Source organism: Phyllobates terribilis, unplaced genomic scaffold (assembly GCF_046119375.1).
Source record: "Phyllobates terribilis strain yellow unplaced genomic scaffold, ASM4611937v1 Scaffold_12__6_contigs__length_324123572, whole genome shotgun sequence".
Classification (NCBI taxonomy): domain Eukaryota; kingdom Metazoa; phylum Chordata; class Amphibia; order Anura; family Dendrobatidae; genus Phyllobates; species Phyllobates terribilis.
This window is the reverse complement of record NW_027362772.1, coordinates 48851774-48995952: the sequence shown is the minus strand read 5'-3', so window position 1 is coordinate 48995952 and position 144179 is coordinate 48851774.

Genomic DNA, 144179 nt, shown 5'->3' with positions numbered 1-144179 from the left:
TGAATGAACTCAGCTGCATCATCATCAACTCCAGAGGATCTGCACCGCAGCAGCTGCCCCATATAGCCACATACCACAGGTGGCGTCACGAACATTTGATATAAAAACTTTATTCCCTTTTCTTTATTCCCCTTTTATTGACTGCCCTGGGTCATGGACAGGGTCACCGCCACTTTGACATCCCCCCAGCATCGACCGGCCCGGCTACCGAGTACCCTATGGCCCAGGGGGCGAATCACATAACCTATAACTGAATAGCAGACCCTCTCCTTTCTAATGTTAACTTGTTGTATTCCTTACTGTGGCCTAGCTCTATGTGTGTTTAAATTGTTAGAGGGGTTTTTCCTAAATTTTGGCAGCCGTTGGACTCACTGCATATGACGCTCCCCCTGGGCCTGTGCTGGGGAACCCGGAACCGGGCCTGTTGTAGGATGCTGGGGGTTGTAGTCTCCGTGTGGCAGTGACCCGGTCCGTGCCCAGGGTGGTCAAACCAGTGGCAGTCTATTTGTGTTGTAACAAGTGTCCGACTACGCCACCCGTGGATTGCGGTCAGTGGGGACCGCCGCTGCACTGCAGACCGCTGAGGCTGATGTAATTTGCGCAGCCGAGTATGGAATAACTCCCCACGGGAGAAGTATTGCCTCAGGGCAGCTAATGTGGATGATGGTGGTGATGGTTGTAAGCGTCCCAGCACTAATGGTGCTGGTGCGGCGAGGAACCACAGAGACGTGCAGTTGCAGTTTTCCATGCTTTACTCACAGTTCTTTATCAGGTCACTTGTGCGCAGTTAGGACCGCCCGAGTCATGCTGCGTCCACCAGGTGAGGGACTCGGTCAACTCCCAGGCAATTCCAGAGCGTGGCACAGGGCTCCCTTCTCTACCTTTCTCTGGCCGTCCCCACCAGTGACCCACCTTTGTCCAGCTTCCTCGGGCCTTCTGTTGGCGAAACCTCTCTCCGGTTTCCCTGACCCTATGTGGTATGCTTTCCTGGTGGATGTAGTGAGGGGTCGCACCAAGATGTGGTCACAACCTCCGGTTTTGGCTGAGGATTAGTCGCCTCCACCAATTTGGGTTCCGGTACCCTGCTCTGCCAACCCTTCACCCTGTATCTCCTGGGCATATGGGGTTCCTTCTGTCCTCGTGTCTCTGGGCCTTTCTCTGTGTTCCTTGCTTCCTTTCTCCTCTGTTCCAGTTCCTTTCTTACTTTCCTTTCCGTTCCTTCTCCTCTCTCTTTCTGCTGTTTCTGGCCTCCACTCCAGGCCTGCCTCTGGAGCTGGGCCCAGACTGAGCCACAGCTCCCTGTCAGCCCTCTCTGGCTGAGCTCCTCTCCTCTTCTCCTCCTGACTGAACTGAACACTGTCCTAAGATGGTGCCCACCTTATATACCTCCCTCTATGTGTGAGCCCAGGTGACTAGCAACCAATGGGCTCCTACCTATGCCCAGAGACCCACCCCTATCTGCTCCTACACCACTGGGTGTACTTTCCCCTCCCCACTCCAGCCAGGGACAGATGCTGTCGTGCCTGCACTCCTGTCTCGTGGGAGCACCGTTGAGCTGTCCCTCGGAAATGGGGTGTGTGTGGTGCATGCAGCCTAACGAGCCCTAGTCCACACTCCATCCTTACCCGGGAGTGGAATATCACACCTCTGGTTTGAGGTGCAATACCCCTGTAGCAGCCGAGCCCTCGGGGTGCTACACATACCCTATAACTGTATAGCAGACCCTCTAATGGGAACATGTTGTTACTGTGGCCCAGCTCTATGTGTCTTTAAATTGTTAGTGGGGTTTTTCCCAAATTTTGGCAGACCTTGCAGTCACAGCATGGGCATTACCACTATAGGAGACGCGCTCCTTTATAATGGGAACATTTTTTTTACTGAGACCCTCCTCTATGTCTCTTCAAAGGGGTATTGGGTTGTGTCCAAATTTTTGGCAGCCCTTGCAGTCACTGCATACGCAATAAGAGTATAGAAGACCCACTCGTTAATAATGGGAACAACAAAGCATAGCCGGCTGATGGCTCTCTACCAATAGTGAGGGCCGACTGCGGGCCCTTTAAGAATAACAAGGCTGTAAAAATAGTGTTTGTAACTTTAAGAGTTCCTCCTTCATAAATGAAACAGGATGTGTCTGACATCTCACACATCACATGGCCAGATAAGGTTGTAAAATGTTAAAATTACATTTCCCAGTGAATGCATTTGTCTTGGTTGAAAGCAATGCAAAAGTGCAAAAACGCATCAAAAACGCCACGTGTGATCATAGCCCAAGGTGTGGAGGATCATTTTTGGTTATTTATTTTGCTTTATATACAAGTCATTACCCTGGAAAGGATGTCCCTTAACATATTTCTCAGGAAAATCCATTTTGTTTTTGTTTTTGTATATTTTATTGTGAGTCCGTAAAAGTGGCGTAATACTGTGACAACATTGTTGACAGCAGTGACCTGGGAGTCAGAAATGCTTTCAGGGGTTTTCCCCATGCTGTTCCCATGTCATTTGAGCACTGTTCACATCGATTTGAGCAATTTTAGACCCTCTGCAGATCGCCGGGGGGAGCCACCTGAAAAATGCTCGAGTTTCCCATAGACTTACATTGGGCTCGTTGCTCGGGTCGAGCACCGAAGTATTCCAATTTGCTGCACCCAAGCAACGAGTACCCGAGCATTTCAGTGCTCAATCATCACTAATAGTGGTGCACCATGCAAGGTGTTAAGTGCAGACATTCACATAAAGCTGCTCATTTCAGAGGCGTAGCTAGGGATTCAACTCAGGGCGGGCTAACATCTAAATGGACCCTAACCCATAACCTTGATTATTACAATGGTGGCACACTGATATTACCATCATGAGATGATCATATATTGGTAGATAACAGTCCTGCAGAACATACAGTTGATGTTCTTTCTGATGCAGTCATTCACTTTTCACATCTTTTCCATCTAGCCCAGACCAACATGACATCTTCTCCAGCCAGGACTTGACTGCAGAGATTACAACAAAACACATGTGATGTCCCACATTTACAGCCACGTCCCCATCTATTTCCAACCTGCACAAACTCCTCATCCTGCTATACAGACAACTCATCCTGATACATCATCCTGATACAGACCTGATACATCATCCTGATTCATCCTGATACATCATCCTGATACAGAGAATGCCTGCTGCACTCTGATACAGACTCTGCCTGCTGCACTCTGAAACAGACTCTGCCTGCTGCACTCCTGATACAGACTCTGCCTACTGCACTCCTGATACAGACTCAGCTTGCAGCACTCCTGATACAGATTCTGCCTGCTGCACTCTGATACAGACTCTGTCTGCTGCACACTGAAACAGACTCTGCCTGCTGCACTCCTGATACAGACTCTGCCTACTGCACTCCTGATACAGACTCAGCTTGCTGCACTCCTGATACAGATTCTGCCTGCTGCACTCTGATACAGACTCTGTCTGCTGCACACTGATACAGACAACACCTGCTGCACTCCTGATACAGACTCTGCATGCTGCACTCTGATACAGACAACGCCCGCTGCACTCTGATAAAGACTCTGCCTACTGCACTCCTTATACAGAATCCCCCTGCTGCACTCCTCATACAGACTCTACATGCTCCACTTCAGATACAGACTCTGCCTGCTGCACTCTGATACAGACTCCTCCAGCTGCACTCTGATACAGACTCCTCCAGCTGCACTCCTGATACAAACTCTGCCTGCTGCACTCTGATACAGACTCTGCCTGCTGCACTCCTTATACAGACACTCCCTGCTGCACTCCTGATACAGACTCTGCCTGCTGCACTCTGATAGAGATTCCGCCTGCTGCACTCCTGATACAAACTCTGCCTGCTGCAATCCTGATGCAGACTGCCTGTTGCACTCCTTATACAGACTCTGCCTGCTGCACTGTGATACAGGCTCTGCCTGCTGCACTCCTGATACAGAATCCGCCTGCTGCACTCCTGATACAGACTCTGCCTGCTGCACTCCTGATACAGACTCTGCCTGCTGCACTCTGATACAGACTCCGCCTGCTGCACTCTGATACAGACTCCGCCTGCTGCAATCCTGATGCAAACTCTGCCTGCTCATCTCTGATACAGACTCTGACTGCTGCACTCTGATACAGACTCTGACTGCTGCTCTCCTGATACAGACTCTGCATGCTGCTCTCCTGATACAGACTCTGCATGCTGCACTCTGATACAGACTCTGCCTGCTGCACTGCTAATACAGACACTGCCTGCTGCACTTCTGATACAGATTCTGCCTGCTGCACTCCTGATACAGACTCCGCCTGCTGCACTGCTGAAACAGACTCTGCCTGCTGCACTGCTGAAACAGACACTCCCTGCTGAATTCCTGATACTTTCTCTACTTGCTGCACTCCTGATACAGACTCTGCCTGCTGCAGTCTGATGCAGACTCTGTCTGCTGCACTCTGATACAGACTCCGCCTGCTGCACTGCTGATACAGACTCCGCCTGCTGCACTGCTGATACAGACTCCGCCTGCTGCACTGCTGATACAGACTCCGCCTGCTGCACTCTGATACAGACTCTGTCTGCTGCACTCCTGATACAGACTCTACCTGCTGCACTCTGATACAGACTCTACCTGCTGCACTCTGATACAGACTCTACCTGCTGCACTCTGATACAGACTCTACCTGCTGCACTCTGATACAGACTCTACCTGCTGCACTCTGATACAGACTCTACCTGCTGTACTCTGATACAGACACTCCCTGCTGCATTCCCATACAGACTCTGCCTGCTGCACTCCTGATACAGACTCCGCCTGCTGCACTGCTGATACAGACTCCGCCTGCTGCACTCCTGATACAGACTCCGCCTGCTGCACTGCTGATACAGACTTCGCCTGCTGCACTGCTGATACAGACTCCGCCTGCTGCACTGCTGATACAGACTCTGCCTGTTGCACTCCTTATACAGAATCCGCCTGCTGCACTGCTGAAACAGACTCTACTTGCTGCACTCCGGACACAGACTCCGCCTGCTGCACTCTGATATCGACTCTGCCTGCTGCACTCCTGATACAGACTCCGCCTGCTGCACTGCTGATACAGACTCCGCCTGCTGCACTCCTGATACAGACTCCGCCTGCTGCACTGCTGATACAGACTTCGCCTGCTGCACTGCTGATACAGACTCCGCCTGCTGCACTCCTTATACAGACTCTGCCTGTTGCACTCCTTATACAGAATCCGCCTGCTGCACTGCTGAAACAGACTCTACTTGCTGCACTCCGGACACAGACTCCGCCTGCTGCACTCTGATACCAACTCTACCTGCTGAACTCCTGATACAGACTCTGCCTGCTGCACTCTGATACAGACTCTGCCTGCTGCACTCTGATACAGACTCTGCCTGCTGCACTTTGATACAGACTCTGCCTGCTGCACCCCAGATACAGACTCTGCCTGCTGCACCCCTGATACAGACTCTGCCTGCTGCACTCTTATACATACTCTGCCTGCTGAACTCTGATACAGATTCTGCCTGCTGCACTCTTGCACTCCTTATACAGACTCTGCCTGCTGCACTCCTAATAACAGACTCTGCCTGCTGCACTCCGATACAGATTCTGCCTGCTGCCCTCTGATACAGACTCTGCCTGCTGCTCTCCTGGTACAGACTCTGCCTGCTGCACTCTTATTCAGACTCTGCCTGCTGCACTACTGATACAGAACCCGCCTGCTGCACTGCTGATACAAACTCTGCCTGCTGCACTCTGATACAGACTCTCCCTGCAGCATTCCCTTAACAGACTCTACTTCTGCACTCGTGATACAGACTCTGCCTTCTGCACTCCTGATACAGACTCTGCCTGCTGCACGCTTAATACAGAATGGGCCTGCTGCACTCCTGATACATACTCTTCCTGCTGCACTATGATGAAGACTCTGCCTGCTGCACTCCTGATGCAGAATCGGCCAACTGCACTCCTGATACAGACTCTGCCTGCTGCACTTTGATACAGACTCCGCCTGCTGCACTCTGATACAGACTCCGCCTGCTGCACTCTGATACAGACTCCGCCTGCTGCACTCCTGATACAAACTATGCCTGCTGCAATCTGATACAGACTCTGCCTGCTGCACTCCTTATTCAGACTCTGCCTGCTGCACTCTGATACAGACTCTGCCTGCTGCACCCCTTATACAGACTCTGCCTGCTTCACTCCTGAATACAGACTCTGCCTACTGCACTCTGATACAGACTCTGCCTGCTGCACTCTGATACAGACTATGCCTGTTGCACTCTGGCACTCTTTATGCAAACTCTGCCTGCTGCACTCTGATACAGACTCTGCCTGCTGCTCTCCTGATACAGACTCTGCATGCTGCACTGCTGATACAGACTCTGCCTGCTGCACTGCTGATACAGACTCTGCCTGCTGCACTGCTGATACAGACTCCGCCTGCTGCACTTTGATGCAGACTCTGCCTGCTGCACTCCTGATGCAGAATCCGCCTGCTGCACTGCTGATACAGAATCTGCCTGAAGCACTCCTGATACAGAATCTGCCTGCAGCACTCCTGATACAGACTCTGCCTGTTGCAGTCCTTATACAGAATCCGCCTGCTGCACTCTGATACAGACTCTGCCTACTGCAATCTGATACAGACTCTGACTGCTGCACTCCTGATACAGAATCCGCCTGCTGCACTCCTGATACAAACTCTGCCTGCTGCACTCCTGATACAAACTCTGCCTGCTGCACTCTGATACAGACTCTGCCTGTTGCACTCTGATACAGACTCTGCCTGTTGAAGTCCTTATACAGAATCTGCCTGCTGCACTCCTGATACAGGAGTGTATCAGCCTGTTGCACTCCTTATACAGACTCTGCCTGCTGCACTCTGATACAGATTCTGCCTGCTGCTCTCCTGATTCAGACAACGCCTGCTGCACTCCTGAAACAGACTCTGCCTCTTGCACTCTGTTACAGACTCTACCTGCTGCAATCTGATCCAGACTCTACCTGCTGCACTCTTAAACAAACTCAGCCTGCTGCTCTCCTGATACAGACTCTCTCTGCAGCACTCCTGATACAGACTCTGCCTTCTGCACTCCTGATACAGACTCTGCCTGCTGAACTCCTGATACAGACTCTGCTTGCTGCATTCTCATACAGACTCTGCCTGCTGCACTCTGATACAGAATCTGTCTGCTGCACTCTCATACAGATTTTGCCTACTGCACTCCTGATACAGATTCTGTCTGCTGCACTTCTCATACAAACTCTGCCTGCTGCACTCTGATACAGACTCTGCCTGCTGCACTCCTTATACAGACAACTCCTGCTGCACTCCTGATACAGACTCTGCCTGCTGCACTCTGATACAGATTATGTCTGCTGCACTCCTGATACAGACTCTGCCTGCTGCACTTCTGATACAGACTCTGCCTGCTGCACTTCTGATACAGACTCTGCCTGCTGCACTTCTGATACAGACTCCGCATGCTGCACTGTGATACACACTCTGTCTGCTGCACTCCTGATACACACTCTACCTGCTGCACTCTGATACAGACTCTACCTGCTGCACTCTGATACAGACTCGGCCTGCTGCTCTCCTGATACAGACTCTGCCTGCTGCACTCCTGATACAGACTCTGCCTGCTGCACTTCTGATACAGACTCCGCATGCTGCACTGTGATACACACTGTCTGCTGCACTCCTGATACAGACTCTACCTGCTGCACTCCTGATACAGACTCTACCTGCTGCACTCTGATACAGACTCTACCTGCTGCACTCTGATACAGACTCTACCTGCTGCACTCTGATACAGACACTCCCTGCTGCATTCTCATACAGACTCTGCCTGCTGCACTACTGATACATACTATGCCTGCTCCACTCTGATACAAACTCTGTCGGCTGCACTCTCATACAGATTTTGCCTAATGCACTCCTGATACAGTCTCTGCCTGCTGAACTCCTGATACAGACTCTGCCTGCTGCACTCCTGATACAGACTCTGCCTGCTGCACTCCCGATACAGACTCTGCCTGCTGCACTCCTGATACAAACTTAGCCTGCTGCACTCCTGATAGAGACTCTGCCTGCTTTGCTCTGATACAGACTCAGCCTGCTGCACTCCTGATACTGACTCCGCCTGCTGCATTCTGATACAGACTCTGCCTTCTGCACTCTGATACAGACTCTGCCTACTGCAGTCTTGATACAGAATCTGCATGCTGCATTCCTGATACAGACTCTTTCTGCTGCACTTTGATGCAGACTCTGCCTGCTGCACTCCTGATGCAGAATCTGCCTGCTGCACTGCTGATACAGACTCTGCCTGCTGCACTCCTGATACAGAATCTGCCTGCAGCACTCTGATACAGAATCTCCCTGCTGCACTCCTGATACAGACTCTGCCTGATGCACTCCTGATACAGAATCTCCCTGCTGCACTCCTGATACAGACTCTACCTGCTGCACTCTGATACAGACTCTACCTGCTGCACTCTGATACAGACTCTACCTGCTGCACTCTGATACAGCCTCAGCCTGTTGCACTCCTTATACAGACTCTGCCTGCTGCACTCTGATACAGATTCTGCCTGCTGCTCTCCTGATTCAGACAACGCCTGCTGCACTCCTGAAACAGACTCTGCCTCTTGCACTCTGTTACAGACTCTACCTGCTGCAATCTGATCCAGACTCTACCTGCTGCACTCTTAAACAAACTCAGCCTGCTGCTCTCCTGATACAGACTCTCTCTGCAGCACTCCTGATACAGACTCTGCCTTCTGCACTCCTGATACAGACTCTGCCTGCTGAACTCCTGATACAGACTCTGCTTGCTGCATTCTCATACAGACTCTGCCTGCTCCACTCTGATACAGACTCTGCCTGCTGCACTCCTTATACAGACAACTCCTGCTGCACTCCTGATACAGACTCTGCCTGCTGCACTCTGATACAGATTATGTCTGCTGCACTCCTGATACTGACTCTGCCTGCTGCACTCCTGATACAGACTCTGTCTGCTGCACTCCTTAAACAGACTCTGCCTGCTGGACTCCTTATACAGAATCCACCTGCTGCACTGCTGATACAGACTCTACTTGCTGCACTCCTGATACAAACTCCGCCTGCTGCACTTCTGATACAGACTCTGCCTGCTGCACTCCTGATACAGACTCCTCATGCTGCACTCCTGATACAGACTCTGCCTGCTACACTTCTGATACAGACTCCTCATGCTGCACTCCTGATACAGACTCTTCCTGCTGCACTTCTGATACAGACTCTGCCTGCTGCACTCCTTATACAGACTCTGCCTGCTGCACTCCTTATACAGACTCTACCTGCTGCACTCCTGATACAGACAACGCCTGCTGAACCCTGATACAGACTCAGCCTACTTCACTCCTGATACAGAATCCGCCTGCTGCACTCCTGATACAGACTCTGTCTGCTGCACCATCTAGTCAGTCTTACTGGATCCAGCTGCTGAGTGTCTGGTGGTCTGTCCTGGAGTGGCACCTTGTGTTCATCGGGAGCCAAGTCTAACCTCACCATCAATGGCTCTAGTGAACAGTGCGTTGCTCGCTTAGTCACACCCCTTCAGGCTCTCCAGGGTCCTTGGCACAGTGGTTCCACAAACCTCGTCCGTGACAATACGCCCTCACAGGCAAGGTCCTCTCTCCTGTTGTACCAGTTTTTGACCCCTTTTGACATGTAAAGCGCAACTGAATAAATGTCACAGTAATAATAATTATAGTACTTGTACTCTGGGTCAATTGATGACACTTCCCTGGTGTCTACATCTAATTTGATGTGTTTTGGCAACTTTTGGTCCTGTTTCTAGGTGTTTTATATGCATTTTTTGGTCCCCCCATTGGCTCCTTTGGGATTCGGAAATGTTCGACGAACATTCGGTGAATAAATTAGACAAATATCAATTTTTTTTGTGAACTTTTCCGAACTGAACATTGAAATGTTAGCTCATGCCTACACAGGACCCACCCAAGCCAATTGTATACACAGGGCATTTCATATGTAGATGACAAGGATAATCGCCTCAGGAATAATTATAAAGGAAGCGATAGGGAAATGAAATAGATACAACATAAAATGAAGATCTCTATATAGGTTTTGTAATCAGTGTCCAAACTCAACAAATTTGGTCACTATATAAAGTGAATGTAGGTGCCTGAGTCTTCTTTGTCAAGTAACAAGATACATTTGGGTAAATAGATACAAAATAGAAAAAAGGTAAATAGTTATCAATTAGAATTTTATAGATATTCAGTTTGGACTTATCATGCTTCATGTCACATTTTGTAAAAGCAAAGATTGATAATGATTTTCTTCCTCAAAATTAATAGGCTATAGGGATAAAAAACATTGTCAAAAGTCAGTAATGTCAGCTTTTTTAAAGGAAAAGATTATATCTGGTTAGTAAGCTTGACAAAAGAAGGTATTTAACCTATTATTACATATCAATACGGTAATATTTAAAAACTAAATGGAATTAGGGACAGAAACCAGAGCTAATTTTACCTTTGGGTCCATTCAAAAATGAGGTAAGTGTGGGACTGATCAAGTTCTTCAGGAGAGCCCATGAATATGAGGAAAATATTATCTGTATGTCGTAAGAAACTCAGAACTCGGCTGAAATTATGAGTTAGCCTCGACATCGGACCCCATTGCAGTACCTCTTAATTAAACAAAAAAATCACTCCTTAACAAATGTATTTTCATAACGAACAATTATCTTCAGAGGCAAAGCATTATTGTTGGGAAATACTGCTGTAAGTGCTAGTAGTGAGCGAGTATGTCAAAAAACATTAGTATTATCAAGAATTATTTTCCAACAAAAAAAAAAAGATAAATGTTTTTTTTTAAATTTCTTTGATTATGAGTTAATTTTTTGCTCAATAAAGGGGTACTGCCATGGGATCAAATTAAACGAGTTTGTTGTGATACATAGAAAATATTTTTCTTACATGGATGAGCTTCTCTGAAGAAATCTATTGGATCCATATTACTTACCCTAATCATATAGACTCCAAGGTAAAATTAGCTTTATTTACTGCCCCCAATTCCATTATGTTTTTAAATATGTATTGATTTGTGATAATAGTTCAAATACTTGCTTTTTCGTCAAGCCTACTGATCTGAATAATCTTTTGCTTTACAAAAGCTCCTATACTTGAGTGATAATTAAAATTTTTAACCTGTAGACAGTTACTTTGGGGAAAGAAAACCATTACCAATGGATCCTTTGCAATTACTAGACTTGCCATGATGTGTGATACGTTCAAACAGAATATCTATAAAGCTTTATCTATTTACCTTTTCTATTTAATTTCTATCTACCCACCTATATCATATGCTGTCAGGGAAAAGTCAATCACATTGATTAAATTTGTTGGATTTGGAAGAGAAATATAAAACATGTATGGAATGGCAGTGTGTCTGCCACTGAGATAATATACAAATCTACACACAGAATATATCTCATGAAAATATGGCATAGAAAAAAAAGTTGAGCAACACTAACTATAATCAAAAGTCTGGGTGCCAAGTCTCACAAGATTTGACAAATGTTCCCAGTATAATAGATAGTGATCTCTGCAGGTAATTAAGGTGCAGAAATTATGCCCCCAGAAGCACAGTCCCACCCCACAGCTCTTCCCGATACACGGAGACCAAAATTTCTAATGATGATTTCATAAAAACCAGGCTATGGATTTCTTCACTGAAAGGATGTATTAAATCAGTATACTAGCTTCATTGTGGCAATGGCTTTAGTTTAGTATGTTTGACCCTGATGATAGGTTCTTTTTAATGCAGTGGCTTTTTATGGGGGCTAATCTTGGGCCATTAGACAGAATGGAAGCTGATTTTCGGGCAGTTATACAGTTTGAGGGCTAATGTGAGGGCTACTATACAGTTTGGGGCTTACTGTGGGAGCCATTATACATTGTGGGGGCCATTATACAGTGTGGGAACTAATGTGAGAACTATGTGGGGGCCATTATACATTGTGGGGGCCATTATACAGTGTGGGTTATACTGTGTGGACCATTATACAGTGTGGGTTATACTGTGTGGACCATTATACAGTGTGAGGGCTTCTGTGGGTGTCATTATACTGTGATTTGAGGGATCAGTGGGGACATCATACTGTTTATAGTGGAGCTGTGTGCCCACCATACCGTGTATAGGGGAGCTGTGGCAACATCATATCATGCATAGGGGAGCTGTATATTGGGGGACTTAGCGGACATTATTAAATGTTGAGTGGGCACATAAGAAGCATTATTGTTATAGGGACACTCAGAGTTTTGCGGTCGTCAAAGGGGAAAAATGTGGACACTGTTTTCTAGGGCATTTGCACAGGGCATTAATATTTTCTAGGGGCAATTTTACCATATAGAAGGCACAAAGGAGGCATCTTTATGTAAGCAGCACATATTATTATTGGGGCAGTAAGAGAAGCGCTTTTATTGTACCACACAGCATAGGCAGTAATAGGGACACATACGACAGCAGGGGCTTAATATTGTGCAGCAGGTAGAGTCTTTATCAGTAGTGCAGCAGACAGAGTCTGTATCAGGAGTGCAGCAGGCAGAGTCTGTATCAGGAGTGCAGCAGGCAGTGTGTGTATCAGAAGTGCAGCAGGCAGAATCTGTATCAGAATGCAGTAGGCAGAGTTTGTATCAGAGTGCAGCAGGCAGAGTCTGCATCAGGAGTGCAGCAGGTAGAGTCTGTATCAGAGTGCAGCAGGCAGAGTCTGTTATTAGGAGTGCAGCAGCAGAGTCTGTATAAGGAGTGCAACAGGCAGAGTCTGTATCAGAGTGCAGCAGGCAGAGTTTGTATCAGGATGCAGCAGGAGGAGTCTGTATCAGAGTGCAGCAGGCAGAGTCTGTATCAGGGGTGCAGCAGGCAGAGTCTGTATCAGAGTGCAGCAGGCAGAGTCTGTATCAGGGGTGCAGTAGGCAGAGTCAGTAACAGAGTGCAGCAGGCGGAGTCTGCATCCGAAGTGCAGCAAGTAGAGTCTGTATCAGGAGTGCAGCAGGCCGATTCTGTATAAAGAGTGCAACAGGCAGAGTCTGTATCAGAGTGCAGCAGGCAGAGTCTGTATCAAGAGTGCTGAAGGCGTTGTCTGTATAAGGAGTGCAGCAGGCGGAGTCTGTATTAGAGTGCAGCAGACAGAGTCTGTATCAGAGTGCAGCAGACAGAGTCTGTATCAGAGTGCAGCTGACAGAGTCTGTATCAGAGTGCAGCAGACAGAGTCTGTATCAGAGTACAACAGACAGAGTCTCTATCAGACCGCAGCAGATAGAGACTGTATCAGAGTGCAGCAGACAGAGTCTGTATCAGAGTGCAGCAGACAGAGTCTGTATCAGAGTGCAGCAGACAGAGTCTGTATCAGAGTGCAGCAGACAGAGTCTGTATCAGAGTGCAGCAGGCAAAATCTGTATCAGGAGTGCAGCAGGCTGAGTCTGAATCATAGTGCAGCAGGCAGAGTCTGTATCAGGAGTGCAGCAGGCGTCGTCTGTGTCAGGAGTGCAACAGGCAGAGTTTGTATCAGAGTGGAGCAGGCAGAGATTGCATCAGGAGTGCAGCAGGTGGAGTCCGTATCAGAGTGCAGCAGGCAGAGTCTGTTTCAGAGTGCAGCAGGCAGAGTCTGTATCAGGAGTGCAGCAGGCAGAGTCTGTATCAGGAGTGCAGCAGACAGAGTCTGTATCAGAGTGCAGCAGACAGAGTCTGTATCAGAGTGCAGCAGACAGAGTCTGTATCAGAGTGCAGCAGACAGAGTCTGTATCAGAGTGCAGCAGGCAAAATCTGTATCAGGAGTGCAGCAGGCTGAGTCTGAATCATAGTGCAGCAGGCAGAGTCTGTATCAGGAGTGCAGCAGGCATTGTCTGTGTCAGGAGTGCAACAGGCAGAGTTTGTAGTAGAGTGGAGCAGGCAGAGATTGCATCAGGAGTGCAGCAGGTGGAGTCCGTATCAGAGTGCAGCAGGCAGAGTCTGTTTCAGAGTGCAGCAGGCAGAGTCTGTATCAGGAGTGCAGCAGGCAGAGTCTGTATCAGGAGTGCAGCAGGCAGAGTTTGTATCAGAGTGCAGAAGGGAGAGTCCGTATCAGAGTGCAGCAGGCGGATTCTGTATCAGGAGTGCAGCAGGCAGAGTCTGAATCAGAGTGCAGCAGGCAGAGTCTGTATCAGAGGGCAGTAGTCAGAGTCTGTATCAGGAGTGCAGCAGGCAGAGTCAGTATCAGGAGTGCAGCAGGTAGAGTCTGTATCAGGAGTGCAGCAGGTAGAGTCTGTATCAGGAGTGCAGCAGGCAGATTCTGCATCAGGAGTGCAGGAGGCAGAATCTGTATTAGAGTGCAGCAGACAGAGCCTGCATCAAAGTGCAGCAGGAAGAGTCTGTATCAGGAATGCAGCAGGCAGATTATGTATCAAGAATGCAGTAAGCAGAGTCTGTATCAGGAGTACAGAAGGCAGAGTCTGTATCAGAGTGCAGCAGGCAGAGTCAGAATCAGGAGTGCAGCAGTCAGAGTCTGTATCAGAGTGCAGCAGACAAAGTCTGCATCAGAGGGTAACAAGGCAGAGTCTGTATCAGAGTGCAGCAGGCAGAGTCTGTATCGGAATGCAGCAGGCAGAGTCTGTTATTAGGAGTGCAGCAGGCAGAGTCTGTAAAAGGAGTGCAACAGGCAGAGTCTGTATCAGGGTGCAGCAGGCAGAGTTTGTATCAGGAGTGCAGCAGGCGGAGTCTGTATCAGAGTGCAGCAGGCAGAGTCTGTATCAAAGTGCAGCAGGTAGTGTCTGTATCAGGAGTGCAGCAGGTAGAGTCTGTATCAGCAGTACAGTAGGCAGATTCTGCATCAGGAGTGCAGCAGGCAGAGTCTGTACTAGAACGCAGCAGGCAGAGTCTGTATCAGGAGTGCAGCAGGCAGAGTCTGTATCAGGAGTGCAGAAGGCACAGTTTGCATCAGGAGTACAGCAGGCAGAGTCTTTTTCACAGTGCAGCATGGAGAGTCTGTATCAGAGTGGAGCAGGCGGAGTTTGTATCAGTAGTACAGCAGGCGGATTCTGTATCAGGAGTGCAGTAGGCAGAGTCTGAATCAGGGTGCAGCAGGCAGAGTCTGTATCAGAGTGCAGTAGGCAGAGTCTGTATCAGGAGTGCAGCAGACAGAGTCTGTATAAGGGGTGCAGCAGGCAGAGTCTGTATCAGGAGTGCAGCAGACAGAGTCTGTATAAGGGGTGCAGCAGGCAGAGTCTGTATCAGAGTGCAGCAGGCAGAGTCTGTATCAGGAGTGCAACAGGCAGAGTCTGTATCAGAGTGCAGCAGGCAGAGTTTGTATCTGGAGTGCAGCAGGTGGAGTCTCTATCAGAGTGCAGCAGGCAAAGTTTGTATCAGACTGCAGCAGGCAGAGTCTGTATCAGAGTGCAGCAGGCGTTGTCTGTATCAGGAGTGCATCAAGCAGAATCTGTGTCAGAGTGCAGCAAGCAGAGTGTGTATAAGGAGTGCAGCAGGCAGAGTCTGTATCAGAGTGCAGCAGGCAGAGACTGTATCGGAGTGCAGCAGGCAGAGTCTGTTATTAGGAGTGCAGCAGGCAGAGTCTGTAAAAGGAGTGCAACAGGCAGAGTCTGTATCAGGAGTGCAGCCGGAGGAGTCTGTATCAGAGTGCAGCAGGCAGAGTCTGTATCAGAGAGCAGCAGGCAGAGTCTGTATCAGGAGTTCAGCAGGCAGAGTCGGTATCAGAGTGCAGCAGGTGGAGTCTGTATCCGGAGTGCAGCAAGTAGAGTCGGTATCAGCAGTGCAGCAGGCGGATTCTGTATAAGGAGTGCAGCAGGCAGAGTCTGTATCAGAGTGCAGCAGGCAGAGTTTGTATCAGAATAGAGCAGACAGAGTCTGTATCAGAATAGAGCAGACAGAGTCTGTATCAGAATGCAGCAGGCGTTGTCTGTATCAGGAGTCCAGCAGGCGTTGTCTGTATTAGGAGTGCAGTAGGCAGAGTCTGTATCTGGATTGCAGAAGGCAGAGTCTGTATCAGAGTCCAGTAGGCAGAGTCAGTATCAGGTGTGCAGCAGTCAGAGTCTGTATCAGAGTGCAGCAGACAAAGTCTGTATCAGAGGGTAGCAGGCAGAGTCTGTATCAGAGTGCAGCAGGTAGAGTCTGTATCGGAGTGCAGCAGGCAGAGTCTGTTATTAGGAGTGCAGCAGGCAGAGTCTGTTATTAGGAGTGCAGTAGGCAGAGTCTGTATAAGAAGTGCAACAGGCAGAGTCTGTATCAGAGTGCAGCAGGCAGAGTTTGTATCAGGAGTGCAGCAGGCGGAGTCTGTATCAGAGTGCAGCAGGCAGAGTCTGTATCAGAGTGCAGCAGGCAGAGTCTCTATCAGAGTGCAGCAGGCAGAGTCTGTATCATAGTGCAGCAGGTAGAGTCTGTATCAGGAGTGCAGCAGGCAGATTCTGCATCAGGAGAGCAGCAGGCAGAGTCTGTAATAGAGCGCAGCAGGCAGAGTCTTCATCAAAGTGCAGCAGGAAGAGTATGTATCAGGAGTGCAGCAGGCAGATTCTGTATCAAGAGTGCAGCAGGCAGAGTCTGTATCAGGAGTGCAGCAGGCAGTCTGTATCAGGATTGCAGCAGGCAGAGTCTGTATCAGAGAGCAGCAGGCAGAGTCTGTATCAGGAGTTTAGCAGGCAGAGTCGGTATCAGAGTGCAGCAGGTGGAGTCTGTATCCGGAGTGCAGAAGGCAGAGTCTGTATCAGGAGTGCAGAAGGCAGAGTCGGTATCAGGAGTGCAGAAGGCAGAGTTTGCATCAGGAGTGCAGCAGGCAGAGTCTGTATCACAGTGCAGCAGGGAGAGTCTGTATCAGAGTGCAGCAGGGAGAGTCTGTATCAGGATTGCAGCAGGCGGATTCTGTATCAGAGTTCAGCAGGCAGAGTCTGTATCAGGAGTGCAGAAGGCAGAGTCTGTATCAGGAGTGAAGCAGGCAGAGTCTGTATCACGAGTGCAGATGTAGAGCCTGTTAAGGGAATGCAGCAGGGAGAGTCTGTATCAGAGTGCAGCAGGCAGAGTCTGTATCGGAGTACAGCTGGCAGAGTCTGTTAATAGGAGTGCAGCAGGCAGAGTCTGTATAAAGAGTGCAACAGGCAGAATCTGTATCAGAGTGCAGCAGGCAGAGTCTGTATCAGTGTTCAGCAGGCAGAGTCTGTTTCAGCAGTGCAGCAGGCAGATTCTGTATCAGTATTGCAGCAGGCAGAGTCTGAATCAGAGTGCAGCAGGCAGAGTCTGTATCAGGAGTGCAGCAGGTAGTGTCTGTATCAGGAGTGCAGCAGGTAGAGTCTGTATCAGGAGTGCAGCAGGCAGATTCTGCATCAGGAGTGCAGGAGGCAGAATCTGTATTAGAGTGCAGCAGACAGAGCCTGCATCAAAGTGCAGCAGGAAGAGTCTGCATCAGGAATGCAGCAGGCAGATTATGTATCAAAAATGCAGTAAGCAGAGTCGGTATCAGGAGTGCAGAAGGCAGAGTCTGTATCAGAGTGCAGCAGGCAGAGTCAGTATCAGGAATGCAGCAGTCAGAGTCTTTATCAGAGTGCAGCAGACAAAGTCTGCATCAGAGGGTAGCAGGCATAGTCTGTATCAGAGTGCAGCAGGCAGAGTCTGTTATTAGGAGTGCAGCAGGCAGAGTCAGTAAAAGGAGTGCAACAGGCGGAGTCTGTATCAGAGTGCAGCAGGCAGAGTTTGTATCAGGAGTGCAGCAGGTGGAGTCTGTATCAGAGTGCAGCAGGCAGAGTCTGTATCAAAGTGCAGCAGGTAGTGTCTGTACCAGGAGTGTAGCAGGTAGAGTCTGTATCAGCAGTACAGTAGGCAGATTCTGCATCAGAAGTGCAGCAGTCAGAGTCTGTACTAGAGCGCAGCAGGCAGAGTCTGTATCAGGAGTGCAGCAGGCAGAGTCTGTATCAGGAGTGCAGAAGGCAGAGTTTGCATCAGGAGTACAGCAGGCAGAGTATCACAGTGCAGCACGGACAGTCTGTATCAGAGTGGAGCAGGCGGAGTTTGTATCAGGAGTGCAGCAGGCGGATTCTGTATCAGGAGTGCAGTAGACAGAGTCTGAGTCAGAGTGCAGCAGGCAGAGTCTGTATCAGAGTGCAGTAGGCAGAGTCTGTATCAGGAGTGCAGCAGACAGCGTCTGTATAAGGGGTGCAGCAGGCAGAGTCTGTATAAGGAGTGCAACAGGCAGAGTTTGTATCAGAGTGCAGCACGCAGTGTTTGTATCAGGAGTGCAGCAGGCGGAGTCTCTATCAGAGTGCAGCAGGCAGAGTCTGTATCAGACTGCAGCAGGCAGAGTCTGTATCAGAGTGCAGCAGGCGTTGTCTGTATCAGGAGTGCATCAAGCAGAGTCTGTGCCAGAGTGCAGCAAGCAGAGTGTGTATAAGGAGTGCAACAGGCAGAGTCTGTATCAGAGTGCAGCAGGCAGAGACTGTATCGGAGTGCAGCAGGCAGAGTCTGTTATTTGGAGTGCAGCAGGCAGAGTCTGTATAAGAAGTGCAACAGGCAGAGTCTGTATCAGGAGTGCAGCCGGAGGAGTCTGTATCAGAGTGCAGCAGGCAGAGTCTGTATCAGAGAGCAGCAGGCAGAGTCTGTATCAGGAGTTCAGCAGGCAGAGTCGGTATCAGAGTGCAGCAGGTGGAGTCTGTATCAAAGTGCAGCAAGTAGTGTCGGTATCAGAGTGCAGCAGGTGGATTCTGTATAAGGAGTGCAGCAGGCAGAGTTTGTATCAGAGTGCAGCAGGCAGAGTTTGTATCAGCAGTACAGCAGACAGAGTCTGTATCAGAGTAGAGCAGACAGAGTCTGAATCAGAGTGCAGCAGGCGTTGTCTGTATCAGGAGTGCAGCAGGCGTTGTCTTTATTAGGAGTGCAGTAGGCAGAGTCTGTATCAGAGTGCAGCAGTCAGAGTCTGTATCTGAGCGCAGCAGGCAGAGTTTGTATCAGGAGTGCAGCAAGTGGAGTCTGTATCAGAGTGCAGCAGGCAGAGTCTGTATCAAAGTGCAGCAGTTAGTGTCTGTACCAGGAGTGTAGCAGGTAGAGTCTGTATCAGCAGTACAGTAGGCAGATTCTGCATCAGACGTGCAGCAGGCAGAGTCTGTACTAGAGCGCAGCAGGCAGAGTCTGTATCAGGAGTGCAGCAGGCAGAGTCTGTATCAGGAGTGCAGAAGGCAGAGTTTGCATCAGGAGTGCAGAAGGCAGAGTTTGCATCAGGAGTGCAGCAGACAGCGTCTGTATAAGGGGTGCAGCAGGCAGAGTCTTTATCACAGTGCAGCACGGACAGTCTGTATCAGAGTGGAGCAGGCGGAGTTTGTATCAGGAGTGCAGCAGGCGGATTCTGTATCAGGAGTGCAGTAGACAGAGTCTGAATCAGAGTGCAGCAGGCAGAGTCTGTATCAGAGTGCAGTAGGCAGAGTCTGTATCAGGAGTGCAGCAGACAGCGTCTGTATAAGGGGTGCAGCAGGCAGAGTCTGTATAAGGAGTGCAACAGGCAGAGTTTGTATCAGAGTGCAGCAGGCAGAGTTTGTATCAGGAGTGCAGCATGCGGAGTCTCTATCAGAGTGCAGCAGGCAGAGTCTGTATCAGACTGCAGCAGGCAGAGTCTGTATCAGAGTGCAGCAGGCGTTGTCTGTATCAGGAGTGCATCAAGCAGAGTCTGTGTCAGAGTGCAGCAAGCAGAGTGTGTATAAGGAGTGCAACAGGCAGAGTCTGTATCAGAGTGCAGCAGGCAGAGACTGTATCGGAGTGCAGCAGGCAGAGTCTGTTATTAGGAGTGCAGCAGGCAGAGTCTGTATAAGGAGTGCAACAGGCGGAGTCTGTATCAGGAGTGCAGCCGGAGGAGTCTGTATCAGAGTGCAGCAGGCAGAGTCTGTATCAGAGAGCAGCAGGCAGAGTCTGTATCAGGAGTTTAGCAGGCAGAGTTGGTATCAGAGTGCAGCAGGTGGAGTCTGTAACAAAGTGTAGCAAGTAGTGTCGGTATCAGCAGTGCAGCAGGCGGATTCTGTATAAGGAGTGCAGCAGGCAGAGTTTGTATCAGAGTGCAGCAGGCAGAGTTTCTATCAGCAGTACAGCAGACAGAGTCTGTATCAGAGTAGAGCAGACAGAGTCTGAATCAGTGTGCAGCAGGCGTTGTCTGTATCAGGAGTGCAGCAGGCGTTGTCTGTATTAGGAGTGCAGTAGGCAGAGTCTGTATCTGGAGTGCAGAAGGCAGAGTCTGTATCAGAGTCCAGTAGGCAGAGTCAGTATCAGGAGTGCAGCAGTCAGAGTCTGTATCAGAGTGCAGCAGGCAGAGTTTGTATCAGGAGTGCAGCAGGTGGAGTCTGTATCAGAGTGCAGCAGGCAGAGTCTGTATCAAAGTGCAGCAGGTAGTGTCTGTACCAGGAGTGTAGCAGGTAGAGTCTGTATCAGCAGTACAGTAGGCAGATTCTGCATCAGACGTGCAGCAGGCAGAGTCTGTACTAGAGCGCAGCAGGCAGAGTCTGTATCAGGAGTGCAGCAGGCAGTCTGTATCAGGAGTGCAGAAGGCAGAGTTTGTGACGCGCCCCCTGGGCCATGTTCAAGGGACACCCGGAGCCGGATCTGGATAGGGGTAGTAGTCCTTGTGGCGGTGACCCGGTCCGTGCCCAGGGTGGTCAAACTAAGTGTGTGGCAGTCTTTTGTAGATGTTGTTTAAGTGTCGACTACGCCACCCGTTGATTGCGGCTAGGAGGCCGCCGCTGCAGAGCAGTCCGCTGAGGCCGGTGGTAGGATTGTGCAGCAAGGATGGTATAACCCCCAACGGGAGGGGTATGGCCTCAGGGCAGCAGATGTGGAAGATGGTGGTTATGATGGTGCAGCAAGGAAGCTCAGAGACATGCGATGCAGTTTCAGGGTTTTTACTCACAGGTGTTGTTCCGGTCACTCCGGCCTTGAGTGACCACCCGAACCGTGCTGCGTCCACCAGGTGTGGGACTCGGCCAACTCCCAGGCAGTCCAGAGCGTGGTCCTGAGCTCCCCTCTCTTCCTTCCTACTGGCCGTTCCCACCAGGGATCCACCTTTGTCCGGCTCCCTCGGGCCTCTTGGTGGTAAAACCTTCTCTGGCTTTCCTGACCCTACTCGTGGTGTGCCTTCCCGGTGGATGTGGTGAGGGTCGCGCCAAAACTTGACCACGACCTCCGGTTCCTGGCTGAGGATCATTAGCCTCCACCAGTTTGTGTTCCGGTACCCTTTCTGCCAACCCTTCACCCTTTTGGTTTACTTCTGGGATCTCAGGGTTCCCTCTTGTCTTGCGTCTCTGGGCCTCTCTTCCTCCTCCTCTCCACTGCAGGCCTGGCCCTGGAGCTGGGCCCAGCCGGAACCACAGCTCCCTGTCAGCCCCCCTGGCTGAACTCTCCCTCTGACTCTCTCAGCTCTGCTCTCCCTGTCTCTAGATGGTGCCCACCATATATACTCCCTCTATGTGTGAGCCCAGGTGACTAGCACCCAATGGGCTCCTACCTCTATGCCCAGAGTCCCTCCCCTATCTGCCCCTACACTACTGGAATGTTCCTCCCCCCCTCCCACTCCAGCCAGGGACAGACGCTGTCGTACCTGCACATCTATCTGGTGGGAGTACCGTTGTTCTGTCCCCCGGAAATGGGATGAGTGTAGTGCATGCAGCTAGCTGAGCTCAGTCCCACACTCCATCCTTACCCGGGAGTGGAATACCACACCTCTGGATCGAGGTGCAATACCCCTGTAGCAGCCGAGTCCTCGGGGTGCTACATTCCCCCCTGGTAAATCACAGCACGTCCTCGGGCTGTAAAAGAATAAAACATACCAAAACATACAAATTTTTTTAAAACATACTAACATATAAAACATTATAAAACATTATCAGAATATAATATGACAGGTAACTTATATATTATTCTAGCAATATAAACTTTTTCATATAAAACGTTCTTGTTCCTCCGGTCACGGTGCAACTTATGACCGGGTAAAGTGCAACAGTCACTAGAAGAAAATCAGTTCTTCCTATAAAACCGGTAGGGGGCGCTTTAGGAAGCGCAACTATTTACAGGGTATGGCCGCTGTCAGTCCATGGCCAGTGGGGAAAAGGGATGGCTGCTCACAGTCCTCAGCCTGTGGGGAAGAGGGATACACAGCAAACAGTTCACACTAGTCCCAACGGGGACCACACTCTGATTTGCATCATATAAAGTACCCCTACGGGTAACTATATACAGTTCTCTTTATGCTACTTCCCTTCAGCAGCGGTGTCCTCTCCTTATCTCCTCCTGAGGGTAATCTTCAAACCCGTCCGGGTCCTCCTGTTCCTCCTCATACCGCAGCTCTTCCTCCGTCAGCCGGTGCACATGAAGGGCGTATGGTCCTTTGGCACACTGATTCCGGGTGAAGGTGACCTCGTCACCCAGGTAAAGGTCACGTCCGCGGTGTCCCTCCGGCAGGTGAGATTCGACATCCCTGCGGGTGACAAAGACGTCGCCGGGGGTTTTGTGATCCCTGATAAAGCCCCAGCCGTGCTCCAGTTGGAACTTAATTACAGTCCCGGTGGCGCGGGGACCGTGGGCTGCACGGGGGTTTCTCCGGGTCCGGCTTTTCTGCTCCGCGCTCTGGACCTGCAGCCGCTCCTCGCGGATCCGCCTCTCTCGCCGTTCTTTGTTGAAGACCTCCAGTTGTTGTCGGCAGCACTCCGCACGCTGGGCTGCGGCCGCCCGGGTCTCTTGGGTGAACCCCATGAGGTTTTCACCGGTGGGGTCCCATGCGAACTGCGCCTCCTCCAACGGGAGTGGGGTGATCTTGGCGGGTGCCGGAGCCGGGATCAGGGGCTCACACATAGGCCATTCCTTCCGGAATCGGGGATTGAGGTATTCCGGTGGCCACTCAAAGGGCTGCCCATCCGGGCAAGTATGGTGCACAAGTAGGTCTTCGCCTAGGGGCAGCACTGTGGAGGTAGAGGGCGCGGTGGTGGTAGCGGCGCCCGGATTCACCAGGCCTTGCGACCAGGCCGGTGGCACTTTAAAGGTGAAGGGCACTGTGGAGACGGCGGCGCCCGGGGGCACTCGGCCTTGCGACCAGGCCGGTGGCATTTCCTGCTTGGCCGCGCTCAGGGTTAAGGCGCGTGACGTCACAGGGGGCGTGGCCGCGGCTCCTGCCGCTTGAGGCCTAGTTCGGAGCGGTGGCGGTGCAGCAACGGGCACGGTCGGTGGGATTTCGGGCTCTGCGACGGGGAGCTGGGGCAGGCTTACGGCTACTAGGCTTGGGGTAGTAACGTCCCCTTTACCTGCTTCCATCTCTTCAGCTCCTTCCACGGCGTCGTCTCCGGCCTTTGTCCCTCCTGCACCATCCTGAGGCAGACAGACTCCTCGTCCCGGGTGACGTCTTTTGCTGGCGGGTTCCAGCCTGCAGGGCCATTTCTCTGCTCCACTCTGTCAGCACTTCTTGCTGCACTCGGGCCATCTTCCGAGCCAAGCCCTCCATCGCGGTCTGTGCATGCTCCCGATCTTTGGGGAGCTGTGCCAGGATCTCCACCAGGCCTTCTGGGGTGGCGGCCTGCAACAGGCTCCTGACCAGAGGGTCGGTGCTGCCTGACTCTCCCTCCATCTCCAGGTGCGATCTTTCCAGACTCCTCCAGGCTGCACCCATCCTCTCACCTTTGTTCTTGATCCGCCCATACTGCGGGCGGTCCTGGGGCAACTTGGTGATTGTCAGTTTCAGGGGCAGACCCCTCGCTCTGATGGACATCTCTATCATTGCAGTCTCTGCTGGTGGGGGCGGTCTCCGCTTTTGGCGCTCTTCTGGGACCAGGCCCACGATGGGAGGTGGTCTCTTGCCACCCTCTGGCACGCCCATAATGGCGTCCGCTCTGCCTGGGCGGGAAATCGTCTCAGATGGCGGGAATCGTCTCCTAATGGCGGGAAACTGCGTGGATGGCGGGAAAAGGCTGCAGATGGCGGGCAAACGGCGGGAAACGATCCAAGAAGGCGTCCGATGGCGGGGACCCTCCGGAATTGGCGGGAGACTCCTTTTTACGGTAAATGTGAACTTTTCTTCAGGCACGCAGTACCCGGTGGTTGCGGGCACGTAATCCTGCCGACTACGCCAAAGTTGACGCGCCCCCTGGGCCATGTTCAAGGGACACCCGGAGCCGGATCTGGATAGGGGTAGTAGTCCTTGTGGCGGTGACCCGGTCCGTGCCCAGGGTGGTCAAACTAAGTGTGTGGCAGTCTTTTGTAGATGTTGTTTAAGTGTCGACTACGCCACCCGTTGATTGCGGCTAGGAGGCCGCCGCCGCTGCAGAGCAGTCCGCTGAGGCCGGTGGTAGGATTGTGCAGCAAGGATGGTATAACCCCCAACGGGAGGGGTATGGCCTCAGGGCAGCAGATGTGGAAGATGGTGGTTATGATGGTGCAGCAAGGAAGCTCAGAGACATGCGATGCAGTTTCAGGGTTTTTACTCACAGGTGTTGTTCCGGTCACTCCGGCCTTGAGTGACCACCCGAGCCGTGCTGCGTCCACCAGGTGTGGGACTCGGCCAACTCCCAGGCAGTCCAGAGCGTGGTCCTGAGCTCCCCTCTCTTCCTTCCTACTGGCCGTTCCCACCAGGGATCCACCTTTGTCCGGCTCCCTCGGGCCTCTTGGTGGTAAAACCTTCTCTGGCTTTCCTGACCCTACTCGTGGTGTGCCTTCCCAGTGGATGTGGTGAGGGTCGCGCCAAAACTTGACCACGACCTCCGGTTCCTGGCTGAGGATCATTAGCCTCCACCAGTTTGGGTTCCGGTACCCTTTTCTGCCAACCCTTCACCCTTTTGGTTTCCTTCTGGGATCTCAGGGTTCCCTCTTGTCTTGCGTCTCTGGGCCTCTCTTCCTCCTCCTCTCCACTGCAGGCCTGGCCCTGGAGCTGGGCCCAGCCGGAGCCACAGCTCCCTGTCAGCCCCCCTGGCTGAACTCTCCCTCTGACTCTCTCAGCTCTGCTCTCCCTGTCTCTAGATGGTGCCCACCATATATACTCCCTCTATGTGTGAGCCCAGGTGACTAGCACCCAATGGGCTCCTACCTCTATGCCCAGAGTCCCTCCCCTATCTGCCCCTACACTACTGGGATGTTCCTCCCCCCCTCCCACTCCAGCCAGGGACAGACGCTGTCGTACCTGCACATCTATCTGGTGGGAGTACCGTTGTTCTGTCCCCCGGAAATGGGATGAGTGTAGTGCATGCAGCTAGCTGAGCTCAGTCCCACACTCCATCCTTACCCGGGAGTGGAATACCACACCTCTGGATCGAGGTGCAATACCCCTGTAGCAGCCGAGTCCTCGGGGTGCTACATTTGCATCAGGAGTACAGCAGGCAGAGTCTTTATCACAGTGCAGCACGGACAGTCTGTATCAGAGTGGAGCAGGCGGAGTTTGTATCAGGAGTGCAGCAGGCGGATTCTGTATCAGGAGTGCAGTAGACAGAGTCTGAATCAGAGTGCAGCAGGCAGAGTCTGTATCAGAGTGCAGTAGGCAGAGTCTGTATCAGGAGTGCAGCAGACAGCGTCTGTATAAGGGGTGCAGCAGGCAGAGTCTGTATAAGGAGTGCAACAGGCAGAGTTTGTATCAGAGTGCAGCAGGCAGAGTTTGTATCAGGAGTAGAGATGAGCGTTGTTCTACTCGAACTGTTCGCCAATCTCAAATTCGAGCTGTTTTGGGCGGTGTTCGAGCCGTTCGGCGAACACGAACAATTTGATAAAAATTCGGCTGTTCGAGGTTATGTTCGATAACTGTTCGTGCACCAAAATCATAACTGGATTTTTTCTCAGTAATGATGAAAATTAATGTTAATACGCAGTTTGAGTGTACAGCGGGGTGGGGGGAGGGGCAGGGGATGGATCTCTTCAGGAACAATGAAGATCTCCATTTTTTTTTCTCTTTCCCGCATTTGCAGTAGGGAGGTGCAATCTGTCAGCCTATCAGCAGCGCACACACGGAGCGAAGTGCTTTTTTTCACACAAGCAAGGGCATGTGTCATTGGCAGTGTATGTCACATGTCCTTGCCCTATAAGACCAAGCCATTTTCCCCGTCGCCATCATTTTCTCACTGCTGCAGCTGCGTGTTAGACGGCACCGCTGTTGCTGTGTGCGCTATACCTTGTTAATTTCAAGCCAATTTTCGCACAAATATACAGATAGCTTGGGAGTAGGGAATAGTTGTGATTGCAGTCCTTTTAAGGACTAGGTTACAGCATTTCCTACGACTTTTATCAGGCAGGTCTGTGCTCTTAAATAGATAGGTTGTGGGAGTAAAGACTAATTGTAATTGGAGTCCTTTTCAGGACTAGGTTACATCAGTTCCTATCAGTTTTTGCCAGGCAGGTCTGTGCCAGTGCTGTGCAAGTTTTTTTCACAGCATTTGGCTGAATCTAGCAAAGCTAATCCTTTTTGGCCTATTGCAGAGTGTGTTAGTCAGTGGAGTAGCCTATCTGTGCTGCAAGATATACCACCTGTGTATAGAATACCAATTTTTTTACTGCACCTAGTGAAGTAAAATCTTTTGGGCATAGCATCATTCTATTAGTCCATCTATACTGACCTCCATCAGGTTGCAAATTAAAACTAATTTTTATCTGCATCTACAGTACCTCTGAAAAAATATTTGGGCTTCTAGCTGTGTGTGGGACTTGTTGTATTAGTCCATCTATACTGACCTCCATCAGGTTGCAAACTGAATATATTTTTTTCTGCATCTACCTCTGAAAAAATATTTGGGCTTCTAGCTGTGTGTGGGACTTGTTGTATTAGTCCATCTATACTGACCTCCATCAGGTTGCAAATTAAAAATAATTTGTATCTGCATTTACAGTACCTCTGAAAAAATATTTGGGCTTCTAGCTGTGTGTGGGACTTGTTGTATTAGTCCATCTATACTGACCTCCATCAGGTTGCAAACTGAATATATTTTTTTCTGCATCTACCTCTGAAAAAATATTTGGGCTTCTAGCTGTGTGTGGGACTTTTTGTATTAGTCCATCTATACTGACCTCCATCAGGTTGCAAATTAAAAATAATTTGTATCTGCATCTACAGTACCTCTGAAAAAATATTTGGGCTTCTAGCTGTGTGTGGGACTTGTTGTATTAGTCCATCTATACTGACCTCCATCAGGTTGCAAACTGAATATATTTTTTTCTGCATGTACCTCTGAAAAAATATTTGGGCTTCTAGCTGTGTGTGGGACTTGTTGTATTAGTCCATCTATACTGACCTCCATCAGGTTGCAAATTAAAAATAATTTGTATCTGCATCTACAGTACCTCTGAAAAAATATTTGGGCTTCTAGCTGTGTGTGGGACTTGTTGTATTAGTCCATCTATACTGACCTCCATCAGGTTGCAAATTAAAAATAATTTTTATCTGCATCTACAGTACCTCTGAAAAAATATTTGGGCTTCTAGCTGTGTGTGGGACTTGTTGTATTAGTCCATCTATACTGACCTCCATCAGGTTGCAAACTGAATATATTTTTTTCTGCATCTACCTCTGAAAAAATATTGGGCTTCTAGCTGTGTGTGGGTCTTGTTCTATTAATCCATCTATACTGACCTCCATCAGGTTGCAAAATGAATATAATTTTTTTCTGCATTTAGCTCTGAAAAAATATTTGGCCTTCTAGCAGTGTGTCGGACTTTCTCTATTAGTCCATCTATACTGACCTCCATCAGGTTGCAAATTAAAAATAATTTGTATCTGCATCTACAGTACCTATGAAAAAATATTTGGGCTTCTAGCTGTGTGTGGGACTTGTTGTATTAGTCCATCTATACTGACCTCCATCAGGTTGCAAATTAAAAATAATTTTTATCTGCATCTACAGTACCTCTGAAAAAATATTTGGGCTTCTAGCTGTGTGTGGGACTTGTTGTATTAGTCCATCTATACTGACCTCCATCAGGTTGCAAACTGAATATATTTTTTTCTGCATCTACCTCTGAAAAAATATTGGGCTTCTAGCTGTGTGTGGGTCTTGTTCTATTAATCCATCTATACTGACCTCCATCAGGTTGCAAACTGAATATAATTTTTTTCTGCATCTAGCTCTGAAAAAATATTTGGCCTTCTAGCAGTGTGTCGGACTTTCTCTATTAGTCCATCTATACTGACCTCCATCAGGTTGCAAATTAAAAATAATTTTTATCTGCATCTACAGTACCTCTGAAAAAATATTTGGGCTTCTAGCTGTGTGTGGGACTTGTTGTATTAGTCCATCTATACTGACCTCCATCAGGTTGCAAATTAAAAATAATTTGTATCTGCATCTACAGTACCTCTGAAAAAATATTTGGGCTTCTAGCTGTGTGTGGGACTTGTTGTATTAGTCCATCTATACTAACCTCCATCAGGTTGCAAACTGAATATATTTTTTTCTGCATCTACCTCTGAAAAAATATTTGGGCTTCTAGCTGTGTGTGGGACTTGTTGTATTAGTCCATCTATACTGACCTCCATCAGGTTGCAAATTAAAAATAATTTGTATCTGCATCTACAGTACCTCTGAAAAAATATTTGGGCTTCTAGCTGTGTGTGGGACTTGTTGTATTAGTCCATCTATACTGACCTCCATCAGGTTGCAAACTGAATATATTTTTTTCTGCATCTAACCAAGCCAATAGTTTTGGCCTAATACCACAGTTTGGCCACTCAGCTCTGCTCGGTTACCATCCATTGTTTTTTTGTGCAAACAACTCCAGAGTTGTGAATTAGTTAACCACCAAAATGAGTGGAAAAAGGCCTGCTGCTGGTGGAAAGGGGAATAGGCGTGTTGGGATGGGGAAAAAAGGTTGTGTCCGTGGGGTAGGTGTTAAAGCAACAGTAACATCTGCAGAAGAAAGACCATCTTCCAGCCAAACTAAAATGTCTACTTCTTTTAGCGGACAATGTGATAAGATCCCTTTCTTACGGCCACGCCAATCGCTACAAATTCCAGATGAGGCACAAAAACAGCAGGTGCTTCAACGGATATCAAGTGCGCCTTTAAGTGGGCTCTCCTCCACATCAACTTCAACATCACAAATACTCCAGTCCTCAAAGGTGTCACCCAAATCGCACTTGCTTCCTCACAGCTCCCAAATCTCCAGCTGCCCGTCTGAGTATGAGGTAGAACAGATGGTTGAGTCTGCAGAGCTGTTTACTCATACTATAGCCTGGGAATCAGAGGTCGACTTCAGCGCTTCTGTGAATCCAGACGAGGAAATGATCTGCACTGATGCCCAGAATCTTTATGAGTCGGATCCAGGACCAGACGCAGAAGGTTCTGACCATAATGTAGACCCTCATTCCCAAACTGTAACTCCTGTTGGTGGAGACAATGAGGAAGACGATGATAAGACTCAAATACCTGATTGGAGCGACAACTTTAGTTTTTTGTCAGGGCAGGAACAGGTTGGCTCTGAGGACGACTGGTGTGATAACACACAGGGTGATGATGATGAGGTTGGAGATCCCACTTACTGTCAACCCACAGTCAGCCAAGAGATGAGGTCAGCAGAGGAGGTGGAGGAAGATGCTAGTGACGACTAGTGTTGAGCCACCCCCGTAGTGTTCGGGTTCGGTTCGGTTCGTCGAACACCGGGATGTTCGAGGAACTGTTCGTCGAACTGTTCGTCGAACACCTTAGAACACCGTCGAACACCGTTAAAACCAATGGCAGGCAAACAAAAACACATAGGAACACATAGAAAACACCTTCAAAGGTGTCCAAAAGCTCACAAACTGCTCAGAAGACGCTTTCTTTAAAAAAGCCGGCCGGCAATTCAGCAGCGGCATACACCGGTACCCGACAATTTAGACATGAAGGAATAGAGCATCACACATAGATTAGATAGATAGAAACATGTCAGTCACATATATATGAAGTACAGTGACAGTGTTGCTTACTGTACTTGTCATTTAGTGTAAAGGATTTCCTAAAAAATATAATAGTGTTTTCGTGCACCGTCTCTTTAAAAAAGCCGGCCGGCAATTCAGCAGCGGTACCCGACAATTTATAACAGACAGAATAGAGCTTCACACATAGATTAGATAGATAGAAACATGTCAGTCACATATATATGAAGTACTGTGACAGTGTTGCTTACTGTACTTGTCATTTACTGCAAAGGATTTATTAAAAAAAATAATAGTGTTTTCATGCACCGTCTCTTTAAAAAAGCCGGCCGGCAATTCAGCATCTGTACCCGACAATTTAGAATAGAAGGAATAGAGAATCACACATAGATTAGATAGATAGAAACATGTCAGCCACATATATACGAAGTACAGTGACAGTGTTGCTTACTGTAATTGTCATTTAGTGTAAAGGATTTATCAAAAAATATAATAGTGTTTTCATGCACCGTCTCTTTAAAAAAGCCGGCCGGCAATTCAGCATCTGTACCCGACAATTTATAACAGACAGAATAGAGCAGATGTAGCAGAGCTGAAGCTGTCCTGGGAACCATGGAAAGGTAAGGATGAGGTTGCTTTATTATTTTTCTTTTATTGCAGGAGATCATTGGCTTCAGCTGGAATGGGCGTGATGGTAAGTATGGTTTAATTTAGAACAATAAAGAATTGTGTCTTTATTTCAATTAAAGGACTTTATTCTGTGTGTTTGTGTTTTTTTTAACTTTGACTATGGGGTTAGTAATGGGGGTGTCTTATAGACGCCTCTCCATTACTAACCTGGGCTTGATGTCAGCTGGCATTATAAGCTGACATCAACCCCAACCCTATTACCCCACTGCCACCGCACCAGGGCAGCGTGGAAGAGCGAGGCTAAGTGCCAGAATTGGCGCATCCTATGAATGCGCCATTTCTGGGGCGGCTGACGGCTGGTGTTTCTAGCCTGGGAGGGGGCCAATATTCATGGCTCCCTTCCTGGGCTATTAATATCAGCCCCCAGCTGTCTGCCTAGCCTTTGCTAGCTATTAAATTAGGGGGGACCCCACGTCATTTTTTTGGGGGGGTCCCCCATTTTAATAGCTAGTAAAGGCTATGTATTCAGCTGGGGGCTGATATTAGTAGCCTGGGAAGCTCCGTGGGTATTACCCCCTTCCCAGGCTTCAAACATCTGCCCCAGCCGTCTGCTTAACCTCCGCTAGAGCCTAAAATTAAGGGGAACCCCACGCCAATTTTTTTAATAATAAATCCTTTATTTTAATACTAAATGACAAGTACAGTAACCAACACTGTCACTGTACTTCATATATATGTGACTGACATGTTTCTATCTATCTAATCTATGTGTGAAGCTCTATTCTGTCTGTTATAAATTGTCGGGTACAGATGCTGAATTGCCGGCCGGCTTTCTTAAAGAGACGGTGCATGAAAACACTATTATTTTTTTTAATAAATCCTTTACACTAAATGACAAGTACAGTAAGCAACACTGTCACTGTACTTCATATATATGTGACTGACATGTTTCTATCTATCTAATCTATGTGTGATTCTCTATTCCTTCTATTCTAAATTGTTGGGTACAGATGCTGAATTGCCAGCCGGCTTTTTTAAAGAGACGGTGCATGAAAACACTATTATTTTTTTTAATAAATCCTTTACACTAAATGACAAGTACAGTAATCAACACTGTCACTGTACTTCATATATATGTGACTGACATGTTTCTATCTATCTAATCTGTGTGTGATTCTCTATTCCTTCTATTCTAAATTGTTGGGTACAGATGCTGAATTGCCGGCTGGCTTTTTTAAAGAGACAGTGCATGAAAACACTATTATTTTTTTTAATAAATCCTTTACACTAAATGACAAGTACAGTAATCAACACTGTCACTGTACTTCATATATATGTGACTGACATGTTTCTATCTATCTAATCTATGTGTGAAGCTCTATTCTGTCTGTTATAAATTGTCGGGTAGCGCTGCTGAATTGCCGGCCGGCTTTTTTAAAGAGACAGTGCATGAAAACACTATTATTTTTTTTGATAAATCCTTTACGCTAAATGACAAGTACAGTAAGCAGCACTTTCACTGTACTTCGTATATATGTGGCTGACATGTTTATATCTATCTAATCTATGTGTGAAGCTCTATTCTTTCGGTTCTAAATTGTCGGGTACGAGTGTATGCCGCTGCTGAATTGCCGGCTTTTCATGTTTCACTGTGAGCACTGTTCCCATCGATTTGGGCAATCACTGTAATGCCACAACCACCATGGCTGTGGCATTACAGTGAGTGGCAGACAATCCCTGCATGATTGGTGCTCTAAATAGCGCCAGACATGCAGGACACGCTTTTGGTGCACGAACAGTTATCGAACATAACCTCGAACAGCCGAATTTTTTGCAAATCGTTCGCGTTCGTCGAACAACTCGAACACCTCCCAAAACAGCTCGAATTTGAGATTGACGAACAGTTCTAGTCGAACACCGCTCATCTCTAGTGACGACGAGGTCAGGTTGCGCCTTCCTGGACAGAGACGTAGTACTGGAAGCACGTCAACAACTGCATCCTCAAACACAACTCTGCCTCTCACCACAAGTCGTGGTGGCTCTTCAGGTCGCATGGGTGCTAAGCCTTGCATAGCCTGGGCATTTTTTCAGATCGATAAAGATGACCCAACTCGTGTTATCTGTAACATTTGTCAGCAAAAGCTAAGTAGAGGCCAAAAAATACATAGTTTGAGTACTTCATGCATGAACCGGCACATGGACATGAAGCATAAGTTGCAGTGGGAAGCTCAGTGTGCTACAATGCGGCCTAGCCGGCCGGGCCAACCACCGTCTGCCATATCTTGTGCATCCGCGGCCTCTTCATCCTCTGTGACTGGGGGGACAGCAGTCACACCTGTTTTGGGGCGCAGACCTGCCACCTCTTTACCCGCAACAGCCAGCGTGATTGGCAGGTCATCATTTTCTTTGGAGGTGGTAACAGCAGCTGGTGTTGAGCGCTGTCCAACATCGATAGCACCACCTTTGGATCAAGGCAACCTAACATGTCCGCCTGCATCTTCCTCACAGACCGGCAGTTTGCCGAGGACACCCTTATCAACCCCGTCTAAGCACAATAGCCAGCCCTCGGTCCCTCAGATGTGGACAAGTAAAAGACCATTTCCTCCTAGCCATGAGAAAGCTAAGAGGTTGAATTTCACCATCTGCAAGCTCTTGGCTACAGAAATGCTGCCTTTCCGCCTGGTGGACACAGAGGATTTTCGAGACCTTATGTCCGTCGCAGTGCCCCAGTACCAGATGCCCAGTCAGCACTACTTCTCAAAGAAAGGTGTGCCTGCGCTCCACCAGCATGTCGCACACAACATCACCGCTTCTTTGAGAAACTCTGTGTGTGACAGGGTGCATTTCACCACAGACACTTGGACGAGTAGGCATGGACAGGGGCGTTACATGTCGCTGACTGGGCACTGGGTAACTATGGTGACAGCAGGACAAGGGGCTGCTGTCCAAGTCTTGCCGTCCCCACGAGTTGTGCGTCAATCCTCTTTATGTCAAAGTTCCTCCACTGCTTCTGCCTCCTCAACCTCCTCTCTGTCTTCCACCTGCACCCAAAGCCTGTCTGGTCATGCCACAAGCTTTCTAACTGCGCAGAAGGGATCCTGCACACCTCCTTACTATGCTGGCAGTAGGGCTCAACGTCATCAGGCGGTTTTTACATTGAAATGTCTGGGAAATGTGAGTCACACAGCTGAGGAGTTGTGGTCAGCTCTGGAGAACCAATTTCATGAATGGTTGTCTCCACTGGACCTGAAACCAGGGAAGGCCGTGTGCGACAATGCTGCAAACCTGGGTGCGGCCCTTCGCCGGGGCAATATCACACACGTGCCTTGTATGGCTCACGTGTTGAACCTGGTTGTCCAGCAATTTTTAGCCCACTATCCCAGACTAGATGGCCTTCTGCAGAGGGCACGGTCGCTGTGTGCTCACTTCCGCCGTTCGCATCCCGCAGCTCAGCGACTTACATCTCTACAGAAGTCGTTGGGCCTGCCACTTCACCGGCTAAAATGCGATGTGCCTACCCGGTGGAATTCAACTCTGCACATGTTGCAGCGACTGTGGCAGCACCGACAAGCCCTGGTGCAATACGTTCTGACGTATAGCCTGGGCCAACGAGATTCAGAGGTGGGGCAAATCACGCTGGAGGAGTGGTCTCAGATCAGGGACCTATGCACCCTTCTGCACAGTTTTGAAATGGCGACGAAGATGTTTAGTGCTGACGATGCCATTATCAGCATGACTATTCCAGTGATTTACATGCTGGAGCACATGTTAAACAGAATTCGGAGTCAGGTGGTGGCACAAGAGGAGGTGGAGGAAGTAGAGGAGGAGGAGTTGTATGCGGAAGGGCTAACATCTGCAAGGTCCAGACGGTCGGCAGCACCAAGGCGGCAGGCATGTGAGGGTGGGGGAGATGGTTTTACCAGGGCGCATGGTAGCTGCCAAACTAGTGAGGAAGGTGCAGGAGCCCAGGAAGAAGTGGAGGACGAACTGATGGAAGACTCATCAGATGAGGGAGACCTTGATCACATTTCTGTTGTGCGAGGTTGGGGGGAGAGGACAGAGGAAGGAAGCATGATTGTTACCTCGCCACCAACACAACAGGGACTTGGTGCTCCTGGATGCGCAACACACATGAGTGCCTTCTTGCTGCACTACCTGCAACATGACCCTCGAATTGTGAGAATTAGAAATAATCCTGACTACTGGGTTGCCACACTGTTAGATCCCCGGTACAAAAGTAAATTTGCAGAAATTATTCCTGCCATAGAAAGGGATGCACGCATGCAGGAGTATCAGCAGAGACTGTTGCAGAATCTTACATGTGCTTTTCCACAAAATACCAGTGGTGCACGTAGTGAATCTCACAGTTCCAACTTGCCAACCGTGGGACCGTCAAGTGTTCAGCACTCAAACCGTAACAGAACCACAGTATCTGGTGGTAACATCAATTTTGCGGAATCATTTCACCACTTTTTTAGCCCATCCTTTGCAAGGCCACAGGAGACAAGAAGTCTGACACATAGTCAACGCCTAGAGACGATGGTACAGGAGTATCTCCAAGTAAACATTGAAGCCACGACTGTGTCACTGGACCCTTGCTCTTTTTGGGCTTCCAATCTGGATAAATGGCCGGAGCTAGCCACTTACGCCTTGGAGATCTTGTCATGCCCCGCAGCCAGCGTTCTGTCTGAACGTGTGTTCAGCGCTGCTGGTGGTGTGCTGACAGATAAGCGCACGCGGCTCTCCACTGATAATGTAGACAGACTCACGTTCATAAAGATGAACAAATCATGGATCCGAAACGACTTTTCTACCCCTGTGTCATCCTGGGGAGAGTAAAAGCTTGATGATTGTTTAAAATCACCCTACCAACTGTTTTAAGCTTTCAAATTACTAATCATGTTTATCTGTATCTTGACTGGAAAATAATTTGGGCTTTGTAGCAGTGTGCAGCACTGATCCTATTAGGCCATCTATAATAAGCTCCACCAGATTTAAAATTAAAAATAATTTTTAGCTGCATCTAGCCCGGAAAATAATTTTGGGGCTCCGAGATGCGCAAGACACATAAGTGCCTTCTTGCTGCACTACCTGCAGCATGACCCTCATATTGTCAGAATTCGAAGTAATCATGACTACTGGGTTGCCACACTCTTAGATCCCCCAAACTTTTCGATCAACCTTTTCATTTTAATAAAGACCAAAAAAATGGTCATTTTTGAAATTATAAGCATTAGCAGGTTGTTAGAAACTGAAATCAAACAGTTTTCAACTCAAAACTTTATTCTAGGTGATGTTACATTTTCACATAGGACCCCTTGTTCGAAAGGAGCTTCTGAACTCTCTCGTCCATTGAATTTGTCAGGTTTTGGATGGTTTCTGCTTCAATTGTTTTGCATGAGGACAGAATACCCTCCCAGAGCTGTTGCTTAGATGTGAACTGCCTCCCGCCATCATAGACACTCCTTTTAATGATGCTCCAAAGGTTCTGAATGGGGTAGAGGTCAGGGGAGCATGGGGGTCACACCATAAGTTTGTCCCCTTTTATGCCCATATCAGCCAGAGATGCAGATGTTTTATGTGCAGCATGAGATGGTGCATTATCATGCAGAAAAATGATCTTGCTGTGAAATACACGGTTCTTCTTCTTGAACCATGGCAGGAAGTGCTGTTTGAGAAAATCCACATACATTATGGAGTTCATCTTTAGCGCCTTCAGGGATCCTAAAGGGGCCGACAATCTCTCTCCCATGATTCCAGCCCAAAACATTACTCCACCTCCTCCTTGTTGGCGCTGTAGCCGTGTTTGCGTGGGGTGTCCATCAACCAGCCATCCTCCACTCCATCCATCTGGACCATCGAGCGCTGCACGGCACTCATCCGTGAACAAAACAGTTTTGAAATCAGTCTTCATGTAATGTTTGGCCCACTGGAGCCGTTTCTGCTTGTGTGAAGTGGATAGAGGAGGTCGACAGGATGGCGTATGCACAGCTGCAATCCTCTGAAGGACCCTGCATCTTGTTGTTCGGGGGACGTTGGAGGCACAAGCAGCTTCAAAAACTTGTCTGCTGCTATGACAAGGCTTTTTTGCCGCTGCTCTTTCAACCTGACGTAATTGCCTGTAGGAAAGAGTCCTCAATTTGCCCTTATCAGCACGCACACGTGTGTACTGTGAATCAGCTACATACTTCTTGATTGCCTAGACACTTCATCCTGATCATCGCACAATGTTGATTGTAGTCATGCCTTGACCTAAACACTCCACAATTTGTTGCTTCTCAGCAGCCGACACATCCTTTTTCTTTCCCATTTTGGCAGAAAATGTAGGCTGCTGAATAATGTGAGAGAGCCTTCTTAAGTAGTCTTGCCTTTCATTGGACACACCTGACAAACTAATTAGCACTGGTGTCTGCAATTGCTTACAGTGATATAAAGAGCCCTGACACACATCACCATCAATGAGTTTAACTGACAAACAAACAAATTCTTCCCTTATCACTCCTAAACACTTTTTGCATAATAATTTGGAACACAGTGTACATGTGCTTTTCCACAAAACACCAGTGGTTCACGTAGTGAATCTTACAGTTCTAACTTGCCAACCGTGGTCTGTATGGAGTTGTTCAATAAAGGGCCCAAAATTAAGATAACATAGATGGGAGAGGTCTCTATGAATAGGAATTCCTAAGTATTTGATACCCTGTGAGGGCCAGGCAAAGGGAAAGTTGGACTGGATGGAATCCTATATGGATTTGGGGAGGGAGACATCGAGGGCCTCAGACTTCGCTGCATTGATTTTAAAATTTGACCATGTAACAAAGTGATCTATTTCAGCCATAACAGCATGGATGGATATATGTGATTGAGTGATATATACTAGGACATCATCAGCAAATAGAGAGCACTTGTACTCGGTGCCTCCCACCTCAATCCACCTAATATTGGGGTTATGGCGAATTGATGAGAGCAGGTGCTCCGTCACTAGGATGTATAAGAGAGGGGACAGAGAACATCCCTGCCTTGTCCCATTGGTGATTGTGAAAGGTGATGAAAATGTTCTGACGCGCCCCCTGGGCCTTGGGACACCCGGAGCCGGACCCTTTTTGGTGGATGCTGGTGGTTGTAGTCTCCGTGGCGGCAACCCGGTTCCGTGGCTCAGGGCGGTCAAACCAGTGGCGGAACTATTTATGTGGTTTTGATGTTTAAATGTCCGACTACGCCACCCGTGGATTGCGGTCAGAGTGAACCGCCGCTCCAGGGCAGACCGCTGAGGCTGGTGTTGTGGGTGCAGCAGAGCGTAGCATAACTCCCCACGGGAGGAGTATAGCCTCAGGGCAGTGTATGCGGAGGATGGGGGTGATGGTGCAGGGCAGCAGCAGTAATCACACGGAGTCAGTGATGCAGTCCAGGGCCTTTACTCACAGTTCTTATTATCCAGACCACGTCTGCAGGTAACGGCTGCCCACGTCGTACTGTGCTCACCAGGTGAGGGGCTCAGACAACTCCCAGATAACTTTGGAGCGCTTCACAGGACCCCCTTTGTGTGTCCTTTGTCTGGCCTTTCTTACCAACCCTTCTGTCCGGCTGCCTCGGGCCTCCTCTTGGTAAACTTGGCGCCAGTTTCCCTGACCCTATGTGGTGCCTTCCTAGCGGGTGTAGCGAGGGGCTGCGCCACATAAAATGTCACAGCCTCCTGTTTCTAGCTGAGGGTCGTTTCCTGCCTCCACTAGTTTCGGGGACCGGTCTCCCCCTTTGGCCTGACCCCTCCACACAGGTGGATTCTGGCGTGCGGTGGCGACTCGCCCGTCCGCACCCCTGAGATCCCTTCGTTCCTCGTTCCTGGAGCCTTCTCCGCTCCTCTTCCTTCCTTCTCCCTCTTCCAGGCCTGGGCCTCTGTTACTAGGCCCGCCTCCGGAGCAGAGCTCATGCAGAGCCCCTGCTCCCTGCCACTTCTGCTCAGACTTCTCTGCACTGAACTAAGATGGTGCCCACCTTTTATACTCCCTTCTCAATGCACCCAGGAACTGCTTCCTCCCTGCTCCTGCACTACAGGGTTCCCCTTCCTCAGTGTTCCCTCCCCCCACTCCAGCCAGGGACAGGGACTGTCGTGCCCATCTCAGGGGCATATTGGTCGCCCTGCCCCACGGCAATGTGGTGTAATGCATGCAGGTGTCGGGTCCTGATCCACACTACATCCTTACCTGAGAGTGAGATATCACACCTCTGGGTGAGGTGCAATACCTCTGTAGCAACCGAGCCCTCAGGGTGCTACAGTTCCATTTATCTTCAGCCTAGGTGACGTATTGCGATACAGGGCCGTGATTTTGGCTATAAAAGGGTCCCCTAGACCCCTACCCCAAGCTTTTTAAGAGAATCATATATGGCGTGCCAGGAGACTCTATGGAATGCTTTCTCAGCATCCAACGAGAGTATCTAATTACAAATTTTTAACTGCATCTAGCCCAGGAAATACTTTGTGCCTAGTAGCAGGGTCTGCTAGTCAGCGGATTATCCCGGCTGTTAAGCAAGCTACACCACCTGTAGTTTGGACACTTCATTTTTTCAAAGGAAATCCTTCGGGACCACGGGATACTCAGTGAAGAGCATCAGGAGGCACCCCAAGGCATAGGGGCTGGGACTGGCAGTAGGATGCCTTACGGTGGACAGCCGAGCTCGATCCTTATAAAAGCTTTTTAACTGCAGCAGCTTTAGTGGACGCTACTGGAGCTGGAATTACGCGGCTGGTGGCATGAGACTTGCCCTCCAATAGATCCTTGTAAATAGATTTAAAGTGTATTCATTCAAATTAGAGAGACAATTTAAATTAAAAAGCTTAGAGCTGCCTCCACCACAGGGGGGCTCGCTCGACCCACCAGCGGACTGGCACCAGTATTGGGAGAGGGGGGCTGGCCATCAGGGTTCACCGCGGCTCTGGCACAAACCCGGCGACACGGAGGTGGCACGGGCAGGAGCGGACTGGCCGTGTCGGCTTCTCACTTTTTGGATTTTAGAAGGGCATGACATGCCTATATCTGTGTCTCCCCCTCCTTTTACTCCTCCACCTCTTTTATTTTCGCATGACTATATGTACTTGTCACTTTTCCATGTGTTAGTTATGTCTTCTGAGCAGTTTGTCAGCTTTTGGACACCTTTGAAGGTGTTTTCTATGTGTTTCTATGTGTTTTTGTTTGCCTGCCATTGGTTTTAACGGTGTTCGAAGGTGTTCGACGAACAGTTCGACGAACAGTTCGGCGAACACACGGGTGTTCGACGAACCGAACCGAACTCAAACACTACGGGGGTGGCTCAACACTAATCAGGAGTGCAGCAGGCGGAGTCTCTATCAGAGTGCAGCAGGCAGAGTCTGTATCAGACTGCAGCAGGCAGAGTCTGTATCAGAGTGCAGCAGGCGTTGTCTGTATCAGGAGTGCATCAAGCAGAGTCTGTGTCAGAGTGCAGCAAGCAGAGTGTGTATAAGGAGTGCAACAGGCAGAGTCTGTATCAGAGTGCAGCAGGCAGAGACTGTATCGGAGTGCAGCAGGCAGAGTCTGTTATTTGGAGTGCAGCAGGTAGAGTCTGTATAAGAGTGCAACAGGCAGAGTCTGTATCAGGAGTGCAGCCGGAGGAGTCTGTATCAGAGTGCAGCAGGCAGAGTCTGTATCAGAGAGCAGCAGGCAGAGTCTGTATCAGGAGTTCAGCAGGCAGAGTCAGTATCAGAGTGCAGCAGGTGGAGTCTGTATCAAAGTGCAGCAAGTAGTGTCGGTATCAGCAGTGCAGCAGGCAGATTCTGTATAAGGAGTGCAGCAGGCAGAGTTTGTATCAGAGTGCAGCAGGCAGAGTTTGTATCAGCAGTACAGCAGACAGAGTCTGTATCAGAGTAGAGCAGACAGAGTCTGAATCAGAGTGCAGCAGGCGTTGTCTGTATCAGGAGTGCAGCAGGCGTTGTCTGTATTAGGAGTGCAGTAGGCAGAGTCTGTATCTGGAGTGCAGAAGGCAGAGTCTGTATCAGAGTCCAGTAGGCAGAGTCAGTATCAGGAGTGCAGCAGTCAGAGTCTGTATCAGAGTGAAGCAGACAAAGTCTCTATCAGAGGGTAGCAGGCAGAGTCTGTATCAGAGTGCAGCAGGTAGAGTCTGTATCGGAGTGCAGCAGGCAGAGTCTGTTATTAGGAGTGCAGCAGGCAGAGTCTGTATAAGAAGTACAACAGGCAGAGTCTGTATCAGAGTGCAGCAGGCAGAGTCTGTATCAGAGTGCAGCAGGCAGAGTTTGTATCAGGAATGCAGCAGGCGGAGTCTGTATCAGAGTGCAGCAGGCAGAGTCTCTATCAGAGTGCAGCAGGCAGAGTCTGTATCATAGTGCAGCAGGTAGAGTCTGTATCAGGAGTGCAGCAGGCAGATTCTGCATCAGGAGAGCAGCAGGCAGAGTCTGTACTAGAGCGCAGCAGGCAGAGTCTTCATCAAAGTGCAGCAGGAACAGTATGTATCAGGAGTGCAGCAGGCAGATTCTGTATCAAGAGTGCAGCAGGCAGAGTCTGTATCAGGAGTGCAGAAGGCAGAGTCTGTATCAGGAGTGCAGAAGGCAGAGTCTGTATCAGGAGTGCAGAAGGCAGAGTCTGTATCAGGAGTGCAGAAGGCAGAGTTTGCACCAGGAGTGCAGCAGGCAGAGTCTGTATCACAGTGCAGCAGGGAGAGTCTGTATCAGAGTGCAGCAGGGAGAGTCTGTATCAGGAGTGCAGCAGGCGGATTCTGTATCAGGAGTGCAGCAGGCGGATTCTGTATCAGAGAGCAGCAGGCAGAGTTTGTATCAGAGTGCAGTAGGCAGAGTCTCTATCAGGAGTGCAGAAGGCAGAGTCTGTATCAGGAGTGCAGATGTAGAGTCTGTTAAGGGAATGCAGCTGGGAGAGTCTGTATCAGAGTGCAGCAGGCAGAGTCTGTATCGGAGTACAGCAGGCAGAGTCTGTTATTAGGAGTGCAGCAGGCAGAGTCTGTATAAGGAGTGCAACAGGCAGAATCAGTATCAGAGTGCAGCAGGCAGAGTCTGTTTCAGCAGTGCAGCAGGCAGATTCTGTATCAGTAGTGCAGCAGGCAGAGTCTGTATCAGAGTGCAGCAGGCAGAGTCTGTATAAGGAGAGCAGCAGGCAGAGCCTGTATCAGAGTGCAGCAGGCAGAGTCTGTATCAGATTGCAGCAGGCAGATTCTGTATCAGGAGTGCAGCAGGTAGAGTCTGTATCAGAGTGCAGCATGGAGAATCTGTATCAGAGTGCAGCAGGCAGAGTCTGTTATTAGGAGTGCAGCAGGCGTTGTCTGTATAAGTAGTGCAGCAGGCAGAGTCTGTATCAGAGTGCAGCAGGCAGAGTCTGTATCAGAGTTCAGGAGGCAGAGTCTGTATCAGGAGTTCAGCAGGCAGAGTCTGTATAAGAGTGCAGCAGGCGGAGTCTGCATCCGAAGTGCAGCAAGTAGAGTCTGTATCAGGAGTGCAGCAGGCGTTGTCTGTATAACGAGTGTAGTAGACAGAGTCTGTATCAGAGTGTAGCAGGCATAGTTTGTATCAGCAGTGCAGCAGGCAGAGCCTGTATTAGAGTGCAGCAGGCAGAATCTGTATCAGGAGTGCAGCGTACTGAGTCTGTATCAGAGTGCAGCAGGCAGAGTGTGTATAAGGAGTGCAACAGGTAGAGTCTGTATCAAGCGTGCAGCAGCAGAGTGTGTATGAGGAGTGCAGCAGGTAGAGTCTGTATCAGGAGTGCAGCAGGCGTTGTCTGTATCAGGAGTGCAGCAGGCAGAGTCTGTATCAGAGTTCAGCAGGCAGAGTTTGTATCAGAGTGCAGCAGGCTAAGTCTGTATCACAGTGCAGCAGGCAGAGTCTGTATCAGGAGTGCAGCAGACAGAGTCTGTATCAGGAGTTCAGCAGGCAGAGTCTGTATCAGAAGTGCAGCAGGCAGAGTCTGTATCAGAGTGATCAGAGTGCATTAGGCAGAGAACGTATCAGGAGGGCAGCAGGCGTTGTCTGTATAAGGAGTGCAGCAGGCAGAGTCTGTATCAGAGTGCAGCAGGCAGTTTGGATCAGCAGTACAGCAGACAGAGTCTGTATCAGAGTGCAGCAGACACAGTCTGTATCAGAGTGCAGCAGGCAGAGTCTGCATCAGAGTGCAGCAGGCAGAGTCTGTATCAGGAGTGCAGCAGGCCGATTCTGTATCAAGAGTGCAGCAGGCAGAGTCTTTATCAGGAGTGCAGCAGGCAGAGTCTGTATCAGGAGTGCAGCAGGCAGAGTCTGTATCACAGTGCAGCAGGCAGAGTCTGTATCACAGTGCAGCAGGCAGAGTCTGTATCACAGTGCAGCAGGGAGAGTCTGCATCAGCGTGCAGCAGGCAGAGTCTGTATCAGGAGTGCAGCAGGCGGATTCTGTATCAGAGTGGAGTAGGCAGAGTCTGTATCAGGAGTGCAGCAGAGTCTGTATAAGGGGTGCAGCAGGCAGAGTCTGTATCAGAGTGCAGCAGGCAGAATCTGTATAAGGAGTGCAACAGGCAGTGTCTGTATCAGAGTGCAGCAGGCAGAGTCTGTATAAGGGTTGCAGCAGGCAGAGTCTGTATCAGAGTGCAGCAGGCAGAGTCTGTATCAGAGTGCAGCAGCCAGAGTCTGTATCAGGAGTTCAGCAGGCAGAGTCTGTATCAGAGTGCAGCAGGCGGAGTCTGCATCCGGAGTGCAGCAAGTAAAGTCTGTATCAGAGTGCAGCAGGCATAGTTTGTATCAGAGTGCAGCAAGCAGAGTGTGTATAAGGAGTGCAACAGGCAGAGTCTGTATCAGAGTGCAGCAGGCAGAGACTGTATCGGAGTGCAGCAGGCAGAGTCTGTTATTTGGAGTGCAGCAGGTAGAGTCTGTATAAGAGTGCAACAGGCAGAGTCTGTATCAGGAGTGCAGCCGGAGGAGTCTGTATCAGAGTGCAGCAGGCAGAGTCTGTATCAGAGAGCAGCAGGCAGAGTCTGTATCAGGAGTTCAGCAGGCAGAGTCAGTATCAGAGTGCAGCAGGTGGAGTCTGTATCAAAGTGCAGCAAGTAGTGTCGGTATCAGCAGTGCAGCAGGCAGATTCTGTATAAGGAGTGCAGCAGGCAGAGTTTGTATCAGAGTGCAGCAGGCAGAGTTTGTATCAGCAGTACAGCAGACAGAGTCTGTATCAGAGTAGAGCAGACAGAGTCTGAATCAGAGTGCAGCAGGCGTTGTCTGTATCAGGAGTGCAGCAGGCGTTGTCTGTATTAGGAGTGCAGTAGGCAGAGTCTGTATCTGGAGTGCAGAAGGCAGAGTCTGTATCAGAGTCCAGTAGGCAGAGTCAGTATCAGGAGTGCAGCAGTCAGAGTCTGTATCAGAGTGAAGCAGACAAAGTCTCTATCAGAGGGTAGCAGGCAGAGTCTGTATCAGAGTGCAGCAGGTAGAGTCTGTATCGGAGTGCAGCAGGCAGAGTCTGTTATTAGGAGTGCAGCAGGCAGAGTCTGTATAAGAAGTACAACAGGCAGAGTCTGTATCAGAGTGCAGCAGGCAGAGTCTGTATCAGAGTGCAGCAGGCAGAGTTTGTATCAGGAATGCAGCAGGCGGAGTCTGTATCAGAGTGCAGCAGGCAGAGTCTCTATCAGAGTGCAGCAGGCAGAGTCTGTATCATAGTGCAGCAGGTAGAGTCTGTATCAGGAGTGCAGCAGGCAGATTCTGCATCAGGAGAGCAGCAGGCAGAGTCTGTACTAGAGCGCAGCAGGCAGAGTCTTCATCAAAGTGCAGCAGGAACAGTATGTATCAGGAGTGCAGCAGGCAGATTCTGTATCAAGAGTGCAGCAGGCAGAGTCTGTATCAGGAGTGCAGAAGGCAGAGTCTGTATCAGGAGTGCAGAAGGCAGAGTCTGTATCAGGAGTGCAGAAGGCAGAGTCTGTATCAGGAGTGCAGAAGGCAGAGTTTGCACCAGGAGTGCAGCAGGCAGAGTCTGTATCACAGTGCAGCAGGGAGAGTCTGTATCAGAGTGCAGCAGGGAGAGTCTGTATCAGGAGTGCAGCAGGCGGATTCTGTATCAGGAGTGCAGCAGGCGGATTCTGTATCAGAGAGCAGCAGGCAGAGTTTGTATCAGAGTGCAGTAGGCAGAGTCTCTATCAGGAGTGCAGAAGGCAGAGTCTGTATCAGGAGTGCAGATGTAGAGTCTGTTAAGGGAATGCAGCTGGGAGAGTCTGTATCAGAGTGCAGCAGGCAGAGTCTGTATCGGAGTACAGCAGGCAGAGTCTGTTATTAGGAGTGCAGCAGGCAGAGTCTGTATAAGGAGTGCAACAGGCAGAATCAGTATCAGAGTGCAGCAGGCAGAGTCTGTTTCAGCAGTGCAGCAGGCAGATTCTGTATCAGTAGTGCAGCAGGCAGAGTCTGTATCAGAGTGCAGCAGGCAGAGTCTGTATAAGGAGAGCAGCAGGCAGAGCCTGTATCAGAGTGCAGCAGGCAGAGTCTGTATCAGATTGCAGCAGGCAGATTCTGTATCAGGAGTGCAGCAGGTAGAGTCTGTATCAGAGTGCAGCATGGAGAATCTGTATCAGAGTGCAGCAGGCAGAGTCTGTTATTAGGAGTGCAGCAGGCGTTGTCTGTATAAGTAGTGCAGCAGGCAGAGTCTGTATCAGAGTGCAGCAGGCAGAGTCTGTATCAGAGTTCAGGAGGCAGAGTCTGTATCAGGAGTTCAGCAGGCAGAGTCTGTATAAGAGTGCAGCAGGCGGAGTCTGCATCCGAAGTGCAGCAAGTAGAGTCTGTATCAGGAGTGCAGCAGGCGTTGTCTGTATAACGAGTGTAGTAGACAGAGTCTGTATCAGAGTGTAGCAGGCATAGTTTGTATCAGCAGTGCAGCAGGCAGAGCCTGTATTAGAGTGCAGCAGGCAGAATCTGTATCAGGAGTGCAGCGTACTGAGTCTGTATCAGAGTGCAGCAGGCAGAGTGTGTATAAGGAGTGCAACAGGTAGAGTCTGTATCAAGCGTGCAGCAGCAGAGTGTGTATGAGGAGTGCAGCAGGTAGAGTCTGTATCAGGAGTGCAGCAGGCGTTGTCTGTATCAGGAGTGCAGCAGGCAGAGTCTGTATCAGAGTTCAGCAGGCAGAGTTTGTATCAGAGTGCAGCAGGCTAAGTCTGTATCACAGTGCAGCAGGCAGAGTCTGTATCAGGAGTGCAGCAGACAGAGTCTGTATCAGGAGTTCAGCAGGCAGAGTCTGTATCAGAAGTGCAGCAGGCAGAGTCTGTATCAGAGTGATCAGAGTGCATTAGGCAGAGAACGTATCAGGAGGGCAGCAGGCGTTGTCTGTATAAGGAGTGCAGCAGGCAGAGTCTGTATCAGAGTGCAGCAGGCAGTTTGGATCAGCAGTACAGCAGACAGAGTCTGTATCAGAGTGCAGCAGACACAGTCTGTATCAGAGTGCAGCAGGCAGAGTCTGCATCAGAGTGCAGCAGGCAGAGTCTGTATCAGGAGTGCAGCAGGCCGATTCTGTATCAAGAGTGCAGCAGGCAGAGTCTTTATCAGGAGTGCAGCAGGCAGAGTCTGTATCAGGAGTGCAGCAGGCAGAGTCTGTATCACAGTGCAGCAGGCAGAGTCTGTATCACAGTGCAGCAGGCAGAGTCTGTATCACAGTGCAGCAGGGAGAGTCTGCATCAGCGTGCAGCAGGCAGAGTCTGTATCAGGAGTGCAGCAGGCGGATTCTGTATCAGAGTGGAGTAGGCAGAGTCTGTATCAGGAGTGCAGCAGAGTCTGTATAAGGGGTGCAGCAGGCAGAGTCTGTATCAGAGTGCAGCAGGCAGAATCTGTATAAGGAGTGCAACAGGCAGTGTCTGTATCAGAGTGCAGCAGGCAGAGTCTGTATAAGGGTTGCAGCAGGCAGAGTCTGTATCAGAGTGCAGCAGGCAGAGTCTGTATCAGAGTGCAGCAGCCAGAGTCTGTATCAGGAGTTCAGCAGGCAGAGTCTGTATCAGAGTGCAGCAGGCGGAGTCTGCATCCGGAGTGCAGCAAGTAAAGTCTGTATCAGAGTGCAGCAGGCATAGTTTGTATCAGAGTGCAGCAGGCAGAGCCTGTATTAGAGTGCAGCAGACACAGTCTGTATCAGAGAACAGAAGGCAGAATCTGTATCAGGAGTGCAGCGTACTGAGTCTGTATCAGAGTGCAGCAGGCAGAGTGTGTATAAGGAGTGCAACAGGTAGAGTCTGTATCAAGAGTGCAGCAGGCAGACTGTGTATGAGGAGTGCAGCAGGTAGAGTCTGTATCAGGAGTGCAGCAGGTGTTGTCTGTATCAGGAGTGCAGCAGGCAGAGTCTGTATCAGAGTTCAGCAGGCAGAGTTTGTATCAGAGTGCAGCAGGCAGAGTCTGTATCAGGAGTGCAGCAGGCAGAGTCTGTATCAGGAGTGCAGCAGGCAGAGTCTGTATCAGGAGTGCAGCAGGCAGAGTCTGTATCAGAAGTGCAGCAGGCAGAGTCTGTATCAGAGAGATCAGAGTGCATTAGGCAGAGTCTGTATCAGGAGGGCAGCAGGCGTTGTCTGTATGAGGAGTGCAGCAGGCAGAGTCTGTATCAGAGTGCAGCAGGCAGAATCTGTATCAGAGTGCAGCAGGCAGAGTTTGTATCAGCAGTACAGCAGACAGAGTCTGTATCAGAGTGCAGCAGACAGAGTCTGTATCAGAGTGCAGCAGGCAGAGTCTGTATCAGGAGTGCAGCAGGCAGAGTCTGTATCAGGAGTGCAGCAGGCAGAGTCTGTATCACAGTGCAGCAGGCAGAGTCTGCATCAGGAGTGCAGCAGGCGTTGTCTGTATTAGGAGTGCAGCAGGCAGAGTCTGTATCAGAGTGCAGCAGGGAGAGTCTCTATAAGGAGAGCAACAGGCAGAGTTTGTATCAGATCGGAGCAGGCAGAGTTTGTATCAGGAGTGCAGCAGGCGGAGTCTATATCAGAGTGCAGCAGGCTGAGTCTGTATCAGGAGTGCAGCAGGCAGAGTCTGTATCTGGAGTGCAGCAGGCAGAGTCTGTATCAGGAGTGCAGCAGGCAGAGTCTCTATCAGAGTGCAGCAGGGAGAGTCTGTATCAGAGTCCAGCAGGCAGAATCTGTATCAGGAGTGCAGCAGGCAGAGTCTGTATCAGGAGTGCAGCAGGGAGAGTCTGTATCAGAGTGCAAACAGACAGCATGGAGGGAAGCCAGGCTAGCAGACTGGACTGGAGATCAAGTGCGCGCTCTTGCACAGTGGGAGATGGACCACTATGCAAGGATGCCGCCAGGTATGTTACAGTGTATCAGATTGCAGCAGGCAGATTCTGTATCAGGAGTGCAGCAGGCAGAGTCTGTATCAGAGTGCAACAGGCAGAGTTTGTATCAGAGTGGAGCAGGCAGAGTTTGTATCACTAGTGCAGCAGGCGGAGTCTGTATCAGAGTGCAGCAGGCTGAGTCTGTTATTAGGAGTGCAGCAGGCAGAGTCTGTATAAGGAGTGCAACAGGCAGAGTCTGTATCAGAGTGCAGCAGGCAGAGTCTGTATAAGGAGTGCAACATGCTGAGTCTGTATCAGAGAGCTGCAGGCACAGTCTGTATCAGGAGTTCAGCAGGCAGAGTCGGCATCAGAGTGCAGCAGATAGTCTGTATCCGGAGTGCAGCAAGTAGAGTCTGTATCAGCAGTGCAGCAGGCGGATTCTGTATAAGGAGTGCAACAGGCAGAGTCTGAATCAGAGTGATCAGAGTGCAGTAGGCAGAGTCTGTATCAGGAGTGCAGCAGGCGTTGTCTGTATAAGGAGTGCAACAGGCAGAGTTTGTATCAGATCGGAGCAGGCAGAGTTTGTATCAGGAGTGCAGCAGGCGGAGTCTATATCAGAGTGCAGTAGGCAGAGTCTGTATCAGGAGAGCACCAGGCGTTGTCTGTATCAGGAGTGCAGCAGGCAGAGTCTGTATCAGAGTGCAGCAGCCAGAGTCTGTATCAGGAGTTCAGCAGGCAGAGTCTGTATCAGAGTGCAGCAGGCGGAGTCTGCATCCGGAGTGCAGCAAGTAGAGTCTGTATCAGGAGTGCAGCAGGCGTTGTCTGTATAACGAGTGTAGCAGACAGAGTCTGTATCAGAGTGCAGCAGGCATAGTTTGTATCAGCAGTGCAGCAGGCAGAGCCTGTATTAGAGTGCAGCAGACACAGTCTGTATCAGAGTACAGCAGGCAGAATCTGTATCAGGAGTGCAGCGGACTGAGTCTGTATCAGAGTGCAGCAGGCAGAATGTGTATAAGGAGTGCAACAGGTAGAGTCTGTATCAAGAGTGCAGCAGGCAGAGTGTGTATGAGGAGTGCAGCAGGTAGAGTCTGTATCAGGAGTGCAGCAGGCGTTGTCTGTATCAGGAGTGCAGCAGGCAGAGTCTGTATCAGAGTTCAGCAGGCAGAGTTTGTATCAGAGTGCAGCAGGCTAAGTCTGTATCAGGAGTGCAGCAGGCAGAGTCTGTATCAGGAGTGCAGCAGACAGAGTCTGTATCAGGAGTTCAGCAGGCAGAGTCTGTATCAGAAGTGCAGCAGGCAGAGTCTGTATCAGAGTGATCAGAGTCCATTAGGCAGAGAATGTATCAGGAGGGCAGCAGGCGTTGTCTGTATAAGGAGTTCAGCAGGCAGAGTCTGTATCAGAGTGCAGCAGGCAGAGTTTGTATCAGCAGTACAGCAGACAGAGTCTGTATCAGAGTGCAGCAGACACAGTCTGTATCAGAGTGCAGCAGGCAGAGTCTGTATCAGAGTGCAGCAGGCAGAGTCTGTATCAGGAGTGCAGCAGGCCGAGTCTGTATCAAGAGTGCAGCAGGCAGAGTCTTTATCAGGAATGCAGCAGGCAGAGTCTGTATCAGGAGTGCAGCAGGCAGAGTCTGTATCACAGTGCAGCAGGCAGAGTCTGTATCACAGTGCAGCAGGCAGAGTCTGTATCACAGTGCAGCAGGGAGAGTCTGCATCAGCGTGCAGCAGGCAGAGTCTGTATCAGGAGTGCAGCAGGCGGATTCTGTATCAGAGTGGAGTAGGCAGAGTCTGTATCAGGAGTGCAGCAGAGTCTGTATAAGGGGTGCAGCAGGCAGAGTCTGTATCAGAGTGCAGCAGGCAGAATCTGTATAAGGAGTGCAACAGGCAGCGTCTGTATCAGAGTGCAGCAGGCAGAGTCTGTATAAGGGTTGCAGCAGGCAGAGTCTGTATCAGAGTGCAGCAGGCAGAGTCTGTATCAGAGTGCAGCAGCCAGAGTCTGTATCAGGAGTTCAGCAGGCAGAGTCTGTATCAGAGTGCAGCAGGCGGAGTCTGCATCCGGAGTGCAGCAAGTAAAGTCTGTATCAGAGTGCAGCAGGCATAGTTTGTATCAGCAGTGCAGCAGGCAGAGCCTGTATTAGAGTGCAGCAGACACAGTCTGTATCAGAGAACAGAAGGCAGAATCTGTATCAGGAGTGCAGCGTACTGAGTCTGTATCAGAGTGCAGCAGGCAGAGTGTGTATAAGGAGTGCAACAGGTAGAGTCTGTATCAAGAGTGCAGCAGGCAGACTGTGTATGAGGAGTGCAGCAGGTAGAGTCTGTATCAGGAGTGCAGCAGGCGTTGTCTGTATCAGGAGTGCAGCAGGCAGAGTCTGTATCAGAGTTCAGCAGGCAGAGTTTGTATCAGAGTGCAGCAGGCAGAGTCTGTATCAGAGTGCAGCAGACACAGTCTGTATCAGAGTGCATCAGGCAGAGTCTGTATCAGAGTGCAGCAGGCAGAGTCTGTATCAGGAGTGCAGCAGGCCGAGTCTGTATCAAGAGTGCAGCAGGCAGAGTCTTTATCAGGAGTGCAGCAGGCAGAGTCTGTATCAGGAGTGCAGCAGGCAGAGTCTGTATCACAGTGCAGCAGGCAGAGTCTGTATCACAGTGCAGCAGGCAGAGTCTGTATCACAGTGCAGCAGGGAGAGTCTGCATCAGCGTGCAGCAGGCAGAGTCTGTATCAGGAGTGCAGCAGGCGGATTCTGTATCAGAGTGGAGTAGGCAGAGTCTGTATCAGGAGTGCAGCAGAGTCTGTATAAGGGGTGCAGAAGGCAGAGTCTGTATCAGAGTGCAGCAGGCAGAATCTGTATAAGGAGTGAAACAGGCAGCGTCTGTATCAGAGTGCAGCAGGCAGAGTCTGTATAAGGGTTGCAGCAGGCAGAGTCTGTATCAGAGTGCAGCAGGCAGAGTCTGTATCAGAGTGCAGCAGCCAGAGTCTGTATCAGGAGTTCAGCAGGCAGAGTCTGTATCAGAGTGCAGCAGGCGGAGTCTGCATCCGGAGTGCAGCAAGTAAAGTCTGTATCAGAGTGCAGCAGGCATAGTTTGTATCAGCAGTGCAGCAGGCAGAGCCTGTATTAGAGTGCAGCAGACACAGTCTGTATCAGGGAACAGAAGGCAGAATCTGTATCAGGAGTGCAGCGTACTGAGTCTGTATCAGAGTGCAGCAGGCAGAGTGTGTATAAGGAGTGCAACAGGTAGAGTCTGTATCAAGAGTGCAGCAGGCAAACTGTGTATGAGGAGTGCAGTAGGTAGAGTCTGTATCAGGAGTGCAGCAGGCGTTGTCTGTATCAGGAGTGCAGCAGGCAGAGTCTGTATCAGAGTTCAGCAGGCAGAGTTTGTATCAGAGTGCAGCAGGCAGAGTCTGTATCAGGAGTGCAGCAGGCAGAGTCTGTATCAGGAGTGCAGCAGGCAGAGTCTGTATCAGGAGTGCAGCAGGCAGAGTCTGTATCAGAAGTGCAGCAGGCAGAGTCTGTATCAGAGTGATCAGAGTGCATTAGGCAGAGTCTGTATCAGGAGGGCAGCAGGCGTTGTCTGTATGAGGAGTGCAGCAGGCAGAGTCTGTATCAGAGTGCAGCAGGCAGAATCTGTATCAGAGTGCAGCAGGCAGAGTTTGTATCAGCAGTACAGCAGACAGAGTCTGTATCAGAGTGCAGCAGACAGAGTCTGTATCAGAGTGCAGCAGGCAGAGTCTGTATCAGGAGTGCAGCAGGCAGAGTCTGTATCAGGAGTGCAGCAGGCAGAGTCTGTATCACAGTGCAGCAGGCAGAGTCTGTATCACAGTGCAGCAGGCAGAGTCTGCATCAGGAGTGCAGCAGGCGTTGTCTGTATTAGGAGTGCAGCAGGCAGAGTCTGTATCAGAGTGCAGCAGGGAGAGTCTCTATAAGGAGAGCAACAGGCAGAGTTTGTATCAGATCGGAGCAGGCAGAGTTTGTATCAGGAGTGCAGCAGGTGGAGTCTATATCAGAGTGCAGCAGGCTGAGTCTGTATCAGGAGTGCAGCAGACAGAGTCTATATCTGGAGTGCAGCAGGCAGAGTCTGTATCAGGAGTGCAGCAGGCAGAGTCTCTATCAGAGTGCAGCAGGGAGAGTCTGTATCAGAGTCCAGCAGGCAGAGTCTGTATCAGGAGTGCAGCAGGCAGAGTCTGTATCAGGAGTGCAGCAGGGAGAGTCTGTATCAGAGTGCAGCAGGGAGAGTCTGTATCAGAGTGCAAACAGACAGCATGGAGGGAAGCCAGGCTAGCAGACTGGACTGGAGATCAAGTGCGCGCTCTTGCACAGTGGGAGATGGACCACTATGCAAGGATGCCGCCAGGTATGTTACAGTGTATCTGATTGCAGCAGGCAGATTCTGTATCAGGAGTGCAGCAGGCAGAGTCTGTATCAGAGTGCAACAGGCAGAGTTTGTATCAGAGTGGAGCAGGCAGAGTTTGCATCACTAGTGCAGCAGGCGGAGTCTGTATCAGAGTGCAGCAGGCTGAGTCTGTTATTAGGAGTGCAGCAGGCAGAGTCTGTATAAGGAGTGCAACAGGCAGAGTCTGTATCAGAGTGCAGCAGGCAGAGTCTGTATAAGGAGTGCAACAGGCTGAGTCTGTATCAGAGAGCTGCAGGCACAGTCTGTATCAGGAGTTCAGCAGGCAGAGTCGGCATCAGAGTGCAGCAGATAGAGTCTGTATCCGGAGTGCAGCAAGTAGAGTCTGTATCAGCAGTGCAGCAGGCGGATTCTGTATAAGGAGTGCAACAGGCAGAGTCTGAATCAGAGTGATCAGAGTGCAGTAGGCAGAGTCTGTATCAGGAGTGCAGCAGGCGTTGTCTGTATAAGGAGTGCAACAGGCAGAGTTTGTATCAGATCGGAGCAGGCAGAGTTTGTATCAGGAGTGCTGCAGGCGGAGTCTATATCAGAGTGCAGTAGGCAGAGTCTGTATCAGGAGAGCAGCAGGCGTTGTCTGTATCAGGAGTGCAGCAGGCAGAGTCTGTATCAGAGTGCAGCAGCCAGAGTCTGTATCAGGAGTTCAGCAGGCAGAATCTGTATCAGAGTGCAGCAGGCGGAGTCTGCATCCGGAGTGCAGCAAGTAGAGTCTGTATCAGGAGTGCAGCAGGCGTTGTCTGTATAACGAGTGTAGCAGACAGAGTCTGTATCAGAGTGCAGCAGGCATAGTTTGTATCAGCAGTGCAGCAGGCAGAGCCTGTGTTAGAGTGCAGCAGACAAAGTCTGTATCAGAGAACAGAAGGCAGAATCTGTATCAGGAGTGCAGCGTACTGAGTCTGTATCAGAGTGCAGCAGGTAGAGTCTGTATCAGGAGTGCAGCAGGCGTTGTCTGTATCAGGAGTGCAGCAGGCAGAGTCTGTATCAGATTTCAGCAGTCAGAGTTTGTATCAGAGTGCAGCAGGCAGAGTCTGTATCAGGAGTGCAGCAGGCAGAGTCTGTATCAGGAGTGCAGCAGGCAGAGTCTGTATCAGGAGTGCAGCAGGCAGAGTATGTATCAGAAGTGCAGCAGGCAGAGTCTGTATCAGAGTGATCAGAGTGCATTAGGCAGAGTCTGTATCAGGAGGGCAGCAGGCTTTGTCTGTATGTGGAGTGCAGCAGGCAGAGTCTGTATCAGAGTGCAGCAGGCAGAGTTTGTATCAGCAGTACAGCAGGCAGAGTCTGTATCAGATTGCAGCAGACAGAGTCTGTATCAGAGTGCAGCAGGCAGAGTGTGTATCAGAGTGCCGCAGGCAGAGTCTGTATCAGGAGTGCAGCAGGCAGAGTCTGTATCAAGAGTGCAGCAGGCAGAGTCTCTATCAGGAGTGCAGCAGGCAGAGTCTGTATCACAGTGCAGCAGGCAGAGTCTGTATCACAGTGCAGCAGGCAGAGTCTGCATCAGGAGTGCAGCAGGTGTTGTCAGTATTAGGAGTGCAGCAGGCAGAGTCTGTATCAGAGTGCAGCAGGGAGAGTCTCTATAAGGAGAGCAACAGGCAGAGTTTGTATCAGATCGGAGCAGGCAGAGTTTGTATCAGGAGTGCAGCAGGCGGAGTCTATATCAGAGTGCAGCAGGCTGAGTCTGTATCAGGAGTGCCGCAGGCAGAGTCTGTATCTGGAGTGCAGCAGGCAGAGTCTGTATCAGGAGTGCAGCAGGCAGAGTCTCTATCAGAGTGCAGCAGGGAGAGTCTGTATCAGAGTGCAGCAGGGAGAGTCTGTATCAGAGTGCAAACAGACAGCATGGAGGGAAGCCAGGCTAGCAGACTGGACTGGAGATCAAGTGCGCGCTCTTGCACAGTGGGAGATGGACCACTATGCAAGGATGCCGCCAGGTATGTTACAGTGTATCAGATTGCAGCAGGCAGATTCTGTATCAGGAGTGCAACAGGCAGAGTTTGTATCAGAGTGGAGCAGGCAGAGTTTGTATCACTAGTGCAGCAGGCGGAGTCTGTATCAGAGTGCAGCAGGCTGAGTCTGTTATTAGGAGTGCAGCAGGCAGAGTCTGTATAAGGAGTGCAACAGGCAGAGTCTGTATCAGAGTGCAGCAGTTAGAGTCTGAATCAGGAGTGCAGCAGGTAGAGTCTGTGTCAGGAGTGCAGCAGGCAGAGTCTGTATCAGGAGTGCAGCAGGCAGAGTCTGTATCAGAGTGCAGCAGGCGGAGTCTGTATCAGAGTGCAGCAGGCATATTCTGCATCAGGAGTAGAGATGAGCTGTTCGCCAATCTCAAATTCGAGCTGTTTTGGGCGGTGTTCGAGCTGTTCGGCGAACCCGAACGATTTGAAAAAAATTCGGCAGTTCGAGGTTATGTTCGATAACTGTTCGTGCACCAAAATCATAACTGGATTTTTTCTCAGTAATGCTGAAAATTAATGTTAACACGCTGTTTGAGTGTACAGGGGGCGGAGGGAGGGGCAGGGGATGGATCTCTGCAGAAATAATGAAGATCTCCATTTTTTTTTCTCTTTACCGCATTTACAGTGGGGAGTTGCAATCTGTCAGCCTATCAGCAGCGCACACACGGAGCGAACTGCTTGTTTTCACACAAGCAAGGGCATGTGTCATTGGCAGTGTATGTCACATGTCCTTGCCCTATAAGACCCAGCCATTTTCCCCATCGCCACCATTTTCTCACTGCTGCAGCTGCGTGTTAGACGGCACCGCTGTTGCTGTGTGCGCTATACTTTGTTAATTTAAAGCCAATTTTCGCACAAATCTACAGATAGCTGGGGAGTAGGGAATAGTTGTGATTGCAGTCCTTTTAAGGACTAGGTTACATCATTTCCTACGACTTTTATCAGGCAGGTCTGTGATCTTAAATAGATAGGTTGGGAGTAAAGACTAATTGTAATTGCAGTCCTTTTCAGGGCTAGGTTACATCAGTTCCAATCACTTTTATCAGGCAGGTCTGTGCTCTTAAATAGATAGGTAGGGAATAAAGACTAATTGTAATTGCAGTCCTTTTCATGGCTAGGTTCCATCAGTTCCTATCACTTTTTGCCAGGCAGGTCTGTGCCAGTGCTGTGAAAGTTTTTTTCACAGCATTTGGCTAAATCTAGCAAAGCAAATCCTTTTTGTCCTCTTGCACTGTGTGTTAGACAGTGGAGAAGCCTATCTGTGTTGCAAGCTACACCACCTGTGTATAGAATACAAATTTTTTTACTGCACCTAGTGAAGTTAAACCTTTTGGGCATAGCATCATTCTATTAGTCATACAATCATAGAATCATAGAATCATAGAATGGTAGAGTTGGAAGGGACCTCCTGGGTCATCTGGTCCAACCCCCTGCTCAAAGCAGGATTCACTAGATCATCTCAGACAGATGTCTGTCCAGCCTCTGTTTGAAGACGTCCATTGAAGGGGAACTCACCACCTCTCGTGGCAGCCTGTTCCACTCATTAATCACCCTAACTGTCAAAAAGTTTTTTCTAATATCTAATCTGTGTCTCCTCCCATTTAGTTTCATCCCATTGCTTCTAGTCTTTCCTTGTGCAAATGAGAATAAAGATGATCCTTCTACAATGTGACAGCCCTTGACATATTTGTAGACAGCTATTAAGTCTCCTCTCAGTCTTCTTTTTTGCAAGCTAAACATTCCCAAATCCTGCAACCGTTCCTCATAGGACATGGTTTGCAGACCAGTCACCATTCTGGTCGCTCTTCTCTGAACTTGCTCCAGTTTGTCTATGTCTTTTTTAAAATGTGGTGCCCAAAACTGTACACAGTATTCCAGATGAGGTCTGACCAAAGAGGAGTAAAGACCGATAATGACTTCACGTGATCTAGACTGTATGCTTCTGTTAATACATCCCAGAATTGTATTTGCCTTTTTTGCTGCTGCATCACACTGTTGACTCATGTTCAGTCTATGATCTATTAGTATACCTAAGTCTTTTTCACATGTACTGTTGCTTAGCTCTATTCCTCCCATTCTGTATATGCTTTTTTCATTTTTATTGCCCAGATGTAGTACTTTGCATTTTTCCCTGTTAAAAACCATTCTGTTGGTTGCTGCCCACTGCTCCAGTTTATTTAGGTCTTTTTGAATCCTCTCTCTCTCTTCTCTAGTATTAGCTATCCCTCCTAGCTTTGTGTCATCAGCAAATTTAATCAGTTTACCCTCAATTCCTTCATCTAAATCATTGATAAAGATGTTGAACAATACAGGTCCCAGGACGGAGCCCTGTGGTACCCCACTTGAGACATTCATCCAGCTGGATGTGAAGCCATTTACAACCACCCTTTGAGTCCGATCACTAAGCCAGTTATGAATCCACCTAACAGTTGCATGGTCCATTGCATACTTGGTCATTTTTTCAATAAGGATGGTGTGAGATACTTTGTCAAATGCTTTGCTGAAGTCAAGATATACTATATCTACAGCATTTCCCTGATCCACCCAGTCAGTGATTCTGTCATAGAAGGAAATTAAGTTAGTCTGACATGACTTGTTAGTTACAAACCCATCTATACTAACCTCCACCAGGTTGCACATTCAAAATAATTTTTATCTGCATCTAGCTCTGAAAAAATAATTAGGTTTCGGCTTGTATCAGTGTGTGGGACTTGTTCTATTAGTCCAGCTATACTAACCTCCACCAGGTTGCAAATTCAATCTAATATTTTTCTGCATCTAGCTCTGAAAATATATTTCGGCTTGCAGCAGTGTGTGGGACTTGTTCTATTAGTCCATCTATACTAACCTCCACCAGCTTGCAATTCAATCAAATTTTTTTCTGCATCTAGCTCTGAAAAAATATTTCGGCTTGTAGCAGTGTGTGGGACTTGGTCTATTAGTCCATCTATACTAACCTCCACCAGGTTGCAAACCCAATATAATTTTTTTATGCATCTAGCTCTGAAAAAATATTTCGGCATGTAGCAGTGTGTGGGACTTGTTCTATTAGTCCATCTATACTAACCTCCACCAGGTTGCAAATTCAATATAATTTTTTATCTGCATCTAACCCAGCCAATACTTTTGGGCTAATTCCAAAGTTTGGCCACTCAGCTCTGCTCGGTTCCCATCCATTGTTTTTTGAGCAAACAACTCCAGAGTTGTGAATTAGTTAACCACAAAAATGAGTGGAAAAAGGACTGCTGCTGGTGGAAAGGGGAATAGGCGTGGTGGAAAGGGAAAAAAAGGTTGTGTCCGTTGGGTAGTTGTTAAAGCAACAGTAACATCTGCAGAAGAAAGACCATCTTCCAGCCAAACTAAGATGTCTACTTCTTTTAGCGGACAATGTGATAAGATCCCTTTCTTATGGCCACGCCAATTTCTACAAATTCCAGATGAGGCACAAAAACAGCAGGTGCTTCAAAGGATATCAAGTGCTCCTTTAAGTGGGCTCTCCTCCACCTCAACTTCAACATCACAAATACTCCAGTCCTCAGAGGTGTCACCCCAATCACATTGCTTCCTCACAGCTCCCAAGTCTCCAGCTGCCCGTCTGAGTATGGGGTAGAACAGATGGTTGAGTCTGCAGAGCTGTTTACTCATACTATAGCCTGGAAATCAGAGGTCAGCTCCCGAGCTTCTGTGAATCCAGACGAGGAAATGATCTGCACTGACGCCCAGAATCTTTGAGTCGGATCCAGGACCAGACGCAGAAGGTTCTGACCATAATGTAGACCCTCGTTCCTAAACTGTAACTCCTGTTGGTGGAGACAATGAAGAAGATGATGATGAGACTCAAATACCTGATTGGAGAGACAACTTTAGTTTTTTGTCAGGGCAGGAACAGGTTGGCTCTGAGGACGATGGGTGTGATAACACACAGGGTGATGATGACGAGGTTGAAGATTCCACTTACTGTCAACCCACAGTCAGCCAGTCGATGAGGTCAGCAGAGGACGTGGAGGAGCATGTTAGTGACAACGAGGTCAGGTTGCGCCTTCCTTGACAGAGACGTAGTACTGGAAGCATGTCAACAACTGCATCCTCAAACACAACTCTGCCTCTGACCATATGTCGTGGTAGCTCTTCAGGTCGCATGGGTGCTAAGCCTTGCATAGCCTGGCATTTTTTCAGATCGATAAAGATGACCCAACTCGTGTTATCTGTAACATTTGTCAGCAAAAGCTAAGTAGAGGCAAAAAAATACATAGTTTGAGTACTTCATGCACGAACCGGCACATGGATATGAAGCATAAGTTGCAGTGGGAAGCTCACTGTGCTACAATGCGGCCTAGCCGGCCGGGCCAACCACCGTTTACCACATCTTGTGCATCCACGGCCTCTTCATCCTCTGTGAAGGGGGGGACAGCAGTCACACCTGTTTTGGGATGCACACCTGCCACCTCTTTACCCGCAACAGCCAGCGTGATTGGCAGGTCATCATTTTCTTTGGAGGTGGAAACACCAGCTGGTGTTCAGCGCTGTCCGACATCGATAGCACCAACTTTGGATCAAGGCAACCTAACATGTCCACCTGCATCTTCCTCACAGACCGGCAGTTTGCCGGGGACACCCTTCTCAACCCCGTCTAAGCACAACAGCCAGCCCTCGGTCCCTCAGATGTGGACAAGTAAAAGACCATTTCCTCCTAGCCATGAGAAAGCTAAGAGGTTGTATTTCACCATCTGCAAGCTCTTGGCTACAGAAATGCTTCCTTTCTGTCTGGTGGACACAAAGAATTTTTGAGACCTTATGTCCGTGGCAGTGCCCCAGTACCAGATGCCCAGTCGGCACTACTTCTAAAAGAAAGGTGTGCCTGCGCTCCACCAGCATGTCGCACACAACATCACCGCTTCTTTGAGAAACTCTGTGTGTGACAGGTTGCATTTCACCACAGACACTTGGACGAGTAGGCATGGACAGGGGCGTTACATTTCGCTGACTGGGCACTGGGTAACTATGGTGTCAGCAGGACAAGGGGCTGCTGTCCAAGTCTTGCCGTACCCACGAGTTGTGCGTCAATCCTCTATCTCAAAGTTCCTCCTCTGCTTCTGCCTCCTCAACCTCCTCTCGGTCCTCCACCTGCACCCAAAGCCTGTCTGGTCATGCCACAAGCTTTCTAACTGCGCAGAAGGGATCCTGCACACCTCCTTACTATGCTGGCAGCAGGGCTCAACGTCATACGGCGGTTTTTACTTTGAAATGTCTGGGAAATGTGAGTCACACAGCTGAGGAGTTGTGGTCAGCTCTGGAGAACCAGTTTCATGGATGGTTGTCTCCACTGGACCTGAAACCAGGGAAGGCCGTGTGCAACAATGCTGCAAACCTGGGTGCGGCCCTTCGCCGGGGCAATGTCACACACGTGCCTTGTATGGCTCACGTGTTGAACCTGGTTGTCCAGCAATTTTTAGCCCACTATCCCGGACTACAAGGCCTTCTGCAGAGGGCACGGTCGCTGTGTGCTCACTTCCGCAGTTCGCATCCCGCAGCTCAGCGACTTACATCTCTACAGAAGTCGTTGGGCCTGCCACTTCACCGGCTAAAATGCGATGTGCCTACCCAGTGGAATTCAACCCTGCACATGTTGCAGCGACTGTGGCACCACCAACAAGCCCTGGTGCAATAGTTTGTGACGTACAGCCTGGGCCAACGAGATCCAGAGGTGGGGCAAATCACGCTGGAGGAGTGGTCTCAGATCAGGGACCTATGCACCCTTCTGCACAGTTTTGAAATGGCGACGAAGATGTTTAGTGCTGACGATGCCATTATCAGCATGATTATTCTGGTGATGTCCATGCTGGAGCACATGTTAAACAGAATTCGTAGTCAGGTGGGGCACCAGAGGAGGTGGAGGAAGTAGAGGAGGAGGAGTTGTATGCGGAAGGGCTAACATCTGCAAGGTCCAGACGGTCGGCAGCACCAAGGCGGCAGGCATGTGAGGGTGGGGGAGATGGTTTTACCAGGGCGCATGGTAGCAGCCAAACTAGTGAGGAAGGTGCAGGAGCCCAGGAAGAAGTGGAGGATGAACTGATGGAAGACTCATCAGATGAGGGAGACCTTGATCACATTTCTGTTGTGCGATGTTGGGGGGAGAGGGCAGAGGAAGGAAGCATGATTGTTACCTCGACACCAACACAACAGGGACATGGTGCTCCTGGATGCGCAAGACACATGAGTGCCTTCTTGCTGCACTACCTGCAACATGACCCTCGAATTTTGAGAATTAGAAATAATCCTGACTACTGGGTTGCCACACTGTTAGATCCCCGGTACAAAAGTAAATTTGCAGAAATTATTCCTGCCATAGAAAGAGATGCACGCATGCAGGAGTATCAGCAGAGACTGTTGCAGAATCTTACATGTGCTTTTCCCCAAAACACTAGTGGTGCACGTATTGAATCTCACAGTTCCAATTTGCCAACCGTGGGACCGTTGAGTGTTCAGCACTCAAAACGTAACAGAAACACAGTATCTGCTGGTAACATCAATTTTGCGGAATCATTTCACCACTTTTTCAGCCCATCCTTTGCAAGGCCACAGGAGACAAGAAGTCTGACACATAGTCAACGCCTAGAGACGATGGTACAGGAGTATCTCGAAGTAAACATTGAAGCCATGACTGTGTCACTGGACCCTTGCTCTTTTTGGGCTTCCAATCTGGATTAATGGCCGGAGCTCACCACTTACGCCTTGGAGATCTTGTCATGCCCCGCAGCCAGCGTTCTGTCTGTACGTGTGTTCAGCGTTGCTGGTGGTGTGCTGACAGATAAGCGCACGCGGCTCTCCACTGATAATGTAGACGGACTCACGTTCATAAAGATGAACAAATCATGGATCCGAAACGACTTTTCTACCCCTGTGTCATCCTGGGGAGAGTAAAAGCTTGATGATTTGTTAAAATCACCTCACCAACCGTTTTAAGTTTTCAAATTACTAATCATGTTTATCTGTATTTTGGCTGGAAAATAATTTGGGCCTTGTAGCAGTGTGCAGTACTGATTCTATTAGGCCATCTATACTAAACTCCACCAGATTTAAAATTACTAATCATGTTTATCTGTACTTTGGCTGGAAAATAATTTGGGCCTTGTAGCAGTGTGCAGTACTGATTCTATTAGGCCATCTATACTAAACTCCACCAGATTTAAAATTACTAATCATGTTTATCTGTACCTTGACTGGAAAATAATTTGTGCTTTGTAGCAGTTTGCAGTACTGATTCTATTAGGCCATCTATACTAAGCTCCACCAGCTTTAAAATTAAAAATAATTTTTAGCTGCATCTAGTCCGGAAAATAATTTTGGGGCTCCTAGATGCGCAAGACACATAAGTGCCTTCTTGCTGCACTACCTGCAGCATGACCCTCATATTGTCAGAATTCGAAGTAATCATGACTACTGGGTTGCCACACTCTTACATCCCCCACACTCTTCGATCAACCTTTTCATTTTAATAAAGAACAAAAAAATGGTCATTTTTGAAATTATAAGCATTAGCAGGTTATTACAAACTGAAATCAAACAGTTTTCAACTCAAAACTTTATTCTAGGTGCTGTTACATTTGCACATAGGACGCCTTGTTCGAAAGGAGCTTCTGAACTCTCTCGTCCATTGAATTTGTCAGGTTTTGGATGGTTTCTGCTTCAATTGTTTTGCATGAGGACAGAATACCCTCCCAGAGCTGTTGCTTAGATGTGAACTGCCTCCCGCCATCATAGACACTCCTTTTGATGATGCTCCAGAGGTTCTCAATGGGGTTGAGGTCAGGGGAACATGGGGGTCACACTATAAGTTTGTCCCCTTTTATGCCCATATCAGCCAGAGATGCAGATGTGTTATGTGCTGCATGAGACGGTGCATTATCATGCATGAAAATGATCTTGCTGCAGAATACAAGGTTCTTCTTCTTGAACCATGGCAGGAAGTGGTGTTTGAGAAACTCCACATACATTATGGAGTTCATCTTTACCCCTTCAGGGATCCTAAAGGGGCCGACAATCTCTCTCCCCATGATTCCAGCCCAAAACATTACTCCACCTCCTCCTTGTTGGCGCTGAAGCCGTGATTGCATGGCGTGTCCATCAACCAGCCATCCTCCACTCCATCCATCTGGACCATCGAGTGTTGCAAAGCACTCATCGGTGAACAAAAACAGTTTTGAAGTCAGTCTTCATGTATTGTTTGGCCCACTGGAGCCATTTCTGCTTGTGTGCAGTGGATAGAGGAGGTCGACAGGATGGCTTACGCACAGCTGCAAACCTCTGAAGGATTCTGCATCTTGTTGTTCGGGGGACGTTGGAGGCACCAGCAGCTTCAAAAACTTGTCTGCTGCTATGACAAGGATTTTTTGCCGCTGCTCTTTTAACCTGACGTAATTGCCTGTAGGAAAGAGTCCTCAATTTTCCCTTATCTGCACGTGAATCAGCTACAAACTTCTTGATTGTGCGATGATCAGGATGAAGTGTCTTGGCAATGTTGATTGTAGTCATGCCTTGACCTAAACACTCCACAATTTGTTGCTTCTCAGCAGCCAACACATCCTTTTCCTTTCCCATTTTGGCAGAAAATGTAGGCTGCTTAATAATGTGGGACAGCCTTCTTAAGTAGTCTTGCCTTTCATTGGACACACCTGCCAAACTAATTAGCACAGGTGTCTGTAATTGCTTACAGTGATATAAAGAGCCCTGACACACATCACCATCAATGAGTTTAACTGACAAACAAAAAAATCTTACCTTATCACTCCTAAACACTTTTTGCATAATAATTTGGAACACAGTGTACATGTGCTTTTCCACAAAACACCAGTGGTTCACGTAGTGAATCTTACAGTACTAACTTGCCAACCGTGGTCTTTATGGAGTTGTTCAATAAAGGGCCCAAAATTAAGATAACATAGACGGGAGAGGTCTCTATGAATAGGAATTTCTAAGTATTTGATACCCTGTGAGGGCCAGGCAAAGGGAAAGTTGGACTGGATGGAATCCTGTATGGATTTGGGGAGGGAGACATCGAGGGATTCAGACTTCACTGCATTGATTTTAAAATTTGACCATGTAACAAAGTGATCTATTTCAGCCATAACAGCAGGGATGGATATATGTGATTGAGTGATATATACTAGGACATCATCAGCAAATGCAGAGCACTTGTACTCGGTGCCTCCCACCTCAATCCACCTAATATTGGGGTTATGGCGAATTGATGAGAGCAGGTGCTCCGTCACTAGGATGTACAAGAGAGGGGACAGAGAACATCCCTGCCTTGTCCCATTGATGATTATGAAAGGTGATGAAAATGTTCCATTTATCTTCAGCCTAGGTGACGTCTTGCGATACAGGGCCGTGATTTGGGCTATAAAAGGGTCCGCTAGACCCCTACCCCAAGCATTTTAAGAGAATAATATATGGCGTGCCAGGAGACTCTATGGAATGCTTTCTCAGTATCCAACGAGAGTATCTAATTACAAATTTTTAACTGCATCTAGCACAGGAAATACTTTGTGCCTATTAGCAGTGTCTGCTAGTCAGCGGATTATCCCAGCTGTTAAGCAAGCTACACCACCTGTAGTTTGGACACTTAATTTTTTCAAAGGAAATGGTTCAGGTCCCCGGGACACTCAGTGATGAGCATCGGGGAGGCACCCCAAGGCATAGGGGATGGGACTGGCGGTAGGACGCCATGCGGTGGACCGCCGAGCTCGATCCTTATAAAAGCTTTTTAACTGCAGCAGCTTTAGTGGACGCTACTGGAGCTGGAATTACGCGGCTGCTGGCATGAGACTTGCCCTCCAATTGATCCTTGTTAAAGGATTTAAAGTGTATTCATTCAAATTAAAGAGACAATTTAAATTAAAATGATTAGACCTGCCTCCACCACAGGGGGGCTCGCTCGACCCACCAGCGGACAGGCACCAGCATTGGGAGAGGGGGGCTGGCCGTCAGGGTCCACCGCGGCTCTGGCACAAACCCGGCGACACGGAGGTCGCACGGGCAGGAACGAACTGGCCGTGTCGGCTTCGCACTTTTTTGGTTTTAGAAGGGCATGACATGCCTATATCTGTGTCTCCCCCTCCTTTTACTCCTCCACCTCTTTTCTTTTCGCATGACTATATGTACTTGTCACTTTTCCATGTGTTAGTTGTGTCTTCTGAGCAGTTTGTCACCTTTTGGACACCTTTGAAGGTGTTTTCTATGTGTTTCTATGTGTTTTTGTTTGCTTGCCATTGGTTTTAATGGTGTTAGAAGGTGTTCGACGACCAGTTTGACGAACAGTTCGGCGAACATACGGGTGTTCGACGAACCTAACCGAACTCGAACACTACGTGGGTGGCTCAACACTAATCAGGAGTTCAGCATGCAGAGTCTGTATTAGAGTGCAGCAGGCAGAGTGTGCATCAAAGTGCAGCAGGAAGAATATGTATCAGGAGTGCAGAAGGCAGATTCTGTATCAAGAGTGCAGCAGGCAGAGTCTGTATCAGGAGTGCAGAAGGCAGAGTCTGTGTTATGCACACGCCCGGGCTAAGCGGCGTGTGCGTGGGATTGGTAGTGATTCCACTGGACCGTGCCGGAGAGTGAATGCCTGGAGGGGCGTGACTAAGTATTCACCCGATCCGACCAGGGTCGCACGACGGCATACGACGCCAGTGCACCAAGGAGGAACCGAGCAGAGGGACCAGGTGCTACTCCAGGACAGACCCCGGACACGGCTGTTGACCCACACAGGGGAATACAGGAACAGGCTGGTAGGCTGGCACACAGACTGGTATGCAGGCAGGCGGGTATGCAGGCAGGGGGGTAAAGGCAAGCACAGCTAGAGTGCAGACAGGGAGGCACTAGCAGGTAGGAACACAGGCGGGATAGGACCCAGTACACACCGGGACTCAGGAACAATACAGGCAGAGGGTTACAGGCAAGCACAGCTAGAGTGCCGACAAGGCTGAGCAGGGAGGACAGGGCTCTGTTCACACGGAACAGACAGGAAGGGAAAGACAGAGCCAGATACTCACACAGTACTTGCAGAGACAATAAGCAGGAGTTAGGTACGAGTTCAGACTCTGCAGAAAAAGGAAGGGAACGGACATAGAGGCAAAACAGGTAAAGGACAGGAGAGAGTTCAGACTGGAACTGAGTGTACGGAGGAGACCGACACTGCAGAGGGATACAGGAGCGGGTCTGGGAATACGGCCCCCAGAGAGGCGGAACGAACAGGCAAGGAGCGTGTTCAGACAGGACAGACCAGAGAACACAAAAAGGACACAGTTCAGACACGGGAGCTGATACCGCAAAGCAGGAGACATACAGGACTCAGTTCAGACATGGGAGCTGAAACCGCAAAGCAGGAGACATACAGGACTCAGTTCAGACACGGGAGCTGATACCGCAAAGCAGGAGACATACAGGACACAGTTCAGACACGGGAGCTGATACCGCAAAGCAGGAGACATACAGGACTCAGTTCAGACACGGGAACTGATACAAAAAGCAGGAGACATACAGGACACAGTTCAGACACGGGAGCTGATACCGCAAAGCAGGAGACATACAGGACTCAGTTCAGACACGGGAACTGATACAAAAAGCAGGAGACAAGAGACGGGACCTGGCACCTTCAGAGTGCAAGCACACACTGAAGGAAACACTATGCTCAGGCAGGGATAGAAGGGAGCTGCTGAGCTATATACCAAGTGACAGACAGCAATAGGCTGAGGACGCACAAGGGGTGTGACCCACAGCAGGTACAAAAGGCAGGAAGTGATCGGGCGCCGCCCTTAAGCAGCAGAAACAGACACAAACAGACAGCATGGAGGGAAGCCAGAGAGACATTCTGGACAGGAGATCAAGTGCGCCCTCTTGCACAGTGGGAGATGGACCACCATGCAAGGACGCCGCCAGGTATGTTACAGTACCTCCCCCCTTACGCCCCCTCTTCTTCAGGCCTGCCAGAATCTTCCGCAGGGAATTCGAGGGCCAGTCGTTCACTGGGTTGGAGGGGGACAGAGACTTAAGGGTAATCTCTGCTTCGAGGTACATCTTGTCAAGCTCACAGGAAGAAATAGACGGGTTATCACGTACATAATGAGGAAAAGTCACTGTCTCTTTGTTATCTGGTGGTATCCCGGAGGATTCAGGAAACAACTGGAGGTCCTCCGCCTGGTCGGAGGGGTGTAGAGACTCAGGAGTAACCTCTGCTTCGGAGTACACTAAGTTGGACTCACTGGACGAAGCGAGCGAGGTATCAGGTACAGAGTATAGGAGAGTCTCTGTCCTTTCGCTACCAGGTAGCACCCCGAAGGGTTCAGGAGACAACTGGAGATCCTCCGCCTGGTCGGAGGGGTGTAGAGACTCGGAGGTAACTACCACTTTGGGGTACCCATTGTCAGGCTCACAGGACGAAGCGGACAAAGTATTGAGTACCGGGTGTAGAGAAGTCTCTCTCCATTTGTCATCGAGTGGTATCCCGGAGGGTTCAGGAGGCAACAGGGGATCCTCCGCCAGGTAGTAGAGGTGCACAGACTCTGAGGTAACCACAGCTTTGGAGCATCCTTGGACATGCACACCGGTTAAAGAGAAAGAAGCATCTGATGCCGGGTGCAGGAAGTTCTCCTGTGTGGAGTCTGGATGGGCAGAAGTCTCTTCGGCCAGGAGAACTGGTGCACTACCCACGCACATTACCCATTGGGGTTTCTCCGGGATACAGGGAGATGAAGCTTCAGTAGGGACTTCAAGGTTGGGGTCAGGAGGTCTCAGGGAGGACAGACCCTGGCGTGACGGCTTGCCTCTAAGTCTAGCACGTCTGGACTGCCTCTTGAGGTTGAGAGAAGTATTCCGGAAAGCGTAGTCACCCTGTGAGGATTCTGGGTGGGCAGTAGTCTCATTGGGCTGGAGGACTATTGCGCTACCCACACACATTACCCGTCGGGGCTGCTCCGGGATATTGGGAAGTGAAGCTTCAGCAGGGGCTTCAGAGTTAGGATCCTCGAAGACCATACGAAAGGCCACCAGGAAGGCCTGCAGGTCAAGGATGACAGGATCCCATGCTTCCCATAGGGGGGTGACCCATTTCAAGGCATCACCCGCTAGGTAGTCAATCATAAAGGCCACTTTAGCCCAATCGGAAGGAAAATAGAGAGGGTAGGCCTTAAAGTGTAGCATGCATTGCTCCACAAATGCACGACACTGTCTTGGATCCCCATAGTAACGTGGCGGATCCGCAGGAACGAGGGCTGATAGATCCATCTGGATGGGTGCGTAACCCGCCTGGAACTCAGCTAAAGGGGGAAAAAAAATTATTTATTTTATTTTAATGCATGTATTCGCTGGAAAAACTTCTCAAAGAGCGAAGGCCGTGGGGCTCAACGAGAACCATGGCCTGAGCATGCTGTTATGCACACGCCCGGGCTAAGCGGCGTGTGCGTGGGATTGGTAGTGATTCCACTGGACCGTGCCGGAGAGTGAATGCCTGGAGGGGCGTGACTAAGTATTCACCCGATCCGACCAGGGTCGCACGACGGCATACGACGCCAGTGCACCAAGGAGGAACCGAGCAGAGGGACCAGGTGCTACTCCAGGACAGACCCCGGACACGGCTGTTGACCCACACAGGGGAATACAGGAACAGGCTGGTAGGCTGGCACACAGACTGGTATGCAGGCAGGCGGGTATGCAGGCAGGGGGGTAAAGGCAAGCACAGCTAGAGTGCAGACAGGGAGGCACTAGCAGGTAGGAACACAGGCGGGATAGGACCCAGTACACACCGGGACTCAGGAACAATACAGGCAGAGGGTTACAGGCAAGCACAGCTAGAGTGCCGACAAGGCTGAGCAGGGAGGACAGGGCTCTGTTCACACGGAACAGACAGGAAGGGAAAGACAGAGCCAGATACTCACACAGTACTTGCAGAGACAATAAGCAGGAGTTAGGTACGAGTTCAGACTCTGCAGAAAAAGGAAGGGAACGGACATAGAGGCAAAACAGGTAAAGGACAGGAGAGAGTTCAGACTGGAACTGAGTGTACGGAGGAGACCGACACTGCAGAGGGATACAGGAGCGGGTCTGGGAATACGGCCCCCAGAGAGGCGGAACGAACAGGCAAGGAGCGTGTTCAGACAGGACAGACCAGAGAACACAAAAAGGACACAGTTCAGACACGGGAGCTGATACCGCAAAGCAGGAGACATACAGGACTCAGTTCAGACATGGGAGCTGAAACCGCAAAGCAGGAGACATACAGGACTCAGTTCAGACACGGGAGCTGATACCGCAAAGCAGGAGACATACAGGACACAGTTCAGACACGGGAGCTGATACCGCAAAGCAGGAGACATACAGGACTCAGTTCAGACACGGGAACTGATACAAAAAGCAGGAGACATACAGGACACAGTTCAGACACGGGAGCTGATACCGCAAAGCAGGAGACATACAGGACTCAGTTCAGACACGGGAACTGATACAAAAAGCAGGAGACAAGAGACGGGACCTGGCACCTTCAGAGTGCAAGCACACACTGAAGGAAACACTATGCTCAGGCAGGGATAGAAGGGAGCTGCTGAGCTATATACCAAGTGACAGACAGCAATAGGCTGAGGACGCACAAGGGGTGTGACCCACAGCAGGTACAAAAGGCAGGAAGTGATCGGGCGCCGCCCTTAAGCAGCAGAAACAGACACAAACAGACAGCATGGAGGGAAGCCAGAGAGACATTCTGGACAGGAGATCAAGTGCGCCCTCTTGCACAGTGGGAGATGGACCACCATGCAAGGACGCCGCCAGGTATGTTACAGTCTGTATCAGGAGTGCAGCAGGCAGAGTTTGTATCAGAGAGCTCCAGGCATAGTCTGTATCAGAGTGCAGCAGGCAGAGTCTGTATCACAGTGCAGCAGGCGGATTCTGTATCAGGAGTGCAGCAGGCAGAGTCTGTATCAGAGTGCAGCAGGCAGAGTCTGTATCAGAGTGCAGCAGGCAGAGTCTGTATCAGGAGTGCAGCAGGCTTTTTCTGTATCAGGAGTGCAGCAGGCAGAGTCTGTATCAGAGTGCAGTAGGCAGAGTCTGTATAAGGAGTGCAACAGGCAGAGTCTGTATCAGAGTGCAGCAGGTAGAGTCTGTATCAGGAGTGCAGCAGGTAGAGTCTGTATCAGGAGTGCAGCAGGCAGATTCTTCATCAGGAGTGTCCCAGGCAGAATCTGTATTAGAGTGCAGTAGACTGTCTGCATCAAAGTGCAGCAGGAAGAGTCTGTATCAGAAATGCAGTAGGCAGAGTCTGTATCAGGAGTGCAGAAGGCAGAGTCTGTATCAGAGTGCAGCAGGCAGAGTTTGTATCAGGAGTGCAGCAGGCAGAGTCTGTATCAGAGTGAAGCAGGCGGAGTCTGTATCAGGAGTGCTGCAAGTAGAGTCTGTATCAGGAATGCAGCAGGGAGTGTCTGCATCAGAGTGCAGCAGGCAGAGTCTGTATCAGCAGTGCAGCTGGCGGTGTCTGTATCAGGAGTGCAGCAGGCATAGTCTGTATCAGAGTGCAGCAGGCAGAGTCTGTATAAGTAGTGCCACAGGCAGAGTCTGTATCAGAGTGCAGCAGGAAGTTTGTATCAGGAGTGCAGCAGGCGGAGTCTGTATCATAGTGCAGCAGGCAGAGTCTGTATTCTGATACAGACAGCAGGCCGAATCTGTATCAGGAGTGCAGCAGGCATTTTCTGTATCAGGAGTGCAGCAGGTAGAGTCTGTATTCTGATACAGACAGTAGGCAGAATCTGTATCAGGAGTCCAACATGCAGAGTCTGTATAAGGAGTGCAGCAGGAACAGTCTGTATCAGGAGTTTAACAGGTAGAGTCTGTATCAGGAGTGCAGCAGGCAGATTCTGCATCAGGAGTGCAGCAGGCAGAGTCTGTATCTGAGTTCAGCAGGCAGAGTCTGCATAAAAGTGCAGCAGGAACAGTCTGTATCAAGAGTGCAGCAAGCAGAGTCTGCATCAGGAGTGCAGCAGGGAGATTCTGTATCAGAGTGCAGCAGGCAGAGTCTGTATCACAGTGCAGAAGGCGGATTCTGTATCAGCAGTGCAGCAGGCAGAGTCTGTATCAGAGTGCAGCAGGCAGAGTCTGCATCAGAGTGCTTCAGGCATAGTCTGTATCAGAGTGCAGCAGGCAGAGTCTGTATCACAGTGCAGCAGGCGGATTCTGTATCAGGAGTGCAGCAGGCAGAGTCTGTATCAGAGTGCTTCAGGCATAGTGTAGCGTCGGCGTCCCTGCCTCCTGCTAGGCAGGGACGCTGTTCCCCTCACCTCTCCGCTCCGTGCCCGGCGTCCTCCTCCCGCTCTGCTAGCAGCGCGCGCTCCTTCCCGGCCACAGTGCTTAGGGTGCGCGCACGCGCTCCCCCTCTCTTAAAGGGGCCGCGCGCGCCGTCCTAAGGAGTCCCCGGCCAATGGCCGGAGGACTTCACCATATATAAGGCACCTCCTCCAAAATGGAGGTGCCCGAGCAATGTTGTAGCACAGTTCATCACTCTGCTTCAGCCCTCAGGTCCCGTTTCCAGTTGCCTGCCAGTTGCCTGCCAGTTGCCTGCCAGTTTCCTGCCTGATACCTGCCTGTCTCATGTCAACCTGCTACTATTCCTGCGGTCCGACAGTCTGCCTACCAGCCCTGCCAGTCTGTTTATGGATCCGTCTGCCCGCTCACCTGGGAGCGCACATCTGCTACTTGCCTGCTAGCCTACCTGGAGGCTCCGCCGTCACGTGCTGTGACCACCAGCCTGTCCAGAGACTCTTGCCCGCTCACCTGGGAGCGCTCACCTACCTGTCTGCTAGCCTACCTGGAGGCTCCGCCGTCACGTGCTGTGACCACCTGCCTGTCCAGAGACTCTTGCCCGCTCACCTGGGAGCGTCCACCTGCTACCAGCCTGCTTGCCTACCTGGAGGCTCTGCCGTCACTTGCCGTGACCACCCGCCTGTCAAGAGACTGTCCCGGTCACTTGCCTTGACCACCTGCCTGTTTACCCAGAGACTGCCCCGGTCACTTGCCGTGACCACCTGCCCGTTTACCCAGAGACTGTCCCGGTTACTTGCCGTGACCACCTGCCCGTTTTCCCAGAGACTGTCCCTGTCACTTGCTGTGACTAGCTGCCCGTCTCCCCTGGGCGCCACCCGCTTCCTTACAAGGGCCGCCAACTTGTATAGTTGCTCAGAGGTTCCGCCTCCCAGACCCGTTACAGTTTGCTCGGGCCATGGAACCCGGTGGCACCCAAGCTCCCTTGCTCTCGGACCTATGTCATGAACTGTCCCGTCAGAGGTCCCAACAGGAGTCCATCCTGGGTCACCTGAGGAATGTCAACTCTCGCCTGGACACTCTGACTGCTCCACCAGCAACCACCGCTAGCGTCATGACTAGTGTTGAGCCACCCCTGTAGTGTTCGAGTTCGGTTCGGTTCGTCGAACACCCGTGTGTTCGCCGAACTGTTCATCGAACTGTTCGTCGAACACCTTCGAACACCGTTAAAACCAATGGCAGGCAAACAAAAACACATAGAAACACATAGAAAACACCTTCAAAGGTGTCCAAAAGCTGACAAACTGCTCAGAAGACATAACTAACACATGGAAAAGTGACAAGTACATATAGTCATGCGAAAATAAAAGAGGTGGAGGAGTAAAAGGAGGGGGAGACACAGATATAGGCATGTCATGCCCTTCTAAAATCCAAAAAGTGAGAAGCCGACACGGCCAGTCCGTTCCTGCCCGTGCCACCTCCGTGTCGCCGGGTTTGTGCCAGAGCCGCGGTGAACCCTGACGGCCAGCCCCCCTCTCCCAATACTGGTGCCTGTCCGCTGGTGGGTCGAGCGAGCCCCCCTGTGGTGGAGGCAGCTCTAAGCTTTTTAATTTAAATTGTCTCTCTAATTTGAATGAATACACTTTAAATCCATTTACAAGGATCTATTGGAGGGCAAGTCTCATGCCAGCAGCTGCGGTAATTCCAGCTCCAGTAGCGTCCACTAAAGCTGCTGCAGTTAAAAAGCTTTTATAAGGATCGAGCTCAGCTGTCCACCGCAAGGCATCCTACTGCCAGTCCCAGCCCCTATGCCTTGGGGTGCCTCCTGATGCTCTTCACTAAGTATCCCATGGTCCCGAAGCATTTCCTTTGAAAAAATTAAGTGTCTAAACTACAGGTGGTGCAGCTTGCTTAACAGCCGGGATAATCCGCTTACTAGCAGACACTGCTACTAGGCACAAAGTATTTCCTGGGCTAGATGCAGTTAAAAATTTGTAATTAGATACTCTCGTTGGATGCTGAGAAAGCATTCCATAGAGTCTCCTGGCACGCCATATATGATTCTCTTAAAAAGCTTGGGTAGGGGTCTAGGGGACCCTTTTATAGCCAAAATCACGGCCCTGTATCGCAATACGTCACCTAGGCTGAAGATAAATGGAACTGTAGCACCCTGAGGGCTCGGTTGCTAAAGACGTATTGCACCTCACCCAGAGGTGTGATATCTCACTCTCAGGTAAGGATGGAGTGTGGATCAGGACCCGACACCTGCATGCATTACACCACATTGCCGTGGGGCAGGGCGACCAATATGCCCCTGAGATGGGCACGACAGTCCCTGTCCCTGGCTGGAGTGGGGGGAGGGAACACTGAGGAAGGGGAACCCTGTAGTGCAGGAGCAGGGAGGAAGCAGTTCCTGGGTGCATTGAGAAGGGAGTATAAAAGGTGGGCACCATCTTAGTTCAGTGCAGAGAAGTCTGAGCAGAAGTGGCAGGGAGCAGGGGCTCTGCATGAGCTCTGCTCCGGAGGCGGGCCTAGTAACAGAGGCCCAGGCCTGGAAGAGGGAGAAGGAAGGAAGAGGAGCGGAGAAGGCTCCAGGAACGAGGAATGAAGGGATCCCAGGGGTGCGGACGGGCGAGTCGCCACCGCACGCCCGAATCCACCTGCGTGGAGGGGTCAGGCCAAAGGGGGAGACCGGTCCCCGAACTAGTGGAGGCAGGAAACAACCCTCAGCTAGAAACCGGAGGCTCTGACATTTTATGTGGCGCAGCCCCTCGCTACACCCGCTAGGAAGGCACCACATAGGGTCAGGGAAACTGGCGCCAAGTTTACCAAGAGGAGGCCCGAGGCAGCCGGACAGAAGTGTTGGTAAGAAAGGCCAGACAAAGGACACACAAAGGGGGTCCTGTGAAGCGCTCCAAAGTTATCTGGGAGTTGTCTGAGCCCCTCACCTGGTGAGCACAGTACGACGTGGGCAGCCGTTACCTGCAGACGTGGTCTGGATAATAAGAACTGTGAGTAAAGGCCCTGAACTGCATCACTGACTCCGTGTCGTTACTGCTGCTGCCCTGCACCATCACCCCCATCCTCCGCATACACTGCCCTGAGGCTATACTCCTCCCGTGGGGAGTTATGCTACGCTCTGCTGCACCCACAACACCAGCCTCAGTGGTCTGCCCTGTAGCGGCGGTTCACTCTGACCGCAATCCACGGGTGGCGTAGTCGGACATTTAAACATGAAAACCACATAAATAGTTCCGCCACTGGTTTGACCGCCCTGAGCCACGGAACTGGGTCGCCGCCACGAAGACTACAACCACCAGCATCCACCAAAAAGGGTCCGGCTCCGGGTGTCCCAAGGCCCAGGGGGTGCGTCCGAACATTTTCATCACCTTTCACAATCACCAATGGGACAAGGCAGTGATGTCCTCTGTCCCCTCTCTTATACATCCTAGTGACGGAGCACCTGCTCTCATCAATTCGCCATAACCCCAATATTAGGTGGATTGAGGTGGGAGGCACCGAGTACAAGTGCTCTCTATTTGCTGATGATGTCCTAGTATATATCACTCAATCACATATATCCATCCATGCTGTTATGGCTGAAATAGATCACTTTGTTACATGGTAAAATTTTAAAATCAATGCAGCGAAGTCTGAGGCCCTCGATGTCTCCCTCCCCAAATCCATATAGGATTCCATCCAGTCCAACTTTCCCTTTGCCTGGCCCTCACAGGGTATCAAATACTTAGGAATTCCTATTCATAGAGACCTCTCCCATCTATGTTATCTTAATTTTGGGCCCTTTATTGAACAACTCCATACAGACCACGGTTGGCAAGTTAGAACTGTAAGATTCACTACGTGAACCACTGGTGTTTTGTGGAAAAGCACATGTACACTGCGTTCCAAATTATTATACAAAAAGTGTTTAGGAGTGATAAGGGAAGAATTTGTTTGCTTGTCAGTTAAACTCATTGATGGTGATGTGTGTCAGGGCTCTTTATATCACTGTAAGCAATTGCAGACACCTGTGCTAATTAGTTTGGCAGGTGTGTCCAATGAAAGGCAAGACTACTTAAGAAGGCTCTCTCACATTATTAAGCAGCCTACATTTTCTGCCAAAATGGGAAAGAAAAAGGATGTGTCGGCTGCTGAGAAGCAACAAATTGTGGAGTGTTTAGGTCAAGGCATGACTACAATCAACATTGTGCGATGATCAGGATGAAGTGTCTTGGCAATCAAGAAGTATGTAGCTGATTCACAGTACACACGTGTGCGTGCTGATAAGGGCAAATTGAGGACTCTTTCCTACAGGCAATTACGTCAGGTTGAAAGAGCAGCGGCAAAAAAGCCTTGTCATAGCAGCAGACAAGTTTTTGAAGCTGCTTGTGCCTCCAACGTCCCCCGAACAACAAGATGCAGGGTCCTTCAGAGGTTTGCAGCTGTGCATGCGCCATCCTGTCGACCTCCTCTATCCACTTCACACAAGCAGAAACGGCTCCAGTGGGCCAAACATTACATGAAGACTGATTTCAAAACTGTTTTGTTCACGGATGAGTGCCGTGCAGCGCTCGATGGTCCAGATGGATGGAGTGGAGGATGGCTGGTTGATGGACACCCCACGCAAACACGGCTACAGCGCCAACAAGGAGGAGGTGGAGTAATGTTTTGGGCTGGAATCATGGGGAGAGAGATTGTCGGCCCCTTTAGGATCCCTGAAGGCGCTAAAGATGAACTCCATAATGTATGTGGATTTTCTCAAACAGCACTTCCTGCCATGGTTCAAGAAGAAGAACCGTGTATTTCACAGCAAGATCATTTTTCTGCATGATAATGCACCATCTCATGCTGCACATAAAACATCTGCATCTCTGGCTGATATGGGCATAAAAGGGGACAAACTTATGGTGTGACCCCCATGCTCCCCTGACCTCTACCCCATTCAGAACCTTTGGAGCATCATTAAAAGGAGTGTCTATGATGGCGGGAGGCAGTTCACATCTAAGCAACAGCTCTGGGAGGGTATTCTGTCCTCATGCAAAACAATTGAAGCAGAAACCATCCAAAACCTGACAAATTCAATGGACGAGAGAGTTCAGAAGCTCCTTTCGAACAAGGGGTCCTATGTGAAAATGTAACATCACCTAGAATAAAGTTTTGAGTTGAAAACTGTTTGATTTCAGTTTCTAACAACCTGCTAATGCTTATAATTTCAAAAATGACCATTTTTTTGGTCTTTATTAAAATGAAAAGGTTGATCGAAAAGTTTGGGGGATCTAAGAGTGTGGCAACCCAGTAGTCATGATTACTTCGAATTCTGACAATATGAGGGTCATGCTGCAGGTAGTGCAGCAAGAAGGCACTTATGTGCCTTGCGCATCTCGGAGCCCCAAAAATATTTTCCGGGCTAGATGCAGCTAAAAATTATTTTTAATTTTAAATCTGGTGAAGCTTTAGTATAGATGGCCTAATAGGATCAGTGCTGCACACTGCTACAAAGCCCAAATTATTTTCCAGTCAAGATACAGATAAACATGATTAGTAATTTGAAAGCTTAAAACGGTTGGTAGGGTGATTTTAACCAATCATCAAGCTTTTACTCTCCCCAGGATGACACAGGGGTAGAAAAGTCGTTTCGGATCCATGATTTGTTCATCTTTATGAACGTGAGTCTGTCTACATTATCAGTGGAGAGCCGCGTGCGCTTATCTGTCAGCACACCACCAGCAGCGCTGAACACACGTTCAGACAGAACGCTGGCTGCGGGGCATGACAAGATCTCCAAGGCGTAAGTGGCTAGCTCCGGCCATTTATCCAGATTGGAAGCCCAAAAAGAGCAAGGGTCCAGTGACACAGTCGTGGCTTCAATGTTTACTTGGAGATACTCCTGTACCATCGTCTCTAGGCGTTGACTATGTGTCAGACTTCTTGTCTCCTGTGGCCTTGCAAAGGATGGGCTAAAAAAGTGGTGAAATGATTCCGCAAAATTGATGTTACCAGCAGATACTGTGGTTCTGTCACGGTTTGAGTGCTGAACACTTGACGGTCCCACGGTTGGCAAGTTGGAACTGTGAGATTCACTACGTGCACCACTGGTATTTTGTGGAAAAGCACATGTAAGATTCTGCAACAGTCTCTGCTGATACTCCTGCATGCGTGCATCCCTTTCTATGGCAGGAATAATTTCTGCAAATTTACTTTTGTACCGGGGATCTAACAGTGTGGCAACCCAGTAGTCAGGATTATTTCTAATTCTCACAATTCGAGGGTCATGTTGCAGGTAGTGCAGCAAGAAGGCACTCATGTGTGTTGCGCATCCAGGAGCACCAAGTCCCTGTTGTGTTGGTGGCGAGGTAACAATCATGCTTCCTTCCTCTGTCCTCTCCCCCCAACCTCGCACAACAGAAATGTGATCAAGGTCTCCCTCATCTGATGAGTCTTCCATCAGTTCGTCCTCCACTTCTTCCTGGGCTCCTGCACCTTCCTCACTAGTTTGGCTGCTACCATGCGCCCTGGTAAAACCATCTCCCCCACCCTCACATGCCTGCCGCCTTGGTGCTGCCGACCGTCTGGACCTTGCAGATGTTAGCCCTTCCGCATACAACTCCTCCTCCTCTACTTCCTCCACCTCCTCTTGTGCCACCACCTGACTCCGAATTCTGTTTAACATGTGCTCCAGCATGTAAATCACCGGAATAGTCATGCTGATAATGGCATCGTCAGCACTAAACATCTTCGTCGCCATTTCAAAACTATGCAGAAGGGTGCATAGGTCCCTGATCTGAGACCACTCCTCCAGCGTGATTTGCCCCACCTCTGAATCTCGTTGGCCCAGGCTATACGTCAGAACGTATTGCACCAGGGCTTGTCGGTGCTGCCACAGTCGCTGCAACATGTGCAGAGTTGAATTCCACCGGGTAGGCACATCGCATTTTAGCCGGTGAAGTGGCAGGCCCAACGACTTCTGTAGAGATGTAAGTCGCTGAGCTGCGGGATGCGAACGGCGGAAGTGAGCACACAGCGACCGTGCCCTCTGCAGAAGGCCATCTAGTCTGGGATAGTGGGCTAAAAATTGCTGGACAACCAGGTTCAACACGTGAGCCATACAAGGCACGTGTGTGACATTGCCCCGGCGAAGGGCCGCACCCAGGTTTGCAGCATTGTCGCACACGGCCTTCCCTGGTTTCAGGTCCAGTGGAGACAACCATTCATGAAATTGGTTCTCCAGAGCTGACCACAACTCCTCAGCTGTGTGACTCACATTTCCCAGACATTTCAATGTAAAAACCGCCTGATGACGTTGAGCCCTACTGCCAGCATAGTAAGGAGGTGTGCAGGATCCCTTCTGCGCAGTTAGAAAGCTTGTTGCATGACCAGACAGGCTTTGGGTGCAGGTGGAAGACCGAGAGGAGGTTGAGGAGGCAGAAGCAGTGGTGGAACTTTGACATAAAGAGGATTGACGCACAACTCGTGGGGACGGCAAGACTTGGACAGCAGCCCCTTGTCCTGCTGTCACCATAGTTACCCAGTGCCCAGTCAGCGACATGTAACGCACCTGTCCATGCCTACTCGTCCAAGTGTCTGTGGTGAAATGCACCCTGTCACACACAGAGTTTCTCAAAGAAGCGGTGATGTTGTGTGCGACATGCTGGTGGAGCGCAGGCACACCTTTCTTTGAGAAGTAGTGCCGACTGGGCATCTGGTACTGGGGCACTGCGACGGACATAAGGTCTCGAAAATCCTCTGTGTCCACCAGGCGGAAAGGCAGCATTTCTGTAGCCAAGAGCTTGCAGATGGTGAAATTCAACCTCTTAGCTTTCTCATGGCTAGGAGGAAATGGTCTTTTACTTGTCCACATCTGAGGGACCGAGGGCTGGCTATTGTGCTTAGACGGGGTTGATAAGGGTGTCCCCGGCAAACTGCCGGTCTGTGAGGAAGATGCAGGCGGACATGTTAGGTTGCCTTGATCCAAAGGTGGTGCTATCGATGTCGGACAGCGCTCAAGACCAGCTGGTGTTACCACCTCCAAAGAAAATGATGACCTGCCAATCACGCTGGCTGTTGCGGGTAAAGAGGTGGCAGGTCTGCGCCCCAAAACAGGTGTGACTGCTGTCCCCCCAGTCACAGAGGATGAAGAGGCCGCGGATGCACAAGATATGGCAGACGGTGGTTGGCCCGGCCGGCTAGACCGCATTGTAGCACACTGAGCTTCCCACTGCAACTTATGCTTCATGTCCATGTGCCGGTTCATGCATGAAGTACTCAAACTATGTATTTTTTGGCCTCTACTTAGCTTTTGCTGACAAATGTTACAGATAACACGAGTTGGGTCATCTTTATCGATCTGAAAAAATGCCCAGGCTATGCAAGGCTTAGCACCCATGCGACCTGAAGAGCCACCACGACTTGTGGTGAGAGGCAGAGTTGTGTTTGAGGATGCAGTTGTTGACGTGCTTCCAGTACTACGTCTCTGTCCAGGAAGGCGCAACCTGACCTCGTCGTCACTAGCATCTTCCTCCACCTCCTCTGCTGACCTCATCTCTTGGCTGACTGTGGGTTGACAGTAAGTGGGATCTCCGACCTCATCATCATTACCCTGTGCGTTATCACACCCGTCGTCCTCAGAGCCAACCTGTTCCTGCCCTGACAAAAAACTAAAGTTGTCGCTCCAATCAGGTATTTGAGTCTTATCATCGTCTTCCTCATTGTCTCCACCAACAGGAGTTACAGTTTGGGAATGAGGGTCTACATTATGGTCAGAACCTTCTGCGTCTGGTCCTGGATCCGACTCATAAAGATTCTGGGCATCAGTGCAGATCATTTACTCGTCTGGATTCACAGAAGCGCTGGAGTCGACCTCTGATTCCCAGGCTATAGTATGAGTAAACAGCTCTGCAGACTCAACCATCTGTTCTAACTCATACTCAGACGGGCAGCTGGAGATTTGGGAGCTGTGAGGAAGCAAGTGCGATTTGGATGACACCTTTGAAGACTGGAGTATTTGTGATGTTGAAGTTGATGTGGAGGAGAGCCCACTTAAAGGAGCACTTGATATCCGTTGAAGCACCTGCTGTTTTTGTGCCTCATCTGGAATTTGTAGCGATTGGCGCGGCCGTAAGAAAGGGATCTTATCACATTGTCCGCTAAAAGAAGTAGACATTTTAGTTTGGCTGGAAGATGGTCTTTCTTCTGCACCTACCCCACGGACACAACCTTTTTTCCCCTTCCCAACACGCCTATTACCCTTTCCACCAGCAGCAGGCCTTTTTCCACTCATTTTGGTGGTTAACTAATTCACAACTCTGGAGTTGTTTGCACAAAAAAACAATGGATGGTAACCGAGCAGAGCTGAGTGGCCAAACTGTGGTATTAGGCCAAAACTATTGGCTGGGTTAGATGCAGAAAAAAATTATTTTTAATTTGCAACCTGATGGAGGTCAGTATAGATGGACTAATAGAACAAGTCCCACACGCTGCTAGAAGCCCAAATATTTTTTCAGAGATAAATGAAGAAAAAAATTATTTTTAATTTGCAACCTGATGGAGGTCAGTATAGATGGACTAATAGACCAAGTCCCACACACTGCTAGAAGCCCAAATATTTTTTCAGAGCTAGATGCAGAAAAAAATTATTTTTAATTTGCAACCTGATGGAGGTCAGTATAGATGGACTAATAGACCAAGTCCCACACACCGCTAGAAGCCCAAATATTTTTTCAGAGCTAGATACAGAAAAAAATTATATTCAATTTGCAACCTGCTGGAGGTCAGTATAGAAGGACTAATAGAACAAGTCCCACACACTGCTAGAAGCCCAAATATTTTTTCAGAGCTAAATGAAGAAAAAAATTATTTTTAATTTGCAACCTGATGGAGGTCAGTATAGATGGACTAATAGACCAAGTCCCACACACCACTAGAAGCCCAAATATTTTTTCAGAGCTAGAAGCAGAAATTTTTTTTATTCAATTTGCAACCTGATGGAGGTCAGTATAGATGGACTAATAGACCAAGTCCCACACACTGCTAGAAGCCCAAATATTTTTTCAGAGCTAGATGCAGAAAAAAATTATTTTTAATTTGCAACCTGATGGAGGTCAGTATAGATGGACTAATAGACCAAGTCCCACACACTGCTAGAAGCCCAAATATTTTTTCAGAGCTAGATGCAGAAAAAAATTATTTTTAATTTGCAACCTGATGGAGGTCAGTATAGATGGACTAATAGAACAAGTCCCACACGCTGCTAGAAGCCCAAATATTTTTTCAGAGATAAATGAAGAAAAAAATTATTTTTAATTTGCAACCTGATGGAGGTCAGTATAGATGGACTAATAGACCAAGTCCCACACACTGTTAGAAGCCCAAATATTTTTTCAGAGCTAGATGCAGAAAAAAATTATTTTTAATTTGCAACCTGATGGAGGTCAGTATAGATGGACTAATAGACCAAGTCCCACACACCGCTAGAAGCCCAAATATTTTTTCAGAGCTAGATGCAGAAAAAAATTATATTCAATTTGCAACCTGCTGGAGGTCAGTATAGAAGGACTAATAGAACAAGTCCCACACACTGCTAGAAGCCCAAATATTTTTTCAGAGCTAAATGAAGAAAAAAATTATTTTTAATTTGCAACCTGATGGAGGTCAGTATAGATGGACTAATAGACCAAGTCCCACACACCGCTAGAAGCCCAAATATTTTTTCAGAGCTAGATGCAGAAAATTTTTTTATTCAATTTGCAACCTGATGGAGGTCAGTATAGATGGACTAATAGACCAAGTCCCACACACTGCTAGAAGCCCAAATATTTTTTCAGAGCTAGATGCAGAAAAAAATTATTTTTAATTTGCAACCTGATGGAGGTCAGTATAGATGGACTAATAGACCAAGTCCCACACACTGCTAGAAGCCCAAATATTTTTTCAGAGCTAGATGCAGAAAAAAATTATTTTTAATTTGCAACCTGATGGAGGTCAGTATAGATGGACTAATAGAACAAGTCCCACACGCTGCTAGAAGCCCAAATATTTTTTCAGAGATAAATGAAGAAAAAAATTATTTTTAATTTGCAACCTGATGGAGGTCAGTAGAGATGGACTAATAGACCAAGTCCCACACACTGCTAGAAGCCCAAATATTTTTTCAGAGCTAGATGCAGAAAAAAAATATTTTTAATTTGCAACCTGATGGAGGTCAGTATAGATGGACTAATAGACCAAGTCCCACACACCGCTAGAAGCCCAAATATTTTTTCAGAGCTAGATGCAGAAAAAAATTATATTCAATTTGCAACCTGCTGGAGGTCAGTATAGAAGGACTAATAGAACAAGTCCCACACACTGCTAGAAGCCCAAATATTTTTTCAGAGCTAAATGAAGAAAAAAAATATTTTTAATTTGCAACCTGATGGAGGTCAGTATAGATGGACTAATAGACCAAGTCCCACACACCGCTAGAAGCCCAAATATTTATTCAGAGCTAGATGCAGAAAAAAATTATTTTTAATTTGCAACCTGATGGAGGTCAGTATAGATGGACTAATAGACCAAGTCCCACACACTGCTAGAAGCCCAAATATTTTTTCACAGCTAAATGAAGAAAAAAATTATTTTTAATTTGCAACCTGATGGAGGTCAGTATAGATGGACTAATAGACCAAGTCCCACACACTGCTAGAAGCCCAAATATTTTTTCAGAGCTAGATGCAGAAAAAAATTATATTCAGTTTGCAACCTGATGGAGGTCAGTATAGATGGACTAATAGAATGATGCTATGCCCAAAAGATTTTACTTCACTAGGTGCAGTAAAAAAATTGGTATTCTATACACAGGTGGTATATCTTGCAACACAGATACGCTACTCCACTGACTAACACACTCTGCAATAGGCCAAAAAGGATTAGCTTTGCTAGATTCAGCCAAATGCTGTGAAAAAAACTTGCACAGCACTGGCACAGACCTGCCTGGCAAAAAACTGATAGGAACTCATGTAACCTAGTCCTGAAAAGGACTGCAATTACAATTAGTCTTTACTCCCACAACCGATCTATTTAAGAGCACAGACCTGCCTGATAAAAGTCGTAGGAAATGCTGTAACCTAGTCCTTAAAAGGACTGCAATCACAACTATTCCCTACTCCCAAGCTATCTGTATATTTGTGCGAAAATTGGCTTGAAATTAACAAGGTATAGCGCACACAGCAACAGCGGTGCCGTCTAACACGCAGCTGCAGCAGTGAGAAAATGGTGGCGACGGGGAAAATGGCTTGGTCTTATAGGGCAAGGACATGTGACATACACTGCCAATCACACATGCCCTTGCTTGTGTGAAAAAAAGCACTTCGCTCCGTGTGTGCGCTGCTGATAGGCTGACAGATTGCACCTCCCCGCTGCAAATGCGGGAAAGAGAAAAAAAAATGGAGATCTTCATTGTTCCTGCAGAGATCCATCCCCTGCCCCTCCCCCCGCCCCGCTGTACACTCAAACTGCGTATTAACATTAATTTTCATCATTACTGAGAAAAAATCCAGTTATGATTTTGGTGCACGAACAGTTATCGAACATAACCTCGAACAGCCGAATTTTTCTCAAATTGTTCGTGTTCGCCGACCGGCTCGAACACCGCCCAAAACAGCTCGAATTTGAGATTGGCGAACAGTTCGAGTAGAACAACGCTCATCTCTAGTCATGACCCGCAACCCGGCAGCGCCGCTGCCCACCAATACCGTGGTATCCTGCCCCGGACCCCGGCTTTCTGCACCTCCTCGCTTCGGAGGCGACCCCGCTCAAGCTCGGGGCTTCATAAACCAGTGCACCCTGCACTTTGAACTCCTGTCCCACCAGTTTATCTCCGACCGGGCCAAAGTTGCCTTCATCATGTCTCATCTCACGGGGGAGGCACTGGCTTGGCTAAATCCTCTATGGGAGAGAGGAGACCTCCTGGTGTCCGACCTGCCAGCCTTTCTCACGGCTTTCCGGAAAGTCTTCGACGAACCCGGACGGAAGACCTCATCCGCATCGTCTCTGCTTTGCCTCCGTCAAGGAGATTTCACCGTGGGCCAATATGCCATACGGTTCCGTACCCTTGCTTCGGAGCTGGCCTGGGATAATGACGCTCTGGTGTCTGTCTTCTGGGAGGGTCTGTCCGGCCGTATTAAAGATGAACTCGCCGGTCGGGACATTCCTACCACTCTCGACAACTTGATAACACTTGCCACCCGGATTGACATCCGGTTCCAGGAGCGCGCCAAAGAGGTCACCCGTGAGAGGAGGTTTCCACGTCTAGCCCCTACTTTCCAGAAACCCGTCACTCCCTCCGTTACTCCCCAGGCACACTCACCTGAGCCTATGCAGGTCGACCAGACCAAGATGGTCAAAACCCGTCAAGACTCACGCCGTGCCGAGGGGAGCTGCTTCTACTGTGGCAGTAAGGAGCACCGGATCCGTTCCTGCCCTGAGAGATCGGGAAACGCCTGTGTCTGGGGTTGCTCAGAGAGGTCGCCCTAGACAAAAGTAAACCCTCTCCATCCCTGATGCTGTCAGTCTCTATCACCTGCGGAGAGAACCGCTATTTCGAACAGGCTCAACTTGACTCAGGAGCTGCTGGTAATCTCATCTTTCAATCCCTGGTAGAGAGGTACCGCATTCCTACCAAACCTCTGGCCGTACCTTTATCTGTCGCCGCCGTGGATGGGGGCCTCTTACCACATCCTATCCAACTCATCACAGAATCCATAACTCTGCAGGTGGGAATGCTGCATTCTGAGAGCATCTCCTTTCATGTTCTACCTGGACTCTCTCACGCACTCTTGCTGGGTCTACCTTGGCTCCAGAAACATGCACCCGTGCTTGACTGGCAGACCGGAGAGGTCCTTCGCTGGGGACAGGACTGCCATAAGACTTGTCTAGTTCACGTTCATCCTGCTCGTCCTTCTCCTACCCCAGTCAATCTACCCGGTCTACCGGCTCCCTATTGGTCTTATGCGGATGTCTTCAATAAAAAAGAAGCAGAGACATTACCCCCTCATAGACCATATGACTGTCCAATCGACTTGATACCCGGCTCTACTCCTCCCCGTGGGCGTATCTACCCTTTGTCCGCAGCAGAGACCCGGTCCATGTCTGAATATATTGAGGAGAATCTGGCCCGGGGATTTATCCGGAAATCTACCTCCCCGGCGGGAGCAGGCTTCTTCTTCGTCAAAAAGAAGGACGGCTCACTCCGTCCATGTATAGATTACAGAGGCCTTAACCAGATTACAGTGAAGAATAAATACCCCCTCCCGCTCATTCCTGAATTATTTGACCGCCTGAGGGGGGCTAGAATCTTCACCAAACTGGACCTCCGTGGGGCGTATAACCTGGTCCGTATCCGTCAGGGGGATGAATGGAAGACGGCATTCAACACCCGGGACGGCCACTATGAATATCTAGTAATGCCCTTTGGTCTCTGTAACGCTCCCGCCGTCTTTCAAGAGTTGGTCAATGACATCTTCCGGTACCTTCTCTACTCCTGTGTAGTGGTGTACCTGGACGACATCTTGGTCTTCTCTCCGGATCTCCAGACTCACCGGAGGGATGTTCGTCAGGTCCTGCTCAGGCTCAGGCAGAACCACCTCTACGCTAAATATGAGAAGTGCCTCTTTGAGCAGACCTCGCTTCCGTTTTTGGGCTACATAATTTCTCAGACCGGCCTACGAATGGATCCTGAGAAGCTGTCTGCCATCGAGAAGTGGCCTCGACCAGAGGGGTTGAAGGCTATTCAGCGGTTCCTGGGCTTCGCCAACTATTACCGCCTCTTTATACCGCACTTCTCTTCCCGGACTGCCCCAATTTCCGTGCTCACCCGTAAGGGCACTAATCCCAGAGAATGGCCGCCCGCAGCAGAGGAAGCCTTTCTTTCCTTAAAACAGGCTTTCTCTTCCGCCCCGGTGCTGCATCGCCCGGACAGCAACAAGCAGTTCTTCCTGGAAGTTGACGCCTCCTCCTCTAGAGCCGGAGCGGTACTTACCCAAAAATCGTCTTCCGGGAGAATGGTAACTTGCGGCTTCTTCTCCAAACTCTTCTCCTCTTCTGAGCGCAACTATTCTATTGGAGACCGAGAGTTATTGGCCATTAAGCTGGCTTTGGAGGACTGGCGTTACCTGCTCGAGGGGGCTCTTCACCCGGTAATAATTTACACTGACCACAAGAACTTGGCTTACCTCCAGAGTGCCCAGAGACTTAACCCGCGCCAAGCCCGGTGGTCCTTGTTTATTGCTCGCTTTGATTTTGTTCTTCATTTTCGCCCGGCTGACAAAAACATCAAAGCGGACGCCTTGTCCCGATCCTTTCTGGTGTCTGATCTCGAGGAGGAACCTAAACATATCATCGATCCCGCCAGTGTAATGCAGGTGGCTCCCGTGAGTCTAAATCGTCTCCCTCCCGGTAAGACGTTCGTCACTGTACCTGATCGGGAGAAGATCCTACACTGGGGTCACTCGTCTAATCTTGCTGGCCACGCCGGTCAGAAAAAGACCCTCCAGCTTATTACCCGGCACTACTGGTGGCCTACCCTGCACAAGGACGTAATAGACTTTGTTTCTGCCTGTGTGTCCTGCGCCCGCAACAAGGTTCCGAGACACCTGCCAGCCGGTCGCCTCCTTCCGCTTCCTGTACCTGCTGCCCCCTGGCAGCATATAGCTATGGACTTCATAACAGACCTCCCTGTCTCTGCCGGTTGTACAGTCATTTGGGTGGTCGCTGACCGCTTTTCCAAAATGGCCCATTTCATTCCCCTGCCAGGCCTCCCGTCTGCACCCGAGCTGGCTAAAGACTTTATCCACCACATCTTCCGTCTTCATGGCCTGCCTCTCCACATCGTGTCGGATCGTGGGGTTCAGTTCACCTCACACTTCTGGAGAGCCACATGTAAACTGCTAGACGTCACCTTGGACTTCTCCTCCGCTTACCATCCACAGTCCAATGGTCAAGTGGAGCGGATCACTCAGATCCTGACCAGTTACCTCCGGCACTTCGTTAATGCCCACCATTCAGACTGGGTGGATCTCCTGCCATGGGCCGAATTCTCTTACAACAATCACGAGAGCGAATCTTCCTCCAAATCCCCGTTTTTTGTAGTCTTCGGTCAGCATCCTCGGATCCCATTTCCCGTCTCCACCTCGGTGGATAATCCGGCTGCGGAATCTCTCGTTAGCGAATTTTCCTCCATTTGGGAGAGTACCCGATCCGCACTCCTTCAGTCGTCCGAGCGGATGAAAAGACACGCTGACAAAAAACGTCTGGATCCTCCACAATTCCGTCCTGGAGATAAAGTCTGGCTCTCGTCCAAGTATGTCCGGCTCAAGATTCCCTCCTACAAGTTAGGGCCTCGGTTCATCGGCCCACTGGAGGTTATCAAACAGATCAACCCGGTGGCCTATAAATTGAAACTCCCGGCCAACTTGCGGATCCCTAACTCCTTCCATGTATCTCTCCTCAAACCCGTGGTACTTAACTCTTTTTCGAGGTCTACAGGTACGCCTCCTGCTCCGGTTTCTGCTGAAGACGAGTTTGAGGTAGAGAACATTCTGGCCATCAAAAGGGTAAGAGGAAAGACCTTTTTTCTGGTAGATTGGAAGGGGTTTGGTCCTGAGGAGAGAACGTGGGAGCCCCGGGAGAACATCCATGCCCCGCTCATCCTTGCTAAATTTCTGTCTGGCCTAAAAAAGGGGGGGCCTAAAGGGGGGGTACTGTAGCGTCGGCGTCCCTGCCTCCTGCTAGGCAGGGACGCTGTTCCCCTCACCTCTCCGCTCCGTGCCCGGCGTCTTCCTCCCTCTCTGCTAGCAGCGCGCGCTCCTTCCCGGCCACGGTGCTTAGGGCGCGCGCGCTCCCTCTCTCTTAAAGGGGCCGTGCGCGCCGTCCTAAGGAGTCCCCGGCCAATGGCCGGAGGACTTCACCATATATAAGGCACCTCCTCCAAAATGGAGGTGCCCGAGCAATGTTGTAGCACAGTTCATCACTCTGCTTCAGCCCTCAGGTCCCGTTTCCAGTTGCCTGCCAGTTGCCTGCCAGTTGCCTGCCAGTTGCCTGCCAGTTTCCTGCCAGTTTCCTGTCTGATACCTGCCTGTCTCGTGTCAACCTGCTACTATTCCTGCGGTCCGACAGTCTGCCTACCAGCCCTGCCAGTCTGTCTATGGATCCGTCTGCCCGCTCACCTGGGAGCGCACATCTGCTACCTGCCTGCTAGCCTACCTGGAGGCTCCGCCATCACGTGCTGTGACCACCAGCCTGTCCAGAGACTCTTGCCTGCTCACCTGGGAGCGCTCACCTTCTACCTGTCTGCTAGCCTACCTGGAGGCTCCGCCGTCACGTGCTGTGACCACCTGCCTGTCCAGAGACTCTTGCCCGCTCACCTGGGAGCGTCCACCTGCTACCAGCCTGCTTGCCTACCTGGAGGCTCTGCCGTCACTTGCCGTTACCACCCGCCTGTCAAGGGACTGTCCCGGTCACTTGCCGTGACCACCTGCCCGTTTACCCAGAGACTGCCCCGGTCACTTGCCGTGACCACCTGCCCGTTTACCCAGAGACTGTCCTGGGCACTTGCCGTGACCACCTGCCCGTTTACCCAGAGACTGTCCCGGTCACTTGCCGTGACCACCTGCCCGTTTACCCAGAGACTGTCCCGGTCTCTTGCCGTGACCACCTGCCCGTTTTCCCAGAGACTGTCCCTGTCACTTGCTGTGACTACCTGCCCATCTCTCCTGGGCGCCACCCGCTTCCTTAAAAGGGAAGCCCCCTTGTATAGTTGCTCAGAGGTTCCGCCTCCCAGACCCGTTACACATAGTCTGTATCAAGAGTGCTGCAGGCGGAGTCTGTATCAGGTGTGCAGCAGGAAGAGTCTGTTTCAGGAGTGCAGCAGGTAGAGTCTGCATCAGGAGTGCAGCAAGGACCGGTATGCAACCTTACACAAATTTGATTGCAGAACAGGAAAGCTCGACTACAGCCAACCCAATACATGGAGACCTAATTAGGATTCCCGACATTTAAAAAAAATTGTGGCAGACCCCAGCAAAGTGACATCAATTTTACTACTGTAGAAATAGTGTAAATAAGACCCACACCTCTTCCGGTACAGCCAACCCAGGAGATGAAGACCTAACCAGAAGTGTTCACATTGCGCTAAATGAGGGCCCTACACCACCGAAGTGGCATCAATGTCATCAGACTACAAGTAGTTTAATGCAGACCTATACCTGTCAGACTATAGCCAACCTAGGAGATGCAGACTTAATCGGAAGTGTTTACATTTAAAAAAATAGAGCCTAAGACCACCATTTCCGTGGCCCACAGATTGGAGATGGTGGAGTTCAACCTCTTAGCTTTGTTATGCATAGGATGAAACAATCTTTTACGTGACAACAACTGCGGTACCGAGGGCTGGCTAAGGTGCTGAAAGAGGGCGGAGTATGATGAACGAGAAAAACTGGTGGAGCATGAGTGAGGTGCTGATGTTACAGTGTATTGAGAAACTTGTGATGTGCTCAGTGAAACAAATACAGCAGGCGTGTCTACTTCCATTATAGCTGATGGGCTGTGGCTTAGCCTGACTGGAGCAGGTAAAGAACCAGAGTTTCTGGTCAATGGGAGACCTGCGTGACAATACTTGGCACAGTAACAAAAGAGGAGGAAGAAGCAGCGGATGCGTTTGATGGGGCAGCTGATGGTTGTTGAGGTGCGCTGTTCCGCATTTCAGCGCGGTAAGATTCCCACCGTAAAGAATGTTGTCTGAGCATGTGAACGTTCATGCATGTAGTAGTCAAATTATTGCAGTTTTTCCCTCTACTGAGTTTTTTATTGCAAAGTTCGCAGATAACGTGAATTGGCTCATCCTTTGCAGTAACAAAAACGGCCCATGCTAGGCAACCCTTGCTGCCCCTGCGGGCTGCAGACCCGAGACCACTGCTGACCACAGCCACGGTTGTGGCTAAGGATGCAGTGCTCCTCGTGCTTGCATCACTCCATGTCTGTGCCATAGGGTGAAATGTAACTTCCTCGTCATCCTACTCCACCTCCTCAGATGAGCTACCGGCTGCGTGACTCTGGGTTCACACCAAGTAGGATCTACAACCTCGTTATCATCCAATGTGTTTTCCCATTCCTTGCCCTCAGAGTGACCCCTCTCCTCTTGTTGCCCTGACAGCACAGTACAGTCCGCATGAGCCTCAGGTATCTGAGTCTCATCGGAATCACCTCGCTCCCCTGTGGTTAACGTCTGGTGACGAGGGTCAGGAACATGCTTGAATCCTACTTTGTCCTGCCCTGAGTCCAAGCTTAAAAAATGTTGGGCATCGGTGCAGATGGTTTCCTCCCCTTGACTCTGTGACTGTTTGGAGTACACTTCTGATGCCCATAGTCATAGAATCATAGAATGGTAGAGTTGGAAGGGACCTCCTAGGTCATCTGGTCCAACCCCCTGCTCAAAGCAGGATTCACTAAATCATCTCAGACAGATATCTGTACAGCCTCTGTTTGAAGACGTCCATTGAAGTGGAACTCACCACCTCTCTTGGCAGCCTGTTCCACTCATTGATTACCCTCACTGTCAAAAAGTTTTTTCTAATATCTAATCTGTGTCTCCTTCCATTCAGTTTCATCCCATTGCTTCTAGTCTTTCCTTGTGCAAATGAGAATAAAGATGATCCTTCTACAATGTGACAGCCCTTGACATATTTGTAGACAGCTATTAAGTCTCCTCTCAGTCTTCTTTTTTGCAAGCAAAACATTCCCAAATTCTGTAACCGTTCCTCATAGGACATGGTTTGCAGACCGGTCACCATTCTGGTCACTCTTCTCTCAACTTGCTCCAGTTTGTCGATGTCTTTTTTAAAATGTGGTGCCCAAAACTGGATGCAGTATTCCAGATGAGGTCTGACCAAAGAGTCCGATAATGACTTCACGTGATCTAGACTGTATGCTTCTGTTAATACATCCCAGAATTATATTTGCCTTTTTTGCTGCTGCATCACATTGTTGACTCATGTTCAGTCTATGATCTATTAGTATACCTAAGTCTTTTTCACATGTACAGTTGCTTAGCTCTATTCCTCCCATTTTGTATATGCTTTTTTCATTTTTATTGCCCAGATGTAGCACTTTGCATTTTTCCCTGTTAAAAACCATACTGTTAGTTACTGCCCATTGTAGAATTTGTGAAGAGTTCTACAGACTCGCCCATCTGTGGTTCGCTACAGTCAGTTGGGCTGTTGGCCAGTTGTGATGCGGGGGGAAGTATGGGTAATTGGGGAGCAATCTCTGTGGACTGAGCTGCGTGTGATGTTGAGGTGGAGGAAGAAGAGGAGAGGGCACTGGAAGCAGAGCATGCCATCCACTGGAGCACCTGCTCTTTCTGGGTCTTATCAACAAGGCGTACCGCTGTGCGGCTGCCAAAGGAAGGGAGTGCAGTAGGCCCTCCACTAGCATAAGTTGTCAGCTATCTTTGGATAGGACCTGTTTGTGTTGGTTCACTAGTGCTTTCACTAACATTACCACGTACCCCACGTAACATAGTAACATAGTAACATAGTTTGTAAAGCCGAATAAAGACTTGCGTCCATCAAGTTCGACCTGTTAGTTCTGTAATTGCTAAAGTTGATCCAAAGGAGGGCAAAAACCCCAAATGATTTAGCCATTCTTCACCTGAGGAAAAATTCCCTCCCGACTCTGAAACCAGCAGTCAGAATAAATCCCTGTATCAACCTACTATTTTATTTTATTTTTAAGTATATGCTGAAATCTGCCTGGTATCTAGAAATGCATCCAGTCCCCGCTTGAACTGGTGTAGTGAATCTGACATTACCGTCTCCTCACTCAGTGAATTCCATATTCTCACTGCTCTTACCATAAAGAACCCCTTCCTATGCTGGTGCTGAAACCTTTTCTCTTCCAGTCTTAGTGAATGCCCTCTTGTTACCGTAATATCCCTCCTTTTGAACAAATCCCGGGCAAGATCTCTATACTGTCCCCTAACATATTTGTACACATTTATTATGTCCCCCCTCAACCTTCTCTTTTCCAGGCTGAATAGTCCTAGTTTTGACAACCTCTCTGGGTATTGCAGTCCCTCCATTCCCTTTATTAATTTTGTTGCCCTACTTTGAACCTTTTCAAGCTCATTTATATCCTTTCTATATATTGGGGCCCATAACTGAGCACAGTATTCCAAGGGTGGTCTGACCAGTGCTTTGTACAGTGGAAGAACAATGTTCTCATCCTTTGCAGCTATACCTCTTCTGATACATCCCATTACCCTGTTTGCCCTTACAGCAGCGGCCTGACTTTGGGCACTCCAATTTAGTTTGCTATCAATCAAGATGCCCAAGTCCTTCTCCATCTCTGAATTCCCCAATGATTTCCCATTCAGTGAGTACTGGTGACTTCCATTTTTCCTTCCCATATGTATGACCTTACATTTCTCCTCGTTAAACCTCATTTGCCATTTAATGCTCCACCTACCCAGCTTATCCAAATCCCTCTGTAGGTCTGCACTGTCCTCTTTTGTATTAATTGTTTTACATTACTTTGTGTCATCTGCAAATATTGATATTTTACTATTTATCCCGTTGACTATGTCGTTAATAAAGATATTAAATAACATTGGGCCTAGTACAGACCCCTGTGGTACCCCACTAGTGACGCTTACCCAATCTGAGAATATTCCATTTATAACCACCCTCTGCCTTCTATCCTTTAGCCAGTTAGCTGCCCACTTGCAGACATTTTCCCCCAGCCCCATCATTCTCATTTTGTATACCAACCTATTATGTGGCACGCTATTGAACGCTTTTGAGAAGTCGAGATACACGACATCCACTGGTTCTCCCTGATCTAATTGAGAGCTAACCTCCTCATAGAAGTCAATCAGGTTTGTTTGGCAGGAGCGATTCCTCATGAATCCATGTTGGTTCGGGATTAAAAGATTATTAGCATCAGGATGCTCTGTAATTGCCTCTTTAATGAAGCTTTCAAAAATTTTGCCCATAACGGACGTCAGACTCACCGGCCGATAGTTTCCGGCGTCACTTTTCGCTCCCTTTTTGAATATTGGCACTACATTCGCCTGTCGCCAATCAAGTGGTACAGACCCAGTCTCAACAGAGTCCTTAAATATAAGATATAACGGTCTGTCTATCACATTACTTAGTTCCCTTAGTACCCGTGGGTGTATGCCATCAGGTCCTGGTGATTTGTTTATTTTAATGTTACTGAGGCGTTTCTGTACCTCAACTTGGGTTAGATTAGTCATACTTAGTGGAGGATTAAGCTTGTCACTTCTCATTTCTCCTGTTAGTTCTATTTCCTTTGTGAAAGTTGTCGAAAAAAAATTATTTAATAGATTAGCTTTATCCTCATCTTTCTCTATGATTTTGCCTTCCTCACTTTTTATCGGTCCAATATTATCCGATTTGATCCTTTTACTATTTATATACGTAAAGAACAGTTTGGGATTTGATCTACTTTCCCTAGCAATACGTTTCTCTGTTTCCTCCTTCGCTAATTTTATTTGTTTTTTACAGGTTCTCGTTTTTTCCTTGTAACACATTAGTGCCTCCTTACTGTTTTCCTGTTTTAATCTCTTGAATGCCTCTTTTTTGCTATTTAACGCCCCTTTTACGTTCTAGTTCAACCATATTGGTTTCCTCTTATTTCTGGCCCTTTTATTCCCATACGGTATATATCTCTCGCACTGAGTATTCAGAATTCTTTTGAAAGTTTCCCATTTACTATTCGTATTCCTTTGATTAAGAACTTTGTCCCAGTCAATAAGTTGAAGGTTTTCTATCAGCTGATCAAACTTCGCCCTCCTAAAGTTTAATGTTTTTGTTGTTCCCTTATTGATAACCCTACTGAAGGGCATTTTGAAGTCGATAATATTATGGTCGCTATTACCTAGGTGCCCCCCTCTCTGCACCTCAGTTATTCTATCAGGCCTATTAGTTAATATTAAGTCCAACACGGCCTTCCCTCTCGTTGGTTCCTGCACTAGTTGGGAGAGATAATTATCCTTAATATTTGTCAAGAACCTTTTTCCTTTCTGAGATCTACAGGTTTCTGTTTCCCAGTCAATATCCGGGTAGTTGAAATCCCCCATTACAATCACTTCATTATGTTTTGGTACTTTGTCTATTTGTCCTAATAGCAGATTCTCATTCTCCTCTGTTATATTTGGTGGCTTATAGCAGACCCCCAGTAATATTTTATTATTATTTTTTGCCCCTCTATCTCTACCCACATGGACTCGACCCCCTCTTCTCCCTCTCCTATATCTTCCCTTAGTCTGGGTTTTAGACATGACTTTACATATAAGCAGACTCCTCCGCCTTTCCCCTGTTTCCGGTCCCTTCTAAATAAACTATAATCTAATAAATTTACTGCCCATTCGTAGCTATCGTCTAGCCAAGTCTCTGTTATACCTACGATGTCATACCTCTCCTCCGATATAAGCGCCCGCAGCTCATCCGCCTTATTGGTCAGGCTTCTTGCGTTGGTCAGCATGCAAGATAAAACTTTGGGGTTATTTAGCATCCTATTCTTCTCTAACGATCTAACTGTACTATCCCCACCCCCCTCTCCACCCTCATTATATTCACTTCTCCCCTTCCACCTTGCTTGCCTCACATCCCACCTATTTCCTTGGTTTCCCCCCCCGTCTCTAGTTTAAAAACTCCTCCAACCTATTAGCCATCTTCTTCCCCAGCACCGCTGCACCCTCCCCATTGAGGTGCAGCCCGTCCCTACGGTAGAGCCTGTAGCCGACCGCGAAGTCGGCCCAGTTCTCCATGAACCCAAACCCTTCTGCCTTGCACCAACTCTTTAGCCACTTATTCACCTCCCTAACTTCCCGTTGGCGCTCCTGTGTGGCTTGCGGGATTGGTAGTATTTCTGAGAAAACTACCTTGGAGGTCCTTGCCCTAAGCTTCCTACCTAGGTCCCTGAAATCATTTTTAAGGACCCTCCATCTACCACTCACTTTGTCATTGGTGCCAATGTGGACCATGACCGCTGGGTCTTCGCCAGCTCCACCCAGTAACCTGTCAACCCGATCCGCAATGTGCCGGACTCGAGCGCCAGGGAGGCAGCACACCGTTCGGCGATCCCGGTCTTTGTGACAGATTGCCCTGTCTGTCCCCCTAATAATAGAGTCACCCACTACCAGAACCTGTCTTGCCTGCCCTACACTCCCCCCCTCCCCCTCATTACTGGAGCATACACTCCCCGAGCGGTCAGAGGAACTGTCGAGCTCCAATAATGCCGGTTCTGAACCAGCCTTCCTATACTTCTTCCCTCTATCCCTCCTAACTGTTATCCAGCTCCCTGCCTGTTCAGCCTGCACTTCCCCTCTATGCTCCACCCCCAGTATTGACCCATTGAGTGTCTGCTCGGTGAGCAGCAAACTCCGTTCCATGTTGTCGATGCTCCTCAGTATCGCTATCTGAGCACTTAGATCCAGAATTTGGGCTTCCAGGTGCACGATATGCTCACATCTCTCGCAGCAGTATGGATCCTCGAGCGGTTGCTCACGGAATGCATACATTGCGCAAGATGTACACTGCGCGGCTCCGGCCAACATGGACGTCATTCTAAATATGGGGATACAGTCAGTATATATATACAAGTACAAAACACAATTATTTATATATAGGTGTATGGACGGGGATCAATTAGGGATGTGCAAGTGTATCAATTAGATATCGGCGGGGGATCAGTTAAGTATGGACGGGGGATCAATTAAGTATCAAGTAAGGATGGGGGAATCAGATAAGTAGGTCAGGTGGATTAATTAAGTAAAAAGTAAAGTAAAGAAAGAATGAAATACAGTCAGCAATTCAGTCCTAAGTCCTCCCTTCCAAACTCCCTGAATCCAAAGTCACTGAAAAACAAGTCACACACTTACTTTCGTTCGCACTTATGCTCCGGACACACGCAGCTCGTTTACACTCGCAAACTAAGAGATTTAAAGAGGTTTTTTTTTTTTTTTTCCCTTTTCCAGCAATGTACCCTTCACCTCAATGCACTTTCAAAGGATTTGATGCCCAACCAGCTGCCCCTTATAAACCCTTAATTATGACCACTTCCCCTTAATTAACCCCTTGTGAGTAAATCTACACCTCAGGATTTTAGTGCAATGTAGTTAACCCTTAAATACACAGGTAGTAAACTAAGAAACTAAAACTGTAGTGAGAAAATAGGTTTTGAAAAGCCCAATAAATCTAAACAGGTAGAAAAACACTCAGCAGGTCACAATGCAGCACTCACCGCAATTCACACAGGTATTTTCTGCAGGATTCCCAATACCTCTTCACTCAATGCACTTCCAAAGGAAGCCTATTCTCCTTCCACCACGTCCTCTCTTTTTCCCACTCATGTTGGTCAGATACAGTGGTAGGAGCACGCAATTAACTGAAGAAAAATACGTTTTTTTACTGTGCAATAGCTCGGCACACACCTGAATTTCAGTGACACTAAATGACAAGGTAAGATAGGGCCTGCCGTATAACATTACTAACAGACAAAAGAAATTTGTTAGTGCGCATGAGGCCGATAAAACCTACGAGATATTCTCCAAACAATTTCAAACTGAGATGTCCCCTGCTGCATTACTTTAGGAACAGAAGAATTTTATTTTTTTTATGTGGATGAGCCCAGTATGACATAGAATATATGCTCCAAAATATTTCAAACTCAGATCTAGCCAGCATCTATCACTTTACTCAGAGCAAAAAATAGTTTTGGGTTACTCTGCATAAGCTCTGCATCCAGCTGACTTTGACCACCACTGGCATAGTAGCTGGCTTATAGCAATGTATGTCTTTTGGCACAGGAAAAAATATTTTTGAACTGGGCCTAGTAAGAGAAGTTTTTTTGTACTGTGAAACCAGGACAAGTTCAACACCACTAAAATAGTATCTGCCTTTTAGCAGACTGGATCAACTTTGCCACAGTAAAAAACCTTTGGTGGACATTAAAAAAGACTTTAGTGCACACAGCTTTCAATATCACAATAGCAACAGAAAAAAAAAACAGATTTTGTGCTCTGCAATAAGAAGCTCTGCAAACTGTGCAGAGCACAATTTCAACCCCACTAAATGAAAAGTTGCACTGCGCTGATCACATTAGCAAGTGCAAAAAAAGATTCAAGGTATACGAGACATGGAGCTCTATACCAGCGGTGCACAGCACTATTGTATGCCATGGGGCCTCTGTTTCTCTCAGAATTTCAATACTTGCACAAGAACACCAAAGATGTGCTTCACCAGTGGTTGCAGAGGTACACAGGCCAGGAATTATCTACACTATCTGACTACCACACAAGCGCCCATCTATCTAGCTAATATCTCTCATTACACAGGAGAACACTGAGCTGCCTCTGTCTCCAGCAGTGATATGGATATAATGGCGCTGAGGGAACATGGCCGCTTTTTATATTGAGAGGACATGTGATTTCTGCAGCCAATTGCACAAGCCCTTATGTCTGGACATACACTGTCCAGACATAAGGTCAGAAGACAGAAGACAGATGCTTCCTGTGCTATGATTGGCTGGCCGCACTTTTCTCAGTTAAAGTTATCGCCCACAAGAAAAAAAAGCAAAAACAGTGCGCTGCTGATCTGACCTGTTCTAAGTTCTCCACAGCCCCACACTCACCTGGCACATGTCACCGCTCATCATACGCTTGCACTATGCTAACAAAACTGTTCAAAACGCCTTGGTTGCCCTGTATTCGTGGTCCTGTGCAAATTCATCGAACTTTTCAGATTTTAAGAAAATTTGCTGGCCTTTGCGATCACGAATCCGAATGGGCCATATTTGTGCCGAATTTGAAACTTTCGAACATTCGCCGCACAAATTCTCTCAACACTAATGTACAGCTCCTCTACACACAGTGTGATTGACCCACAGCTCCTTTATACAGAGTATGATTTCCCCAGAGCTCTCCTATTCATCGTATGATGTCCTCACTGCTCCCCCAAATCACAGTATAATGACCCCCACAGAAGCCCTCACACTGTATAATGGCCCCAACAGTAGGAACCGCACTGTAAAGTGGTATCCACACTGTATAATGGCCCCTACAGTACTCTCCACTTTAGCTCCAACATTGTATAATGGCCTCTAAACTAAGCACCAAACTGTATAATGGCCCTCATATTATCCCTCAAACTGTATAATTTGCCCCCAAACCATATAATGGCCCCAACATTAGCTTCCATGCTGTAAAATGACCCCTCATTAGCCTCCAAACTGTATAGTGGCTCTCATATTAACCCTCAAACTGTATAATTTCTTCCGCATTAGCCCTGAAACTGTATAATGGCCACTGCATTTAGGAGATCCGGTCATCAGGATTGTACTTATTTAGCTAAAGCCATTGCCACAATGGTGCTAGTATACTGATTTAATACATCCTTTCAGTAAAGAAATCCATAGCCTGGTTTTTATAAAATCATCATTGGAAGTTTTGGTCTCTGTGCATCGAGGCAGGCCTGGGGGGCGAGACTGTGAGAAGGATCTTCTGCTCTGCCATTGCCCCTCCGATGTCAATCTTCTTCCTTACACTTACCCACAGTCCTGCCCCACAGGCTACATCCTAATTTGTGAAGGCGACTGATAAAAATAATCTATTGAGATGTGAGACTCATCATCCTGGTAAAATGGTGCAATCACCACCCTATAATCAATATCTATGTGTCACAGAGATTGTAAGTGGTGAGAATAATTTATGAGGATCATTTTCAAATTTGACTGATAAAATCAGGGATAGGAGGTGCCCTAAAACATTCCTGGATAACTGTAGAGGAAAGGAAACACAAGGCAACGTATGAACCACCACATGAGCCAAGAAAAAAAAAAAATTTCTGCATCTTAATTACCTGGAGAGATGACTATCTATTATACTGGAAACATTTGTCAAAACCTGTGAGACTTGGCACCCAGACTTTTGTTTATAGCTAGTGTTGCTCAACTTTTATTCTATACCTTGTGTTTTCATGAGATATATTCTGTTTGTAGATTTATATATTATCTCAGTGGCAGACACACTACCATTGCCATACATGTTTTATATTTCTCCTCCAAATCCAACAAATTTAATCAATGTGATTGACTTTTCCCTGACAGCATATGATATAGGTGGGTAGATAGAAATTAAATAGAAAAGGTAAATAGATAAAGCTTTATAGATATTCTGTTTGAACATATCACACATCATGCAAAGTCTAGTAGTGGCAAAGGATCCATTGGTAATGATTTTCTTCCCCCCAAAATAACTGTCTACAGGGGTAAAATGTTAATTATCTCTTAGGTATAGGAACTATTGTAAAGCAAAAGATTATTCCGATCAGTAGACTTGACGAAATAGCATGTATTTGAACTATTGTCACAAATCAATACATACTTAAAAACATAATGAAATTGGGGGGCAGTAAATAAAGGTAATTTTACCTTAGAGTCTATATAATTAGGGTAAGTTATATGTTTCCAATAGATTTCTTCAGAGGAGCTCATCCATATAAGAAAAATATTTTCTATATATCACACCAAACTCAGAACTCATTTGAAAATATGGGATAGGCGCTTAATTTGATCCCTTGGCAGTACTCCTATATTGAGCAAAAAATTAACTCACAATCTAAGAAATTAGATAAAAAACATTCATCAGGGGAGTCAAAAAATTATTGTTGGAAAATAATTCTTGATAATGACATACTAATGTTGTTCCATATACTAACTCACTACTAGCACAGCAGTATTTACCAGCAATAATTTTTTGCCTCTCCAGATAATTGTTCTTTGCAAAAATATCTTTCTTAAGGAGTGATTTTTTGTTTAATTAAGCGGTACCGCAATGGGCTCCGATGTCGAGGCTAACCCATAATTTCAGCTGAGTTCTGAGTTTGTTGCGACCTATAGATAACATTTTCCTCATATTGATGGGCTCTTCTGAAGAACTTGATCAGTCCCATACTTACCTCATTTGAATGAAACCTAACTTAAAATTAGCTATGGTTTCTGTCCCTAATTCCATCAAGTTTATAAATATAACTGTATTGATATGTGATAATAGGTTAAAAAACCCTTCTTTTTGTCAATCTACAGACCAGAATAATCTTTTCCTTTACAATAGCAGATATTACTGAGTTTTAACAATTTTTTTATCCCTGTAGCCTGTTACTTTGGAGGAAGAAAGTCGTTATCAATTTTTGCTTTTACCTAACTTGACATGAGGCATGATAAGTCAAAGTGAATGTCTACAAAATTCTAAGCTCTAACTATTTACTTTTTTTCTATCTCATATCTATTTACCTACAGATTTCATGTTTCTTGTCAAGGAAGAGTCAGGCCATATTCATACACATTATATAGGGACCAAATCTGATAATTTTGGACACAAATTACAAAACATATATGGGGATATTCATTTTATTTTGTATAAATTTAATTTCCATGTCACTTCTTATGCAATATTTATTGAAGCTATTAACCCTGTCATCTACATATGAAATGTCATGCGTATACAGTTGGCTTGGGTGCATTCTGGGTTTGTGCTCTTCTCTTCTCATGCTAAATTGCTGATGGAATTACAAAACTCCATAGAAATGTGACCTCTGCAGAGTCGATTGTGTTTCATGGACAATTATATTAGATCTCTTGAATAATAATAAGTAACTCTATTATTATTCAATTAAACTAATAAATCTATCCTAGACCAATATCAAAACCTGACTTGTGTCTTTAAAGGGTAATGAAAACAAAGTATTTATTTGAATATGTTGCACGTGGCAATGACCAGACAAAGGAAGCTTCTCCTTATAACAAACCCTTTAGATGCCACAGTTACTATTGATTCTTGCCTATAAAGCACATTAACTGCTTGGATCAGAGTTAGTGTCATGTGAGATCCAGCAGCTGCTCAAGTCAGATATATCCATCATTTATTGTTAAAGGGGTAGACAAGGGGGCGTAACCTGTGCTTGGGGAGCCCACAGTGCATTTCTGTGCACATGTTCTCTTATACCAATAGTTCATGAAGACTCATCTAACATTTATATCAAACTCTTTGCTAAATTGAATACAAAATATGGGGCCCCTTGCACCCTGCTAGGCAACAGAGAGAAATATAGTAGGAGGATGTGGCCACATGGAGATGTTGTGCAGCCTGGCTTGTATCAGACACATAATGGCCTTGAAGTATTAGCGTCACCGTCATTGCACCCAAAGTCAATCATAACTCAGAAACACCACATGATAGGAAATAGACTTAGAGGAACCCGACTGACATTGGGTACAACTTTACTCTTTTGGATGAATATGAAGATGACACAAGGAAGACATAATTTTGTTTTAAATTCACATTTTATTGAAATACCAAATGTCACAAAATTTAAAAAATACACAAAAGAACCAAGTGTCATCAATGTCATTGACACTGGGAGAGAGTCACTCTATTGTCTATTGGGCAATGTCTATATTTTCCCTATTTACCAGACAGGATTCTACACAAATTAATAAACATGCCATATTTTATTAAGGACCCATCTGACTTTTAATACGTTCATTGATGTAATAATTCATGATACAATTCTAATGTCGTTCGACAACTTATTACACTTTTATCAATTATGAAAGGGTGTAGGCTAAGGACTGCAGCACACTCACTACCAGAACTTACAGCAGTATTTCCCAACAGTAATTATTTGCCTCTCCTGATAATTGTTCTTTTTGGAAATATCTTTATATTATGAACTGATTTTTTGTTCATTAAAGGGGTACCGCGATGGGTCCAATGTAGAGGCTAAACTTCAATTTCAGCTGAATTCTGAGTTTGTTTTGATATAGAGACAATATTTACCCTCTTATGGATGGGCTGCTCTAAAAAACTCAAGGAGTTCCATAGTTACCTCATTTGTATGGACTCAATGATAAAATTAGTACTGGTTTCTGTCCCCAATTCCATTGTATTTTTAGATATAACTGCATGGATTTATGATAATAAATTAAATATCAGCTTTTATGTCAAGTGGAATAATATTTTGCTTTAGAGTAGCTGCCATTACAGAGCTTTGGGATTGATTTTGTAGTGTATGGACCTGTATTGAAGACCACAGCAGCTCATATATTCATGATAGAGCTGGGAGAATGTATAAAATAAAAATAAACTAAGCCATTATTTTTTTATTATGGCTTCTTGTAGTAAGATATTAAACACATAATAGCCTGGCAGTATTCGCGCACCCATCATTGTCCCCAAAGTCAATCATAACTAAGAAACACCAAAAGATCAATTTTAACCTTAAAGAGAAAGGCTTGGAGAAACCTCACTGACATTGGGAACAACTTATCCCTTTTGGATAAATATGAGGATGATACAAGGAAGAAATATTTTTGTTTAAAATTCAAGTTTTATTGAAGTAAAAAATTGAACAAAATTATCAAAATATACAAAGGATTAAAGTGTCTTTGGTATCATCCCCCGTTGTTAAGCCCAGGTGCCAATGTAATCAAAGGAAAAACTGGCAGAGTCTCTTAAATCTGTTCGGATCCAGAATCATGAATTTTCTAATTTAGCCACCTCCGGTTCTTCGGTCATCTCCACACGCAAGGAAATTATTATTTTCTGTGGGAAAATAAAGATGAAATGTACATATTACACCTCTATGAAATGTAACAATAGGCAGAACTTTGTCAAATAGGTAAATTTTTCTAAAATATATAAAAAAAAACCTTAGATTTTTTTAAATGGCCCTATTTTAGATGTAATTGATCTCAATAATATTGAAAGCAACAAGGTATATTCAGTTGCATCCTCATTCCGTTCAATCCTGGCTCATTATATTGTGCACAGTAGATAATAAGATTTGAAGTTTCAAACAAATATCACAATAAATAGAAGTGTAATATCAAGTTGATTTTCACCCAATTGTTCCAAGAAAAGACATATCTAAAGTCTGGAGACCCTGGTGATTGATGGACTGCTATGTCATCTTACCTGTTTCTCTTCTTCTGATGCTTCTTGGATTTAGATCTCCTGTCCTGGTCTTCTGGGATGTCAGGACAGTCCTCAAAATCATGGCCTAGCCTGAGGCAGCTGTAGCAGAAAGGTGTAATGCAGTTTTCCTTGTCGTTCACATTCTCCTCACTCAACGATGTTTGTGAGTAAAAAATTATGGCATCTGAGATTCCCATCAGGCATCTTTCTGGTAGATGCCAAAGTCCATCAGATGAGTACTGGTCTTTTTTCAGTCTGATCAGCACAGACCAATTCCCAGTCCAAAATCCAAAAGTATTGAGGGCCTTGGTGGGACCTTTCAAGACAGTGCAGAAGTGTCCTAAGTATTCAGCAACCTCAATCCCTGGTGTTTGTGGGTCTCGTAAGGTTACAATTATTTCCATTTCATCAGTATTAGGTGCGCAGTTGGAGTTGAGGGATTTAGGTCTTGTAGACATCTCCATTATTGTGTTTCTTCTGATTGTAGCTGCAGGATGTGGAGTAGAAGCAGGGTCTTTTCCAGGAGATGTGTGACTGCAGAGAGAAGACCCTCTTTTATATCAGACTGGGGAGGGGTTTCCTGTCATAGTCTTCACCATCTTGGGTATCAGGTAGAGTAAATCTGATTTACATAACACAAGTCTATTCAGTAGGTGAAGACCCAAAGAAAACATCTCAGTAAAGAGAATCCCTCTAAATCTATCTATGGTCACATATCTGAATTTCTTTTTATCTATAGTTATCTGTCATCTATCTTATATTTTATCACATTTCGCTTTCCTGTTAACTATAAAATAAGTAGTCGTCTACCTGTGTATATCTGTCTTTAACTGATATACTTAATTTGCTATCCCTTCTATTGTTCATCTGTATTTAGGCGACTTATTCATTAGTGTATCCATTATAAAAATGTACAGATAGATTTTAAAAAGTATTGAGTTATTACCAATATCTGCAATATTTTAAATAAAATAATAATAATTTGCTTTATTTTAATCAATTGTCAAAAACAAAGATAAAAGATCCTGATGCACAGTGCAGACTGACCAACCGTACAAGAAATGTGTCTTTGGTAACAGACTCCTCCAATATCGTCTTCTCCTTCATACAAGATCCTGGCTTATATTAGTATAGATATGTGATGTGTCCATTATCCATATGTATTTATGAGTCTACACTACATATCTACTTTCTAAAGATTAATATATAGAGAGAAGCAGCTCTCCAGGTCAATTCAGTGCAAAATTATTGCTGTTTATTGGCCCATGTGGTGACGTTTTGTTTCCAGTGTGAAACTTTCTCAATCAATGCATTTAGTGCACAGGTCACAAATATAAAGGAGCATTAATTGAAGACATAATTATACATCACTAATAGAAAAGTGATCATAATTCATATTTTTACATCCATAAAACTACAACTAACTGGAGATATAATGTAAATCATCATAATAAACAGCAATACAGATAGTGATGCATCATACAAGGTGTGAAGTGCAGACATTCATAATAATACTGCTCATGTGTATGAATATTTACTGTAGATGACACCCAACTTATTATAATAGTGTCGCCAACATGGCGCACGCTTTTACAATTGTAGTCATGTCATTCCTGGACGAGGACCTTATCTATGTATCCCAATGCTTCAGTCATAGTTTTCAGGTGGTGGAGATACATAGATGATCTCTTCCTCCCGTGTAATGACTGTCTAGCAGAACTCCAAGATAACCATAGATTTCCTATACGACTTGATGTTATGTCATATTTATATTAGTCTCGATTTCACTATTTGAGCAATTTCTTAATGTTTCGGTTTCACAGAAGGAAGGAGCATTATCCATATCATACTTTGTGAAGCCAACTAATAAAAATAATCTTTTGAGACATGAGTCACCATCCTGGTAAAATGGTGCATTCACCACCATATAAGCCTTGTATATGTGTCAGAGGGATTGTAAATGATGAGAATTATTTACGAGGATCATTTTCAAATATGACTGATAAATTCAGGGATAGGAAGGGCCCTAAAACATTGCTGGACAACTGTAGAGGAAAACCCACATATATACACAAATACCTGTCAGACTTTACACCCAGACTTGTTCATAGCTAGTGTTGCTCAACTTTTTTTTCTATACCTTGTGTTTTCATAAGATATATTCTTTGTGTAGATTTATATATTATCTCAGTGGCAGACACACTACCATTGCCATACATGTTTTATATTTCTTTTCCAAATCCAACAAATTTAATCAATGTGATAGACTTTTCCCTGACAAGAAACATATGATATAGGTGGGTAGATAGATATGAAATAGAAAAATTAATTGTACAAAGCTTTACAGATATTCTGTTTGAACCTATCGTACATCAGCCCACGTCTAGTAATTACAAAGGATACATTGGTAATGATTTTCTTCCTTGAAGTAACTGTCTACAGGGGTAAAAATGTCATTAATTGTCAGGTAAAGCAGCTATTGTAAAGCACAAGATTATTATGGTCAGGAGGCTTGATGAAAAAACAAGTATTTGACCTCCAGTATTATCATAAATTAATTAATTCATATTTAAAAAAACATAATGGAATTGTGAGCAGTAAATAAAGCTAATTTTACCTTGGAGTCTACATAATTAAGGTAAGTATGGATCTAGTAAAGTCCTTCAGAGGAGCTCATTTATATAAGATAAAATATTTCTATGTATCATAACAAACTCAGAACTCATCTGAAATTATAGGATAGGCACTGCATTTGATCAGATAGCAGTACCCCTTTATTGAGAAAAAAAATAAGTTGTTAACAAAGAAATTGAAAAAAAACTATTATCAGGGAAGGCAAAAAAATTATTGTTGGGAAATAATTCTTGATAATGACATATTAATGCTGTGTGACATACTAACACACTACTAGCATTTATAGCAGTATTTACCAACAATAAATTTTTGCCTGTCCAAATAATTGTTCTTCATGAAAACATCTTTGTTAAGGAGTAATTTTTTTGTTTAATTAGGAGGTACTGCAATGGGGTCCGATGTCGAGGCTAACGCATAATTTCAGCTGAGTTCTGAGTTTTTTGCGACATATAGATAATATATTTCTCATATTGATAGGCTCCTCTGAAGAACTTGATCAGCTTCATACTTAAATCATTTGAATGGACTGCAAGATAAAATTAGCTCTGGTTTCAGTCCCTAATTCCATCAAGTTTTTGAATATAACTGTACTGATTTATGATAATAGGTGAATACCTTCTTTTTGTCTTGCTACTGACCAGAATAATCTTTTCCTTTACAATAGCTGACATTATTGAGTTTTGACAACATTTTTATCCCTGTAGCCAGTAAGTTTGGAGGAAGTAAATCATTATCAATATTTGCTGTTACCAGACATGACATGAGGTGTGATAAGTCCAAACTAAATGTCTACAAAATTCTAAGTTCTAACTATTTACCCTTTTTTTCTATTTTGTTTCTATTTACTCATGCATATCATATGTTTCTTGTTAAGGAAGAGTTAGGACACCTTTATTCACATTATATGGTGATCAAATCTGTTTAGTTTTGACATTTCCATTTCTATTCCATGTCTCTTCCTTTACAATTATCCTGAGACTATTTACCCTCTCATCTACATATGAAATGTCCTGTGTGTACAGTTCTCTTGGGTGGGTCCTGGGTTTGTGCTCTTCTCTTCTCATGCTGAGTTTACTGATGAGATTACAAAGCTCCAGAGAAGTGTGACCTCTACAGAGTCTATTGGGTCTCATGGACAATTCTATGAGGTCAACTGGATAAGAATAACATTGGTCTCCATGATAATTCAATTGAACTAATAGATTTAGAGCAGACCAATACACCCAAAACCAGACTGGTTTCTTTATATGTTAATGAAGACAAACTATTCATTTGATCTAGAGCTTAAGTTATAGATACCTGATAGACACGTGTTATTTTCTGCATCTTTCTTCTTCCTCTGACATATAGATTTATTTATTACATTGATGGTAATTGAAGACGTCGTTTGCTTCAATTCTTTTTCTCTATCTCATATCTGTGTATTTCTCTACACTAGCTGGACTTTCCATTGCTTTTTCTATATCTCCCTATCTGTCTTATTAAATATATGAAATATTAACAACGTTAATAAGCAGAGTCTGATGATGCTGACACTTTGGGGTACAGGATAATGACACAATGAGACTTCGGTATAGGACAATGATTTTGTTGGATTAACCCTTGGTGTTCTTGTATATTCAGGCCTCTCCTGCCTTGTTCAGAGCCTGATCAGTTCGGGGGTCTGGGTTCCAGCATGGTGGTCATCAGACTCATTTTTAAACAAAAAATAGAATTCTCTCTTGTAGTAAAGATCTGGTGATGAATCTGCGGCTGTGATTATTATATGTGAGGACCTGGGATCACTTGTAGTGTATGAACCTGTACTGAGAACCAGCAGATCACATATACATGATATAGCTGGAATATATATAAGATAAAATAAACCTTTCCATTGTTTTTTTCTATCATTGCTGCTTGTGGTTGGAAAAGATTAATAACCTGCCGGTCAATATACATGACTTACACTAAATATAAAAGTTAACTCTAGAATACCTTGTGATTATGCTGCAGATGGCAATGACCAGACAGAGGGGGCAGGTTACTATTACACTCTATAGAGGCCTATGGGGAGTGCATTATGCAGTATGGAGCACTATGGGGAGTGCATTATACTATTTAGAGACCTATGGGAGTGCATTAAACTGTATGGAGGACTATGGGGAGTGCATTATACTATTTAGAGGCCTATGGGGAGTGCATTATACTGTATAGATGCCTATGGGGACAGTATTATACTGTATGGAGGACTATGGGAAGTGTATTATACTATTTTGAGGCCTATAGGGAGTGCATTATGCTATTTAGAGGCCTATGGGGACAGCATTATACTGTATGGAGGACTATGGGGAGTGCATTATACTGTATAAAGACCTATGGGTAGTGCATTGTACTGTATGGAGGCCTACGGGCTGTGCATTATACTGTATGGAGGCCTATGGGGAGTGCATTATACTGTATGGAGGACTATGGGGAGTGCATTATACTATTTAGAGACCTATGGGGAGTGCACTATACTGTATGGATACCTATGGGGAGTGCATTATACTATTTAGAGGCATATGGGGAGTGCATTATACTGTATAGATGCCTATGGGGACAGCATTATACTGTATGGAGGACTATAGGGAGTGCATTATACTATTTTGAGGCCTATAAGGAGTGCATTATACTATTTAGAGGCCTATGGGGACAGCATTATACTGTATGGAGGACTATGGAGAGTGCATTATACTATATAGAGGCCCATGGGGACTACATTATACTGTATGGAGGCCTATGGGGAGTGCATGGGAGTGCATTATAATGTGTGGAGTCCTTTAGGGCATGCATTATACTTTATAGAGACCTATGGAGAGTGCAGTAATCTGGATGAAGTCCTTTGGGGAGGGCATTATAATGTATGGAAGTCTATGGGGACTGCATTATATTTTACTGAGGACTATGGGGAGTGCATTATATTGTATGGAGGACTATGGGGAGTTTATTGTACTATATGGAGGCCTATGGAGAGTGCATTATACTATATGAAGGCCTATGGGAAGTGCATTATACTATTTGGAGGCTATTTAGGGAGCCATAATACTTTGTGGAACTAATGTGGGTTTTTTGTACAGTGCGGGGGCCATTATACAGTGTTTGAGCCATCCAACAGTTTGGAGGCTATTAAGGGGTCATTTTATTGTTTCGGGGGGTACTATACAGTGCGGGGATCATTATACTGTGTATGGTAGAGCATAATTCTGTGTAGAGGGGAGCTGTACAGGAGGGAGAGTCGGGACATTATTAAATGTTAAGTGGGCTCTTATTGTTGTAGGGGAACTCAGGTTATTATGACTGTCAAAGCGGCACACAGAGTGCATTATTACCTTCTAGGGGGCAAACTGTGGGCTCTGTTTTCTAGGGCACTTACATATGGCATTAATATATTCTAGAGGGTTGTTTGACCATCTAGAGGGCTCACAGTACCACACAGTATGTGCAGTAATAGAGATACATAAGGCAGCAGCGACTCAACATTGGGGTTTCAGCCTATATTATACCTATAATCCAGTTTTAAGTTCTAATTTTCACTTGTATGAGTGCAGAAATATTAGATAGATGATACATTGACTAAATGGGTAGGATGATAGATATGAATCTCGGGGAGATAAGACCTAAAACTGCACAATCAGATCATTTTTATTGCCACATGGATGGGGTTAATATTTTTCAGTAAAGTTATTTATCCAGACAGAATGCTACACAAATGAAGAAACATGCCATCTTTTATCAAGGACACATCTCAATTTTTTAGTATGATTTCTGGCCCAATAATGACATACTAATGTTGTTTGACATACTAACTCATTACGCTTTTGTCAATTATGATAGAGAGTTGGCTGAGGTTTGTAGCACACTCACTACCAGAATTTATGTGGCACCCCAGGGGTTTGGTTTCCACAGTAATAGCAGTATTACGTCTGTGAGCAGGTGGGAGGTCTCCTGGGCAGGAATCCTAAGCATGCCACACCTCCTGCCCAGTCCTGGGAGGGGAAGAACTTCCCCTACATAAACTGGGGCTGAGGCAGGGTTAGAAGAGAGGAGTTCCAGACAGAGACGGAGTCTGGTCTGGACACGCAGAAACAGGGACAGATAGACATCAGGAGCTCTGTAGGAGCCAAGGAGAAGCGCCAGGGGCTGGAGCTGTGCAGAGCTCGCCCTGGGAGAAGGTACTAAAACCGGACACAGGAGTCCGAGGCTGTGGGGACTAAGATATACCCAGCAGCAGAATCCATCCGGCAGGGGATTCCAGGTCCTCTGGCCATAAAAGCCTGGAGGCTCAGTCACAACGAAGGGACCAGCACCGCCATCCCGGAGCGGAGGCTAACAGGAGGCCCCAGGTCACCAGCCATACGGGTGAGCACCACACGGTATACCCAGGGACGTGGGCTACTTGTAACCGCCGAAAGCAGGGTAGCCAGGAAGGGTACAGACTAACGGGAAGGCCTACAACTCCACCTGGCCAGGGGAACTCCGGCTTACTCGCAGACTAACCAGGCCCCAACTACTAGCCAGTACTCCCGGGGGAATTTGCCTTGTACCATCAGTAAAGACCCTGAACTGTACCCTCGCGTCTCCGTGCTTCCTTGTCGCACCATTAGTGCTGGGACATCCACACCATCACTCCCAACATCAACCTCATCCTCTGCCCTGAGGCCATACCCCTCCCGTTGGGGGTTATACCATCCACGCTGCACATCCGTACCACCGGCCTCAGCGGACTGCCCTGCAGTGGCGGCTTAATAGCCGCATTCAACGGGTGGCGTAGCCGGACACTAAATGCCATCATACTAATAACTGCCACTTAGTTTGACCACCCTGGGCGCGGACCGGGTCACCGCCACACGAAGACTACTACCCCCATCGGATCCGGCTCCGGGTATCCCCCGCGCGCACGCGCGCCGCACTACAGCACTGGCCCAGGGGGTGCGTCAACTTTGGCGTAGTCGGCAGGATTACGTGCCCGCAACCACCGGGTACTGCGTGCCTGAAGAAAAGTTCACATTTACCGCAAAAAGGAGTCTCCCGCCAATTCCAGAGGGTTCCCGCCATCGGACGCCATCTGGGGTCGTTTCCCGCCGTTTGCCCGCCATCTGCAGTCTTTGCCCGCCATCTGCGAAGTTTCCCGCCATCGGGAGACGATTCCCGCCATCTGAGACGATTTCCCGCCCTGGCAGAGCAGACGCCATTATGGGCGTGCCAGAAGGTGGCAAGAGACCACCTCCCATCGTGGGCGCGGTCCCAGAAGGGCGCCAAAAGCGGAGACCGCCCCCACCAGCCGAGACTACCACCATGGAAATGTCCATCAAAGTGGGGGGTCTTCCCCTGAAACTCACTGTCACTAAGTTGCCCCGGGACCACTCCCAAGGGGGGCGGATAGAGAACAAAACGGAGAAGATGGGTGCAGCCTGGAGAAGTCTGGACAGATCGCACCCGGGGATGGAGGAAGAGACAAGCGGTACCAACCCCGTGGTCCAGGGCCTGCTGCAGGCCGCCACCCCAGAAGGCCTGGTGGAGATCCTGGCACAGCTCCCCAGAGATCGGGAGCGTGCACAGACCGCACTGGAGGCCTTGGCCCGGAAGATGGCCCGAGTACAGCAGGAAGCACTGGCCGAATGGGGGAGGGAGATGGCCCAGCAGGCTGGAACCCGCCAGCAGAGGACGACACCCGCAACGTGGAGCATGTCTGCCCCTGAGGATGGTGCAGGAGGGACGAAGGCCGGAGAGGACGCCGCGGAGGGAGCCGCAGGGATGGAAGCAGGTAATGGGGACGTCACCACCCCGAGCCCAGTAGCCGAAAACCTGCCCCAGCTCCCCGTCACAGAGCCCGAAGTCCCACTCACCGCGCCCATTGCCGCACCGCCACTGCTCCCAACTAGGCCTCAAGCGGCCGGAGCCGCGGTCACGCCCCCTTCCGCGCCACGCCCCTTGACCCTGAGCGCGGCAAAAGAGGAAGTGCCACCGGCCTGGTCGCAAGGCCGAGTACCTCTGGGTGCCGCAGTCTCCACAGCACTCTCCTCCCGGAAGGTGCCATACTTGGGCCCAGATAGGATGCCTCCGGCCTGGACGCAAGGCCGAGCACCCCCGGGCGCTGCCGCCCTTACGGCGCCCTCAACCTCCACAGTGCCACCCCTGGGCGCCGATCTGTTTGCACAACATACCAGCCCGGACGGGCTGCCCTTCGTGTGGCCACCGGAGTACGTCAACCCCCGACTCCGGAAGGAACGGCCCCTGTGCGAGCCTCTGATCCCGGCTCCGGCGCCCGTCAAAATTGTCCCGCTCTCGCTGGAGGACGCCCAATTTGCATGGGATCCGACCGGTGAGGACCTCATGGGGTTCACCAAGGAAACCCGGGCGGCCGCAGCCCGGCGTGAGGAGTGCTGCCGTCAACAGCTAGAGGTCTTTGGGAGAGAACGGCGAGAGAGGCGGATCCGCGAGGAACAGCTGCAGGTCCAAAGCGCGGAGCAGAAACGCCGGGCCCGACGAAACCCCCGTGCGGCCCACGGTCCCCGCGCCAAAGGGACCGTAATAAAGTTCCAGTTGGAGCATGGCTGGGGCTTTATCCGGGATCACCGAACCCCCGGCGACATCTTTGTCACCCGCAGGGATGTCGAGAGCCACCTGCCGGAGGGAAACCGCGGATGTGACCTCTACCCGGGTGATGAGGTCACCTTCACCCGGCATCAGTGTGCCAAAGGACCGTACGCCCTTCACGTACACCGGCTGACTGAGGAGGAGATACAGTATGAGGAAAGCCAAGAGGACCCGGACGGGTCTGAAGACTACCCTCAGGAAGGAGCACGAAGAGGACACCATTATTAGAGAGTGGTAAAGAAGGACTGTATATAGTTACCCGTCGGGGTACAAGAACTGTCGTAAAATTGGTGTTTGTGTGAACTGTTACCTGTGTGCCCTAATCCCCAACCAGGCTGAGGGCTGTGAGCAGCCATTCCCCTATTCCCACTGGCCGAGGACTGAGAGCGGCCATACCCTTGTACATAGTTGCGCTTCTTAAGGCGCCCCCTACTGGTTTTATAGAAGAACTGCTTTTCTACTTTGGAACTAGTGACTGTTGCACTTTACCTGGTCACAAGTTGCACCGTGGCCAGAAGATCAAGAATATGTTTTGAAAATGTTTGTGTGAAAATGTCTTAATATGGAAAGTTTAAAATGCTGCTAAGATAAGAATGCCAAAAGTTTTATATAATGTTTTATACCTGTAACGTTAAGAGAAAGAAGAAAAGAGTACCTCCCATAAAGGGACGAGTTCATAGTTAATATCTTATATGTGAGTGCACTTTAAAATTTTTGTATGTCTAATTGTTTTGCTCTATTCCAGCCCGAGGACGTGCTGTGATTTACCAGGGGGGAATGTAGCACCCCGAGGACTCGGCTGCTACAGGGGTATTGCACCTCGATCCAGAGGTGTGGTATTCCACTTCCGGGTAAGGATGGAGTGTGGAACATAGCTCAGTTAGCTGCATGCACTACACTCACCCCATTTCCAGGGGACAGACCAACGGTACTCCCACCAGATAGATGTGCAGGTACGACAGCTTCTGTCCCTGGCTGGAGTGGGGAGGGGGGAGGAATATCCCAGTTGTGTAGGAGCAGACAGGGGAGGGACTCTGGGCAGAGGTAGGAGCCCATTGGTTGCTCGTCACCTGGGCTCGGGTGTCAGAGGGAGTATATAAGGTGGGCACCATCTTAGATCAGGGTCTGTTCTCTGCAGAGAGGAGCTCAGCCAGAGAGGGCTGATAGGGAGCTGTGGCTCAGTCTGGGCCCAGCTCCAGAGTCAGGCCTGGAGTGGAGGCCTGAAGCTGAGAGAGGGAGAGAGAGAGAAGTAAGAGGAAGAAGGAACAGAAACACCAGGAAAGGCCCAGAGACGCAAGAGAGAGGGAACCCTGAGATCCCACGAAATAACGGGTGAAGGGTTGGCAGAACAGGGTGCCGGATCCCAAACTGGTGGAGGCCAATTATCCTTAGCCAGGAACCGGAGGTCGTGGACAAGTTTTGGCGCGACCCCTCGCCATATCTACCAGGAAGGCATACCATATAGGGTCAGGGAAACCGGGAAAGGTTTCACCACCAGAAGGCCCGAGGGAGCTGGACAAAGGTGGATCCCTGGTGGGGACGGCCAGTAGAAAGGAAGAGAGGGGAGCTCAGGACCACGCTCTGGAACTGCCTGGGAGTTGGCCGAGTCCCGGACCTGGTGGACGCAGCACGGCTCGGGTGGTCCTAGCTGTACACAAGGGACCTGATAAAGAACTGTGAGTAAAGCTGTGAAAACTGCAATTGCACGTCTCTGAGCTTCCTTGTCACACCACCACTACCACTATCATCTTTTCCTGCTTCATCAGCTGCCCTGAGGCTATACCCCTCCCGTTGGGGGTTATACCATCCACGCTGCACATCCGTACCACCGGCCTCAGCGGACTGCCCTGCAGCGGCGGCTTCATAGCCGCATTCAACGGGTGGCGTAGTCGGACACTAATACCATCATATCAATAACGCCACTTAGTTTGACACCCTGGGCACGGACCGGGTCACCGCCACAAGGACTACTACCCCTATCGGATCCGGCTCCGGGTATTCCCCGTGTGCGCAACGCTGCACAACATGGCCCAGGGGGCGCGTCATTTACAGCTGTGCTCCCCATTAGTGTTGAGCGAGCATGCTCGACACTGCTCGTTACTCGCCCGAGCATCTCACTACTCGGGATGTTTGGCGAGCACTGAGCATTTTCGGGTTACTCGGGGGGGAGCTCGGGTCTCCGCCCTGCATGTTTGCTGCTCTTTACAGAGCCAATGAACATGCAGGGATTGCCAGCCAGTCACTGTAATGCCGCAGTCATGTTGGTTGTGGGCATTACAGTGATTATCTGGCCGCACAGCGTCACCTCGAGTATTTAAAACCGGGCACCGCCATCTTGGACGGACCCAGTCGCTCCGGATCAGACAGTGTAGGGATAGTGCTGCTGAGATAGGGAGAGATTAATACTACGAAATAGTTAGTGTAGGGTCTCTAAAGCCTGCCAAATCAAACAACCAGTCCTTCTCGGGACTAATATCCATCCCAGATATCAGGCAGGCAGGTTGTATAGGAGACGCAGTGGGTATACCAACAAACACTGCATTACAGTCCTGTGTGCTGCTGCTGCTCAAATTACTAGACTTAGCCCCAGGTCTTAGGGGCCAAGAAAAATCCTTTTTTTTTCATCTAAATACTCTTTTTTTTTCCCTCAGTCAGACTGTACAAATACCCGTCTTATTAACCTTTTGGTATTTCCCCCCCCTAAAAAAAAAAATTGAGTGTGTCTGTGAGTGTTCAGACATAAATATATCTGTTTAAAAGAGTCTGTTGTAGGCAGGATAACTAGAACTGTGGTTTTGCAGTTCCACGGTTCAAATCTCTGTATTATCCACTTTTTTGCCTTTTTTCCAAAAAAAAAACAGTTTGAGTGTCTCGCTGACTTTTAAACAGATATATTTGTGTCTGAGCAGTCAGCGAGACACTCACTGTTTTTTTTTATGTAAAAAAGGAAAAAAGGTGGATAACACCCAGATTTGAACCGTGGAAGAGGAAAACCACAGTTCTAACTTCCTGGCATATACCAGACTTTTTTAAATAGATATATTTGTGTCTGAACAAAGTTTGGTATACACCAGGAAATTAGAACTGTGGTTTGTCTCTACCACAGTTCAAATCTGGGTGTAATCCAGCTTTTTGCCTATTTTACATAAAAAAAAACAGTTCGAGTGTCTCGCTGACTGTTCAGACACAAATATATCTGTTTAAAAGATTCTGGTGTAGGCCAGAGAACTAGAACTATGGTTTTCCTCTTCCACGATTCTAATCTCCTTTTTATCATCCTTTTGCCATTGATAGTGCGAGTGTAAGCTATTTTACTTCATTTACAATGGGCAAGGCGCGTGGCAAGGGATGTGGAACTGGACGTTCTGGTGATGGTGCATGCAGAGGACGGGGCCAAGGTGAAAATGTGCCCCAACCAACAGCCACACCTTCTCGCTCCCAGTTCTTGACCGATTGCTAGGGAAGCACACAACAACACCACTATTGCGAATTTATCAGTGTGAACAGGTTATTAATTGGATAGCAGATAATACTTCCAGTCACCAGGGCACCACCACCTCTGGTCTGTCTTCCACACGATCAAGTTTTAGTAGCCGTGAGTCTCGACCGCATACTCCTCCTCACCCTGATGCTCCTTCCTCCCACCATGCCGATTGTTGTCAGACAGCAACTGATCCCAGAGTTGGAAACTCTGAAGAGCTGGTCACTGGTCCATTTCCATGTTTGGGACCCTCGCCTGCTCTGCTTTAAGTGGTGGAAGAGGAGATTCCATGAAGCGATGGCCAAATATTTGAACAGCCACAGCCACAGGAAGGCGACGCTGGCAATTTGTCACAAGAGGTGGACGATGACGAGACACAATTACCACGAAGTGAGGAGGAGGACCGTGGTGTGGAAGTGGAAGAGGAGATGGTGGATGATCCAGTAACTGACCCAATGTGGCAGGAAGACAAACTGAGCGAGAGCAGCAGCACACAGGGGGAGGGAGGCAGAGTACCCCAACAGGCAGGATGAAGCAGTGTGGTGGCCGCAGACAGAAGGCGGGCAACCGGTCCCCGTAATACCAACACGAGGGACGTTGCCAGTACAACGGGTAGGTCTTCCAGAGTCTGAAATTTTTTTAAAGACTCTGCTGATAACACCAAAAAGGCCATTTGTACCACCTGCCAGGCCAGCATCAGCAGGGTTGACAAAACTGCCAGCCTGACCACCACCAGCATGATCAGGCACATGTCAGCAAAGCACCCAACTTTCAGGGGCGAACCCCAGGGTCCATGACCAGTGTCAGCGGGTGTCACCACTGCTTCTTCCGCTGTTGTGCGTGTAAGGGAACCACCTGTTGTACATGCAAGGCAATCCCCTTTCCATGCTGCATGCAAAGATGCCCCCTCCTCTCAGTCTTCACTTGTTATGGCAGTTTCTCAAGAAACAGCATCAACGTCCATGTCCACGTCCCACCGCAGCGTTCAATTGTTCATATCCCAGACCTTTGAATGAAAGCGTAAATTCGCAGCCAACGCCCCACAGGCCACAGTCCTAAATTCACACATTTCACGACTGCTTGCGTTGGAAATGCTGCCTTTTAAGCTGGTGGAGACGAAATCCTTCCGCAACCTTATGGTGGTCGCCGACCCTCAGTACTCAGTCCCCATCCGACACTATTTTGCCCGGTGTGCCATCCCCGCACTACACAAAACATCTGCCGTGCCCTCAACAACGCAGTTACTGGGAGAGTCCACCTGACAACGGACACGTGAACAAGTGCTTGTGGCCAGGGACGGTACATCTCCCTGACGGCACACTGGATAAACATAGTGGAAGCCGGGACCCAGTTGGACCTTGGGACAGAACACATCCTCCCCACACCGAGGATTACGGGCCCTATGTCAGTCAGAGTTGCCCCCACAGTGTACAGCTCCTGCGCATCATCCTCCTCCTCCTCATGTTCAGCCTCCATCTCAGATATCACCACATCAGTTACAAGCTGGAAGCACTGCAGTACTGCCTCAGTCAAGCGGCAACAGGCTGTGCTGAAACTCATAAGCTTTGGTGATAAACCTCACACTGCTTGTGAGTTGTGGACAGCTGTGAAAGAGCAGGCAGATCTGTGGCTGAGACCGCTGAACCTACATCCAGGCATGGTCGTTTGTGACAATGGCTGTAACCTGGTGGCGGCTCTGAGGCGAGGCGAGATCACACACGTACCATGCCTGGCTCATGTGCTTAACCTCGTGGTTCAGCGGTTTCTTAAATCGTACCGCAAGTTGCCAGATCTACTCGTCAAAGTACGCTGCCTGTCAGCTCATTTTCAGGAGTCGGCTACGGCTTCCACCGCCCTTGCTGTGTTGCAGCAGCGTTTGCAGCTTTCAGCACACCACCTGGTGTGTGATGTCCCCACATGTTGGAACTCTACCCTCCACATGTTGCAAAGGATTTGTGAGCAGAAGAGAGCAGTTGTGGAGTACCAGCTGCAACAAGGCCGTCGATATTCAGGTCAGACTCCACACATAAGACCTCAGGAGTGGACCTGGATGTCTGACATATGTACCATCCTGACAAACTTTGAGGGGTCCACCAAAATGGTGAGTGGCGATGACGCCATGATTAGCATCAGCATCCCACTTGTCTGTCTTTTGCAACGCTCTCTGCAGAGAATTAAAGAGGAGGCATTGCAGCCAGAGTATGATGAGATGGATCAAGAAGCCGTAGTGGGCGATTAGACACAGCCCAGCCTCATCTCATCCTAACGTGCATTGGGGGACAATGAGGGAGAGGAGGAGGAGGAGGAGGAGGAGGAGGAAGAACAGGAGCTGGTATCATGCGCTGTAGATGGTAGTACCTGTACAACTGTCATACCATCGGTTCAGAGTGGGTGGCATGAGGACAGGGGGGAGGAGGAGGAGGAGGAGGAGAGCATGGTCAGTCATCATCTTGGTGAGGACACAGAAGTCTTTCCCGTTACCAGTCTGGCACGCATGGCTGACTTTATGTTACACTGCCTTAACCGTGACCCTCGCGTTGTCAAAATGTTGCGTGACAGTCATTACTGGTTGGTGACGCTTTTAGACCCGCGCTACAAGGAGAACTTTTACTCTCTTATTCCTGAGGTGGAGAGGTCTACAAAAATGGGGCAGTACCAGAAGGCCCTTGCTGCAGAACTGTTAAAAAAATTCCCATCTAAACACGTTAGCGGCAGAGGTCACAGTTCGTTGCCCAACCAAGGCGTACAGGCGAGAGAGACGCAACTCCAATCCAGCAGAGGCAGGGGAACACTGTCAACGTTCTGGGACAGTTTTTTGAGACCCGCCCAGCTTACAGGCCCTGAGGCGCAGGGTACTCTCACAAGGAGTGGAAAGTTTCAAAAGATTGTGAGGGAGTACATTGCCGACCGTACCAGCGTCCTCTGTGATTCCTCTGTGCCTTTTAATTATTGGGTATTACAGTGTACTGAAAACCTTCTATCCATTAGTGGGAAGTGGGTCTCCCTTAGTGTTCACCTATGCATTGAAAAGCAAAAGCTGACTAAAATTAGGAGGAAATGCAATGCCCGTTGGAAGAGTCGTGGAGGATAGAGATAATTAAAAACAACATTTCAATGCCCCTTGGAAGAGCTGTGAAGTTATGAGTGGTTTAACAAGATGGTTTTAATGCCCCTTGGAAGAGTCGTGGAGGTCACAGTAGCTTAACAAGACGGTTTTAATGCCCCTTGGAAGAGACGTGGAGGTCAGAGTAGTTTAACAATATGGTTTTAATGCCTCTTGGAAGAGACGTGGAGGTCACAGTAGCTTAACAAGACGGTTTTAATGCCCCTTGGAAGAGACGTGGAGGTCAGAGTAGTTTAACAATATGGTTTTCATGCCCCTTGGAAGAGACGTGGTGTTCAGCGTGGTTTAACAAAATGGTTTTAATGCCCCTTGGAAGAGATGTGGAGATCACAGTAGCATAACAAGATGGTTTTAATGCCCCTTGGAAGAGACGGGGAGTTCACAGAAGCATAGCAAGACGGTTATAATGCACCTTGAAAGAGACGTGGAGTTCAGAGTGGTTTAACAAGAAGGTTTTAATGCCCCTTGGAAGAGACGTGGAGGTTATAGTAGCTTAACAAGATGGTCTTAATGCCTCTTGGAAGATACGTGTGTTATGCACATGCCCGGGCTGACTGGCGTGTGCGTGATTTAGTGATTCCACTGTGCTATGAACCGGAGAATGCCTGGAGGGGCGTAACTAAATATCAAACCGATCCGACCAAGGTCGCACGATGGCTAACGTCACCGTGCAACAGGGAGGAACCGAGCAGAGCGACCAGGTGCTACTCCAGGCCAGACTCCGGACACGGCTGTTGAACCACACCAGGGAATACAGGAACAGGCAGGTTAGGCTGGCACACAGACAGGTGGGTATTGGCAGGCACGGCTGGCATGCAGACAGGTGGACACTGGCAGGCACGTCTGGAGTGCAGATAGGAGGATACTGGCAGGCACGGCTGGTATGCAGACAGGAGGGTACTGACAAGTACAGCTGGCGTTCAGATGAGGAGGTACTAGCAGGTTGGAGCACAGGCTGGATAGGGTCCAGTACAGACTGGGATTAAGGAACAGAACCGCAGATGCGGTAGACAAACAGAGCAGACAGGAACCGCCAGAGCGGTGGGAAAGGCGGAGCAGCGAGGTACCACCGGAGCGGTGAGCAAGGCAGAGCAGGGAGAAACCGCCAGAGCGGTGAGCAAGGCAGAGCAGGCAGGAACCGCCGGAGCGGTGAGCAAGGCAGAGCAGGCAGGAACTGCCGGAACGGTGAGTAAGGCAGAGCAGGCAGGAACCGCCGGAGCGGTGAGCAAGGCAGAGCAGGCAGGGACCGCCGGAGCGGTGAGCAAGGCAGACCAGGCAGGAACCGCCGGAGCGGTGAGCAAGGCAGAGCAGGCAGGAACCGCCGGAGCGGTGAGCAAGGCAGAGCAGGCAGGAACTGCCGGAGCGGTGAGCAAGGCATAGCAGGCAGGAATCACTGGAGCGGTGAGCAAGGCAGAGCAGGCAGGAACCGCCGAAGCAGTGAGCAAAGGCAGAGCAGAGGGGACAGGGCTCTGTTCACACGGAACAGACTGGAAGGGAAAGGCAGAACCAGATACACACAAGATACTTGCAATGAAGTAGCGAGTGGACTCTAAACTCACAAACGGAAGTACAGCGACGACGAGTAGGAGTTAGGTGCAGGTTCAGACTCTGCAGAAAATGGGAAGGTACGGACATAGAGAAAAACAAGTAACAGGCTAGGAGAGTGTTCAGATGGGAACTGAGTGTTCAGACAAGATCTGACACTACAGCAAGATACAGGAGCGAGTCTGGGTATGCGGCCCCCAGAATGGCGGACAAACAGGCTAGAAGACACAGATAACAGGTCTGGGTATGCGGCCCCCAGAAGGCGGGATGAACAGGCTAGGAGTGTGTTCAGACAGGCCTGGGAATACAGCCTCCAGGAAGGCGGACAAGAAGGAAAAACAGAACAGGACCTGGCACATCAGAGGCAAGAAGCCCTCTGAGGATAAGAGCTGATCAGGCACCAGCTTCAAGGTGGAGCTGGTTTAAATATCCAGTGACAGAGAGCAATAGGCTAAGGACGCATTAGGGGTGTGCCCACAGCAGCTACAAAATACAGGAAGTAACCAGGCCGCCGCCCTAAGCAGTCAGAACAGAGACAAACAGCATGAATAGAAGCCAGGCTAGCAGACTGGACTGAAGATCAATTTTGCGATCTTGCATAGTGAGAGATGGTGCACCATGCAAGCCCGTCACCAGGTATGTTACAATGTGGAGGTCACAGTAGCTTAACAAGATGGTTTTACTGCCCCTTGGAAGAGACGTGGAGTTCAGAGGGTTTAACAAGACGGTTTTAATGACCCTTGGAAGAGACGTGGAGGTCAGAGTAGCTTAAAAAGATGGTTTTAATGCCCCTAGGAAGAGACGTGGAGGTCCCAGTGGAATAAAAAGACAATATCAATGCCCCTTGGAAGAGTGGTGGAGGTCACAGTGGAATAAAAAGACAATATCAATGCTCCTTGGAAGAGACGAGGAGTTTACAGTAGCTTAACAAGACGGTTTTAATGCCCCTTGGAAGAGACGTGGAGTTCAGCATGGTTTAACAGTACGGTTTTAATGCCCCTTGGAAGAGATGTAGAGGTCACAGTGGCATAACAAGACGGTTTAAATGCCCCTTGGAAGAGACATGGAGGTCACAGCAGCATAACAAGATGGTATTAATGCCCCTTGGAAGAGACGTGGAGGTCACAGAGTGGTTTAACAAGACAGATTTAATGACCCCTTAAAAGAGATGTGGAGGTCAGAGTGGTTTGACAAGACAGTTTTAATGCCCTTTGGAAGAGACATGGAGGTCACAGTAGCTTAACAAGATGGTTTTAATACCCCTTGGAATAGACGTGGAGTTCAGAGTGGTTTAACAAGACGGTTTTAATGCCCCTTGGAACAGACGTGGAGGTCACAGTAGCTTAACAAGACGGTTTTAAAGCCCCTTGGATAAGACGTGCAGTTCAGAGTGGTTTAACAAGACAGTTTTAATGCCCCTTGGAAAAGACTTGGAGTTGAGAGTGGTTTAACATGACGCTTTTAATGCCCCTTGGAAGAGACGTGGAGGTCCCAGTGGAATAAAAAGACAATATCAATGACTCTTGGAAGAGACGTGGAGGTCAGAGTAGCTTACCATTGACAATTTTAATGCCCCTTACAAGAACCATGCAGTACAGCATTTTAAAAACATTATTCCCATTATTGGGGAGTGGGTCTCCCACAGTCTTTGCCTATGCCTTCCAAGCAAAAGCTGCCAAAAATTAGGACGGAGGAACTTGCAATGCCCCTTACAAGAGCCATTCAGTACAGCATATTAAAAACATTATTCCCATTATTGGGAAGTGGGTTTCCCACAGTCTTTGCCTATGCCTTCCAAGCAAAAGCTGCCAAAAATTATGACGGAGGAAATGGCAATGCTGGCAACATGGACCACGGTCACCCTGGTGGTATAGTGGTGGTGGAGGCTAAGGATAAGTAACCCCACGCCTCAGGGCCTGTAAGCTGGGCGGGTCTCAGAAAGCTGTCCCAGAACGTTGACAGTGTTCCCCTGCCTCTGCTGGATTGGAGTTGCGTCTCTCTCGTCTGTCTGTCACCCAACATTTTGACAAAGCGAGGGTCACAGTTAAGGCAGCGTAACAAAGTCAGCCATGCGTGCCAGACTGGTAACAGGCAAGACTTCCGTGTCCTCACCAAGATGAAGACTGACCATGCTCGCCTAAGCCTCCTCCTCCCCCCTGTCCTCAGGCCACCCAAGCTGGACCGACAGTATGACAGTTGTACAGGTACTACCATCTACAGCGCATGATACCAGCTCCTGTTCATCCTCCTCCTCCTCCTCTCCCTCATTGTCCCCCAATGCACATTGGGATGAGATGAGGCTGGGCTGTGTGTATTCACCTGCTATGGCTTCTTGATCCATCTCATCATACTCTGGATGCAATGCCTCCTTTTTAATTCTCTGCATAGAGCGTTGCAAAAGACAGACAAGTGGGATGCTGATGCTAATGATGGTGTCATCGCCACTCACCATCTTGGTGGACTCCTCAAAGTTTGTCAGGATGGTACATATGTCAGACAACCAGGTCCACACCTGAGGTCTTATGTGTGGAGTTTGACCTGAATATCGACCCCCTTGTTGCAGCTGGTACTCCACAACTGCTCTCTTCTGCTAACAAATCCTTTGCAACATGTGGAGGGGAGAAATCCAATGTGTGGGGACATCACACGCCAGTCGGTGTGTCGGAAGCTGCAAACGCTACTGCAACAGAGCAAGGGCGGCAGAAGCTGTAGCCGACTTCCGAAAATTAGCTGAAAGGCGGCGTACTTTGACGAGCAGATCTGGCAACTCTGGGTATGATTTAAGAAACCGCTGAACCACGAGGTTAAGCACATGAGCCAGGCAAGAGCCGCCTGGCTGAGGCAGTACTGCAGTGCTTCCAACTTGTAACTGATGTGGTGATATCTGAGATGGAGGCTGAACATGAGGAGGAGGATGATGCGCAGGAGCTGTACACTGTGAGGGCAACTCTGACTGACATAGGGCCCGCAATCCTCGGTGTGGGGAGGATGTGTTCCGTCACAAAGTCCGACTGGGTCCCGGCTTCCACTATGTTTAACCAGTGTGCCGTCAGAGATGTAACGTCCCTGGCCACAAGCACTTGTCCACGTGTCCATTGTCAGGTGGACTTTTCCAGTAACTGGGTTGTTGAGGGCACAGCTGATATTTTGGGACACGTGCTTTTTTAGTGTGAGGATGGCACACTGGGCAAAATAGTGTCCCCTGGGGACCGAGAACCGAGGGACTGCCACCGCCATATGGTTGCGGAAGGATTCCATCTCCACCAGCCTAAAAGGCAGCATTTCCAATGCATACAGTCGTGAAATGTGCGAATTTAGGACTGTGGCCTGTGGGGTGTTGGCTGCGAATTTGCGCTGTCGTTCAAAGGTCTGGGATATCGACAATTGAACGCTGCGGTGGGACATGGACGTTGATGCTGTTTCTTGAGAAACTGCCATAACAAGTGAAGACTGAGAGGAGCGGGCATCTTTGCATGCAGTATGTACAGGGAATTGCCTTGCACGCAATACAGGGGGTTCTCTTACACGCACAATAGCGAAACAAGCAGTGGTGACACCCACTGACACTGGTCGTGGACCCTGGGGTTTGCCCCACAAAGTTGGGTGCTTTGCTGACATGTGCCTGATCATGCTGGTGGTGGTCAGGCTGGTAGTTTTGTCACCCATGCTGATGCTGGCCTGGCAGGTGGTACAAATGGCCTTTTTGGGATTATCAGCAGAGTCTTTAAAAAAATTCCAGACTCTGGAAGACCTACCAGTCGCACTGGCAACGTCCCTTGTGTTGCTGTTACGGGGAACGGTTGCCCGCCTTCTGTCTGCGGCCACAATACTGCTTCTTCCTGCCTGTTGGGGAACTCTGCCTCCCTCCCCCTGTGTGTTGCTGGCCTCGCTCTGCGTGTCCTCCTGCCACTTTGGGTCAGTTAGTAGATCATCCACCACCTCCTCCTCTTCTACTTCCGCACCACGGTCCTCCTCCTCACTTCGTGGCAATTGTGTCTGGTCATCGTCCACCTCTTGTGACAAATTGCCAGAGTCTCCTTCCTGTGGCCGTGGCTGTTCAAATATTTGGCCATCGCTACATGGGATCTCCTCTTCCACCACTTCAAGCAGAGCAGGTGAGGGGCCCAAATATGGAAATGGACCAGTGAACAGCTCTTCAGAGTGTCCAAGTGTGAGATCAGTTGCTGTCTGACGACACTCGGCATGGTGGGAGGAAGGAGCATCAGGGTGAGGAGGAGTATGTAGTCGAGACTCACGGCTACTAACACTTGACCGTGTGGACGACAGACCGGAGGTGGTGGTGCCCAGGTGACTGGAAGTATTATCTGCTTTTCAATTAATAACTTGTCCACACTGATCAGTTCGCAATAGTGGTGCTATTGTGTGCTTCCCTAGTAATTTGGTCAAGAACTGGGAGCGAGTAGATGTGGCGGTTGGTTGTGGCACATTTTCACCTTTGCCACGGCCCCATTCTCTGCACGCACCATCACCAGAACGTCCAGTTCCACGTCCCTTGCCACACACCTTGCCCATTGTAAATGAAGCAAAATAGCTTACACTCGCACTATCAATGGCAAAAGGGTAATAAAAAGGAGATTTGAACCGTGGACGAGGAAAACCACTGTTCTAGTTATCTGGCCTACACCAGACTCTTTTAAACATGTATATTTGTGTCTGAACAGTCAGCAAGTCACCCAAAATGCTTTTTTTTATACAAAAATGTGGATTACACCCAGATTTGAACCGTGGAAGAGGAAAAGCACAGTTCTAGTTATCTGGCCTACACCAGACTCTTTTAAACAGATATATTTGTGTTTGAACACTCACAGATACACAATTTTTTTTTTTTTGGGCGAGAAAAAATACCAAAAGGTTAATAAGATAGGTATTTGTTCAGTCTGACTGAGGAAAAAAAAAAAGAGGATTTAGATGAAAAAAAAGGATTTTTCCTGGCCCCTGAGACCTGGGGCTAAGTCTAGCAATTGGAAAAGCTGCACACAGTACTGTAATGCAGTGTTTGTTGATATAACCACTGCGTCTCCTATACAGCCGGCCTGCCTGCCTGTTATCTGGGATGGATCTTAGTCCTGAGAAGGACTGTTTGTTTGATTTTGCAGGCTTTAGAGACCTTACACTTCCTATTTTGCAGTATAAAACTCTCCCTAGCACTCTCCCTACACCATCTGATCCGGAGCGACTGTGTCCAAGATGGCGGTGCCCGGTTTTAAATACTCGAGGTGACGCTGTGCGGCCAGCCAATCACTTGTAATGCCCACAACCAACATGGCTACGGCATTACAGTGACTGGCTGGCAATCCCTGCATGTTCATTGGCTAGGCAAAGAGCGCCAAACATGCAGGGCGGAGACCCGAGCTCCCTCCCGAGAGACCCGGAAATGCTCGGTGCTCGCCGAACATCCCGAGTAGTGAGATGCTCGTGCGAGTAAAGAGCAGTGTCGAGCATGCTCTCTCAACACTACTGACAAGCTGATCCTTATCAAAATTAACAAGGGCTGGATTGGGCCAGACTTCTCATCACCACAAAATGACAGCAGAGTAACATAAAGTCAAATCCACTGTGTTATTTCGGGAGGTGTATTCCCATGCACCGCTTCACACCGACACATGGGTATATGCTTCCTCATTTCGGCTATTTTTTGTTCTTTTCCTTATCCTCAGCCTCCACCACCACTATACCACCAGGGTGACCGTGGTCCGTGTTTTCAGTATTGCAAGTTCCTCCATTCTATTTTTTGCCAGCTTTTGCTTGGAAGGCATAGGCAAAGAATATGGGAGACCCACTCCCCAATAATGGGAATAATGTTTTTAATATGCTGCACTGCATGGCTCTTGTAAGGGGCATTGCAAGTTCCTCTGTCCTAATTTTTGTCAGCTTTTGCTTGGAAGGCATAGGCAAAGACTATGGGAGACCCACACCCCAATAATGGGAATAATGTTTTTAATATGTTGTACTGCATGACTCTTGTAATGGGCAATAAAATCGTCTTGTTAAGCTACTGTGACCTCCACGTTTCTTCCAAGTGTCATTGATATTGTCTTTTTATTCCACTGTGACCTCCACCGCTCTTCAAAGGGGCATTAAAACCGTCTTGTTAAGCTACTGTGACCTCCACGTCTCTTCCACGTGGCATTGATATTGTCTTTGTATTCCACTGTTACCTCCACCACTTTTCCAAGGGGCATTAAAACCGTCTTGTTAAGCTACTGTTACATCCACAGCTCTTCCAAGGGGCATTGAGATGTTATTTTTATTTACCTCTAACCTCCACGACTCTTCCAATGGGCATTGCATTTCTTCCAAACTTTAGTCAGCTTTTGCTTTTCAATGCATAGGCGAACACAAAGGGAGACCCACTCCCCAACAATGGGTAGAAGGTTTTTAGTACGCTATAATCCACGTCTGTTTCAAGGGGCATTGCAGTTCCACATAATTTTTGGAAAGCTTTCCATTCACTGCTTAGGCCAACATTGTACAGGAGACCCAGTTGCTATAAATGGAAAAAACGGTTTAGCTAAGGCCCTCTGACCTCCATGTCACTTCCAAGGGGCATTGGAGTGCCTCGAAAATTTTGGTAGGCATTGCACTCACTGTATGCCCTATAACTGTGTAGTCGAACTGCTCCTTTTGGTACAGAAACATATCCTATAAGACATGTGTGGTTGACTGGCCTGATATTGATGCGAATGGTCCCTGTTCCTCCTGCTCTTTCTCGTTTGCCACCACCTCATCCATCATTCATCACCTAAAGCTTTATTTTAACAGGAGTCATAGAACTGGGATAGTAGCAGGAAAACATCCAGCAATCCTCGGAGGAGGTAGGATATGCGCCAAAACGCTGACCACCTCAGGCCTAGCCGCTACTACATACATGCGCTTGCATTCCAAGGAACAGAAAGCTAAGGAGATGGATGGCCTCATAATCTTGAATAATTTACTCGTTGTGTAGGAGGCCGACCACTGCTGCTGTCTACCTTCTGAACTTTGTGTTGAAGTCTGATTGACCTAGGACCCGCAATCCTCTATGTCTGGAGGATGTGTTGCATACAAGTGTCCAACTGTGTCACGGCTTCCACAACATTAACCCAGTGTGAAGGCGTCAGTGAGATGGACCATCCCTGGCCACATTCACTTGTCCACGTGTTTGTGGTTAGGCTGTCCGTCCCACTAAATGGACTGGGGAGGGCACAGGTAATGTTTTGGTATGCGCGCTTGTGTATAAGGTGCACCGGGACAAAGGGGGGTGGCTGGGGACCATTTATGGACACCCGGCCGCCCCCAGGCAGCTGGGGACCATGTGTGGGCACCCGGCTGCCCCCTGGCAGCTGGGAACCAAGCGTGGACACCCGGCCGCCGGGTGGCTGGGGACTCAGCATAGATACCAAGCCGCCATCGCAGCCATGACATGGTGGCCAGATTCCGCCTCCACATGCCTAAAAGGCCCAATTTCAAGTGCAAGCAAGCAGTATGGTATTGCAGCCTGGGGGTGGGTGGGTGGCAGGCTGCATTCTTGTGCTTGCAAGGAATGGGGGAGGTACAATTGATTACTGCCCTGGGACAAGGACTTGAACGGGGATAGTTGCAAGTCTGCAACGACAGGTGCAGGGCGGGAGGCATCTTCGCATGTGCCATGAACAGGGGGTTGGCGTGCACACACTACAGCGGAATAGGCTGTCCTTCCCACTAAATGCACTGGGGAGGGCACAGGTAATGTTTTGGTATGCGCGCTTATGTATAATGCGCACCGAGACAAATAAGGGCGGCTGGGGACCGAGTATGGACACTCGGGCGCCCCCTGGTGGCTGGGGACCAAGTGTGGACACCCGTCCGCCGGGCAGCAGGGACTGAGTATGGATACCAGGCCGCCAATGCAGCCATGACATGGTGGCCGGCGTCTGCCTCCACAAGCCTAAAAGGCCTAATTTCAAGTGCAAGCTAGCTAACAGTATGGTATTGCAGCCTGGGGGTGGGTGGGTGGCAGGCTGCACACTTAAGCTTGCATTCTAAGAAAACAAAGCAGATGTTAACTTCTATCATCATCATCATGCTCCTCACCTTGGCACTCTCAACTCCCCTGATGGAGAAGCCAGGGCCCACCCGAGGAGTCTGGTTGTCTGGTGGGCTCATCCAATGCTGCCTTAAAGCAGGCCAGGCTAAGAAAAGTGTGGGGAAGGTTACCGGGACAAATAGTGGCGGCTGGGGACTGAGTATGGAGACCTTGCTGCCGAAGCAGCCATGAGATAGTGGCCATCTTCGGCCTCTTCCAAACTCAAAGGCCCCATTTCAAGTGAAAGCTAGCAGTATAGTATTGCAGCCTGCGGGTGGGTGGGTAGTTGGCTGCATATTTGTGCTTGCATTGCAAGTAATGGGGGAGGTACAATTGAACACTGCCCTGGGGCAAGGACTTGCACGGGGATAGTTGCAAGTCTGCATCTTCTGATGCGGCAATGATCACTTCTGATGGGCACACTTTTAGGCAGTGACCTGGGTGTCAGAGATGCTTCCAGGGGTCTTCCCCATGCTGTTCCCATGTCTTTTCAGAACTGTATGCATGTGTCACACAGCACATGGCCAGATAAGGTTGTAAAATGTTAAAATGACATTTCCCGGTGAATGCATTTATCACGGTTGAAAGTAATACAAATGTGCAAAAACGCATAAAAAATGCTACTTGTGAACATAGCCCAAGGTGTGAAGGAGTATTTTTGTTTTTGGTTATTTATTTTACCTTATTCACAAGTCTTTACCCTGGAAAGGATGTTTCTTAACATATTTCACAGGATAACAGTTTCAGTTTCGTTTTTGAACGTTTTATTGTGAGCCAGTAAAAGTGGCTTAATACCTCTGACCACGTTGTTGACAGCAGTGACCTGGGGATCAGAAATGCTTCCTGGGGCAATCCCCATGCTGTCCCTGTGTCATTTGAGCACTGTCACTATCATTTTGGGCACTTTTTAGGCTTTCTACAGACTGCCGGGGGTGCCGCCGCAAAAATGCTCGGGTCTCCCATAGACTAACATTGGGCTCGTTGCTCGGGTCGAGAACCCGAGTATCACGGTAAGCTAGGCCCGAGCTTCGAGCACCCGAGCATTTTAGTGCTCGCTCAACACTAATAGGGATAAATATGGCAGTTGAGGCTCAGTATTGGGGTATCAGCAGGATGAGGAGTTTGTGCAGGTTAGAAATAGATGGAGAAGGGGTTCTAAATATGAGAAGTCAAATGTGTCTTGTTGTAATCTCTGGAGTCAAGTCTTGGCTGGAGAAGATGTCATGTCGGTCTGGGCTAGATGGAAAAGATGTGAAAAGTGAATGACTGCATCAGAAAGAATGTCAGCTGTATGTTCTGTAGGACTGTTATCTACCAATATATGATCACCTCATGTTGGTAATATTAGTGTGCCACCATTGTAAAAATCAAGGTTATGGGTAAGGGCCCACTCAGATGTTAGCCCGCCCTGAGCTGAATCCCTAGCTACGCCTCTGAAATGAGCAGATTTATGTGAATGTCTGCACTTCTCACATTGCGTGATACATCACTATTAGTGATGAGTGAGCACTAGTGATGAGCGAGTATGTTTTGTCAACCCTTTCGCCGAGTATGCTCGGGCGAGCACCTAGTATTTACAGCTGCTCGGTGTAATGTTTGAATCACTCCCGTGTGCATGATTTGCAACTGTTTGACAGCTTTAGTACATGTAAGGAACATGTAAGAAATAGACATTCCTCATCTGTATTAAAACTGTCAAACAGTCGCAAATCATGCAGTTTTCCAGTGGCTCCCCTCGGCGGTCTTCAGAGGGCCTAAATATTGCCAAAATCAATGGGAACAGTGCTCAAATGACATGGGAACAGCATGGGGAAGACCCATGGAAGCATTTCTGACTCCCTGGTCACTGCTGTCAACAACGTTGTCAAAGGTATTACGCCACTTTCTCTGACTTCTATAAAACATACAAAAACAAAACCAAAATAGATTTTCCTGGGAAATATGTTCAAAAACATCCTTTCCAGGGTAATGACTTGTATATAAGGCTGAATAAATAACCAAAAACAAAAATTATCCTCCACACCTTGGGCTATGATCCCACGTAGCGTTTTTGATGCGTTTTTGCACTTTTGCATTGCTTTCAACCATGACAAATGCATTCACCGGGAAATGTAATTTTAACATTTTACAACCTTATCTGACCATGTGGTGTGTGAAACATGATCAGACACATCCTGTTTCATTTATGAAGGAGGGACTCTGAATGTCACAAACACTATTTTTACAGCCTTATTATTCTTAAAGGGCCAGCAGTCGGCCCTCGCTATTGTTAGAGAGTAGTGTTGAGCGAGCATGCTCGACACTGCTCGGTACTCGCCCGAGCATCACGCTACTCGGGATGTTAGGCGAGCACCGAGCATTTCCGGGTTACTCGGGCAGGAGCTCGGGTCTCCGCCCTACATGTTTGGCGCTCTTTACAGATGAACATGCAGGGATTCCCAGCCAGTCACTGTAATGACGCAGCCATGTTGGTTGTGGGCATTACATTGATTGGCTGGCCGCACAGCGTCACCTCGAGGATTTAAAACCGGGCGCCGCCATCTTGGACACAGTCGCTCCGGATTAGACAGTGTAGGGACAGCGCTGCTGAGCTAGGGAGAGATTTTTCTGGGAAACAATTAGTGTAGGGTCTGTAAAGGCTGCCAGAACAAACAAACAGTCCTTATGAGGACTAATATCCATCCCAGATATCAGGCAGGCAGGCTGTATAGGAGACGCAGTGGTTATACCAGCCAACGCTGCATTACAGTCCTGTGTGCTCCTGTTTCTGAAATTGCTGGACTTAGCTCCAGGTCTCGGGGGCCAGTAAAAATCCTATTTTTTCTATCTAAATCCTCTTTTTTTTTTCCTCCTTCACACTGTACAAATACCCATCTTATTAACCTATTGGAGTCCCCCCCCCAAAAAAAAAAAGTGTGTCTCTGTTTTTTCAGACACAAATATATCTGTTGAAAAGAGTCTGGTATAGGCCACAGAAACAGAAGTGTGGATGTGCATTTCCACGGGTCAAATCTCGGTATTATCCAGTTTTGGGCCTTTTTTATCTAAAAAAAAACAGTTTGAGTGTGTATCTCACTGTTCAGTCGCAGATATATATATTTAAAAAAGTCTGGTATACACCAGTAAATTATAACTGTGGTTTTGCTGTTCCACGTTAAAAAATCTCTATTGTCCTGTTTTTCGCTTTTTTTGCCTTTAAAAAAACAGTAGTGTCTCCTGACTGTTCTGACACAAAAATGTATCTGTTGAAAATAGTCTGTTGTAGGCCCGACAAATCCCAGTGTGGTTTTGCATTTCCACCAGTCAAATCTCTGTAGTATCCAGTTTTGGGCCTTTTGTATAATAAAAAAACCAGTTTGAGTGTGTCGCTCACTGTTCAGCCGCAAATATATATTTTTAAGAAAGTCTGGTATACACCAGTAAAGAATAACTGTGGTTTTGCCATTCCACGGTAAAAAATCTCTATTATTCAGGTTTTGGTATTTTTTCCGTAAAGAAAATCAGCAATAGTTTATCCCTGATTGTTTAAAAGAGTCGGGTGTAGGCCAGAGAAATAGATCTGTGGTTTTCCTCTTCCACGGTTGTAATCTCCTTTTTATTACCCTTTTTCCATTGATAGTGCAAGTGTAAGCTATTTTACTTCCTTTACAATGGGCAAGGCGCGTGGCAAGGGACGTGGAAGTGGACGTTCTGGTGATGGTGCGTGCAGAGGACGGGGCCGTGGCTAAGGTGAAAATGTGCCACAACCAACAGCCACATCTTCTCGCTCCCACTTCTTGACCGAATTACTAGGAAAGCACAGAACAACACCAGTATTGCGAACTGATGAGTGTGAACAGGTTATTAATTGGATAGCAGATAATACTTCCAGTTACCTGAGCACCACCACCTCCGGTCTATCTTCCACACGGTCAAATGTTAGTAGCTGTGAGTCTCAACCGCATACTCCTCCTCAACCTGATGCTCCTAAATCCCACCATGCCGAGTGTCGTCAGACAGCAACTGATCCCACACTTGGACACTCTGAAGAGCTGTTCACTGGTCCATTTCCAGATTTGTGCCCCTCGCCTGCTCCACTTGAAGTGGTGGAAGAGGAGATCCCATGTAGCGATGCCCAAATATTTGAACAGCCACGGCCACAGGAAGTCGACGCTGGTAATTTGTCACAAGAGTTGGATAATGACGAGACACAATTGCCAGGAAGTGAGGAGGAGGATCGTGGTGCGCAAGTGGAAGAGGAGGAGGTGGTGGATGATCTAGTAACTGACCCAACGTGGCAGGAGGACACGCAGAGTGAGGCCAGCAGCACACATTGGGGGGAGGCAGAGTACCCCAACAGGCAGGAAGAAGCAGTGTGGTGGCCGCAGACAAAAGGCGGGAAACCGTTCCCCGTAACACCAACAAGAGGGACGCTACCAGTGCAAGCGGTAGGTCTTCCAGAGTCTGGAGTCTGCTGCTAACCCCAAAAAGGCCACTTGTACCACCTGCCAAGCCAGCATCAGCAGGGGTGACAAAACTACCAGCCTGACCACCACCATCAGGATCAGGCACATGGCAGCAAAGCACCCGACTTTGTGGGGCGAACCCCAGGGTCCACGACCAGTGTCAGCGGGTGTCATCACTGCTTCTTCCACTGTTATGAGTGCAATAGAACCCCCTGTTGTGTGTGCAAAGCATTCCCCTGTCCATACTGCATGTAAAGATGTCCCCTCTTCTCAGTCTTCACTTGTTTTGGCAGTTTCTCAAGAAACAGCATCAACATCCACGTCCCACCGCAGTGTTCAATTGTCCATATCCGAGACCTTTGAACGAAAGCAGAAATTCGCAGCTAACGCCCCACAGGCCACAGACCTAAATTCGCACATTTCACGACTGCTTGCATTGGAAATGCTGCCTTTTAGGCTGGTGGAGATGGAATCCTTCCGCAACCTTATGGCAGTGGCCGTCCCTCGGTACTCGGTCCCCAGCCGACACTATTTTGCCCGGTGTGCCATCCCTGCACAACACAAGCACAACACAAGTACGTGTCCCAAAACATCTGCAGTGCCCTCAACAACGCAGTTACTGGGAGAGTCCACCTGACAACAGACACGTGGACAAGTGCTTGTGGCCAGGGATGGTACATCTCCCTGACGGCACACTGGGTAAACATAGTGGAAGCCGGGACCCAGTCGGACATTGGGATGGAACACATCCTCCCCACACCGGGGATTGCGGGCACTATGTCAGTCAGAGTTGCCCCACAGTATACAGCTCCAGTACATCATCCTCCTCCTCCTCCTCATGCTCAGCCTCCATCTCAGATATCACCACATAAGTTACAAGCTGGAAGCACTGCAGTACTGCCTCCGCCAAGCGGCAGCAAGCTGTGCTGAAACTCATAAGCTTAGGTGATAAACCTCACACTGCTTGTGAGTTGTGGACAGCTGTGAAAGAGCAGGCAGATCTGTGGCTGAGACCGCTGAACCTACATCCAGTCATGGTCGTGTGTGACAATGGCCGTAACTTGGTGGCGGCTCTGAGGCGAGGCGAGATCACACACGTACCATGCCTGGCTCATGTGCTTAACCTCGTGGTTCAGCGGTTTCTTAAATCGTACCCCGAGTTGCCAGATCTGCTCGTGAAAGTACGCCGCCTGTCAGCTCATTTTCCCAAGTCGGCTACAGCTTCCGCCGACCTTGCTGTGTTGCAGCAGCGTTTGCAGCATCCGGCACACCGACTGCTGTGTGATGTCCCCACACGTTGGAACTCTACCCTCCACATGTTGCTAAGGATTTGTGAGCAGAAGAGAGCAGTTGTGGAGTACCAGCTGCAACAAGGCCGTCGATATTCAGGTCAGACTCCACACATAAGACCTCAGTAGTGGACCTGGATGTCTGACATATGTACCATCCTGACAAACTTTGAAGAGGCCACCAAGATGGTGAGTGGCGATGACGCCATCTTTAGTGTCAGCATCCCACTTGTCTGTCTTTTGCAATGCTCTCTGCAGAGAATTAAAGAGGAGGCATTGCAGCCAGAGTATGATGAGATGGATCAAGAAGCCGTAGCGGGCGATTACACATAGCCCAGCCTCATCTCATCCCAACGTCCGCTGGGGGACAATGAGGGAGAGGAGGAGTAGGAGGAGGAAGAACAGGAGCTGGTATCATGCGCTGTAGACGGTAGTACCTCTACAACTGTCATACCGTTGGTTCAGCGTGGGTGGCCTGAGGACAGGAGGAGGAGGAGAGCATGGTCAGTCGTCATCTTGGTGAGGACACGGAAATCTTGCCCGTTACCAGTCTGGCACGCATGGCTAACTTTATGTTATGCTGCCTTAACCGTGACCATCGCGTTGTCAAAATGTTGGGTGACAGTCATTACTGGTTGATGACACTTTTAGACCCCGGCTACAAGGAGAACTTTCACTCTCTTATTCCTGAGGTGGAGAGGTCTACAAAAATACGGCAGTACCAGTAGGCCCTTGCTGCAGAACTGTTAAAAAAACTCCCATCTGAACACGCTAGTGGCATAGGTCACAGTTCGTTGTTGCCCAACCTAGGCGTACATGCGAGAGAGACACAACTCCAATCCAGCAGAGGCAGGAGAACACTGTCAACGTTTTGGGACAGTTTTCTCAGACCCTCCCTTCGGACAGACCCTGAGGCGCGGGGTACTCTCACAAGGAGTGGAAAGTTTCAAAAGATGGTGAGGTCCTCCTTGATTCCTCTGTGCCTTTTAATTATTGGGTATCCAAGCTGGACAATTGGAATGAACTCGCTGTGTACGCCTTGGAGGTCCTGGCCTGCCCTGCCGCTAGCTTGTTATAGGAGAGTGCTTTTAGTGCCGCTGGGGGAATTATAACTGATAAGCGCACTCGCCTGTCAACTGACAATGCTGACAAGCTGACCCTTATCAAAATGAACAAGGGCTGGATTGGGCCAGACTTCTCATCACCACCAAATGACAGCAGAGTAACATAAAGTCAAATCCACTGTGTTATTTCGGGAGGTGTATTCACATGCACCGCTTCACACCCTCACATGTGTATACGCTTCCTCATTTCGGCTGTTTTATGTTCTTCTCCTTATCCTCAGCCTCCACCAACACTATACCACCAGGGTGACAGTGGTACGTGTTGCCATTATTGAAAGTTCCTCCATCCTGATTTTTGTCAGCTTTTGCTTGGAAGGCATAAGCAAAGACTGTGGGAGACCCACTCCCCAATAATGGGAATAATATTTTTAAGATGCTGTACTGTATGGCTCTTCCAAGGGACATTAAAAGTGTCTCGTTATATCACTCTGACCTCCACGTCTCTTTTGAGGGGCATTAAATGCATCTTGTTATACCACTCTGACCTCCACGTCTCTTGTAATGGGCATTAAAACCGTCTTGTTATACCACTCTGAACTCCACATCTCTTCTGAGGGGCATTAAAAGCATCTTGTTATACCACTCTGACCTCCACGTCTCTTGTAAGGGGCATTAAAACCGTCTTGTTATACCACTCTGACCTCCACGTCTCTTGTAAGGGGCATTAAAACCATCTAGTTATACCACTCTGACCTCCACGTCTCTTGTAAGGGACATTAAAAGCGTCTTGTTATACCACTCTGACCTCCACGTCTCTTCTGAGGGGCATTAAAAGCGACTTGTTATACCACTCGGACCTCCACGTCTCTTCTGAGGGGCATTAAAGGCGTCTTGTTATACCACTCTGACCTCCACGGCTCTTGTAAGGGGCATTAAAGCCATCTTTTTATACCACTCTGACCACCATCTCTCTTGTAAGGGGCATTAAAACCATCTTGTTATACCACTCTGACCTCCGCGTCTCTTCTGAGGGGCATTAAAAGCATCTTGTTATAACACTCTGACCTCCACATCTCTTCTGAGGGGCATTAAAGCATCTTGTTATACCACTCTGACCTCCACGTCTCATGTAAGGGGCATTAAAACCATCTTGCTATACCACTCTGACCTCTACTTCTCTTGTAAGGGGCATTAAAAGCATCTTGTTATACCACTCTGACCTCCACGTCTCTTCTGAGGGGCATTAAAAGCGTCTTGTTATACCACTCTGACCTCCACATCTCTTCTGAGGGGCATTAAAAATGTCTTGTTATACCACTCTGATCTCCACGTCTTTTGTAAGGGGCATTAAAACCGTCTTGTTATACCACTCTGACCTCCACGTCTCTTGTAAGGGGCATTAAAACCGTCTTGTTATACCACTCTGACCTCCACGACTCTTTGAACGGGCATTGCATTTCCTCATAACTTTTGGAAGCTTTTGCTTGGAAGGCATAAGCAAATGCTATGGGAGACCCACTCCCCAAAAGTGGGACTAATGTTTGTAATATGCTGTACTGCATGGCTCTTGTAAGGGGCATTGCAAGCTGCTCCGTCCTAATTTTTGGAAGCTTTTGCTTGGAAGGCATAAGCAAATACTATGGGAGACCCACTCCCCAATAATGGGACTTATGTTTGTAATATGCTGTACTGCATGGCTCTTCTAATGGGCATTGCAAGTTGTTCTATCCTAATTTTTGGAAGCTTTTGCTTGGAAGGCATAAGCAAATACTATGGAAGACCCACTCCCCAATAATGGGACTTATGTTTGTAATATGCTGTACTGCATGGCTCTTGTAAGGGGCATTGCAAGTTGCTCCGTCCTAATCTTTGGAAGCTTTTGCTTGGAAGGCATAAGCAAATACTATGGGAGACCCACTCCCCAATAATGGGAATAATGTTTTTAAGATGTTGTACTGTATGGCTCTTGTAAGGGGCATTAAAACTGTCTTGTTAAGCTACTGTGACCTCCACGTCTCTTCCAAGGGGCATTAAAACTGTCTTGTTAAGCTACTGTGACCTCCATGTCTCTTCCACTTGGGCATTGATATTGTCTTTTTATTCCACTGCAACCTCCACCACTCTTTAAAGGGGCATTAAAAGCTTCTTCTTAAGCCACTCTGAACTCCACAGCTCTTCCAAGTAACATTGAAATGTTGTTTTTAATTACCTTACCTCTAATCTCCACGACTCTTCCAATGGGCATTGCATTTCCTCCTAATTGTAGTCAGCTTTTGCTTTACAATGCAAAGGTGAAAACTAAGGGAGACACACTCCCCAATAATGGGTAGAAGGTTTTTAGTACACTGTAATCCACGTCTGTTTCAAAGGGCATTGCAGTTCCTCATATTTTTTGGAAAGCCTTCCATTCACTGCTTAGGCCAACAGTGCACAGGAGACCCAGTTGCTATAAATGGAAAAAAAGGTTTAGTTAAGGCTCTCTGACCTCCATGTCATTTCCAAGGGGCATTGGAGTGCCTCAAAATTTTTGGTAGGCATTGCACTCTCTGTATGCCCTATAACTGTGTAGCCGAGCCGCTCCTTTTGTTACAGAAACATATATTACAAGACATATGTGGTTGACTGGCCTGATATTGATGTGAATGGTCCCTGTTCCTCCTGCTCTTTCTCCTTTTCCACCACCTCATCCATCATTTATCACCTGAAGCTTTGTTTTAACGGGAGTCATAGAACTTGGATAAACAAGAATAATCCCAGATGGGGCATAATACATATAGACATTGGAGCACTTCCGTAAGTTTTCGGCTTTGCAACCACATCACACTCCGAACATAGCATAATTAATAAGGAGAAAATGGAGTATTTGTAGATTAAATAAAATCAATTTTTTATTAAATATATATAAAAAGGTGAATTTTTAGAGCACAGACAGTTTAGACAAGAATAAATATGACGAAAAAATATGTATACAGCACAGAATGTAAACATACAAAGATTAATGCACCAAATTAACTAAAACCTGTGTTGGGGATTTTTAGTTACATGCCTAAATAGATGGTATCAAAAATCAATAGAAACCACACATGGTGATTGACAATTTGCCACATGCAGAGTACAGGGTAGTGTGAAAAGAACTAAGTCACACTCATGAGCATGAACAAATCATATCATAACAGTAAAATACCAACAAGTATAATGTCCATGGCTTACCCTGACAGAAAAAAGGTGCAATGTGCAAAGGGCTGTTACATATGAAATCCCCTGGAGACCCCTACGTGCGTTTCGCTTGTCAAAGTGATTGCTTCATCATGGGGGATAACCAAATTACTTTGACAAGTGAAACGCACGTAGTGCTCTAGAAATTCACCTTTTTATATATATTTAATAAAAAATTGATTTTATTTCATCTACAAATACTCCATTTTCTCCTGATTAATTATAGAACTTGAATAGTAGCAGGAAAACATCCAGCAATTATCGGAGGAGGTAGGATATGCGCCAAAACGCTGACCACCTCAGGCCTAGCCACTACAACATACATGCGCTTGTGACGCGCCCCTGGGCCTTCATTGCGCGGCATCGCGCGCACAGGGGAGGGCTTACCCGGAGCCGGATCCGATGGGAGTAGTAGTCTCGTGGCGGTGACCCGGTCCGTGCCCAGGGAGTCAAACTGAGCGGCACTGTTTTGCAGTAGATGTTAGAAATGTTCGACTACGCCACCCGTTGAATGCGGTCATGAGACCGCCGCTGCAGGGCAGACCGCTGAGGCCGGTGATATGGTTGTGCAGCGTTGATGGTATAACCCCCAGCGGGAGGGGTATGGCCCCAGGGCAGCAGATGTGGATGATAGTGGTAGTGATGGTGAAGCAAGGAAGCTCAGAGACGTGTGGTGTAGTTTCAAGGCTTTTACTCACAGGTGTTGCTCTGGTCACTTTGGCCAAGAGTGACCACCCAAGCCGTGCTGCGTCCACCAGGTGCGGGACTCGGCCAACCCCCGGGCAGTTCCAGAGCGTGGTCCTGAGCTCCCCTCTCTTCCTTCCTACTGGCCGTCCTCACCAGGGACCCACCTATGTCCGGCTCCCTCGGGCCTTTTGGTGGCGAAACCTGTCCCGGCTTCCCTGACCCTATTCGTGGTCTGCCTTCCTGGTGGATATGGCGAGGGGTCGCGCCAAAACTTGTCCACGACCTCCGGTTCCTGGCTAAGGATGATTAGCCTCTACCAGCTTGGGATCCGGTACCCTTTTCTGCCAACCCTTCACCCTTCTGGTTTACTTCTGGGATCTCAGGGTTCCCTCTTGTCTTGTGTCTCTGGGCCTCTCTTCCTCCTTCTCTCCACTACAGGCCTGGCCCTGGAGCTGGGCCCAGCCGGAGCCACAGCTCCCTGTCAGCCCTCTCTGGCTGAACTCTCTCTCAGAACTCACCCTGTCTCTAGATGGTGCCCACCATATATACTCCCTCTATGTGTGAGCCCAGGTGACTAGCACCCAATGGGCTCCTACCTCTATGCCCAGAGTCCCTCCCCTATCTGTCCCTACACTACTGGGATGTTCCTCCCCCCTCCCACTCCAGCCAGGGACAGACGCTGTCGTACCTGCACATCTAACTGGTGGGAGTACCGTAGTTCTGTCCCCCGGAAATGGGATGAGTGTAGTGCATGCAGCAATCTGAGCTCAGTCCCACACTCCATCCTTACCCGGGAGTGGAATACCACACCTCTGGTTCGAGGTGCAATACCCCTGTAGCAGCCGAGTCCTCGGGGTGCTACATTCCCCCCTGGTAAACCACAGCACGTCCTCGGGCTGGAAAAGAGTAAAACATACCAAAACATACAAACTTTTTAAAACATACACTAACAGGTAAAACATTATAAAACATTATCAGCAAATATAACATGACAGGTAACTTCTTATATATTATTCTAGCAGTATAAACTTTTGATATAAAACTTTTCCATAATAAACGTTCTTGATCTTCTGGCCACGGTGCAACTTGTGACCAGGTAAAGTGCCACAGTCACTGATAGAAAAACAGTTCTCCTATAAAACCGGTAGGGGGCGCCTTAGTAAGCGCAACTATTTACAGGGTATGGCCGCTCTCAGTCCTCGGCCAGTGGGGATAAGGGATGGCTGCTCACAGTCCTCAGCCTGATTAGGGATAAGGAATGGCTGCTCACAGTCCTCAGCCTGATTAGGGATAGGGACACACAGATAAACAGTTCACACTAGTCCCAATGGGGACCACACTTAAATTGGCAGCATGACAAATACCCCTACGGGTAACTATATACAGTTTCAGTTTATGCTACTTCCCTTCAGCAGCGGTGTCCTCTCCTTGTCTCCTCCTGAGGGTAATCTTCAGGCCCTTCTGGGTCCTCTTGTTCCTCCTCATACCGCAGCTCTTCCTCCGTCAGCCGGTGCACATGAAGGGCGTATGGTCCTTTTGCACACTGATGCCGGGTGAAGGTGACCTCGTCACCCAGGTAAAGGTCACGTCCACGGTGTCCCTCTGGCAGATGGGACTCGACATCCCTGCGGGTAACAAAGACGGCGCCGGGGGTTCTGTGATCCCTGATAAAGCCCCAACCGTGCTCCAGTTGGAACTTGATTACAGTCCCGGTGGCGCGGGGACCGTGGGCTGCACGGGGGTTTCACCGGGTCCAGCTTTTCTGCTCCGCACTTTGGACCTGCAGCCACTCCTCGCGGACCCGCCTCTCTCGCCGTTCTTTGTTGAAGACCTCTAGTTGTTGTCGGCAGCACTCCGCACGCTGGGCTGCGGCCGCCCGGGTCTCTTGGGTGAACCCCATGAGGTTTTCACCGGTGGGGTCCCATGCGAACTGCGCTTCCTCCAACGGGAGTGGGGTGATCTTGGCGGGCGCCGGAGCCGGGATCAGGGGCTCACACAGGGGCCTTTCCTTCCGGAGTCGGGGACTGAGGTACTCCGGTGGCCATTCAAAGGGCTGCCCATCCGGGCAAGTATGCTGTGCGAACAGGTCTTCACCTAAGGGCAGCACTGTGGAGGTCGAGGGCGCGGTGGTGGTAGCGGCGCCCGGATTCACCAGGCCTTGCGACCAGGCCGGTGGCACTCTGAAGGTGAAGGGCACTGTGGAAACGGCGGCGCCCGGGGGTACTCGGCCTTGCGACCAGGCCGGTGGCGTTTCCTGCTTGGCCGCACTCTGGATTAAGGCGCGTGACGTCACAAGGGGCGTGGCCGCGGCTCCTGCCGCTTGAGGCCTAGTTTGGAGCGGTGGCGGTGCAGCAACGGGCACGGTAAGGGGGATTTTGGGCTCTGCGATGGGGAGCTGGGGCAGGCTCACGGCTACTAGGCCTGGGGTGGTGACGTCCCCTTTACCTGCTTCCATCTCTTCAACTCCTTCCACGGCATCGTCTCCGGCCTTCGTCCCTCCTGCACCATCCTCAGAGGCAGACAGACTCCTCGTCCCGGGTGGCGTCCTTTGCTGGCGGGTTCCAGCCTGCAGGGCCATTTCTCTGCTCCACTCGGCCAGCACTTCTTGCTGCACTCGGGCCATCTTCCGAGCCAAGCCCTCCAGCGCGGTCTGTGCATGCTCCCGATCTTTGGGGAGCTGTGCCAGGATCTCCACCAGGCCTTCTGGGGTGGCGGCCTGCAACAGGCTCCTGACCAGAGGGTCGGTGCTGCCTGACTCTCCCTCCATCTCCGGGTGCGATCTTTCCAGACTCCTCCAGGCTGCACCCATGTTCTCTGTTTTGTTCTTGATCCGCCAATACTGAGGGTGGTCCCGGGGCCACTTGGTGATTGTCAGTTCCAGGGGCAGACCCCTCGCTCTGATGGACATCTCTATCATTGCAGTCTCTGCTGGTGGGGGCGGTCTCCGCTTTTGGCGCTCTTCTGGGACCAGGCCTACGATGGGAGGTGGTCTCTTGCCACCCTCTGGCACGCCCTTAATGGCGTCCGCTCTGCCAGGGCGGGAAATCGTCTCAGATGGCGGGAATCGTCTCCTAATGGCGGGAAACTCCGTGGATGGCGGGAAAAGGCTGCAGATGGCGGGCAAGCGGCGGGAAACGACCCGAGATGGCGTCCGATGGCGGGGACCCTCTGGAATTGGCGGGAGACTTCTTCTTACGGTACATATAAGCTTTTCTTCAGGCACGCAGTACCCGGTAGTTGCGGGCACGAAATCCTGCCGACTACGCCAAAGTTGACGCGCCCCTGGGCCTTCATTGCGCGGCACGGGGGAGGGCTTACCCGGAGCCGGATCCGATGGGAGTAGTAGTCTCGTGGCGGTGACCCGGTCCGTGCCCAGGGAGTCAAACTGAGCGGCACTGTTTTGCAGTAGATGTTAGAAATGTTCGACTACGCCACCCGTTGAATGCGGTCATGAGACCGCCGCTGCAGGGCAGACCGCTGAGGCCGGTGATATGGTTGTGCAGCGTAGATGGTATAACCCCCAACGGGAGGGGTATGGCCCCAGGGCAGCAGATGTGGATGATAGTGGTAGTGATGGTGAAGCAAGGAAGCTCAGAGACGTGTGGTGTAGTTTCAAGGCTTTTACTCACAGGTGTTGCTCCGGTCACTTCGGCCAAGAGTGACCACCCAAGCCGTGCTGCGTCCACCAGGTGCGGGACTCGGCCAACCCCCGGGCAGTTCCAGAGCGTGGTCCTGAGCTCCCCTCTCTTCCTTCCTACTGGCCGTCCTCACCAGGGACCCACCTATGTCCGGCTCCCTCGGGCCTTTTGGTGGCGAAACCTGTCCCGGCTTCCCTGACCCTATTCGTGGTCTGCCTTCCTGGTGGATATGGCGAGGGGTCGCGCCAAAACTTGTCCACGACCTCCGGTTCCTGGCTAAGGATGATTAGCCTCTACCAGCTTGGGATCCGGTACCCTTTTCTGCCAACCCTTCACCCTTCTGGTTTACTTCTGGGATCTCAGGGTTCCCTCTTGTCTTGTGTCTCTGGGCCTCTCTTCCTCCTTCTCTCCACTACAGGCCTGGCCCTGGAGCTGGGCCCAGCCGGAGCCACAGCTCCCTGTCAGCCCTCTCTGGCTGAACTCTCTCTCAGAACTCACCCTGTCTCTAGATGGTGCCCACCATATATACTCCCTCTATGTGTGAGCCCAGGTGACTAGCACCCAATGGGCTCCTACCTCTATGCCCAGAGTCCCTCCCCTATCTGCCCCTACACTACTGGGATGTTCCTCCCCCCCTCCCACTCCAGCCAGGGACAGACGCTGTCGTACCTGCACATCTAACTGGTGGGAGTACCGTAGTTCTGTCCCCCGGAAATGGGATGAGTGTAGTGCATGCAGCAATCTGAGCTCAGTCCCACACTCCATCCTTACCCGGGAGTGGAATACCACACCTCTGGTTCGAGGTGCAATACCCCTGTAGCAGCCGAGTCCTCGGGGTGCTACACTTGCATTCCTTGAAAACAAAGCAGATGCTAACTTCTATCATCCTCATCATGCTCCTCACCTTGGCACTCTCAACTCCCCTGATTTAGAAGCCAGGGCCCACCGGAGGAGTCGGGTTCTCTGGTGGGCTCGTCCAATGCTGCCCTAAAGCAGGCCAGTCTAAGAAAAGTGTGTGGGGATGTTCCACGGAGAAATCGGGGCAGCTGGGGACCGTTTATGGACACCTGGCCACCCCCAGGCGGCTCGGGACTGAGTATGGATACCTCGCTGCCGAAGCAGCCATGAGGTAGTGGCCAGCTTTGGCCTCCTCAAAACTAAAAGGCCCCATTTCAAGTGCAAGCTAGCAGTATGGTATTGCAGCCTGGGGGTGGGTGGGTGGTTGGCTGCATATTTGCGCTTGCATTGCAAGGAATGGGAAGGTACAATTGAACACTGCCCTGGGACAAGGACTTGCACGGGGATAGTTGCAAATCTGCATCTTCTGATGCGGCAAGGATCACTTCTGATGGGCACACTTTTAGGCAGTGACCTGGCAGTCAGAGATGCTTCCAGTGGTCTTCCCCATGCTGTCCCCATGTCTTTTCAGCACTGTATGCATGTGTCACACAGCACATGGCCAGATAAGGTTGTAAAATGTTAAAATGACATTTCCCGGTGAATGCATTTGTCACGGTTGAAAGCAATACAGAAGTGCATAAACGAATAAAAAATGCTACTTGTGAACATAGCCCAAGGTGTGGAGGAGTATTTTTGTTTTTGGTTATTTGTTTTACCTTATACACAAGTCTTTACCTTGGAAAAGAAATTCCTTAACATATTTCACAGGAAAAAAGTTTCACTTTCGTTTTTGAACGTTTTATTATGAGCCCTTAAAAGTGGCTTAATACCTCTGAACACGTTGTTGACAATCGTGACCTGGGGGTCAGAAATGCTTGCTGGGGCGATCCCCAAGCTGTCCCCATGTCATTTGAGCACTGTCACTGTCGTTTTGGGTGCTTTTTAGGCTTTCTACAGACTGTCGGGGGTGCCGCCGCAAAAATGCTCGTGTCTCCCATAGACTAACATTGGGCTCATTGCTCGGGTCGAGCACCCGAGTATCACGGCGAGCTCGGGCCGAG